Source organism: Aythya ferina (genome assembly GCF_964211825.1).
Source record: "Aythya ferina genome assembly, chromosome: 1".
Classification (NCBI taxonomy): domain Eukaryota; kingdom Metazoa; phylum Chordata; class Aves; order Anseriformes; family Anatidae; genus Aythya; species Aythya ferina.
Genome location: NC_140296.1, coordinates 133,156,006 through 133,296,783, shown reverse-complemented (window position 1 = coordinate 133,296,783; position 140,778 = coordinate 133,156,006). Strand labels below are relative to the sequence as shown.

Sequence of the window (140,778 nt, the reverse complement as noted above, 5' to 3'; positions counted from 1 at the left end):
AATGAGATTAGTGTAATTAGGTGTGTCACAAAGTAATGGTGACCTGGGATATATGGGGCAATGGTCTCTCATAGTTCTTCACATAATGAATTAAAGCAGAACCACATGGTTTTTCAAAATAGAAAATCATTCCATACAGTCTTCCTCTATTATAATAATATGCATACTGATTTTTCTCAGATGATAGATAATTTAGACATGAGATGCTATTATTTTTTCTCTCTGGTCTACCAAATGATTGAAAATGCTTTTTTTTTTGTTGTCATTTTGGTTTTATTTTTAAATAATGGTACTTGTTCACTACTGAGGTAGAAATGTGCCTCTTAACTGATGCTACTGATTTGCTTCAGAATAATTTATATTACGTATTCTAGTTGAAAATTTTTTACAAAGACCATTTATTCCATGCAGACATTAGCTCTATAGCTGCAGACCAGTTTGTATTTTCTAACAATGGAAGGAAGCTGAGTGCTCTGACTTGCACAGACCACATTCTGCATAAAGTCTTGTCCCAATTAACTTAATATCACCAAGAGCACTGCAGCTGCTAACAGCAATTTAGCACTGATGGCATAAACCATGCAGTAAACTCCACAATTTCAAAAACCTTTTCATGGCAGAGAAATTGTGTAAAAATTCTTCTCAAATCTGTTGCTAGCACTGGGGCTGCCAGGTTCTAGGCTTTTTAAAGAGATGAGAATGCCAGAAAAATACTGCTATCTTGCACACTGAAATTCTGTAATTTTAGGTGATTTTCTTAAGTTATCCCATACAAAATTCAAGATAATATGCCAGGCATATGACCAACTTCACTATTCCCATTGAGGAATGAGGCTTTTTTCCCCCTGCAACATCAGTACAAATTACTATTTTCTCATTCAAGTAACTGCTCATGCATACCAGGGAAGGGAGACCCAGTCTGACCCATACTCACATTTCCATCTGTCTGTATATTTTATTGTACATGGGCAAGTACAGTTCTGCACATTTCCCTCCAAGGACATGACAGGGACAACACTTTCTACAAAATTCAATAGGTATTTTGGAAAGGCACTGAGTATCAGACATTAGTTGCTACATCTCTGCTGAGATTTTCACTAACAACAGGTACAGACCTGTATTAAGAAAAGCACAGGCCAATAGCAAACGTACTTTTGTTTGAAGCACATTACCATATTATAAGTTTGCATCCTATTTTATTTTTAAAGCTTGTATTTTTCAAATCAAATGCAGTTTTGCTCTCAATATCACAACAAACCTGCCCCCTACACTCGAACAACCTCCCTGTTTCCTCATCCACCTTCGCCCAAAGTCCCCCTAACAGCTTACTCATTAGCATTGCCTCATGCCACCAGCTCTCCCAAACATAAAGAATGTTCTCAACTTTGTTTTATGCAGGTGGAACAGCTCCAATAAATCACTGCCTTAGAACTGGTGATAGAAACACTAGCCCTGTTACTGATGCATTTCTCTGCTCTCACTGGTTCAGAGGTGCCCTCAAGACAGAAGCAGTAAGACTGCACAGTCCTTGTCCCCAGGAGCTCCTGCTACTTCTTGACTATAAGGAAGGTGCTCTTCTCCCCTCTCCAGGTCTTTTTTAGCCCGTAGAAAGAACTGTAGGCACTGAAAAAACACCACAGCCAACAAAGCTCTGCTTCAGATGGCATCTGAATTTCCCCATTCATCCTTTAATTTATTGTATAGATCAGTTTTCTCAAAACTTAATTGTAAGCTAGATTCTTAGTGCACAGTTTAAGACTATTTCTACTCAGGAAGGCTACCTTGCCCTCTAGAATGGAAAACTGATACTAGTTTAGGACTCTCACGCAATATTAAAAGACTAAATGTGAGAAGACTTCAATAACAATGCACACAAAATAGAGTTCCTAGGGTATCAGAATGCATCTATTTTTATCAACATTACCAAAATAAACTTGGAACTCCTGGGAGAAAATCCTAACAATATTTTAGTATCTAAACATTCACATTATTCTCACTAAAAATATTTTTGTATGTTAAAATGTAGATGGTGCTGGAGAAAAAAACCTTTACATTTGTTGACATTCTTAACATAGTGTCATATTTTATCTTGTAACAACAAAAAATCATCAGAAATGCTTTGTTAAATATGTATCTGCTATACAACCCGTTAGATACACACACACACAAAAATCTTTATATTAAATGTTGGTATTTGAAGTAGATCCGACTTCTGTAATTCACACTTTGTTTTGAACATCTGTGATCCTGTTGATAAACTTTATAAAAAGGGGAAGGATGTTCAGTCAAGTGGAGCTCCGCAAAGCTACACAGACCAGTTTCTAGGCTTTGTATTTCAGAAAGTGAGTTATCAACATGAACAGATTTAGTCACTGTATTAGTACAATAACAATAAATACCACTGCTAAAGCAGTGCATAAAACTGTAGCCTCTTTAAAGAACAGCGTGCCCGCCAGCACTAACTTGACTGGGAACAAGATTTCATGAATCCTGACATCAATCAGCAAAGTCACACAGCTTCTCAGTATGTGCAAACCCATGCCTTTAGTTGGATAGAAGAAAGTGGGAGTATAATAGTTTGTCTAGCACTGGTTCTTGAGCAGAAGTATACAATTACATTAGGAGATTTAGAGTCAAGGACAGACTGGACAAAGCTGGGAAGTTCTACTCTCCCAGAATATTATTTGTATTGTAATTCTATCTTTTCCAATGCCTAAAACAACAACAGAAAAGTAAATTTAGATGCAGGAAAAGTAGATTACAGGTTCACTCTCTTATAACAACTGAAGACTGATGTAGGTCTATCAACCTATCTAAACTATCTTCAAAAAGTCCTTCATTAGGACTGAACTAGTGAATTACTCCAGTCTCAGAGGCCACTTTTGTGATTAGCATCTAAAAAAGGTAGTAGTGAGGCATGCCTCTGACACAAAAGCAAACAAGGTAGCATCACATGATCACTTCCAGATGTCTGTTTTTGCAACTGCTACAGAAGATCTAATCAGCAAGACCCAAAATCAATGGCTTGACTAAGATCACTAAAGACTCAAAACTGCCTCAGAGTTGAGAATCTTTCAAAGTTATTCTTGAATTCTAGCATTCACTATGCTAGGCAAAGAACACATTTACACATGGATGATTTTACAGTAGTGAAACATACCTGAATCAGAACATTCTGCTTCACTAAATACCATTATTTTTTGTACCAAATCATTTTTGATGCATTTTGAAGATGGAGAAAAACTGTTACCCCTTAATTTCCACTCCGACCATACACGCACTGGATCATCCCAGCACTTGAGAGACTTCCAGTTGGAAGACTGAAGGCTATGCAGGCCAATGACAATTACAGTCATGTCGAATGTATTCAAGAACCAATTTCCAACACAACTGTCTCACTTTTTATGAAACTACTGCTAAGTAAAAACTAAAATAGCTAGAATCTTACATTCTCCCATCTTTGATAAGAATCAGAGGTACAATGAACCTTTAGAGCATAATTCTTTTAATATAGTTTCTTGTGGAGTCTGAGGTAAATCACTCAAATGTGTATCAGTATTTCAAGAAAAAAAATAGACCATATCAAGCTGTATAGTCTTGATTTCAATTACAGAGCTCAACTTCGTAGTACTGATGTAAATAATTTCCGTATTATAGAAATCTGATTCCTGCTCCAAACTGAACACCATCACATATCCTGAAAAGACACAAATAATAAACAACATAAGTGATTTATAGCATACTGATGAAATTAAAATTAATTCGCCTTACCCCCAGGCTTCCAAGGCTTTCAGTCTCTGGAAAGTTACAGTTCAAACTTCAGCTGACAAAGGCTCTTTCAAATAAATGCTTTGCCAATCTGTCATCCATATGGAGTGCTTACATTTGTAAAATAAAGCCCATAATTTTCAAATTGCTGTTATTCATTCACATTTCACATGAATGACACGTAGAAACATAATCTGATTCCTGTACAAAATAGAGTTTCTCCTACACTATTCATGGTACTTCACAGGCAAGAGCCCCAATTAAGCTTTTCTATTACATATTTTAATATTTGCTTGGTGTAGGGTAATTGGTTGCTAACAAATTGGTTGCTAACAAATTAGATTAAGTTGTTCTCCCTTTCTCATTATCTATACAGTTACACTTGTGTTCATTTTTCAAGGAAAGACATTGAGCTTGCTATTTATCCAATCATTTGTTTTTGGAAGGCTTCGGAAAATCCTGTGAGCTGTCTGAGTGATCATTTCCCCTAAAGAAATGAAACCTGCTACATAGCTATTTATACTTTTCAACACCTGATGTCAAGTTAAATGAACTCTGAAACCTGATATAAACAGGCTTAAGCTAAGAAGTATTGTGAAACCAACATAAATATAACCAGCTGAAAGAAAAGAGCATCAAGTATTGAAAAAAAATCTCTGAACTGTCACTGAATAAATAAAAGACAGCAGTTCTCTCTGCCAAAACCAGACAGAAGTGCAGTCACTTTTAAAACTAGTTACTGTTAAAGAAATTGGTGTAAAAAACAAACCTGTCACCAGACTGTACTCCCATGGGGAAACAGTAATTAAGTTCCAATCTAGCAATGTTTCCAAGTCGGAGAACTATTCCGGCACCGTAAGACCATCGGATATACTCTGCCAGCTTCTGCAGGTGAGCTCTGGGACCATCACCTAAAAGCAAAAGACCAGGAGAACAAGAATCAAAGTAGATGGCCAAGATGTTCAAAGACAAGCTGGAATGCCAGAGCTAGAAGACTGACTACTTGGGAGCACCTTCTGAAGATTAAAAATTTATTACCCACAAATCTTGTAAATGCCAAGTAGTTTGGACTCAAACTACCCACTTCTAAGATTCTGTTTGAGCTTCTTTTCTCATCACATCTCATGCATACTTGCATGAATCCAGAAATGAGTACTAAAACTGAACTAAAAGTCTTTAGCTAGCTCTGCTAGTTTTAAAGCTGATTCATCTGGTTTTTTTGCACTGCATATAGTACAACCCTCTCACACAGATGCCATCTCTCTTCATCAAGCAAGGGAGACTATATCAAATATCACAATATTCCTGTACTGTTTTTGTCTGAGATAGTGATTAAGGAGGTATTGGGGAGGCACTGGGGAGGCAAGGACAATCCCCAGACATGGACTGTATATCTCGAAACAAGACACTGAAACTCATGATAAGGAAGCAGCAGACGGACAGAGAAACAAACGTAAGGACTATAAATCTCAAAACTGGACATTGGAATTCATTATAAAGATACAACAAACGGAAGAATTAGCAACAACCAGCTCTTGCAATTAAGAAACCTGCCAATTCAGCAAATTCCTGACCAAAGGTGAAAAGTACACTGTGAGGAAGACTCGGGGTCTTCCTCCCAAAGACCCCTGCCCACGTCCCAAAGACCCCTGCCCACAATTCTTGGAAGGCTCTACGCAGGCGCAAGGTGCCAAAAGGCTAATTAGCATAAGAAGCGAGGGAAGGCGGGGATAGGTAATGCACATGTATAGGTGCTTGTAGAATATTGATAGATTGATTGTATAAATTCAAGACTGCTTTCCGCTTTAGGTATGCACGATAGGTGGAGAGATCCCCCGTGCATCCAGCGCTGCAATAAAGAATATACCACTTAAAGGAATTTCGGCTTCGATCTTTGAATCAATAGAGTTAACTTTCTTCATAGCTGCCCATATAGGTGCTATGGTGCTTTGTTTTGGATTTGTAAACAGTGCAGTGTTGATAACACACTGATATTTCAGCTATTACTGAACATTACTTATGCAGCACCAAGGCTTTCTCCATATCTCTGTCATTCCACCCCCCAGCAAATAGGTGGGCAATGGATGAGAATCAGAGGGAAAGCACCTGGGACAGCTGACCAAAACCGACTGAAGGGATATTCTGTACCATATAACATCACTCCCAGTAATAAAACTAGGCTGAAGTTTGCCCGGTGTTACTGTTGTTTGGGGCCTAGCTGGGCATCAAAGAAAAATCCCTTCAACTACCACACCTTCTTCTATCCTCTAATGCCACCACTTTTTATTTAGTCCATCTCCAAAAACGTGAGAGTATCACTATAACATCACTTTCCAGTCTCCTTTTAGAATGTTATAAAAACAGCAGGCATGATTCAACTACCCCACACTAGTTTATGAACACCAGCAATTCACAGATTCTGATGTTGCCATCCTAGCTCTCTTTCCTATAAGTTGTGCTATGATTTATGCAAGAAGTAAAAAAAAAAAAATACCAAAAACAAAAACACTGGCAATCCACCAAACATGCAAGTTAACAGCAACAGCTTTTTGACAGCCTCCAAAATATGGGTAGTAAACAAATTGCTTTTGAATAAATACTCATAACAGTTCTCTTCTACTTTACAAGGCTACTGAGTCTTACCATAGTTAAGATTGCAGAGATTTCCAGCATTGAGGAAGAAATGTGTTCGGAAAAGGTCTCCAAAACCTCCTCGACCTGGCCGGAAAGGTAGAGGAGTGTACAGATGCAAGCCTCCAGCCCAGTAGGCATCTCCTCCCAAGTAATCACCTATTTATGGAAATGCAGAAATCAAAGCATTTACTGTGAAATACAAGAAAAGACCCAGCTCTTAAAGGTACATCCCCAAGTTGTTCTTAAAGGAAGAGGGAGGAGGGAAGGGGGAGAAGGGAAAGGGGAGGAGGGAGCTCTGGCACCTACTTACTTATTTTAGGAAAAAATATACACTGGTGAAATTCCCTTTAAGAAATGTTAGAAAATGGTGTGTATTTTTATGCACAAAAAGTCTAAAGTCAGTACAAAGAGAACAAATGTAACAGTAACCTACGCAAGTACAAACACAGGATTGTTTTATAGATGTAACTATGTCTTAACTAAGAGCAACTGGGCTTTTTTCCATTGGAAACTAATATATAACGACAGATCAAAGACCTAACAAGTCCTAAAAGGGAGCAATTATTCTAAAGCTATGAAAAGCTAAAGGATAGAATTTGAGTCTTTGTTACACACTAATACTTCCAGTATTGTTAGAAGAGTGGGATTTAAATGTTTCAGACCTTCATTCTGGGGTCCAATGCTGTACATACTGAATCCTCGCACACTTGTTGGTCCACCAAGGTAAAACCTAGTGAATACAGTCAAATTTAGGTTAATGCTTTACTTGTAAGGGTGTATTTGAAACTATCTACTCATACTTTTAACACTGCTTTTCAGAGTTACGGGTGAGCTTATAAAAAGCCTTGTACAGTACACTTAAAGAAATAAAATAAATTACATAAAAATCAAAATCCTGACACATTTAGCAAAAATTTCAAACTAAATCAAGTACTAAACATCAAAACTAGTTTTCCATCATTTACAAAGATGAAAACAGAAGGTACCCCAATACTGAAGAATCAGAACCCTGAATCTCAATCTGTTGTAAGAATTTTGATAGAAATACTCTAGTTAAGATCCATTATATGCGAAGTTAACACAACTGACATTTAGCACTTCTTGTAAATAAATTTAAATCTAAATGCTTTCCGCTAGTGATCTTTAAAAGGAGGTGTTGGAAGGCAAAATTAGAAGTAAAGCTATTATGTAACTTGACTTTATTGGTAAAGATACCTACAGTGTTAACTATGCCCAATATGAAATTTTGGAGATGGTAAATACTCGTTTGCAATTGCAAACATTGGCAGGCAGAGCTACTACTTAGCAATAACAAATTTATCCCTCCCCAATACGAAAATGAAAAACAGAAAACTTGTTTTGATTATTAACATGCAACTAAAGCAAATTTTATTTTATTATCCTCAAAATCAGAGCTACTTCTGCTTCTCTCTTCTGCTATACCATTTTTTTCATACATTACCTGGGTTGACTGCAAGAAATTAAGAAACATTTAGAATGAACAAACAAACAAACTTGCCTATCAGCTATACTGGATGGCTTGTCTCCAATAGGTACTAGCATTCCACCCCAAAGGGATGCCGAAAACACCTTTGGAGGAAAAAAATAAATAAAATATATATTTTTTTATTTTTTAACAAATACATATTATTTAGTTTCCCTAAAAACGGTGTTAGTAAATTTCCATTGCTTAGTGAAGGCAGAGCTCCCATTAGTCTGACAGAAAGTTGCAAATGTGCATGCATGGATATCACACCTTCAGTAATTGTATTTTCAGGAAACTCATTGCTGCCCTCTTTCTACACTATGCAGTGCTACACCTTGAAGTAGGACTTTAAACCAAGAGCTACTTTCACAATAGCTAAGGGAACACTCATGCAGCTCCTACTTACTTAAAAATTTTCACGCCTTGAAGTAAGACAACACCTGTTGACATAAATTACTTCTGGCAATGTTAAACCTGTAGAAGGCTAAGTCCAGCAAATAGCTACCAGTAAAGTACAATTATTACCTGCCTGTAAATTAGCCTTGTAAGTAAATCAAACTACATCTATCTTTTATAACTCACTATGTTGACATACATTCCATATCACATTATCACAGAATTGTCTAGGTTGGAGGAGACCTCAAGATCATCAAGTCCAACCTCTGACCTAACACTAACAAGTCCTCCACTAAACCATGTCGCTAAGTTCAACATCTAAACGTCTTTTAAAGACAGCCAGGGATGGTGACTCCGTAATAACTGCTTATTTATCTATTTCTTGGGAGCCACATACTCTAACAAACATATTTATTCATTTGCCTCTTGTCTGTGTACAAAGCAGAAGTACTACTACCAAATGGTGAGATCTATTGCTAATACCAAGGCTACGAGTGTTGGATAATTCCCCTGGTCTACACACCACTCCTGCTATGTTCTGCCCTGAGAGTCCCAGACACCTCCCCTGTCATAAGCACATGTGAACTCATCATGAGGTACAAGCACATCTCGTTACAGAGCACATGCAAAGGCCAGTTGTACCCAAGTCCACACTCATGGACAAGGGATCACAGAAAATTATGTACACCTTATGATGAGACTTGCTTCACTTTCATTCGCTTTCATTTCATATTAGTAGCCATGGGAAGAACAAAATCCTTTTTATCTAGCCAAGAAGTCATTGAATTACTTCATAGTAGGATATCCTGTCTTGGTCAACTGAAGGTCAGCAAATATATGTTTAATTTCCAAAAATATAAATCAAAGTATCTACACCATCAATCTTTCACTTTCATCATATTTTTCTAATCCATGGTGAAAAATCATCATAAGACACTGATTGATTCAGTAACCTCATTTGTTAATTCAATTAATAAGATATCTTTTAAAAAAATTACCAAATCCCAGAGAAGCTGCTTATTCAACTGAAATTCAAAATCCTCTTTCAGAAATCTCACGTCTCCACCTGTATAGCCAGCTAGCTCCTGCAAAGACAGAAATTTAAAGTTGTAAAGCGTATTATGTGTTTCTTTCAACACAAAATCATCATGCCTGCATCATCATAAGCAGTGTTTTCTGAATAAGAAACACAGACATTGGATATTGAGACACCTGAGTTTTGGAGCAATGAAAAAACACACATAACCCTTTTCTTTCCATTTTCTAATCATTTTCTTTCCCCCATTTACTGTATAAGGCTATTAGAAAATTTACTGTATAAGGCATTAAAAAAATTTCAATTTTCTAACCATTTTCTTTCTCCCAAATACTGTATAAGGCTGTTGCTTTCTAAACCATTTCCATAAATGAGGACACAAGAGAATGGAGCTTGAAAATTCAGCACCTGAAATCAAACCTCATTTTATTTACCTAGGACCTGAGATTTCATATGCACTAAAACAGGGCTGAAAAGCCAAAGACAAATGACTGTATTACACCAACACTAGCTGAATAGAATAAGTGACTGAAGCAGCGTTACAGGCAGCATGTAACAATATGCTAACTAAATTCCGAATTAGAACCACCTTTCTTAATCAGAATAGTTCACTGCTGCTTACAGAACAGCAGCACTTCTACTTCCAACGGCATTTCAAAGCAGCCTGCTTCTGAAACACTCCAGAAGTTAATGCTTCTGAAGCATTAACCCATACAGCAGAAAAGCTAGCTTTTCTAAAAGCTCTAAACATAACAAGAGTAAAAACCATTTTCTGTGTTAAAATAATACATGTGTATGTGCCTTTGAGAGTTATTTTTACCCTATCTTTCAATTTTAATTCTAAGATTTGCGAATTTTGTAAGTAGCAATATGACCACAGTCTGGTAGCTTTACCATGCAGTGACAGGAAACAGGAGACTATTATCTGCCATCTAGTGTAGAAACTGTCAGGGATAATGCATCTCAGCTAATAAATGATTTAGTGCTAATGGCACAAAATGAGCTGCATTTTCTTTTTTACCAATGGTATACAAATGAAAATTTGCTTCTGTTAAAAAATCACAATTTTAAAAAAGTAACCACTAGTCTTCATTGTATCTTAGTCAATTTACAATTAATTTAATTTCAGGCATTTTTTAATATGAATGGTAGTTAAATAAAATAAGAGTTACTCAAACACACATATAATATCCAATTATGTATAAATGATTTAATACTACCTGATTAATTTTCAGCAAAGCACCTCGTTTTGGCAAGATTGTAGAGTTCCGGGAATCAATTACCATGGCATGCTGAAAAGAATCAACCAATTATTTTTCAGTTCACTTATCTATTGAATACCACAGAGTGACACTATTATTTTCAATCAAAACCTGTGCACACAGTGGAAGACAGCCACAGTTCCAGTTAAGGCTTGTGTAGCTCCATGGATTTGGAAACAATATTCCGACAGAGTAACTCCGTTTTGACTTTAGAGGCCACATCATATATATTTATGATTTTTGGTCATGGAACACATCAGAAATATGGCAACAATGCCTCAGTGTGTATCAGAAACTATTTGCAGTTACTGTCACAAAATTCATCTCCTACAATGTGACCTACAGATCAAAGATGACAAGCAGTCAAAAATTGCTTGTATTTAGAAACAGCAGAACAATCATAGGATGAAGAACATTACTGATACTGTCTTCTGCAAAGTAAGATAATACTGCGAAAATAGATGGCAGATGACAAGGAGGTTCTTTTACACAGCCTTGAAGAAAGAATGGGCCAGCCTATGTAACAGTCAAAATGCAACAGTCATTTTTTCAAAGTGTCTTCTCTTTGGACCTCCTGGGTGAGTGCATGAATGACCAAGCATGGCAAAAGACATCCGAAATAAAACATACTACCTACTAGGAAATAAGACAAAAAGTTCCTTTGCAATCATTCAAAAATATGAGATTACTCACAATAAGACATGCCACATTTAAAATGAGTAAAAGCCTTACAGAGAGGGAAGATTTAAGAGAATGTCCACTTTCTTCTCGAACGGAGAAGGACGCTGTTCTAGCAAGGCAGCCAAGCTCTCTCCACACACCCTCCCACTTCAATGTGTGATTGGTCTTCCAGATTGGAAACTACAAAAAAAAGGGCAATTTTGCTACAAAATTAAAATAAACAAGGCTCTCTCAAGTCTTATTTATACACGAGTCTGTGCTTTTTCTTTCCAAACTTTTTGTCTCAGGGAGAAATAATTTTTTATGTGGGAATAATTCTGCTCCAACCAAGAGAGTTTGAAAAAAAAATATCTTGAACTAGATTGAGCGAGGCAACCACCTGTCTTTCTAAAATGCTGCTTTAAACATTAAAAATGTGAAGAAAAACACATTGAGCATTTTTATATGGTGAAAATAAAATTACATTCTAGAAAAGACTTACAATGTATTACCTCTGTCATTTTAAAATTGACATCTTTTAAATAATAACAAATTTGCCCTGTGCACAAGTGTTTCAGTCATTTTTCACACAGTAAAGCAAATATTTGCAATATATTTGCAAATATTTGTGAGCTGAATCAAATGTAAATGAAGCATGTATTCCACAAACACCCCTGCTACACTTACATTAAGTTCTGTTGATATTCCTCTATCAGTTTCACGAAGAGAGCTCCAAGGGAACTGTCCAGTTACTTTATACAGGTTAACTGAAAAACTGAAACAATATTACTGGTAGATTTGCAAGTGAAACTATATTTAAGTAGATGGAATTTTGCATTATCACAAAAAAAAACAAAAAAAAAACAGATCTACGAATAATTTTAGTTATTACTCAATGAAATATCTTAAAAATTCATTAAAAAAGAAATACTTAGAAATGCATTCCCTACTTTCTTTCAAAGTTTCCAGGCTGTGGTTTGAAGAATGACAGGCCATATGAAGTTTCCTTTGTTCCATATGAGAACTGGAAGGTTACCTTTTCTGCACGTCCAAAGAGATTGGGGAACTTGAGCCCAAGTACCTAAATAAATTTAAAAAAAATAAAATAAAATACACAGTTATCAGTTTGCTAAATTGCGTCTTAATCATATGGTGAAGATATGCACATCTACCCTAAGAATGTGAAATAAAGGCATTAAAAAATACTTGTAACTGAATGTGTTGTTCTTGTAAATTAGGTTTCTCTTTGCAATGGCAGCAGCCGTTGCAGTAGCACAAGTTACGTTTAGTATCATCATCCATTCTTTAGTCCTGTCCAATACCTGCCGACATAATCTGCATTCTCTGTATCATCAGTACTGCTATTATTTCAAGCAAAATTTCCCAGCCAGTCTGGAAGCATGGGATAACAAATATTTGGCAACTGCAGTTTCCAGCTGATCATCAGGAAAATTATCTGCCAGGTAGGGTTCACTGGTACCACAGCAGGAAGCCAATAGAAAATCATCAATACAGAGCCACTTACAAATTTTTGTTTTGAGGAACAAAATATTTTTGCAATCAGTCCTGACGGCAGCACAATGTACCATCACAATTTTCCAGAAACTGGAACTGAAACTGTTAAATGTTTTCCCGTTCACACAAAAATTCCCTGTATCCTATTCACAGTACTTGGTCCTTTGGCAGAAATGATGGAACGAGTTTCCCCCAGTCACAGATACATCCAGGATTGTTCTGTTGTGTGTGCTATTTTAAAATAACATTAAAAAGACAAAGTCGATCAGGTTTTTAAAGCTTAACAGCTATTGGAAGGAAATCAGTCATCTGAACTTTGTGATGGTGGCTACTATGCAATTATCCAACTAGAAACCACTAATCCAAAGGGCTATTAGTACAAAATATTATATCAACAGGCTTCAGATGAATTTAAGGGATTAGAATAGATGTCAAATCAATTTAACTCTTAAAGAAACAATCTCTGCTGCCACAATTAGGTGTATACATGAACATGCTTTTATATTGTTCAAGTGTTTTACTTCTCTGTAACAAATGAAAATTAAATTGATAGAGAAGCTGAGTTAAAAAAAAAAAAAAAAAGAGAGAGAAACCAAGGTAGTTTTCAGACTGTTTTCAAATTGCACTAGAACTGAGCATTGGGTTTATGTGTCAAGGTTGTCATAGCAAGGGGGGCTGCAGGGATGGTCTCACCAAGAGGAGACCAGGAACTGCCCCAAGTCAGGTAAGAGCCAGTTACAGAATTCTGTACCAATTTCATTCAGACCATGATATCCTGAGCATTGATCTCAGCAGCAGAGCTGCATAACCATTTCTCAGTTCACTAGGTTACTATTTGCCCTGCACTCACAAAAGACCACTACCTGACTTGTGCAGTATCTTATCCAGTTAAAAATACCCCTAGGAAGAAAAAGATGAGTCCCTTGATCTGGCTTATCTAGCAGGCCCAAGACGAGCTAAACTGTGCACATGAGAAGGCACAACAGGTACAGGAATGAGCACATGAAAGCAGGATCTATTTAAACTAGCACCACTGTTAAAGCCATGTTAACAGAACAACAGTATGTCTGTTAGTTTTTGTGTTAGTTGGTATATATTTCTCACACCATATTTTAATCTGATGCATTCTTAAGTGAATAAAATGGAAGTAAGTCCCATGGTTTATAATGGTCATGGAAAAACCTAGCATTCTGCAACCCAGATATATATATATATATATATATATATATATATATATAACTACTAGTGAGCTAAAATAAGTGAAAAATTAGAACAATTTTTAAGTCAAACCTCAAGTATTCTGATTGAGAAGAAAAAACATTTAAATAATTCTCATAGAAGCTAGATGCCAAACTGCTTAATGGTTTCTCTAGTAAATAAAGCATCTTAAATACTATCAATAAATAACTGAATTCATTTTAAGAATTAAAAAAAAAAAAACAAAAAACAACATACTGAGGTGGAACAGCTAATTTGTGTTTATACAAAGTTCTTCTCTCATGTGAAACAGGCTTTTGCTGAGTGAAAGCCTGACTAATACAAAGGCTCTTCATAGACAAAAGTCTGACAAAGCCTTAGTAAAGCTGGATCAAGAAAATAATTTGGCTTGGATCAAGTCCTCACTTATCTAATCATCAAATTCCTTGCTAGGTTTGAAATGTGAAAGCAAGAGGAATATCAACAGGAATCAATTAATATTTGAAATGATCCGTACCATACTGCCTTCATTGTTGCCAACCATAGTGTTATAGCTTCCAGTTAGTCTTCTTAATTCTGTTACCTCAAAGGTTACATCTAAACCATTTGGAAGGGCATCATCTCCTAAATAAATAAAAAGCATCATCTCTAGATGGTTACTTAAAAAAAAAAAGAAAAAAAAACAACCAACAAAAAATCCAAACCCACAGACATAAGATCACTTGATTTTTATTATTTTTTTTTAACTGGTTGAATTGAACAATAATAAAACCCCAACATTACAAAGATAAACAGCTCGAGGAAAAGATAGTGAGGGGTCTAGAAGGCAAGATGGATGAGGAAGAGAAGCAGTCACAGCACCAAGCCTGACAGAGTTCAACTCTCTCAGACATGGGGTCTGATTTGATTTTTGGGTGGTCCTGTGTGGAGCCAGGAGTTGGACTCAGTGATCCTTGTGGGTCCCTTCCAACTGAGGATATTCTATGATTTTGAGATGTTGTTTGGATGTGCATTCAGAATTTTTTTCAATCAAAGTGCATCTGGCTTTAATCATCAACTTGCTAGTTTAATAATGAATTAGCAATATTTATTACCCACCTACTAAAAACAAAGCCATACACAAATTCTTATGTTACATGAAATATAAATTAAAGTGGTCCAGACATGTCAAGAATAACGCTGTCAACTAGAGCAGAGCTCCCAGCACTTTGTGGCTAAGTGCTGGACAACAAAAACCATCCGGTTCCCTCAGGGCTCTGGCTGAGGCAGCTGTTCAAAAAACACAGCTGTCAAGGGTACCTAATTCTGCTTGAAGCAACTGGGACAGCAGCCCATCACTAACAGCCTGTGCAACTGCACTGCATTTCCTTCTCAATAATGCCACCTTCTTCTGCTGAAAAGAACACTGAGGTTGCAAAGCGATCACAAGACTGGAGATGCCAAATGAGCCTTATTGAGCAACCTGCATACACACAGCTGCCCCATATGTGTAAGACCATTTTTAATTACAAGCATTGATACAATTACTAGTATTTCCATTAAGCACAACAAATATGTTGATATAATATCACTTAAGTGAGTTTAATACATGGAAGTACAGGAAGTACTTTCAAACTCTTCCTCAAGCGTTTATCCTTCCTCTGAAAATTTGCATTAAGGGATGTGTACTGTAATTATTTCAATGCTTGAAATTCACTCATTTTTTCAAATATACAAGTAATAATTATACACATATGCGCAGCCACCGGCAAATACATCTTTTTCATCTGGATATCAGACATAGGCACTTACATTCTTATACATAGCACACCTTCACGTATACCTAAAATACACAAAGCTCTCTCATATACCTTTATAAGTTATATACACAAAAAATGCCTGACCTATAGCACAGGGAAAAGTACATTATGTGTGTCTGTGTGTATGAAAAAAAAGGTGAGAATTAATGAGGCAATACATACCTTGACAGGTATCAATCAGAACCTCTACCTGTCTAAAGATTCCTAGACGAAGCAACTTTTCACGAGCTTCATGTGATTTTCTCATTACCTACAGGATGAGATAAATAGCTCAGTCTTTCAGCTTACTAAAATAGTATAAAACAAGATGCTGCTAAGTCATGCAATATTTACAGATTTTGTATACACAGATATATACATATATATATGTGCCTTCAAAATAATCACAACCCACTTTAACATTCAAATCTATCAAGAAATTAAACCCAGAGCATCTGGCTTAATTTCCTACCTAGCTTGCATCCTAATTGTTAGAATGCTTAAACCTATTATTCAAATTGGTTTCAGTACTTAAATCTTACACATCTATTTACTGGACCCATGCTTTTCACAAAAAAAAGAAAAAAAACACATTATCCTAATCTATTAAAATCTAGACCAGCCTACACGTAAAGACTTAATGACTCCTTTGCACTTTTTTACAGTGCTAAAAGGAAAGATGCCTAAATTAAAAAGTTGGCACGCACACTTCATCCATAATTTCACACACATACTCTTTTTCTGCCCCAACTGGAGATAAAACCCAGTGAATCTCATTACGAATTCAGTTCCATAATCAAGCACTACAGAGGGACATCTAGTCAGAAAAAACACACAAAACAAGAATTTTGTCTTCATTGTGTACTTGACCTTCACAGCCAGAGCAAGACAATTTACTGCCAGCTGCACTCCAGAAGGAATCACCACCTAGAAGTGCAAGGACACACAGCCTAACTTACGCTTTCATCCATTGTAGAGACTGCCACTGGTCATTTCTGCTGAGCTCCAGTAACTTTTCTTAAGCAAATTAATTGAAATTAATTGATGTGATTTTTTTGGACTTCAGCAAGGCTTTTGACACGGTTTCCCATAGGATCCTACTGGACAAAATGTCCAGCATACAGCTAAACAAAAACATCATACGATGGGTGAGCAATTGACTGATGGGCAGGGCTCTAAGGGTTGTGGTAAATGGGGCCACATCTGGCTGGCGGATGGTCACCAGTGGGATCCCTCAAGGCTTAATTTTAGGGCCAGTCCTCTTCAATGATTTATAAATGATTTGGATGTAGGAGTAGAAGGTGTTTTGAGCAAATTTGCCAACGACACCAAACTTGGAGGAGTTGTGGACTCTGTTGAGGGTGGAAAGACCTTGCAGAGAGTTCTAGACAGATTGGAGAGCTGGGCGATCACCAACCACATGAAGTTTAACAAAGGCAAATGCTGGGTCCTGCACCTGGGACGGGGCAACCATGGCTATATGTACAGACTGGGTGATGACACACTAGAGAGCAGTACCGCAGAGAGGGATCTGGGGGTTGTGGTTGACAGCAAGTTGAATATGAGCCAGCAGCGTGCCCTGGCAGCCAGGAGGGCCAACTGTATTCTGGGGTGCATCAAGCATGGCATTACTAGTTGGTCGAAGGAAGAGATTGTCCTGCTCTGCTCTGGTGCAGCCTCACCTTGAGTACTGTCTGCAGTTCTGGGCACCACAGTATAAAAAGGACATTAAGCTGTTGGAGAGTGTCCAGAGGAGGGCAACGAAGATGGTGAAGGGCCTGGAGGGGAAGACATATGATGAGTGGCTGAGGTCACTGGGCCTGTTCAGCCTGGAGAACAGGAGGCTGAGGGGGGACCTCATAATGGTCTACAACTTCCTCATGATGGGGAGTGGAGAAACAGGTGACCTATTCTCTGTAAATACAGAATTTCACAGAATTTTTCTAGGTTGGAAGAGACCTCAGGATCATCGAGTCCAAGCTCTGACCTAATGCTAACAGTCCCCACTAAACCATATCCCTAAGCTCTACATCTAAACGTCTCTTAAAGACTTCCAGGGATGGTGACTCCACCACTTCCCTGGGCAGCCTGTTCCAATGCCTAACAACCCTTTCAGTAAAGAAGTTCTTCCTAACATCCAACCTAAAACTCCCCTGGCGCAACTTAAGCCCATTCCCCCTCGTCCTGTCACCAGGCACGTGGGAGAACAGACCAACCCCCATCTCACTACAGCCTCCTTTAAGGTATCTGTAAAGAGCAATAAGGTCACCCCTGAGCCTCCTTTTCTCCAGGCTGAACAAGCCCAGCTCCCTCAGCCGCTCCTCGTAGGACTTGTTCTCCAGGCTCCTCACCAGCTTCGTCGCCCTTCTCTGGACCTGCTCAAGCACCTCGATGTCCTTTTTGTAGCGAGGGGCCCAAAACTGAACACAGTAAATACCAGTTGTATGACTTGCGGGAACGGTGTTAAGCTGAGGCAGGGGAAGTTAGGCTGGACTTCAGGAAGAGGCTCTTCACCAAGAGGGTGGCGGCACACTGGAACAGGCTCCCCAGGTAAACAGTCACTTCAACAAGCCTGTCTGAATTTAAGAAGTGATTGGACTGTGCACTTAGTCACATGGTCTAAACTTTTGGGTAGACCTGTGAGGTGCCTTGGAGTTGGACTTGATAATCCTTATGGGTCCCTTCCAACTTGGGATATTCTGATTCTATGAAAACCTCCCCTATCCTGTTAGCAATTCTCAAACAGGAATGGTGAAGCTGAAAATATGCGATTACTGTTTGCCATCTCTCAATGCCTTTGAGCTAAACACATCACAAAATACAGTATCACACATTTAAGTTTGTCTTCCATATGACAAGTTTAGAATCATCACAAAACTAGGCAAAGTTGCATCACATCTGAGAAAAGCCCAATGCAGGAAGATAGAAAACCATAACATGAATTTTTAAATCGAGGTGTCATTCACTATAGTACTTACATCAATGAGATTTTTAGCCTTGAAAACATCAGAGATTTCATACATGATAATGTCATCTTTGGTCCTTCCAAGTCCATCAAAGTGTACATGCTGAACGACCACCTAAAGGTAACAGATGTTGAAACACAAATACTGAGCTTGCATCTAACAATGAGCATCAAAAACAGCTAAAAAAAAAAAAAAAACAAAAAAAAAAAAAAAAAAAAAAACACTTTTTTATGTATAATTATTATTACTTTTTTTAAGTGAAAAAAAATCCTGAATATTCCTAGATTGATTACTGCTAGCCTACATCAGGAGAAATCAGTGCCACCTACGTTTCTGGAAAACTGTTCCTTTAACAAGAAAAGTAAAGAGAAAAAACTCGAATAACCAAATCTAATACTGTTTAGAGCAGAAGAGACAGTAGTGGAGTATTGCTGCTGGGGTTTCCTAAGTGTTAAGATGGTGAAATAAGACACCACAGAAATAATATTAACATATTGAGACACTTAAGGCAAAGCATGTTTTTAGCTGTAGTTAGCCGTTTCTTGCATCAGCTACACATAAGGAAAGAAAAAAAAAAAAAACAACAACAACAAAACAAAACCCACCTCAAGTCATATATATTTAAACTATTAAAATTCTTACTACCACTGGAGCTTTGTAGCTTAAAGTGCATATTAATATCACAGCATTATCTCTTTTCTTAAATATATTCATCTTTTTGTATCATCAGCTGAGACCATTTTATGTTAAAAATCACAACAGATTCCAGGTTAGCTGATGCAATAACTGTAGTGCATTTGAATTTCCCTTATTTTTCCAATCTTTTCAGTGTATTATAATTTTAGGGATAACTACCAAAAAATCCTGCAAATGCTTCATGTATTTGTAATGAATAAGATAGCAGAATAAGAACAACCTACCATTAATGCAAATTGCATAATAAAAAAAAATATCAGAATAAATATGGAATAAACAAAATAAAATAATAATTAAAAATATATATATTACCAAGCTTCTAGGGCAGTAACTCTGAATTGAATAAGGAAAAGGAAAATTATACAGAAACTACGATGATGCATGACATCTCTTCCCACTAGTATGGTTAAAACTATTATGAGCCAAAGCAGACATATAAAATAAAAATCAAAATAGAACAGAAAAACATCTTTTGCTGAAGTTAGTATTTACCATAGTGACATAATTCACGCAGTGGCCGTTTACCCAAAACATGGCTAAACATATAATCATAGCACGCTTCGTTGGGTTAGAAACTGGCTGGATAGCCGGGCCCAAAGAGTCGTGGTGAATGGAGCCAAGTCCAGTTGGAGGCCAGTCACTAGTGGCGTCCCCCAGGGCTCGGTGCTGGGGCCGGTCCTCTTTAATATCTTCATCGATGATCTGGACGAGGGCATCGAGTGCACCCTCAGTAAGTTCGCAGATGACACCAAGTTAGGTGCGTGTGTCGATCTGCTTGAGGGTAGGAAAGCTCTGCAGGAGGATCTGGATAGGCTGGACCGATGGGCTGAGGTCAACTGCATGAAGTTTAACAAGGCCAAGTGCCGGGTCCTGCACCTGGGGCGCAATAACCCCAAGCAGAGCTACAGGCTGGGAGAGGAATGGTTGGAAAGCTGCCAGGCAGAGAAGGACCTGGGAGTGATGGTGGACAGTCGGCTGAATATGAGCCAGCAGTGTGCTCAGGTGGCCAAGAAGGCCAACGGCATCCTGGCTTGTATTAGGAACAGCGTGACCAGCAGGGCTAGGGAGGTGATCGTCCCCCGTACTCAGCTCTGGTGAGGCCGCACCTCGAGTACTGTGTTCAGTTTTGGGCCCCTCGCTACAAGAAGGACATCGAGGTGCTTGAGCGGGTGCAGAGAAGGGCGACGAAGCTGGTGAGGGGCCTGGAGAACAAGTCCTACGAGGAGCGGCTGAGGGAGCTGGGCTTGTTCAGCCTGGAGAAGAGGAGGCTCAGGGGTGACCTTATCGCTCTTTTTAGGTACCTCAAGGGAGGCTGTAGCGAGGTGGGGGTTGGTCTGTTCTCCCACGTGCCTGGTGACAGGACGAGGGGGAATGGGTTTAAGTTGAGCCAGGGGAGTTTTAGGCTAGATGTTAGGAAGAACTTCTTCACTGAAAGGGTTGTGAGGCATTGGAACAGGCTGCCCAGGGAAGTGGTGGAGTCACCATCCTTGGAAGTCTTCAAAAGACGTTTAGATGTAGAGCTTAGGGATATGGTTTAGTGCAGGGCTGTTAGCGTTAGGTTGGAAGTTGGACTCGATGACCTTGAGGTCTCTTCCAACCTAGAAAATTCTGTGATTCTGTGATTCTGTGATAGAATGATTAAGATTGGAAAAGAACTCCAAGATCTGGTCCCAGCCACTGCCCTACCACCAATATCCCCCACTAAACTATGCCCCTAATACTGCACTCAAGCAGATTAAGGACTGTTACATAGCTTGCTGCTAAACAGTATTACAGGGCAGAAATCTCTTATGAAAGAAGGAAGAAATCAGCATCTAGAAACAGGTCTATTAGCTCAAAGCTTAATAATAACCCCTGTGGCAAGTTAAAAAAGGACAGAAACTAGACAACAACAGATTAAATTTACGGTACTAAATTTAATTCTTTCACATCTCACACCATAGTTTAGAAAATTCCCTCAGGAAAAAAATGAAAGTGCCCTAAGACATTTATGTTAAGAAAAAAAAACATCAGGATGTTGACGTGGTACCTACATCTTTGTTTTCAAGAATTTCCTGCTTGGTTTCAGGTTCAACTTCAACCAGCTCGGCTTCTTCTCCCAAGGCACCAAAGTCTGGCCCACTCATTGGAAGGGGCTCCAAACTCTGAAAGTATACAAAAAAGCTCCATTTAATATAGTCCGTGATTTGCAAGTTGTCTTCTTTAAAGAAAAATGATGGTTCCTGACCCTGTGTTCATCAGGTCACAGGGGAGCAAAAAAGATAAACAGAACAACTAAAGTGAGGGGAATTACCAGCATACTTGTTAACTACGTGCTTACTGACAATTTTAGTGAAATAAAAATAGCTTCCATGATTTATCAAAATAATACTGCCCTCTTCCAAGAATAACCTTATTTGTAAAGCATGCATCCTGTGTTAAACATGAACTGTACCTTTTTTTTGTTGTTTTGTTATTATTTTAAAATAAGTGAGCCAACACTTAGCTTGGGTTTCTGGGAGCAAGAGGAGTGCAAAGGATGAACAATGAAGAAAAGAGGTGTGTTCAGTGCACTACTTGGCTTTACGTACATTTTTACATACTTTTGTATTTTAATGTCTTTTAAAAGCATCCTTCTGAGTAATGTTCAAGAACCTCAGTCCCCATCCATCAGAGCTCTTCAGGTGAGTGTTGTAATCAAAATGTTTTGCAGTACATTATGGCTTTATCTTGAAAGAGCCCTACAGTAATAAGACTCTTAACAGAAGACAATGGAATCAAGCAAGAGTGAATATAGGTTTACCTGCAAAATCAGAAGCCAGGATTGGATAACTCTGTAAATACACTTTTAGTCTTAAATGACTAATTCAGTACTTGCTACATTATTTAAGAATTACTGGAATAGCAAATTCCTGTTACACATCAGAAACAAGTTAAAACAGTCCTTCCTTGCTCTCAATAGCTCTAAGGCAAATATGGAATGCACTGCCTCCACATGATATTGAATAGCAATTCACAGATGAATGTGAAACCAAAAATAGGAGAAAAATATCAAAATATAATTTAAGTCATGCTAATGAGGTTCAGCAAGGCCAAGTGCAAGGTGCTGCGCCTAGGTCGGGGTAATCCCACACATGAGCACAGACTGGGAGAACAACTCATTGAGAGCAGCTCTGCAGAGAGGACTTGGGGTTCTGGTGGACCAAAAGCTTGGCCTGAGTCAGCAATGCATACTTGCAACCCAGAAGGCCAACTGCATCCTGGGCTGTAGCAACAGAGGGGTGGCCAGAAGCAGGTCGACGGAGGGGATTATCCCCCTCCCTGCCTTGTGAGGCCCCACTTGGAGTGCCGCAGCCAGCTCTGGGGCCCCCAGCAACAGAAGCATGTAGACATCTTAGAGCGGGTCCAGAGGAGAGCCACAAAGATGCACAGAGGGCTGAAGCACTTCTGCTTTGGGACTACAACCGCAGTTACGCACGTCGCGATTGCAGGCGTCTCCAGGTCGGCTCCCCTGGGCCGCGTTAAGGGAAGGACAGCGGGGCCGCTCCGCGGGGCCCCTGATTGCCCCAAGGTCAGCGCAGGCAGCCCCCGGCCGGGACAGGCCGCTCCCATGTCCCCGTGCCCCCCCAGAGGGAACCCGCTCGGCCACCCGGTGCCGCCACCCGGACCCGCCTGAAGGTCGCCGAAGGGAGAGCTTGGTGGAGGCAGCGAGGCCACCCTCTCGCGGTCCCTGCCCAACCGCTGCCCGCGGCGCGGCCCCTACCCGGGCGTACACGGTGCCCATGGCGGCGGCGGAATCGGCGACGGAGACCTCTGGCGTTCAAGGCCGCAGCGCGGGGGTGGCCATGACAGGCGGCACCGCCCCGGCCCTCATTGGGTGGCGGGGGGGAAGCAGTGGGGCGGAGCCAGCGGCGCACGGATGTCGCAAAATGGCGGCGCTCGGCGCCTACGGGACACGGGCGGGGTAGGGGTCGTGGGGCTTGATGGAGGGGTAGAGGGGAAGGGGCCGCGGAAGACGTCGAGGCTGTCTCCGTCCTGTTTGGAAAGTCGTGGCGGTCAGGTGGAGTCACCGATGACTGGAAAAAGGGAAACATTGCTCCTGTTTTTAATAAAGGGTAGAAAGGAGGACCCAGGGAACTGCAGACCAGGAGCCTCCCCTTTGTGCCTGAGAAGTTCATGGAACAGATCCTCCTAGAAGCAACGTTAACGTACATGCAAGACAAAGCTTCACCAAGGGCAGATTCTGCCTGACCAATCTGGGCCTTCAGTGGTAGAGTGACAGCATCAGGTGACAAGACTGACCTGTCACCTAGGTGGACTTCTGCAAGGCCTTTGACAGTCCCATATGACAACCAGATCTCTCAAACTGGATGTGAAGGGCGGACCTTTCAGTGGGCAAGGACTTGGCTTAAAAAAAAAAAAAAAAAAAAAAAAAAAAGGCAGGTCAAGGTAGGGGATCATCCCCCTTGCCCTTGCGAGGCCCCACTTGGAGTATTGTGTCCAGCTTTTAGATCCCCAGCACCAGAAGGATGTGGGGATATTAGAGTGAGTCCAGAGGAGGGCCGCAAAGATTCTCAAAGAACTGGAGACCTCTCCCATGAAGAAAAGGTGAGAGGGATGGGGCTGTTCAGCCTGAAAGAGAGGATTCCAGGCTGATCTCACTGCAGCTTTTCAATACTTACAGGGGGCTCATAAGAAAGATGGAGAGCATATTTTTGCTCAGGCAAATGACAGGAAAATAGTGATTGGTTTTAAACTAAAAGAGGGTGTATTAAGATTAGATTTTGTGAGAAAATTGTGAAGCACTGGAGCCCAAAGAAACTGTGGAGGCCCTATCCCTGGAGATGTTCAGGACCAGGTCAGATGAAGCCCCGGACAACCTGATTTAATGGGTGGCCCCTGGCAGGGGCGTTGAAACTGGATGATCTTTAAGGTCCCTTGCAACCCAAGCCATTCTATGATTCTATGAAATTAATGCATTCTGACTTAAGTTGCAGTCAGTCAGTTATACTGCAGAAAGCTTAGTAACAAGAAAATGTGGTAACAAAAGATTGTCTTTTTATTTTAGAAGAATTAGACAAAATTGGAGCTATGCAGAATGGAAGAAGGGGATAAGATTGCTTTAAATCTATTTAGTAGAACTACCTCAGTACCTAGAAAGCAGAACTTGGCAATCACACTTAAATTCTAAAAGATACTGTTAAAACTAATTGTATGATGCTCTGTTAAATGTTACAGAGAACTTGAGACAATAAAACTCAGAAGTTCTATCTTTTAGTTGTGGTTACAATAACAATTGTTGTTACTATTACAATTCTTGCAAATTTAAAAATACATACAATAAGTGAATAAAGCAGTTGAAATAAAATAGCACCAGTCTTCTGTAACATAAAATTGATAGCTTGACAGTTTCTCCCCTGTCTCCCACCATTCTGAAATCATTTTAATGTTGTAAAATTTAGCACTTTGAGTGTAGCGAAATCTGGGAAACACAGAAATCATTTAAAGGCTGGTCTGATTCAGAAACGCTAGATTTTGCTATCTGAAAGATTTCTACATAGCATAGTTGACAATACAGCAAGAGACATGCCCTTTTCTTCCCTCCTGAGCATCACATTCCTAACTCCTTTTACAGGATGCTTTCAGTAAGCATGCAGAGTCTCTTCCCTGGACTGTACCTGGATTGCCCAGAATTCATATTCTTGAAAGAGAAGCCTTCAAACATCATAGACCTGCCCCATCCCACGTGCGTAACTTCACCTCTGAAGACACAGTTGTTGCCTTCTACTGTAAAAACAACTGTGTCAAAGACATGATACCAAAACATCAAGAGGGGAGTTAATCTCAGCAGTTACTTATTTTTCCTGAAGTATTCATATACTGATATGTTGTCTTTATTAAAATTATACATAATGTTTGTAGTGGGGTATTTAAAATCCTCATCACTCAACACATAAGAGTTGGCTGGTTTTCAAATCATAATTTGAGGCCTTTGCACATGGCCCTGGATATTGCTACTTTGATAAGTCTTCTTTGCTTCTTCCAACAATTGTTCTTAGAAAGCTTCCTTTGTGCTATCATACCTCACTGAGATAGAAAAGACCTTTTTTTCTTCACCCCTCTAGCAAGAGCGAAGTGAAAGGAGAGAAAAAAATATCTCAAGCAAGGCAGGGGAAATTATCAAGAATGATTGGGTAGCAATTAGAAGACCAAAACAACATCCACCACTTTCTATACATTGATGTATGTTAATATTTATGTGCCATAAAGTTAAACACCTCAAATTACTTTGTGCTACTAATCACAGCCACTATTTTACCTACTTTTCAATACTTAGTCAAGTATTAAGCTCTTATTAAGTACACAAAAGTCCTGTGAAGTCACTGAAACTGCACCTGTTTACACTTCATGTGGAAGTGTCCCAGTTCTTACAACTTTTTCCACTGAAGTATTTAAAACAAGAAAGAGCCATAGAGGAACTTGAGCAGTAATATGAATTGTGTAGTAAGTAGAATAACCTAGAATAATACTGTTCCTACAGCATCTCATGCAGACAACTTTTCCATAAATAGACCAGTATGTTCAAACTGAAGGCAAACAGACATAGGAAGCCACTAAAAAGCTCAAAATGTGTAACTCCCTTTATGTAGTACACATCCAATTTCATTTAAGTGTTATAAAAGTAATCCCAAAACATACTATTAGGAATTGTATTTTTAAAAAACTTTTGTTTTCAGTGTTTGTCTAACAAGCTGCTTACAGAATTGATTTTTTATTTTGAAAGTAGACTTTAAAAAGCTAATTTCCAGAGAGACTTTTTTTACTGCAATCCCTATTATAGTTCACTGAGCTGGTGCTTAGACAGACATGCAGTCTGTTACTTCGTAATAGCAACCACATTTTTTTTTTTTTTTTATAATCCATAATATATAAGAATTTTTAAAGGCAGATTTTTTAGGAAACTGTAAACAATACTGCAAGACTAATTGGCAATAAAGAAAATGACCTTTAGTCTTTTAGGATTTAAATTTCTCTGCCAAATTGGAATTTTGGAAGTTTGGAATCTATTTCCACATTAATTTTCTGGAATTAATTCTGGACAAGTTTGGAAACTTGTCTCTGAGGAAGAGTCAAAATCTATTTCCAGTCCAGACTCATCAGAATTTGGGAGAAAATTAGCATAGGAGTCTGACTGCTCTTTTGGATTAGCAGAAACATGTTTCAAAACTGAGTCCATGTATTGTGAAGATTCCCAGAGCCAGGTTTCAATGTCCGCAGAAGAGTGAGGCATTTTAAGATGACAGTATGAGGAATGAAATTCCACAGCAGATGGGGCAGTTTGACATTTCCTTAATGATGCATATTTGTCTTTCCTGTTTAAGAAGAAAAAAAAAAGATTAATAATGTTTCAATGACAATTCTATTACTGTTCAGATATTTTACAGGGAATCTCCAAGAGGAAGAACACTACAGGAAAAAGGTTAATACTAAATGCATTTATTGAGTTAGGACGTAGGACAACAGGAAAATAATCTTAAAGCAATCTTACCTAGAATAAGGTAACCTACCATTATGTATTTTCCATAGATGTAGGTACAAAATTGTTATATTAAAAATCATCATACTGTTCTGATACCACGTAAGTTACCACTTAAGGAGTTCTGATCTCCCCCAGCTATCCACCTGGAGTGTTTGGTCACTTACCAATCACAGCGGTTAGCCAACATTAATTAGCATGGTCTCAACATTCACAAGCAAAGATAGTTGTTTGACTTTATGAACACCATCTCTGCATTACACTTCACAACCAGCTATGTATCACCAACTTAAATAGCTGGAACAGAACTTTAAGCTTTACAACAGCACCTGAACCACCAGGTTAGTCCTTTGTAATTTGAGAAATAGGAAACTGAAGCTGTCACCAAGAATGCACTTTTTTTTTTCCTAAAAAGTTATGTCTCCTCTCTTTCAGTGTCTTTGCAAATAGACAAAAAAAAAAACTACAAAAACATATCAAACCACCTCTACTTCTCCCCCCCCAAAACAAACTCCCTCCCTATCACACTTTTCAACTTCAGTTTCCATACTTGAATTTCACATGCACTAGGAGATACCATCCAGAAGGTTAGGTTTCCTAAGAGGATGTCCAAACTATAAACAGCTCAAATTTTCACAAGATTTAGGTCTGACTGCAAAAGAGAATCTAGATCTGATGACATAAGGAGAGAGTTAAAAACCAGCATGGGTATTACTTTCTGCAAAAGCAGCAATAAGTTCTTGATGGATGCTGAAACACAGCACATGCCTGGTTGCCTGTAGAATACAGTGCAGGATTCTACATACAGAGCCTTGGGACCTAGCTACTTGAAGATGAAATCCACTTAAAGAAAGGCTTCAGAAAACTTTGAGAGTTTTTTTTACAATGTAAACAGTTCTGTGGGAGTTGATCACTATTGTGGTTTAACCCCAGTAGGCAGCCAAGTACCATGCAACTGCTTGCTCACTCTACCCATGTGGGATGGGAGAGAGAAGTCAGAGGTATAAGCACAAGAACTTGTGGGTTGAGATTAAGACACTTTACTAGGTAAAGCAAAAGCTGCTTTAAAAGCAGCTGCTTTAAAAGCTGCTTAAAAAGGAAATTATTCACTGTCTCCCATCGGCAAGGAGAAGTTCAGCTATTTGTTACTAAAACAAGGTCCATTACACGTAAGTTTATTGGGAAGATAAATGGCATCACTCCAAATATCCACCCCCTCTTGCCTCCTTTCTTCCCCCCAGCTTTTATTGCTGAGTGTCGTGGTTCCACTCGAGTGGGCAAATGAGCTCCACCACAGCCGCTCTATCACTCCCCCTCCTCAAAGAGGAACGGGGAGAAAATACGATGAAAAGGGCTCAAAGGTTGAGATAAGGACAAGAAGATCACGCAGTAATTATTGTAATGGGCAAAACAGATTCTGCATAGGGAGATAGTAAGATTTATTGCTTATTACTAACAAGCTAGAGAAGCGAGAAACAAAGGAAAGAAACCAAAAGCACCTTCCCCTGCCATCCACCCTCTTCCACCTCCTTGGTGCCTGCAAGGCTGTTCCTTACTCCTCTCACTCTCCCAGCTACAGTGTCACACAGCGTTTTTTTTCCCGTCTTAAATATGCTCTCACAGAGGCGCAAAACAACACTGCTTATTGGCTCAGCTCTGGTCAGCAGTAGGGCCTTTACCAAACATGGGGTAGCTTCTAGATCCTTCTCACAGAAACCACCCTTATGGCCCCCTGCTACCAAAACCTTGCCACGTAAACCCACTACACTGAGCACAACATTATATGGTATGGAACGTCCCTTTGGTCAGCCTGGGTCAGCTGTTCTGGCTGTGTCCCCTCCCAACCTCTGGTGCACCCCCAGCCTCATCACTGGCACAGCAATGAGAGAAACAGAAAAACTCTTGGCTTACTGTAAGCACTGCTCTCCAACAACTGAAACACAGGTGTTATCAACATTATTCTCATCCTAAGTCCAAAACACAACACTATACTAGATACTAGGAAGAAAATTAATTAACTCTATCCCAGCCAAAACCAGGACAATCAATCAGTCATCATTAAGATACCATAAAAGCACAAAGGAAAAGCCATGTGACCACCATGCCCTGTTTTATGACCAAGAGCTTGCTCTTTACACATGAAGTCTTTCTCCCAACATTTTCCAGTTCCAAACTCCCACATCTGATTCAGAATTTCTTGAGCAATCTTATTCTCTTTTTTTACTGATTGTTCCAGCTGCTATGGAGCAGAGCAGAAACAAGGTCTTTTTCAGTCCAGTGCCTGCTCTGTAACACCCCCAAAAGCATAAGCCTATCAACAGGCAACACCTCCACATCTCAGATATGTAGCAGTCATTGATCAGTTATAAACAACAAACTCCACCCAATTTTCTTAAAAAACAAAGATAAGGGTTAGAAGCAGTGAGAACCATTTTGTGCTACCCTTGAGAAGATTATTAAATCCTGTTTAAAGGGGGAAACTTAGTAGTTCTTGAAGCTCTGATAAGAGAGAATTCCAAAAAAATACATCGTCCACATGCAGCAGCACACCAGTTTACCTGTATGTACAGAAAAGCCTCCTTTTGGCCTGGGAATAAACTGTACCAGCAATCTGACAAAACTGTTCTTGCATCCATTGAACATCAGCCGGCATGTCAGGAAACCAGTTCACTAACCTACAATCAAAATCAAAATACACAGGGTACTTTGAATGCAGTAAAACTGAAGTACATTATATTTCCACACACCGAGTCCCACATCCAACAAAGTAACTCGGGGAGAATGAAAGCTGTGTTAACTCCCATACCAGTATCTCCAGGTCTTCTCAATCTCTCTAAATTTTCATTTCTCTCACTCATCTCTTTTCTACAAGCTAAGAAAAAAAGTGCAACACACAACACTATGTCTCTGATCTATGCTTAGTGTCTGACAAGTGTGTATTCTATACGTTACCAACTTTTAGGAAAAATGAAGGAACCTCCCGGTCTCTGAGACCTTTCTGCATAGTAGGAACTTGGTGGTCAGTTTAATGTTACGTGGGAAAAGAAGAACAAGAGTAAGGCAGAAATAGAACAAAGTCACAAATACATTCTTTTTCCTTACAGTACTCTTAACCTCAGTTACACTGGGGGGAGGGGGGAACACCATGTAATTCTGTTGACTGCTTCTCATCTGTCAAATACGATGCAGAAGGGCCATGTTAAGTGGCAGAGAAAAAAATATTTTACTGCATAATATAGCAGTAGTAGTAAAGAATCTGCTCCTGGCAAACACAATTGATTGCTCAAAAAAAGTCCCCTTAAAATACAGCTTTTAGTAGTTTGTTGTTTTTAGAAATCTTAATACATGTATGTTTATCTATCCTTAGACTATGCAGGTTTTAGGAGGATGTATTACTTAGGTAGATGTTATGGTCTTTAGACAGTTAACACTTGAATAATAGAGTACCAGAGTGCCTACAAAAAAAAGTGTATCAGCATTCATTTATACTCAAGTATAATAAATATAAAATTGTTCATGAAAAAGTTTTACCGTGTAGCAGCAGAATAAGCAGACTCCACAGGCAGTGTATATGGTAGCATCAGATAGGATATCACTCGTATTGGGAAGAGTTTAGAGAACTGAGCATAGAATCCATTTGGTTCTTTACATGCTTCCCGCAGTGCTTAAGAATAATTGTTTTGAAAAAAAAAATAAATTATTTGAAAACTGTTTAAATAATTCGCTCAAGGTTTGGTAATCTTCAGTCAATATTGTGAAGTCTTACTGAACAATGCTCAGACAGAAACTAAAAAAGGTAATCTCAAGGCACTCTTATCATAAATCTTCTCTATGCTACTTCAAAATACATGAAGCACTGACTAATTCCACAGGGACAAAAAGGCATTACCCTGAAATTTTAAGCAATAAATATAAGCATTAATTTATGATGAGAGGATGTAAGGTTCCCCTCTCCAAAAAATATTTATGTATTTTATACAGCATTCTTGTCTTATCTGAGACTGTGTAACTTCAAGGAGTTTAAATTCTGGAGTTCCACACATTCCAGTTGTTATTCATGTATATATAGTTTCAGAAGTTTCACACTTTGGATTTTGTTCTCCTAGGTCACTGGAACTAGGAATTTCAGATCTTGATAATACTGTTCAGCATCTACAAAAAACCTTGGTAAAAATTATAGATTAAGAAATATTAGAAGTGTTCCTGGTCTATTAACATCTTATTAAAAAGTCAAGAGAAACAGACAATTAGAAATCTACTGAAGTATGGTTTAAAAATAAGATGGTGGTAACTGGTATTTGGATTTGAGGTTCAACTTTGTTGTGAAATATACACTTATAAAGATACTGTGGATGTGCAAAATATATCCAAATCCAAATAAGAATCCTGTTCATGATTCCACAGTGTTAAAAGTAGCTCCTTCTAAGCTCAATCTTATTTTTGTAGCTAAATCAAAATGTACACATTCACATTTTGTGAGCATTTAAACAACATTTTTGGCTTGAGCTAGTCTCTAGTTTCATAGGGAATTACAAGATTAAATAAAAAACACCTAATGCAAATTATAAGATAACAGTAAGGCAGGGGGGCAAGTTGGGAAATCAAAGTTTGTCATTTAAATTTACAGAACAGTCTGAAGAACATACCTTTACGAAGCCTAGGAGGTAGACTCTCAAATATGCTCTTCTCCAAAGGCCATGAATTTTGCTTTATCTGGTTACTGAGTACTTCCAGTTTTGAAGTTTCCACCCTGTTGTTTTCAGAACTATTTTTTTTCTTCATATAGCCAACATGTTGCATAGCCTCATGAGGATTTCTTTTAGTGAAGGACAAGCTGACATAAATTGAGTCATTCAGAATACCTGAAAGAGTCAAGAACTTCCACTTAGGCTCACTCCACAGATCTTCAGAGTACCTATACTCTGTATCTTTACAGAAGTCCTTATCCTGAGGGAACATTATCTACCCAATGTCCAATACACTTGCTCTTATAAGTCTTCAAACATTTAGTAATATTGATGAACACTCTTTTGCAGGTTTAGGTCTTACTTTAAAACAAGTTCTAAAGAAAATGAAAAAGTGAGCAATTAACTGAAACTGCATTGGAAACACACAGTCATTTGCCAAAGTTGTTCTCCAGCAACAAAGGAAATAGCTAAAAGGAAGAAAACAGATTTTGTTTTTCCTTGAAAGGAAACATCCTCAATGCATGAGACCAATTTGAGAAATTTGACATGGCAGTTTTCACAAGAGTACTGAGCTACTGTCACAATAAGGCAAAAAAGGAAAGCAAGTAGGGTGCAATATTGTTTAAACATTTATTCAAAGTATAGATCTAAATATCTGTTGCCTTGCAAAAGTGGTGGATTCCAATTAACAGATAGCACTTCTAATTGCCTTAGAATTGAGCATCAGAAAATAAGTAGAAAGTGAACTATAACAAAAAGAGTATTTACATTCAGTCTCCAGAAAAACAACATGAAGTTACTATACATGTATATAAAGACTACCAAATTTAACTAGGACACACACCTACATGCAATAGAATCTATATCCTACTTACAAGTACTCCTAAAAGATAAATGTCAGTCAAAAGACATACAATGAATATAGCAGAAAGTTATCTAAATCAACATGTTCTTTGGGGGGGGGGGGGGGGGGGGGGGGGAGGAAATCACAGAATTGAAGGGGCTGGAAGGGACCACAAAAGATCATCAGGTCCAACCCCCCTGCCAAAGCAGGGAATACCTCCTACAGCTGAAATAGCTCAACAAGAAAGGATGAATAATGAATGAGTTTGGAGAGGCTACAATTATCACTGATTCACACACTTGTGACAGAATAAGAACAAAGGTATCAGTAGTACAAGAAGGAGGACAATAGTGCAATACAGAGAAGATGTGTGGGAAAGACAACATGGAAGACCTGCAAGTAATCTCAGACATAGTGTCAGATAGAAATGTGCACACAGGAAGCTTGTGAAACAGTACAGCAACACAGCCCATCTTAGCACAAGCAACCTCAAATGATAGGCTGGGTTCTTTATGTAAAAGTTGTGCTTTTAATAATTTCATAAAGGATCTAAAGTGGGACTCTCTCAGTAAATATGTAATAATATTACTAGAAATGAAACTCTTAACCTGAACTGTGTTGTTCTTTAACGTTGACGAAATTGTTTCAAGGAAACTTGAATATTTAATACGTACTTTTAACAGAGAATGAGTAATGAGCACATTAAGCTATGACTACATTACAGCACTGCAGATGGTACTAGCTCTAATAGCACAAGTATCACAATTCAATTTACATTTCTCTAATCTGACCAAGTACTATCTCCAGTTTGCTTCTGCTTCCAACAAATACAGGGAGTAGGCATACCTTACATATGGTTAATTTCATGCTAATATTAAGTTGTTGTTTTTAACCTGTCTGTCCCCAAGTTGATCAAAGAATAGCATTTATCAATATAAACTATGTTACTGGAATTGAAGAGCAAGATGAAGCAGCTGTTAATTCTTATTCATAAACTTATCCAGATCCCAGTAACTGCTACAGTACAATTCCTCTTCTTTTAAAGTCTTTCATAATACAAAGTATTGGTCCATTACTAATTTTATATTGTTAGCCAGCTCCCAGTTCTGGACTAAAGAGTTCACCTACAAATTTATTTGGATGATACAGAAGAGGAAGCTATAAGAAGCAGGTTACACAGGAATGGGTAACAATTCCTATCCTTTAAGGATAACACAGAAGAAACTAGTAATATATTTTTCCTGTAATTAGAATTTCCTGGTAATTTCACTTAACAATACCGTAATATTCACTTCACACAAGTTTGACAAAACCCCTAAAGTGCAATTTCTACATGACAGCACAACTGCCTCAGATGACTAGTGACTACTATGATTTCTATCAACTGAAATTCAGAATGAAAATATAACTTACCATGATGCCTTCAAAAAGCCTCTATGACTTAGCCCCTCTTAGCTACTTACAACCGCTTCACCCATTTTTTTTTTTTTTTTTTTTTAAACCCAGGTTAAGACCATATCATCACTAATTGTCCACAAGTGTAACATACCATTCTCTTTCAAGAATTTAAAAGCATCTGAATATCCTTGCTCACAAATCTCTCCTAGTACCTGCAAACAGAGGGTAAATTAGTCAGCCAAATAAAAGGAGATTTAAGATCAACAGTTCACAGAATGGAAAGCCACCTACATCTACCTTTCATCTTTATAATTGTAGAAGTTTCTTACAATTGCTCTAATTCAACATATTCACGTCAATAAACCTACTGTGTGACACACATGCAATCATGCATATGTAAGCTTATTCTTCAACTATCACAGATGTACTGATTTACTCAGCTAAAAGGACAAGATTCTAACTGTTCGCAAGAGTTTCTTCCTTTGGCTAGTCTATGTTAGAAGCAATGTAACAGGGTGGCTTAGTAGAATATGCCAATTCCCCTCTTCCCTTCCCATGCTTCCCAATTCCCAAAACAGAGAAGCCAGCTATGCAATTCTCATGTTCAAGTTCAAACTTAGCCTTCCACATGAAAACATCTTTCACCAGATATAACACCAGCTCAGCTAATAATGTACACAGTCCTAGACAAAAGAAAAAAGTTAACACATACATAAGTTAAATTAATTTTTTTTCCAAGTTGTCAAAACCCTCTTAATTGAAAAAAAAAAAAAAAATCTATAGTAGTCAGAAACATTTCTCCTCTGTAGTATATCCCAAACCAGTTGGCAAAGTCTGTTTTCTTTTTTTCAGCTTCAGCAACTGCAATTCAAGCTATTTCCCTCATCAGATCCGCAATTACAAGTGCTTAGCAGAATTTAAAGGCAAGCTGCCTGCATCAGGTATTAATAAGTTTACAAAGACCTGTTGCTTCAGAACTGCAAAGTTCTGAAGAAACTGATTAGCAGGTAAACATGAAAGGACTCTAAACTGCCTGTTATTAATTTACCAGTGTAGATTTTATGATAGAATCCTGTGTTAATTCCTAAATAAACAGAGAAAGCCAATACCATTTTCAGTCAGAGAGACTAAATAATAAGGAGAATGAGGTCCCTTCCAACCCAAGCCATTCTATGATTCAAAGATCATCTAGTTCCAACTTCATTCTTCTAGAATAAAGACAGGCTACGAATAAAATAGAAACAAGAGAAGCGTCAACAGAAAACCTTATATGACTAGATGAAGTGCTAAGATTACCATAGCTTTCTGCAAAAACAAAGCCTATATATTGGAAAAATGTTTTAGTAACTACATGAAGTTACCTTAGGTTCTGGTGGAAAGAGTGCTTGTGTTAAACGATAAAGGTTCCCCAAACTGAGCTGAATGCTGGTGTTGGTCAAGTTCATTTCATGAAAATTGGCTGAGTTCCCCTTTGGGCAGATATCACACTCCCCAGCAAAAGGTGAAACTGTGATTGTATTCTTAGATTCATACTGAGGCAAGTTGTCACTGATTCCTCCATCCACATAGCGCTATAAAGATTAAAAGAAGTAAAAAGAACATTGAAATTTTCCAACTAGCAGATTTCCCATTAGAGAACTAAATATCACTTAAAAATAATAGTACAGTCTCTGCCTACGTTCCCAGACTAAACATTTTGAGTAGTATGTTTTGTCCTCTTACGTCACTTAAACATTTGTACCTATAGCTCCATAGATAGTCTAAAAGCATTCTATTTGTGACTTTTCTGGACACTTAAGAAAGAAAAAGTCCTTCTTTCCAGTAGGATAAATTTTAGCCAGTTTGTTCTGACAATGTCAAAAGCCCATTCCTCATTACCAACTTCTACTGGCTCCATTTTCCTCCCTCCTAACTAGGCATCAGAGAGAACTGAAGGTCCTTCATAAAATGTAAAGGTAAGGTAATGTTTTGAGCAAGAGAAACCTGGATTATCAGTTTAACCTGTCTTGATACTCACTCCCTGAGTATTCTGAGAAACACATTAAGAATGAGGAAGAGGACAGCTTCAGAGCAATTTATCCAACATACTGTTTTAGAGCAGCTTGTTCATACCTACTAGCTTTCTCAAACACTTTAGACTCAGCAGTATGCAGCTGCTGACAAACTTCCTCCAGGTGTATAATGCAATCACCAAGGTACTCAGGCAATCACCAAGGTACTCAGGCAATCACCATGTCCTTTGTGGAATTACTAAGCAAGCTGTTTGGTCAAGAAGCAAGGGTGAAACCATAGCATGCAGTCTTCTCATTAAATTATTCAAGGATGGAAGCAGACATCCGATTTACTGTTCTACATAAATACTTGTTGGTAGTGGTTTTGTTATTTTTTGCCTTTTTTTCCTTCTTCAGTTTCTGTCCATTTATTCCCCCACAAAATGTTTAATCCCAAACACTGTGTTTGAAAAGTGTAAAACAAACACATCACACAAACACTTCACAAAAAAAGGAAAAAAAGTTCATCTTGGAGAAGCACCTTAAATCCAACAGAAACTAGCCTTTGGCATTTCTACTGCTTACAGAATAGCTAGCCCAGATCTGAAGTTGTGTTATATAATAAACTTCAGCAAACCTGTTTCTTTTGCTGACGGTTACCACGCTATTGAATGTAACATGGTCTGCAATGTAATATTCTATAAACACTCTGAGCTTCAGTTGTTGCAGTAGATGCACTTGCATGTGCTGTTGCATATTACTAGTACTGTACATCTATTGGAAGTTATCCTCATGTCTTTGGAAGACAGGGTATAAAGACACAAAGCATCAAGCCAATAAACAGCAAGATGCTACAAAGTTTAAATACTAGACATTCCACTGTGTTTACACCCTACAGGTCTCACACCAAGCATAGGGAAGTGTAGTACTATTACCATGATACAACATAACTTCTATGCATTAAAATCATATCAAAATAATCACAAAGAACAAAAAGATACGATTCCTTCTTTCCCCTTGCCTCAAAACAGAACCAAACCAAACATCTCTTCTATGTTTTTGTACTCTGGACTAAGCCTTTTAAAATAACATTGTTGTCTGGTGACAAGGACTGAATAGCCAGATTATCCTGGATCCACCTAAACCTTGGCTTCAGTCCAACGTCCTGTTTTCATAACACCTTTAATCTGGAGGATTTTAAGAAGACATACAAGGTTTAGAAATACAGATAAAGATAAATCCCTATACAGGTCTAATCACTTTTGCTTTAATTTCAGCAGCAGAAGAAGATACATTTCATGGCTATCCTTGACCTTTTAGCACTTCCAGATAGCCTTCAGAACAGTCTGTAATCAAACACTGTTAAGGAAGTTTTGAGTTTTCTTTCAACATACTTCCCCTCTCCTTATGTAAGGAACATTAAATTTGGAAGGAAAGAAATTGCAAGTTAGTGCAACACCATAAAAAAAAAAAAATATGATGAAGTGCATGCCCACTTTCAGACCTGTTAATCAAAACATCTGCAAACTATACTGATTTTTTTGCAGTTGTTGCCCCTTTAACGTGGGATTTTAGAAAACCCAGTATAGCCATGAAATATTAAGAGGTTTTGTAACCAAGAGTTCCTGTGAAGTAATGGGAACAGACTGATGATCAATCTCTTTCATATTTAACACCAATGACAAGAAATTAAAAAATCTTTGGTTATATCTAATTGAATTGAACTTCAATTCAGTTTTAAGGCAGATTTATCTATACAAAGAACATGCAGATATACAATATAATCTCTCAGATTTTTTTTCCTCAAAATAAACAAGTGACCCTTCCTATCAATTTATGCAGGTGAGTGATCATCACTGTCTTCATTAAATATTCATCCTTAAGTGTTCACTTTTGCTAGCTTAGAATACTCTATTTTAATTACTACATCAGCAAATGAGACATTTCAGGGGGGGATTTTTTTTTTCCAGGATGGAGAAGACATACATCTTCCACTTCCAACGCATCTACTGTTCCCTTTCTCTTTTCACAAGCATATACATATATACATCTACAGTACTAAAAGCTCTGATGAGAGCTTATTTATTTTATTGTAGGATAACAACAACAACAAAAAAAGTATATACATTGTCTTTTATTTTTTTGTGAATAGCTACAAGTGTTTTTAAAAATCGAAAACTAGGACTTACCACACCTCTAAATGATGGTGGAATTAGGCCACAATAAATGGGGACAAATGAACTACAGATCAAAGCCTGTAGAAAAATGAGATTACATAAATTAAATGGTAATTTTTCTATTATTATATTTATCCTTTATCTTTATCTCTTTAGCTGTTGGCAAGAACAACTGAACCGAAAACAAACAAACAAACAAACAAACAACAGCAAGTATTCTTCAATAAAAAGAAAAAAAATATTATTAACAAGCATTATTTTACATAGACAATTGAGGGTGTTCAAACTTCTTTCTGGCATGCAACCCCAATCCATTAAAAAGAGATAAGACTCACTAAAAGTCCATTTGTAGAAATGCTAATTAGCAAGAAGAAGTTTATGATCATTCCCTCAAGCTACACATTTTCACAGAACCACAGAATCATTTAGGTTGGAAGAGACCTCCAAGATCACCTAGTCCAACCTATGACCTAGCACTAACAAGTCCTCCACTAAACCGTATGTATCACTAAGCTCTATATCTAAACTTCTTTTAAATACCTCCAGGGATAGTGACTCAACTGCTTCCCTGGGCAAGGAAGTAGAAGTACTTTTCTGAGTAACCAAAATAACTAATGGGGGACACTAGTATTATCCCAGAGTAATAATATAGAACTAGGTTATTCACGGATATTAAGAAATAATTAAAAAAAAAAAAAGTATTTTTGACTGTTTCCTGATGACTGCTTTTATAAGAATAACCTTAAAAAAATTTCTTCATTAAAGACATTGTCATTAGATACATAGCACTTCATCCTTTTGTCCAGTCTTAAAATGGCCTTTGTCCATTTTAAGATTGATCTCACATATCTACTCCCTCAGTTCACAGATACATTAACTGGGAAAACAGAATAAATTTGGCATAATGAAGGTTGAATTATTTTTTAAAATACTTCAAAGTAACAATATCTTTAAATTTTTAAAATGGAAACCCAATGGAAGATATGAAATGGACTTGAGATTACAAAAATGTCAAAAAGTTGCCAAAAATAAACATACCTGGACAACTTCTTCTTTAGAGTTAAAATTAGATATCAGTGTATTTTTACCATCTGATACTCTGGTTAGTGAAATACACAGTCTGCCTGAAGACAACTGGTGAGTGTTTTCTGGAAGATTTCTCATCAGTCCATCTCGTATTATCTTTATCACGTTGAAGGAAGGATGAAGAGGTCCAAGATTTCGCTTTCTAGCTTCTTTCGCTAATGCCAGAACATCTGCACAAGCTTCAGCTGCGAACAAAATGCATTTCATTTAAGAATAGAAAATATGCCAACAAAAAGAAAAAAAAAGAAAGAAAAAGATACCCCTCCAAGCCAAACTTTTATATAACTAAAGTTTTTATATAACTAAATCATCTCTAGAGCTCCAACTTTTCTTTCTGATTGCCAATATGAAAATTCAAGAGCTTTTTAATACATGAAATAACTGTCCACTAGCATTTAATTGCGAGTTGAGAAGTATTCTGAGAAGGAAAAAAGTAGTCACCTAAGACTTTCAAATAGTCAGAACTTGTTCTCATGAAGACTCTGCCACTAAGTTATTTATATCTGTTATTTCTAAGTATAGGTATAGAATAGCCATGTAATATGCTTCTGTTTGGAATTATTAATTCTAGAAACACATTCTTTAAGAAGGAAGGAAGCAAGCAAGCAAGCAAGATGAGTAACCTTCCATAAGCATGTATGCATAGAAGTATTCCACATGCAACATCCATAAAAGAAATCCATAAAAACTATACAACGCACAGATCTTAGTTCCGCAGTATCTCTGCTGAATAAGTTCATCACAGCCTGGGTTCACCACCACTAGTAACACCTGCTGGACTTTAACCCAACTTAAAATTTCAGGGCATCATTTATCTTCCTTTATACATAAACACAATAAAGAAGATATTACATGGGAACTTCCAGTAGGGAGCTTCAAGAGGGAATTTTTTAAAGCAGTGGATAAGGAATGTGGGGGAGTTCTGCAACACCTCTCACACAGGTCTCCATTTCAATAGGTGTTTTTTTTTTTTTTTTTTTTACCAACATGTAACAGACATATAATCGAATTTTCTTCAATTAAATCAGCATTTAGGAACTAGATCAAACCACTACAGAGGACATGATTGTTCCTGAAGAACAGCTAAACCATTCTATCAGCCAGAAACCTAGTCATGCTTAATGAGAATAACAGCTCATCCTCCTGTCAAGGTTTTGTTTAAATACTTAGTATTATGCTTCTCCAGGGCATACTTTGTGGATATTGCCTGATAAGCAAGTCAACTTGGGAGAAGAGGAGGAGGAAGGTCAAAGTAACAGGTTTAACCTGAGTGATACACTACAAGGTCATTCAAAAATCTGTTCAGAACTTGCATATTTTAACTCACATAGCTTCTTTCTGGAATAGATAGGATTCAACTTATCAAGCTAATCACAAACACTGCACTGAAAAGAACTTCGCTTTTGAGTTCAGATTTACTTTTGAAAATACTATCTTTCTACAAAGCTTTTTTTTTCCTCTCAAGTAGGAACACCTCAGCCTTTCTTAGCACACTAAACCAAAAACCTATGCTTAAACGAGTACGCCCAAAAAAACCTGAGCCAATAGATTTATAACTGATTACCACCTCACCACAAAAATACTGCATGTCCAAAGCCATCTATGGAGAAGATCTAAGATGAGTGCACCTCAACAGTTCCAATTTGGATCAACCCAAAATGTGTATCATCCTCAAAAGAACAGCCACCTCTGAGCTTCTACCTTCATCTTCCCCCAAATGCAATGAAGGAAGCTTCTCCCTCAGTCTAGAGCAGTACAATTCTGTTTTCTCTATTTAATGTCTGTTCACAGTAAGTCAAACTTGAAAACCTACAGACTCTAAGTTTGTCTTTCCAACAGGTAACAAAAAGAAATCCCTTTAGTCAAAACATCTGGCTACAAACCTCCAAGAGGTAAAATATGCAAACCAGGTTTAGTCAAAAACCCTGTTCAGAGCTACACATCCACACTTGTGGTTTTATGTGTGAGGACAAGCATAGTAATTCAAGCCTGGGTCCAGTCAAGTCTTGAACACCTCCAAGGATAGAGATACCACAATTTCTCTGTGCATCTACTCCAGTATTTTGTCACTGTTGTGGCATTTTTCTTTTCCTCTGATCTAATCAGAATTTCCCATTTTCCCCACTGTGGCTGCTGCCTCTCATTCTTCCACCAGGCATCTCCAAGAGCCTGGTTCTGTCTTCCCACTGGGAAATGCAACTGTGAAAATAGGTGGGGCTTGGAACAATAAGTGCAGAAATTAATACTGTGTGTTATATCAGTTAACGCAAAATTAACAACTAAAAAGATGCAGAGTTAACATCTGAATTCCTGCTAATAACTTAAAGATTTTAGAATATGTCTGGTTTTGAATTGTCTTGTAACATTCCCAAGTGACTTAAAAAAATGTTTCCAGAAGAAATACACTTGTACATAAAATATAATACCTTGGGCAGTGGTGACAAATGCACTAGTTAATCTAGTGTTTATAGAAAAGCAAAAATTCCACTTGGCATATAAGAAAGATGTTGGAATAATTTTAAGTTTACAACTATTAATTATTAAAATACTAAAAATGTTTAAAGCTGTTAATATCACATATTGCCAGGTAAACAATATTTTTTGTGTGCTTCAGAACATTTCTTATATTTATAGCAGCTTCCAAGTCTTCTTGAATCACTTACAATATCTAAAAACTTAGCACTGGATACGTACTAAAAACAAATAGCTACTGTGGATAAACATGGCTTGTTTTAAAAGCTGGTACAAGGCTCATAACAATTTATGCATGCTGTGCTAGTACCTTCAAGTAAATTTAAATTAAAGTGTTTAAGTAATACAAGTTTATTGCTAAAGCTTTGAAGAAGTTAAGCATGACAGATAAGTGGCCAAGCTGCAGGGACAAGCATTTCATAGCACAAGCCCTTCACAGGTACAGAGAACTTCTTTACATTTTAGTGATGAGCTCAGAAGTTTAAAAACACCACCAAACCCTCTCCAAATTCAACATAAGTGGTTTTCCTCCTCTATCTCTGAGCAAGGTGAAACGTGAACTTAAAAAGTCTCCTAGTTCTAAACCTCTTATGGCTCCTGTGAACAAAAACTATCAGTTTTGCATCCCAAGCCTTTATTCCGTGGATCTCTGGTTTAAAAGGAAAATAATTTTCAGATGTTTCATACACATTTTAAAATGCACTTTAGTCACTACCCAACAACCCGAATATTTTTCACGCATCAGGCTGCTTTAACTTCTAATTTATTATTATTATTATTATTATTATTATTATTATTATTATTAGCACATCTAATTTATTAAATAAACATTTATTTGGGTTATAGTCGGTCCCAAATAAGTCGAAGTAAAGTATACGGTTTTGCTTCCCGCCAAGTAATGAGCGCTTATTTCCCGAGAGAGACTACAGCTGCAAACTGGCATTTGTTACCACGGAATATCTGCTATCACACACCACCAACAACTCAGCCACTTCAGACACAATTAAAATCAGTTAAAATCAGCCGGTCCGTCTCCTCCTCCCCGCACTACACGGTTCGCACAGATCGCAGGAAGGGGAACCCTCCCCCCACCCCATAGCCCCGCCGCCCCGCACCCAGCGAACCGCCTCCGACCAGCACGGCGCCGGCCAGTGCTCCGGCCGAGGCGCCGTAGATGTGCCGTGCGTCGCGAATGATGTGCGGGGCGTGCTCCTGCAGGCAGGTGGCCACGCCGATGTGGTAGACGCCCAGGAAGCCGCAGCCGGCGAACGACACGCTCCAGCCGCGCTCGCGGTCCAGCATGGCCACCAGCAGCTGGCCGTTACAGCCGCTCGCCGTGCTGCTGCTCCAACCACCGCGGCGTCCGTCGCCCGGCGCGATACGCGAGTGCGGGGCTATCCTGCGGCTTTCCGCCGCTGCCCCGCCCAGCCCCGCTGGACAGCCAATGGCGTACTGCAGCCCGCCGCCTCGCCATGGCCCAGCGGCGGCCCAGCCAACCCCAGGGCGGATGCAAATAAAGCCCCGCCCCCGCCGGGTGTCCCCGTCCCCCCTCCGGCTGTGAGGCGGGGCCTGGCTGAGGGGATGACGGGCTAAATAAACGCGAAGATGGACTTACAGCTTGCTTTCGGCACCGAGTGCGTTAGGTGGCACGCCCCAACGGCGTTTTAGGGACAGAAGCACGGGCAGAGGAGGTAAATATCACTCCCAGCCCAAACAACTAGCGTCGTCTGATGGAGCTTGTGAGGTCCCTGGCAGACTGAGCGACCGACCGCAGGAGCCAGGCACAGAGGGGCCTCCGGAGGTTTCACATCGGCACCTTGAGGTGGCTGAGTTCTGCCAGAAAGCCTGGAACGTGCTGACAGCTTGATGGGCCATCAGTGATTAACAGAGAACCATAGCACCATCTAGGCTGGATACATCCAACTATCCACACATCCAACCACATCCCATCACCAGCCCACCTCCCTCCCCGTAGGGTCACCTGCAACTGCCTGAACAGAATTGCTTAATGCCCCACCACGTCACCACATCTAGCCCAGCAGCAAACAGGCCTGTTGACCAACACATGCTACGGAAGAGCTGTCTCATAGCCACATAACACCCCTATGAAGAGGTGTCGACCAGCCCTGACTCTGGTCTGCACCAGTGTAGTAATGCCACTGTGTCAGCTCTGTAGACCACCTTCCCTGCTAGCCCAGACACTTCTGTGGAGTAGGCCATTGCAGGCCAGAGAGGTGCACAGAAACATTTAGAAAACAAGTACTCTGGAAGTCTCAAATGCACCTGACTGCTTCCAGGCATGATTTATCTTCCTGGAGAAAGGCGCTGGTATCCTCTCATAGTTTAAGAGGAACTGGTAGTTGTATGTGACAACCCTCCACAAATCCCAGAGTTCCCTAGGGCTGGCCTATGAGAAAAACAGAACAACATATCTGAAATCTTTCAGGATTTAATTGCTTTGGTCAGGGCTAATGAAACCCTCTTTAGCTATCTGCATGCACCACCCTATCCTAACAACAGAATTCAAAAACATCTTGAAAGAGACACAAAGGAGCTCACACCTCCAAAATACACCTAGGAGAGAGGTTGTGTTGTGCAATTTTTTATTTGCAGGGCACGCTGCCAGAAAGAGACAGAGCAGGGAATCAAGCTCTTTTTCAGTCTGGGTGGGCCTGAAGCCAATTCTGAAAAATTACTAGGTAGTTCTACCAGCAAGATCTTGAATAATCCTTGGACAAAACGCACACTATCAGGAGAAACTCTGGATTTTGTCTGAATGAACACCACAAGCACTGGGTCACACCTTCAGTTTTCCTGTCTCTACCTCAGCTCTCCAGCCACCTACATCTATTTGCGGCATGTATCTTCATCCATTCATCATCTCACCATTTCAACAGGCAGAGCAGAGTGTCTTAAACCCAAACATGTCCATCACTGAGGCATTTCTCTTCATTTAGGGAAGAAGGTGTAAGACTGAACCTATTTCAGCTCACAGGGAAGGAGAGAGCTGTAAATAACGAGGGAGCCACATCCCACAGTTCCCGAGTCCTATTTCAATTAAAATACAGTGACCACTTTTTTCTTCTTCTTCTTCTTCCATTTTCTTCTAAAAGGCCAGCTCTCCTGTATTTTGTATTCTATCCACGTGTGTGTATTTATTCAGAACTTATGTACAAGAGAGTACCATTTCTTAATCCATACTTTTTGAAAAGAGGCACAGATGCTCAGAGAGGAACAGTTCTGTCTGACTGCAGAAACGCATAGAATCACAGAATGGCTCAGGTTGGAAGTGACCTTAAATATCATCTAGTTCCAAACCCCCTGCCATGAGTTGGCATACCACCCACTAGACCAGGTTGCCCAGGGCCTCATTCAACCTGGTCTTGAACACTTCCAGGAATGGGACATCCACAACCTCTCTGGGCAACCTGTTTCATTAATTAGATATGGAGAACCAATGAAACGGTAGAGGATTTTCAAAGGATTATCACATCATATTTTTTTTTTGTGACTAATCTGTTTTGCAGGCTGAGATCAACTCCATTTAAAAAATAATTTTAGTCCTAACCTGTCACTAGAAAGCTGTGCCTGAACCTCATTTCTTTAATAGGTGGGAGGAGTCTTTGCATTTTTACCATAAAATGATACACAGCCAGTTCATAACCATCTACTTTTTCACTGTCTTTTGACTTTAGTAACTCCTTTCTTTCACTGGCAATGCTTGGAGCAATGAACCTTATTCTCAGCCAGTCCTCACGTGTAACACTTGGGTAGCTGGGCTCCTCCATCCCTTTGTCACCAGAAAGGCACTACAAATGTGCCATGACCAGTCCAGTAATCAGTCCTTCAGGTGGGGTATCACTAGAGCCTTACAGCCTTTGCTAAGGAGGCTGAATCACTAGTTCTGATTAGTTATAGTCATATTGTGATCAGCTGATAAATTCAGGTCCTTCCTCATCTCTGCTTATTTTTTTTAAATTCAATTCTCCTGTACACAACACCAAGTTTTCTCTCTACATGGTACACCCCTTCCTGTATGTGCTTATTCTTTTTCAGTACCAGTTTTTATCTCCTCTGGTTGCTCCATAACAGATCTTACAATTTCTCCACTACATCATCTCCGGCTTAGTGCATAGTTTTTCATGCAAAATATCACCAGAAGTACACAGACAAGATGGCTGCTAGCTCCCTTGCCTGGAAAACCATCTGTTTCATCAAAAGCATAGATTAGTATGACACACTGAACCTTTGTCTAATCACTTGGCTATCTCCCTTTTATCTCCAGGCCTATAAAGATAATTGTCCTTCCTCTCAAAACCTATTCTAATTCTTTTTTGTTGTTGTTGTTTTTCACATTTTTACTTTACTCATTTAATTCCAAGTACAAATTTATCCGTCCTGCACCACTCATATGTTTAGGATAAAAATCCTCAAGCTAGCTCTAAAAACCGGGCCATCCGAGAAAGATGATGCAACCCATCACAAGCACTACCAACTAACCCTACTGTGGTTGTACAATATGTGGTTTCAAAATTGTCTCATTTATCTCACATATCTCACATACACTGTGCTGCAATCAGTGTTGCAGACATCCTAAATCCTTTACTGAATCTACTCTGTAATAATTTCCCAGTAAATACAGGGAAATGAAGTAAAGCCTCAAGCAAGTTAACAGAAATTTAGTGAAGTCTGACGGGGATACAATCTACCAGGAAACTTGCATGCAGCTTAAATATCTGTAACAGATGTCAACCCAGCCCAGTCAAGGGGCTGGGCATATAAATTCAACAGGTGTGCCATCTGTCTATAATTTAGCTGCTGAAAGCTTCTCCCTTAATCCTTTCCATGTAGCTACAATACTTATTATGATTTAGGTGTGTCATTTTCCTAAGGTACTGATTAAATATATTGGAAAAGAAGAGAGAAAAGCAATAGTGCATTTGTAAAGTGCTTTTAAACTCCTTAGAAGAAAGATACCATTTAAGTATTAAGTTTAATGAAGGCATATGATTTATAGGTAAAGGAACCACAAAGGACTGAGCACAAATAGGAAGCAACAAAGAAGCATTACTGGACAGGTGACAAGTGATCAGGTCTGAGACCTTGGGGGAGAAAGAGTATGAGCCCTGGTGTCTTTGTTATTCAGGTGACTCCTTTTTATGCATCCTGAATATGCTAATTTACCAGAGGAATAATTTAAATATTTTACAGATGAATTTTAATTCTTTCTTATAGTCATCCTGTGTTATTTGGGCACACCCTAAGGGAATACCTACCACCATTGGTGGCCAGAGGACTGAAACCTTGAAAATGCATGAGAAACCACAGGGTAAGGACAGGAGAGTGTTGAATTACAGAGGGAGGTGCACTGAGGACAAATACTAATCATAACCTGGACAAGGAATCCCTTTACGTTCCTCGTGCCAAGGCTCCACATGCACACTGTGCTGCTCTCTTCCCTGACTTCTGCCACAGGGCTGCATTTCTGGGGAGCAAGGACAGAGAACATTATTTAAACTTTCCTGAATATAGCTTTTTACAGTTTATCATCAGTTTGCAGCATCACCTGAAATATCCTCTACTCTATATTAGCCTTTGCAGAGAATTTGCTCTTGGCAAAAATATCATTCTTGGTCCATAACTGGCTTCCAGTTCTTTCTAAAACAGTGGTATCAATGAGCAAAGACATGAGTAGTTTGTGTGGTTATTTTTTTCTGTTCACATGTCATAGCATGGCTCATTAAGCTTGCAGACATCTCAGGTTAACTACTCTCAGGTTTCATTGGCAAGCAATGGAAAGTAGGTCATTTTAGTGAAAGATACTGACCTGCTTTTCCCTTGGGCCTGATCCTGCTACCCTTTGGGAAAGACTTTGGGATTGAGTTAATGTTTTGGTAATTATGTTCCTAAGTTATTATGGCAGGGAGTAATAAAACTGTACAAATTATGGAGTATGTTCTCAAAAACTGCTGTACAAAACTAACACAGATGCTGGTAGTTTAAGCAATTTCAGTGCAGCTACTAAACTTCACAGGATAATCCTTATGCATGCTTTGAACTAAAGCTAAGAGGCCTGTTCTGATTTCCAGTTGATGGTGGACTGAGCTTCAAAACAGACAGGAGATTCTTAGATCTGGGTGCATCCCATGTTTTAAAAATGCTACCTGTTCAAATGCTGAATTCTACTGCCAACCTTCACTTAAAGCAATGGGGGATGGGGAAATGAAGCAAACCAAATTCTGAAAAGGTAATATACAGTATATTCTAAGTAACAAAACATTCAGCGCATTTGGCTTTGACCATCTTGTTAACAGGTCTCTGTGAAGAACAGAACAGGTTTTAAGTGGGGTGCAGGGACATGCACTCCATCACACACACTGCATCACTGTGCTGCTAGCAGGAGTCTAGTTAATCCACAGCACATGCAACCCACTCACTGATAGTCACGAGGTGGCTATAATCAAAGGTAGAACTGTACACCGCATGCTAAAGAAAACAGTGACTGAACTGTGTTACTATAGAGTCTTGCTTTGTCAATTTATTTCTAAAAGTCGATAGAAATTCTCCTGCACATAGCATATTTTCATATTTAGAGGTTGTCTGGAAACCAGCGTAACTGGTTCTGGTAGAAGAAAATGACATTTCCTATTTTGAATTCCTTGGTGCAACACGTGGTTTTCATTCTCAAAGTTAAATCTTGAGGGTAACAATTTGCTTCTCAGGTCTGATACCACAGCTGTTGCCTTTAGTCTTCATTACTATTGCACAGAACAAATAGCTTAAACTATTTCACATTAACAAGGTCAAATTTTAAGTCAGCTATGTTTTCACAGCATTTTTGTTTCACAACTTTGTGGCCTGATTTGTATGTGGCAATAGTTTATTGCCAAAGACCCCTTGGTGCTTTATATATCCTACAAATGAGATACAGCAATGACCATGCCCATTGCTAATTTGCAACCTTAGCTCTTCTGATTAGTTATTTTTAAAGTACTTGGAATTGTTTAAAGACAGGATGCTAGGAAAAAAAAGGAAAAAAAAAAAGAAAAAAAAAAAAAGAGAATGGCTAACAAACTCTGAAAAAAATTCAGACAGCCACCAGAGTTAGATTTTTCAAATCTTGTCTTGTAGAGAAAAAGTTCCTTTTTCTGTTTGTGGTGGGGCTATTAGAATGTATTGTTTCCTCTTCAGCTGTTTCTACATTAACTATATTTATTATTTAATGGCAATTCTGGATATAACTATATATGGTAACTTCTTTGTGGCAAATAATGTGCTTTAAAGACCTAATATCTTATCATTAAAAGGCATAATAATCAGCACCTTACAACAACTGAGAGATAATCAAAGCCTCCCTCTGTGGTCTTGACCTAAGAGAAGACTTTAAACTTGCTATTGCTCTGAAGACTAGATATTTGTCTTCCCAACTCCGAGACCAGTAATACTTGGAGAATTGTTCTAAAGACAGATATGTAGATAATGAACTGTTTCTCTAGCAGAAAACTTCCCCAGAGTTGTGATACATTTTGAATCTTTACTGGTTGGTTTGTTGTGCTGCAATCAAGATTGAAGATTATTTTATATTCACCTACTTACCGAGGTTTCCATTCTATATAAAATAGGTCACAGAAACAGTTGGTCCTTCATTCAGCACCACTGAGAGGTGGAAAGAGAAAACTGTGGAATTAACATTTGTAATAAAAGGAAATTATAGCTTGTGTAAATAGTAACTAGTAAGCTGCTTAGCATGCATTAGCCCTATTCTTTACATTTGAAGATACGGTAAGAAATCACGGTGAAAGGATTAAGGAGATGAACACAGGTAAAGATGCTGTCAGCAGAGTATGTCAGCAGGATTCAAACATATACAAGGTGCATGAACATAGGTCTTTGTTATAGTAGTAGTTGTGGCTCCCTTGATTCTTTAAATACCAGGGATTTGAAAAGTTCTGTATTTCTCGCAGTTAGAGAAAGGAAGAAGCTTATACCAAACAGTTGTACCTTGCAGATGGCTAAACCAAACCACAGCCTGGTTGAGAGCTATGTAATGCCAGCACAGCAGGCGCAGGGACTTCAGGTGCCACAAAGGAGTTCAGATGGTCTTAGTCTTTCAAAGCAAAGACTCCTAGTGAGCTCTTGGGTAGTAATACCAACATGATCAGTCACTGCCCTTTCCTGTGCTCATATGAGCATCTATGCACAGTGGAGTGGCTGGAAGAATTAATCTTCCAAGAAAAAACTCTTTCCTATGGGGTGTTTCTCAACCTAAACAATTCTGCTTCTCAACTGCTAAACCCATGGCCTCACTGTGGACAAGCTTCCTTGCTGTTTTTGTAAAATGGGTGACCTGGAGAAAAGGGGCCATGCCAAGAACCCCAAAAGGAAGGAGCATTCACCACACAACGGGGGAAGGAAGTTGAGGCTGGGGGTAGCCTAGATGGATGTGATGTATGCTATGCTGCACAGTGTTTAGGGACCCTTCTGTTCAAAACAACATTGTAGGCTCAGGGTCTTAACTTATCTTTGTGTTATGGAGAAGTCGGACAACTACTCTGTGTGCATCATGACCACTCACGCTAATTTAATACTGCAGCTTGGAGGCTTCTAGTTCTCCTAAAAACGGGAATGAAAAAGCAAAGACAACTCAGTGGGTCTGCCTTTTCCCAAAAGGTCTCGGAGGACTCTGTTACTGACATAAGCTGCAGAGCTAGGAGTTTGGACCAAATAGTGGAGAATACTGCTAGAGGAAAGTGGCTGAAACCATCACAGCTGGCTACAGCTTCATCTGTGTGTCAACAAGCTGTTACAGGAGTAATCTTCAGTGACTTTCCTCTGCCTGCACCTCTGTTTTAATCTCTGAATTAGTGTGAGGAGGATGATGGGGAAGGCTCACCTCCCTGCAGCTATGCTTTAACAGGAATAGAGACCTTTTTGTTTACAGAGGAAAGATGTTATGTAAGTTCATCAAGGAAGGCATCTAAGCTATGCATGTCTCATTGGCTTAAAGTAAACATCCGCCCTCATCATTCTCCTGTCAGATATTTCAGGCAATTAACTGTGCAGGGGTCTGGCTATTATAAATCCCATTTTGAAGAATTTGCAATTCCTCAAAATTCTTGCTGCATAGGAAATTTAGGCTTAGCTTTAACTCGGTGCTGTAAATTTTAGCCCCACGCATCAAGCATTTCAAGTTAGATGTTGAAACAGCAAATAGAACACCCATCTCTCTATGCAGGTCTAATTGTTTCATTTTCATCTAGCTGCCACTAGATAATAGCTAATTGTTTAGTTGTTCAACAGGCAAGTGATATGCACAGCAGAAAGTGGGAACCTATTCTGCTCTCAGCTTCCCAGGAATCCTATGGAAGTTCACTACCAGCAAAAATTTTACTCTAGATTTCCAATGTCACTGGTTGTTTGAGTGCCATTCTAAATCAACAACTCCTTATCTGTTTGTATTACCAGGTCCAGATCTTCCATTGCTGCAAATCAACACACTCACACTTCAGATCTACTGGTAAATTTGCATTTAGTTTTAGAAATTGGCCAACTGCTCTGCTAGAGCACCTTTACTTTCAGTAAGTTTTCAGTTTCTTCAGTAAACTTAAGTAAAGGTAAAAAAAAAACAAAAAAAAAAAACTTAAAAAAAAAAAGTAAACTTCAGTAACTTCAGTAAAGGTCACTAAAGGTCACCCAAAGTAACCTTTACTCTTCAGTTACTTTTTATACCTTTACTTTCAGTGCTTCCCCCTCACTCAGTGATGCTTTTTGCTGAGAAAAAATAGTATAAAATTTGTGCCAGAAAGACAAAATGTACTATACCCATAAAGTAGAATGGCAGAGATGAACTGAAAAGAGACTTATCACCTACATGGTATGTCTGCTACAACTTCAGCTGAGGATCAGGGATAACTAGAAAAAAAAAAAAAAAAAAAAAAAAAAAAGGCTGCATGTAGTTCTGCTATAGTTTGACGTGAGGAGGGAGCTGTGATGCTGAGCAAACATGCTGTCCTGGGTGGTAAATGACAGCATGGGGACTGCTGCCATTCAAATATGTCCAGTGAAAGGGACCCTAGGTCCACTTTCCCTCAAAGAAAACAGCAAAAAGAAACAAAGGAGAGAGAGAAAAAACATACGTAGTCACATCAGTTCTCTCCTACATGTACAAGGCTGAAGAGCTGCCCAATGTCCCTAGTCCATGATAAGTGTGCTTGACCAATGTAACATTTTACAATTTTGAAACAATTTTGAAGGAATTTCTAATGGTACTCAAGCTCATAATAAATTAAGTCAGTGAAAGTCTTTCCTTTTACTAGAGACCCTGGAACACATCCATAAAGTAGAGGCATAGGGCTTTGGAGGATTAAAGCCTGGCTTTCACATGACAAAAATGTAGGATGTGATGGTAAAGAAGCAGTTAAACAACTAATCTCCAGACAAAGTGAGCATTTGTCAGGATTTGCCACTTCTCCCACTGTTGTGCAACAGTCTTGTAAGTAACACAGCTGAACAAATTAATGAAGGATTTCAGAACATGTATGATGTCAACTGAAAAATGAACTTTTTATAGCTTTTTAGTGTTTATAATCAAAATGTAAGTAGGGTTACATTTTTGGCTAAAGACAATTTGCATAAGCCATGGTAAGGGCCTGTATCATTAAGGAAACTTCTATTGGTCTCCACAGGAACAGACTGAAGGCCTCATTTAACACACTAGGGAGGCCAAAACTATCTAGATTAGAGCCCATCTCAAGACACTTCAGCTAAAATACAAACATCTCATTTAACTGCTAACTGAATAATTTTGAAACTAATTCCTGTAACTGATCCGGGAGCTTGACTTTGTATATTCAGAGAGTTCAGTTTAAAGATTTTTTTTTTAAATGGTAAGTACTGTCTGCTACAGATGTTATTGTTGCTGTTGCTCAAGAAAAAATTGCATACACATTCCCATTGTACATTTGCTATTTTTGTATTTCTAATACAGTTATTTCAGTCCTAAATTCATACTGCACAGTTCATTGACTAGTGTTAAGTGAATCTCCCATAGTAATACACCTTTTATAGTACGGATTTTCAGGTTTTACTTTGGTAAGCATATATGTTCAGAATTTGTCACCAGAGAAATAGATTCATACATCAAAGTTTTGGCTAAATTCTTGAAAACTAATACAGAAGATTTTCCAAGCAAGCAGTGTCAATTCATACACTGATGCTCTGGTTTTTTTTTTATAGCTGATGTTCTAAATTTATTTAAATGAAGATCAGATGCTACACTGAAGTATTTGCTGCAGTTCAATATAAAACTTTCCCTATCATGTTTTTCCTCTTGACTTGATACTCATATCTGATAAAACCTATTTTTGTATCACCAAAAGAAAAGCTGAAAAATAACAACAGAATGAGTGCATACCCTCATGGTTGTTTAACACTCCTTTTTTAATGATTTTACAGCTTCCTTTTTCTGAGAAAGTCTAGTATTGTTACCTGTGTTTGCACTCTGATTCAGAATTTAAACCCAGATTATTTTTTTTCTTAACAATGCAGAAAAAATGGCTATTTGGAAATACTTCAGTGTGAAAATGCAAGTGTTTCCTTTGAATAAGCAGTTTTGGTGATGTTAAACTGCATGAAGTGTACTATACAACTAAAACCAAATGAGTTTAAATGAAATATTTTACCCTACTGGAAATGAATTCGTTGTTAAAGTTAAATGTAAGTGTAGAAACAATTATTTTGTTCTTTTTCCATTGAATATTGCTGAATTTGTCACATTCCTGTGATTTACTATTATTTCCATGAAGTTGGGTTTCTGAAAGATGCTATGTTGTGTGTTATTTAGTTGAAACTGATATAAATTGATAATGTTTAACTACTCGTACTTTTGCTTTTGATCTTCACTTGTGCTGGTAGACAAGAACAGTGGCAATTAGCTCAGAGCCATATTCAGCAAGTCATGGCCTTTATTCAACTTCATCTGTTCTTTCCTCACTAGAACAGGCCATCGGCATCTTTGAACAACAATAGTTTCTGTAATAGAAATATGTGAATGTATTCCAGAAATTACGGGTGGTTATCACTACTTCACTGACACTTTTATTGTTCATTTTATTGTTCATTGTCCATTTTCTCAGATTTGCACAAGCCCCTCACATAGAAGGACACCCCATGCTCATGGACTTCCCTCACCTTTTCATCCTTGTAAGATTTCTTATTCTGAAACAAGTTATTATGTAGCTTATGGCAGGATTTTCCTTTGGACCAGGAGTATGACATCTTTCCCAGCTCTGCTCTACTGCAAGACCAAGGACTCTCAGATTCCTGGTGCTTCCATATTTTGTCCATTTGCCCCTCATCCTTCCAGTTTGTGTTCCTTCCTCTTCTGCTTCCATGTTTACATGCTCCCCAGTCTCCTTTCCTCCTCCTGTCACTGCTCTGCCACTTCTCTGATCTTATGCTTACCCAGCTCAGCCATGTAAGCTCAGAACAACAGGAGTGAATAGCTTGCTGGTTTAAAAAGATGAATTGGCTTAGCAAGAACCAGACAAACAGGGACAGTCTTTTCCCCTTCTTGTCAGGAGCCAACTGGTTGATTGGCTTGGTCTAATACAACTTCAGCTTAAGACTGGGGCCAGTGCAGTGAGGTTAGGGATGCTGATGCACTTACAGTGATCTCATGTTGTGAACTGTGAACAGCCCCTCCTTCTCTCCATCGGCTGTGAGGGGCAAAAGGCACAGCACAGTGCCAGCCAAAGCTGGTCAGTGGGTGAGTCAGCTGCGTCTGGTATGAGAAGTGACTGACATTTACCTCCGCTGCCCTCTTTCACTCCCAAAAAACATGCCATTGAAAACAGACTGCTGTTGTATCTGACTTCAATTCTTTCAGAAGCCTTTTGTTGTTGTTGTTTGCTTCTATTTCTGCCATGACAAAAGAGTTGTGAAAAAAATAAAAAAATCCACAAATCTTATTTGCTTGTTTTGGTCTATCCCTCCCTTGCACCTCCAAATTCATTGTTTAACCCAGGCACATGCAGGTGCAGCCCTATGCACTTCTGATGGCTGTAATACTGCAGTGGACCACCCCCTGTAAAATGTAAGACTTAAGTTATATATAACACAGTAATTTTCATTGTCTTCTCAGTATGTGGAAAAGAATCTAAGGCATGAGAATGCACAGTATTTCTTCCCTCCCATAATCCATTCGTGTTTACTAATCTAGGTCACTGTTTCTCCCCCACCCCTCCCCAGCTTCCCATCTGCCAAATGTTGATTTACTAAAGGGAATTTGACTGTGGAGTGATAGATGTGTCAGTTAGGTTGTGAAATAGCCAGAATTGATCTCAGTTCTTAGCTGGTAGATTCAGAGAAACTCCTATTTTAAACTTTACTCCATTAAAAGGACTGGTCCTGACTTGTCACATGGAATGGATTATACTACTCCAGAAACAGAAGTAAAGACAACAACCTCTCTCTAACCAAATAATGCTACAGCATTGATTTGGTCAACACGAGAACAAGGTGTTTGGTTCAGTTAATTTCAAAAGCAAATGGAGATTAGTCTCACTAAAGTGAAGCTCTGAATAAGAAAATTCCCTGTTTCTATCCACACTTTGAGGCAGGGCTGTATCTGTCTGCTACCCATTGATTTCCCACTCAGCCCTCCAGATGTACACACAGCTAGGCACAGTGCAGTTCCCAACCCCTAAAACCCAGAGGTGGACTGTGCTTCTCTTCAATCACAGGTAAACACAGAGTAATACAGTCCTGCTAAATTAACCCCTTCTTTGCTGCCTCTAAAAGGGACAACATATCTCATTGTACACTAAATGAAGATAATACTGATTATTCCCAAGAAAAAACACAAGGTCACAGGAAGCTTGTAAACACAACAACACGTGCCAGGAAGAGGATTCACTCTCCTACAGCAAATCCTTACATTTCCACCTCCCACCCCCAGTACTGCAGCTTTTTTTTTTTTTTTTTCCTGCCACAGCGAAAACGCTTCAACATTTCTGGATTTTCCATGGAAAGGGGAACCCAATTCTAGGCTAGGGCAGAAGAAACACCACTACTTTTCTTTCCCCTATACACACAGCAATACAAGTGAAGATTAACTGGGAGACTAGGGGGAAGAAAGAATACAGTTAGTTAGGATAAGCAATCTTATCTTTAGATGACCTCTTCTAATCTCATTTGTTGCCAAAATCAACATAAGTACAAGTTCTGCATATTCAGAAAACAAAAACACTCTTGGTAGCTTTCATGTTTATCTTGCCTTAAATTTGCCAAGCAGAACTAGAAGCTTTGCATGACTTCACGGGTTCATTTCAAAGTTCAGTTAGATAATTATGATTATGTGCATAAAGTTTCAGTCTAATGTCAGGGTAAACTGTTCCTCTTTACTCAGAGAAGACTTCCATGCGACTTTCCACCTCCATTGTACCATAGAAAAGTATACTTGTACAGAACTAACAGCATAAGTACTGAAGTACAACTTTAGGTCTTTCCCTGTCCCATTTCTATAATCTAAGGTGTTACCCAACCACAAATTAATTCCTTCTGGACATTCAAATACCAGTGTAAACTTTGTGTGACAAGCTGTGTGATCTGAGATTATTAGTGTAAATGCTTTAACTACGTATGTGTCTGCATACTTATAGACAAATGCTTCAACCTTGATGGCTGCTTACATTTTTTTCCAGCTTTTTCTGAGTACTGAGAATGCTGCTCTGTGTTCCAAGCATAGAAACCTGGTCCCAAACAGCAAGATGCAGCATCCAAAAACACCAAGATTCAGTTGGGATTAGCTGCCACAGAGATTAATACAATTCATCTCACGCCAAGCCTGTTGGCTCTTACTGGGCAGCTAATTCAGTTTTGGCAAATCTCCCTCACCACAGCCATACAGGCAGACAAGAGACCACAATGCACCCTACAGCGTTTTCATATCCAGAGCTGTATAAACATCTGTCTAATGGTTGCATTTCCCATCAAGTAGTTACTGAGGTTGAGGTATATTTGGTAACACAATTAACATTCTAAGAAGCAATAGCTGAAGTTGACGTTTCAGTTTCTAGTTGCTATCCCAACGTGAGAGGTTATTTCTTGAAGAGGCACTTGACACCTGTGTGCTCCGAAGTCAGAAAGTTAAGGCACACTGCTGCATGTAAAAAGGCTAGTTTAGGGGCATATTTATCTAGGCAAAGCTACACAATGGACAGGATGAAGGTCAGAGAGCAAGGCAGAGAAGGTCAGACTGGAAACAAATATGGGTCTTGGGTGCCCTGTGTTTTGTAGACACTTGGCTCTGCCCTCTAGGCTCATGAAGCCTGCTGTAGCCAGCCAGGCTGACTCCTCATGACTTCAGACAGCTGAACAAACTGCAGCACCTGCTCAAGGCTCATCAGCTGCTCTTCTGGTGACTCATTACAGTGACTGCTGGCAGAGAACGTGACACCAGCTGGGCTTTTGTTACCAGGTCTGCATTCTTACAGGCACTAGGACTGCTAATACTTGTACTTCTGCCTGTCCTTGAACACTCCTTTTTCCTTGTCTTTTTAGGGAGCAGACTCCTTGCTCTGTTGCCGTAACACAAGGCAGCCCTCCAGCCTTCCTCTAGCACACACTACAGTTCTGTCCTCGTTAATCTAGCCAAAAGGCTTTTCAAAGAGAAAATGTTGATAAAGAAAGGACTTTCTCCTGTTGTCAGGTGCAAGCAATCTATTCTCTTCATATAAAATACCTATCAGCAATGTGTGAACTGTGAAAGCTACCCCTAGCATCAATACTCCAGAAACTGTCTAACACATGGAAAACAAAATCCAGGAAAACAAAAAAAAATTACATCGAGTTTCTTTGTTTGTTTTTAAGCCTTAAGAGGTTTACTCAGTCTCCAGCTAAAAATATTTTTCATGGAGGTCACCAGTGATGGGTCAACTCAGATTAGTTATAATTCTATAATTCTTTCAAGAAGCTTGTGGAGACAAGCCACATTTCCTTTTCCATTTCTAAAACGTGCACATATTTAAATCAGGATGATGGGGGATGCAAGTAGTTTGAAAGTCTTTAGACAAGTCTGAAGTTACCATCTACTTCAAAAAACACAATTTCATGTAATCTACATTCCAAATGCAATGTCCAACAGTGAGAGTTCATGGAATTGGTTTTCCCTACAGTTTGATGTGAAGGCCCTAGTGGAAGCTCTCAGTTGTCCAGCTGTTATTAACTCACTGATGAATCTTAGAAGTATAAGAGGTCCAATGTCAGATGAAGGAAACCTATTGCACACATCTTGCCTAGTGTATATCCCAAGCTGCCCAAGCAGTTCGTTGATTCTCAGTTGTAGAGAACTCAGCCAGCTCTCAGCCCAGGATCTCAAACATTTCAAAATCCAATCAACACCAATATATAGATATATTCCTACAGCTCCTAATCTTGTGAGCTGGCTGTGATGTGTCCCCTAAGGGACACATCCTTTCCTTGGTATCTATTTTTAGCTTTAGTAACCCCAGAACTTTAAGTTCCACTCTCCTGCTTGATGCCGACTCCATTATATTTTTTTCTGTCCTGAGGAATCAAATCAAAGCTGTCTGTCCTCAGAATATAGTAAATCTCCTGACTGAGGCAAGTACTTCAAAGCTAGAAACATTACTTCCTAGTTCTGAAGAAAGTGTGAACACTTCAGGTTCAACACCTACAAAAACATCTATGAAAAAGGTGAAAGAAGGAAGTGAAAACTAGATCGCACTGTGATTTCAAGTTGCAGCTAAATGACTAATTCCTCAGATCCCATCACCTTTAAAAATGCCAAGAAACAACTGAATGACTACTTAGCTGTTTTCAAAATAAACCCAAGGAAATTTGTTCAGTATGGCCATCATACCCACCAGGTAGTGCCAAGTAAATGTTAGACTACAAAATCTTTATTTTCCAGAACAGAATTAATGCGAGATTGTTTACATTTATGCCAAGGTTTTGTCCATTCAGTTTCATGTACTGTGGACTGTCAGTAGCACACAGGCTCCAGGTTAAAGAAACAGAGCCCTGCAGCAGCAATAGGAACCACTTCTATGTTGCATTGTTCCTAATACATATATTGTTTTTCTTATAAATAAATATCTCTTATATCATACAATTAACTTACATACTGTTATTCTGCCATCAAGCCTGATTCCCTAATTTAAAATAATTCTCATTGAAGCACTTACTATCAACATCTTTGAGCCTTTTATTTCCTCCTCCCAATAAACTCTGAATTTACAGAAGACTGCAGCTCATCCTCTCCTTTTTTTGCTTTGTAAGGCAAGAGAGCAGCTACAGAAGCAATCAAAATAACCAAGAAGCTGATACAGAAGCAAATAAGCAAGAATGAACAGCTGATGCTGGGTAAAGGAAGGAGATGGGGAAGTAGCTGCTGAAGAGAAAGTATGGTGGAATGGCAGTCTGGAACAGCTTCAGAACAAAAATGGTTAAGTGTAATGCACACAAAGCAGCTGCTTCAAGTGTAAGAAAGCATCCTAACTCTATTTGAAAAATTATCTTTTGTTTAAAAAATCCCAATGTCAACTTTAATTAATCTGCAGTTTCCTGAAATGGCAAAACGAGCTAGATTCTCAAAACACCGCACATCTTGACAATGCAACTGTGTCTGTCAAATGTCCATTTCATAATTAGAAGAGTACAGGATAAAGAAGGACCAAAGCAGAGTGACTTTTATATCTTGAAACAACTCTTAAAAATAACAGAAAACATGATAGAGCAGAGAACACTGCACTGAGAACACTGCATTGCAGTAGTCATTTTTGTAAGTTGAGGCATACATCTGCAGCATACATGTATTTGCAAGTACAATCTACAGAATAACAGAAAAAAAAACTTGCTGCAGATCATAAGAACCAGATACAATTTCTGAATGTTTTGTCATACATGTAGCCCATTTTCTGAAATTTCAGCAGTTTGATTTCTAGGTTTCTAAATGCAGATTCAAAGAGCCACTGAATGTTTCCTCTGCATTTGTTATTAATACATGCATGGAAAAGTAACTATTTTTCTCATTCTAACCCTTTTACCTTCCTTTACAGAGAATGAACAAAAAAGCACATCTATGACCTAAACAGTCAACCACTTCTTGCAAGGTACAAGGAATCACACAAATAGACCTTTGTTGCTTTAGGCTTTAAGCTTGAATCAAAGATTTGGTATGATCTAATGGGTTATCACTACACTTTTACACCAGGGAAAACATAGTGCTCAAGTATTTAGAGGAGCTAAATTGGCATATACACGTGAATGGTGTTACAGTATTTACCAGTAAATATGTGACAGGTATTCCATTAACCACCATTGTTTAATTCTATAGCTTTTCCTTTTTAAGGATAACAACATTAATCTAGAAGGTAGTTATAACACAGATAAACACAGTCTTGCTCTGAAAGCAGAGTTTACAGACTCAGCAGCTAAAGGCCCATACATGTTTCTTCCGTTTTCTCAGTTCCAGAAACAGATTTATTAAGACAAATTTTTATTTCTTTTTTTTTTTTTTTTTTTTTTCTGGCTTCATTTGCATGTAACATTATGGAAAGTAATGCAGGTTTAAGCATGTGAGAAAAAAAAACAGGTGCAAGAGAACTAAGAAATTGATTTAGCTTGTTGTGAAAGAAAAAACACTCCATTTAGGTCAGATTTTCAAAAAGGCCCATTTGACACCTGACTGGCTTTTGGAAGTGCAACAATATAATTAAAGAATACATGTAGTTCGAACAAGAGTTACATGGTCATACAATACCTAGAACTAGTGAGGAAAACAGACTCCATATTACAGCTAAAGCTCCATTCTTTCATTTGCTTTCTCCTTCCACATATTGCTTACTTTAAGAGGAATCTTTTTTTTTTTTTTTTAAAGAAAAAAACAATTAAAACCATATTTAAATCCAAGACCTGTTCATCCCTGTGACAGAAGAGGTAAAAAGCAATGCAGTTTATGCCCAATATGCATCCCTACTGTTAAAGCATCTGATAGTCACATCTGTACCCTTCAGTAGGAAACCACCCCACTGAAAAAAAAAGCAGCATCTGAAGTTTCATCAGGCACTACAATTTCAGTCTGTGAATGCAGATTGAATTGTCTGAAATTGCAAAACATCTTTTAAATTGCATGGAGCTATACTACTATTAAGTGAATTCTCTAGCATTGGAAATGATTGCCAGATTAAATAAGAGTACTGGGTACATCCTGATTGTTTTTGCAATCATAAAATTACTCATTTTGAAACATGCAGGTCTGACTCTGGTAATGACTTTCAGTGCAAACCAAAAAATGAAGAACAAGGACCTGGTACTTAATTTGTAAAATAGCCTGTCCACAAGTTCATGTGATAAATCTACAGAGCAGGTCTCTCTGTTATCCTCTTCTGAAGGCCAATGCTCCCACAGCACAGTTGTTGAGAGGAGTGGAAGCATACCTTATTTGCTTCAGTGCAAAGTCACTCATTTTAATTTATTTGCTACAGAGGCACAAGAGTGACTGAACTAGCCTGGATGACCTAGTAGTAAAATAGATCAAAGGAGAGTTCACACAGTGAACATACACTGCTACGATAGAAACGTCTTGCTGGGGGTAACAGGAACACTCATCCAAAACATGGCAACTTCCCATCATTTGAAAGATGGCTCTTTCTTCAGGTGGTGGTCACATCAGGAATGAATAAAGAAGGACTGGTCAAAGATACAGTTCAATTTGAAAAAAATAATTTTGACGAGAATAATTCAGGCTACTTGTTCAGCACAGCTTGTAATGAAGGTACAGTGGTGCTCCAGAAATTCTGTACAGGCTATCTACAGTTTTCACTGTTTCATGCTGTAAATACTAAAAAGTTTAAGAAACATGAATGCTTTTTGAACATACAGCCCTCCATTATGAATAAGAAGTTGAAGCTCAATAATAAATTTGGGCCTATGTGTGAAAGGCAGATCAGACCTACCCAAAGAGCATCTCCTGCCCAATGATGTACCACCACAGCTGAAGCCCTTACCCTTGTTTCAAAGGAAGGCCTTATGTTCAGCTGCAGTCCAGGACATTAACCTGAGCTTGAGCTTCTGGAGGGGGGAGAGCTGTACTTTGGAAAACTACAGCTGAGCAAGGAAACAGTAAGGACTTGGGCAAATTCACTGTTGTTAAAGCTTCCCTTTTCCTAATGACTGTTACAAAAAAAAAAAAAAAAAAAAAAAAAGCAAACAAGAACAGCTGTAAAGCATAAAATGATGTGCATGTCAATGCCAATTGCACCTCTTAACTTCATAGTAATATGAACTTCACAGCTGCAATATGAAAAATAAAGGCACTTTGCCTTGGTATTTAGAGATTTACAGAACAAAATTCTCCATAGCATACTAGCTTGATTAACCAGGGTTAAGAAGCTTATGTCATTCTATTTCTGACTGAAAGATTCAGAAGAGAAGACCCTTGGATTTGGTTTTGCAATTAGAGAAAACCTCTCTCCAAATCACCCATCACAGCCTCCTTGGTTAACTCCTCCTGCCACTGCCTGCCAGAATGCTTGTTATTGATTTAGTATTACTGCCTTGGAGCTATGTTGTGATTCAAAGATCGAAGCCGAAATTCCTTTAAGTGGTATATTCTTTATTGCAGTGCTGGATGCACGGGGGATCTCTCCACCTATCGTGCATACCCAAAGCGGAAAGCAGTCTTGAATTTATACAATCAATCTATCAATATTCTACAAGCACCTATACATATGCATTACCTATCCCCGCCTTCCCTCGCTTCTCATGCTAATTAGCCTTTTGGCACCTTGCGCCTGTGTAGAGCCTCCCAAGAATTGTGGGCAGGGGTCTTTGGGACGTGGGCAGGGGTTTTTGGGAGGAAGACCCCGAGTCTTCCTCACAGTGTACTTTTCACCTTTGGTCAGGAATCTGCTGAATTGGCATGTTTCTTAATTGCAAGAGCTGGTTGTTGCTAATTCTTCCGTTTGTTGTATCTTTATAATGAATTCCAATGTCCAGTTTCGAGATTTATAGTCCTTACGTTTGTTTCTCTGTCCGTCTGCCGCTTCCTTATCATGAGTTCCAGTGTCTTGTTTCGAGATATACAGTCCATGTCTGGGGATTGTCCTTGCCTCCCCAATGCCTCCCCAATACCTCCTTAATCAATCCCCCCTTTTCTTTTCCCATGCAAATTCTTTTGCATCAGATACTTTCATTATTTACAGTAACACAACAAAGCAGGCATCTAAACAACATGCACACAAATATTCCTAATACTACTAATGCGATTAGAGCAATGAACACTTGTTTCAACCATTGAAAATTGGGCAACCAGGAGGTTAACTTATTCCATATTTCACTAAAACTCCACGAAAGATCATCTTTACTGATATCATGTAGGACCCTTGTCTGCTTCCATATTTCTTCCAGGTCGGTAGAGATCCTTCCACTCTGATCTACATACACACAACAACTTGTGTTTATTACTGTACAGACTCCCCCTTGAGCGGCCAGTAACAAGTCTAGGGCCATCCGATTTTGTAATACTACCTGTGATAAACTAGATATCTCTTCTTGTTGAGCCTTTATAGCATCCAGAGTTTTGTTTTCTAACTTCTCTATAATTGCAGAAATATTAACTATCGCCTTTTCCAATTCACTCACTCCTAACCATGGGATAAACCATCGAACGAAACTATGAAAAGCGGTGTGTCTCTCTATCAATGGATTGTTAATTTTTCGTCTGATTCTCCGCATATGAGTTCTCAAGTAACCTCGAGGCACTACATCATGTACTGTCATATTGGGGACTACCGCTCCAAGAGTGCAAGTTCCCTTCCAATTCTCAGGCAAGACCTTATGGGCTGTATCGTTGCATAGCCAATACCACCCTTTTCCTTCTGGAACCGTCCAGCTGGTTGAATTTGCCCAGCCGCTAGTCGTACTAATATCAATTGTTCAATTACAAGATGTCTGATTTCCCACATAAGTAGTATCCGTATTTATACAATGCTGTTTTCCTATACCCTTAGGCGGGTTACACCTTTGTACACATACATAATAGGATTCTAACGGCATGAAGCTACTCACTTCTAGTTCCAAAACTTCTTAATATTTTCGACCCCAAGATATGTTTTCCCACAAATTAGTCCAAGATAAGTTTGCAGGCAACGGAATCCCGATTAACGATACACCCTTATTCCCATGCTGTGGCAGATGGGTGCATACCCAACAGTTCGTCTTATTAGTTACTTGAGAAATTGTTTGTATTAAGGTCAGGTGTAAGTTCTCATCCCAAGTTGCCCACCCCGAATCCGAGAACCGCACCCCTGCAATCATTAGGATCTGGAAAACCATAATTTTGTTGGTCCAATTGGAGTGGTGGTCTATATCCTCGCCGGGACCTTCTTCACCCTTGAATTGTGGATCCAAGCTGCTTGCTTCTTAATCTTAATGGCGGTGTGTGTTGTCAGTAATACTTGGTATGGTCCCATCCACTTTCCTTCCATTTTTCCTGTAGGGGTTGTCCTGAAAAAGTCTTTATATATATATAATTCCCGAGCTTAAAGGGGTGGATTGGTTGATCCAACCCTCTAGCCCTGGTCCCTAAAACAAATTTATGTACTTTATTTAATTGTTTCTGAAGTTCAGTTATATAAGCATATAAATATTCTGATCCTAACTGCGTTAGGTCCTCTCCACTAAATAGAAATTGCTACGGCCTTCCATATAAGATTTTGAAGGGACTCAAATTCCCTTTTATTCTAGGTTTGACTCTAATTCCAAGTAATGCTAAAGGGAGGGATTGAGGCCATGACAAATTAGCTTCTTATCCAATTTTAGCTATTTATTGTTTAATTAAATGGTTCATTTTTCTACCTGTCCACTTGCCTGTGGTCTATAAGGAGTATGCAGTTGCCAATCTATCTTTAGAATCTTACTTATCTGTTCTACCACTTGTGCACAAAAATGTGAAACTCTATCAGAAGACATTGCTACTAGAATCCCAAAGCATGGTATTATTTCATTTAACAAGACTTTAACCACTTCTCTTGCTTTGTTTGTTCGACAGGGAAAGGCTTCAGGCCTTCCTGAAAATGTGTCAGTCAGAACCAGTAAATAATGATACCCCCCTTTTCTAGGGAGTTCTGAAAAATCAATTTGCCACTGTTGCCCCGAATAATTTCCTTTACCGATTATTCCAAATTTTATTCTATTCTTGGTATTGGGGTTATTGTGTAAGCAAATGCTACATTGTCGAGTTACTTGTTTTATCATATCGTCCCACTAATGTCTGACTCAGGCTCTTATGCAGTGTGCCAGCTCCCCAATGCGTTTTATTGTGTTCTGTAAGAACTATGGGCCATGTCAAACTAGAGGGTATTACTATGTGGTTATCTTTTAAATATACTCATCCATCTGGTTTCATTTTACCTTTCAAATCTTCAATTAATTTTAAGTCTTCTTTTGTATAATTTGGATATAGTTTGGATTTTACCGACTGGTATCAAAGACAATGCCTTCACCTCAGTTATTTCAGCTGCCTGCTTAGCCTCTGCCAATCGATTTCCAATTTCAAAATCGGTGTTCCCCTTTTGGTGTCCCTGACAATGCATGATAGCTACCTTTTCTGGTTGTTTTACAGCCTCTAACAATTTTAAAATTTCTTCAGCATACTTTGTGTTTTCACTGAGCGGTCAGCAATCCATGTTCTTTCCAAATTGCTCCATGAGCATGTACCACGCCGAATGTATATTTAGAATCTGTCCAAATATTTACCCTTTTTCCCGCTGCCAGTTCCAATGCTCTCGTGAGAGCAACTATCTCCGCCTTTTGAGCTGATGTTCCAGGGGGTAAAGACTTAGACTCGATTACCTGCTGAGTAGTTGTTATAGGATATCCAGCTTTACGTTGTCTTTGCGTAACAAAACTGCTCCCATCCGTGAACCAAGTTTCTTCCGGATCTTCCATGGGCTCCTCCTTAAGGTCTGGTCGGCTAGAATACACAGTCTCTATAGTTTCTAAACAATCGTGAATCACAGGTTGTGCCGGAGCATCACTAAGAAAAGAGGCTAGATTCACAATATTAGTTATCACAATTTCCACGTCGTCCTGTTCTACCAATATTGCTTGATATTTCAAAATCATCAATTCTTGTTTAAGTTGTTTAAACACTTTTTGTGCTTCTCCAGTCCAGACTAACTTTGACTGGTTAATCTTTATCAATTCACATAGAGGCTTTACCAATAGTCCATAATTATAAATCCAAAGGCGACACCAACCTGTCATTCATAAAAATGTTTGTAGCTCCTTTACCATTTGAGGTTCTGGAGTCTGGCAAATGACTTCCTTATGTTCAGTTCCTAGTTCTCGTTGTCCTTCCGAAATTTCAAATCCCAGATAGGTCACACTTTGTTGAGCCAGCTGGACTTTCTGTCAAGAGACTTGATATCCATTTAAACCCAGAAAATTAAGACGACTTATAGTCCATTGAATACAACTCCCTTTAGTCTCGGTAGCTATTAAGAGATCATCTACATATTGTAACAAAGCACCTTCAGTGTCCGGAGGCATCCATGTTTCGAGTTTCCTTGCCAATTGGTTTCCAAAAATAGTGGGGCTATTCTTGAATCCTTGAGGTAGTAATGTCCACGTAAGCTGTGTCTTTCTGCCTGAATCGGGATTTTCCCATTCAAAGGCGAATAGGTTTTGGCTTTCTGTGGCTAAGCCTAGGCAGAAGAAGGCATCTTTTAAATCCAGTACGGTAAACCAGACTTGACTATTCTTTAATTTAGTCAGCAAAGTATAAGGGTTTGCCACTACTGGATGTATATCCTCAGTGATTTTATTTATGGCCCTCAAATCCTGAACTAGCCTATAGCTTTTTCATCTGCCTTTTTAATTGGCAATATGGGTGTATTGTATTCTGATTCGCATTCAATCAATAATCCATACTGTAAAAATTTATTAATTATCTCTTTAATTCCTTTCCTATCTTCTATCCTCAAAGGATATTACTTAACCTTAACGGGTTTCTGTTCTGGCTTTAATTTAATAATTATTAAGGTCACATTTTTAGCTCTTTCAGGGGTTTCAGTAGCCCAAACTCCTGGACATACTTGATCTGTGATCTCTAAAGGTATTTCACTTTTAGGGTCAGTTTGTATTAGTGCCAAGCTTAACACATTTGTTAGTTGTTCTTCTCCTATTCTTAATTCCATTTTCCCTTTTTCAAAGACAATTTCTGCTCCTACTTGCTCTAATAAATCTCTACCTAAGAGTGCCCATGAGGAATTAGGCATAGATAAAAATCTGTGTATGCCCCATTGTTTCCCTAACTTGTACTTCAAAGGTTCACAAAAATAAGCCTTTTCGGTTACACCTTGTCCTGGTTTCAGTTAGAACAGAGTTAATTTTCTTCCTAGTAGCTGGTGGAATGCTATGTTTTGGCTTAGGATGAGAAGAGTGTTGATAACACCCTGATGTTTTAATAGTTGCAGAGCAGTGCTTATACCAAGCCAAGGACATCTCAGCTTCTTGCTTTGTCCTGCCAACAGGCAGGCTAGGGGTGCAGTAAGAGCTGGGAGGGGACAGACCCAGGACAGGTGACCCAAACTAGCCAAAGGGGTATTCCATGCCATCTGACGTCATGCTAAACAATATATAGGGGTGGCTAGCTGGGGGGAGGGGGCCGGACTGCTCGGGGTTAGGCTGGGCATCGGTCAGCGGGTGGTTAGCAATTGCATTGTGCATCACTTGTTTGTACACATTATTAGTAGTGGTACTATTATCACCATTGTATTATTATTATTATTATTATTATTATTATTATTATTATTATTATTATTTTGTCTTATTAAACTGTCTTTATCTCAACTCACGGGCTTCACTTTCCATTTCTCTCCCCCGTCCCAGAGAGGGAGGGGGAGGGGGAGCAAACGGCTGTGTGGTGTTTAGCTGCCGGCTGGGTTAAACCACGACACATCTTTTACCCTAACATAATAATTCTGTAAAGGCATTAATGCTTGATTTAGAATTGAATACGTTGCCCCATATCAATAAGAAATTTCACTTCCATTCCTCCCCTAGCTTCATTATAACCAGTGGAGGATCCGCTAGGGTAGATTCCCCAGGTCCCCGTTATTCCTGTTGAAATCAGGGGTCGATTACCCTAGGAAAAGGCTAGTCAATTTGTCCTCCAAAGCCAGGTCCAAACCGTTTTGTTTTATTTATTTATTTATTTATTTATTTTCATTACATTTCAGAGTTGGTCCAAAAATTCCATAGGGGTTTCTTTTAGACCTTGTTGGAAGCATATTCTCAATTCCCAATTCATCCAGGTTTTAGTATTTATTTAACCGTTCATAATTTTCAGGATGATTTGGGTCTTAGTGGGGGTCGGTCAGGGGAATGCAATTGTCCACAGTTCCCTGAGCGGTCCCATCGGCAATCTGAGCTCGCACATGAACTCAGGTTGTTTTAAGAGTTAACTGCTTTTCTGTTTCTGTGACTACTCTCTCGGACCCATCGTGGTCCCTTTGCCCTAAAGGGCTAACACCCGTGATTTTAAGATCTCTGCCTCGGGCAGAGGCAGAACTATTAACATTCCTACATCCTCTTTCCCTGCTCATTCAACTTCAAACACCTTTAACACTTTCAACAACCCTTTTAACACTTCCTTGATCTTTCTCCAGCCTGTACTTCTCTAATGCCATCATCAAAGGCTCAGTCAGGGGCCAACTTAATTCCGTACCTTTTCCCACCAAGATGCTGAAACATCAGTATACAACATTTCATCCTGCTCTGCTTCTCAAAAAACAACATTAACTGTAGCAAAATATTATAGTTTAAAGTTCCATTTAGGGGCCACTTTTCTCCACATTCCAGCTTATAAAGCGGCCACCACTGATTACAATATTTTATCAGGGTTTTCTTATTTTCACTTCCACCCGGAGCCCCCCCTATATCCTTCCAATGACTCAAAATACAACCCAGCACACTTTTCTTAGGAATTTCACTGCTTACTCGCCCCCCCATTTTCCAGTTTACACTTTCAGAATGCACGTGTTACTTACAAAAGTGTATCACAAAAATGTATCACTCACAAAATTACAGGCACGCAATATCTTTCAGTAGCGATGTCACAAAGCTACTATTACCAGCAATATTGCTAAAATCACAATAACAATTGTCAGAGTCAAATTCCACATGCAATAAGTCAGAAAACCGAACTGTGTAACACCGTAACGATATCTCTCTTATAACAATGCCACAAACCTACTATTACCACCAGAAAAATAGCCAAAATCACAGTAACAATAACCAAAGTTAAATACCATACTCCATGAGTCAGAAAACCGAAATAGACAACACAATTCCAGATGGACCTTAAAGCGAGCTCTTTCCTTAAGGTCCCCAAATATACTTATGGTGCTTACCACAAAGTATATACCAAACACTGCCTCGCAGAAGATCACCTTCTGACTTACAGACAGTTCCAGATACAGATGGACCCCAAGGTCCCCAGATATACTTGTGGTACTAACCACAAAGTATATACCAAATACTGTCCTGCAGAAGTCACCTTCCGACTTACTGGACAGTCCCAGATGACCGGTCTACCAGAAAACCAAACCAGAATAAAGAATATACTCACTTACAATGATGGGGTCCTTGTCTGCCTCCGCAGTGATCCAGTGAGTCGAGGAGTCCCTCCGGGAAATCCCGGGGGTACCCTAGGGAGTCCTGTTCCCAGCGGGTCCTGCGGTCCGGCAGAGAGGTTGTCCCATCTGGGGTGCCAGATTGATTCAAAGATCGAAGCCGAAATTCCTTTAAGTGGTATATTCTTTATTGCAGCGCTGGATGCACGGGGGATCTCTCCACCTATCGTGCATACCCAAAGCGGAAAGCAGTCTTGAATTTATACAATCAATCTATCAATATTCTACAAGCACCTATACATATGCATTACCTATCCCCGCCTTCCCTCGCTTCTCATGCTAATTAGCCTTTTGGCACCTTGCGCCTGTGTAGAGCCTCCCAAGAATTGTGGGCAGGGGTCTTTGGGACGTGGGCAGGGGTCTTTGGGAGGAAGACCCCGAGTCTTCCTCACAGTGTACTTTTCACCTTTGGTCAGGAATCTGCTGAATTGGCAGGTTTCTTAATTGCAAGAGCTGGTTGTTGCTAATTCTTCCGTTTGTTGTATCTTTATAATGAATTCCAATGTCCAGTTTTGAGATTTATAGTCCTTACGTTTGTTTCTCTGTCCGTCTGCCGCTTCCTTATCATGAGTTCCAGTGTCTTGTTTCGAGATATACAGTCCATGTCTGGGGATTGTCCTTGCCTCCCCAATGCCTCCCCAATACCTCCTTAATCAGTTGTCCAGGAGATATATCTGTACTAACAGCAATTGAAAGCCCTTTGTATTCATCTGCACATAGTTCCTTCAAGGCTGTCTTACTTCATGTTGATTTTTCATGCATATCCAAAGAAATCTCTTTTACTACTTATCTCAAAGCAGTGAGAAAGATTCAGTGACAGCTTATTTATCTTGATTTCTATCTGCTATTTAATACTTTGAGTAGAGCACCTTCAATTACATATAGAATGTCTACAGTTTGATCTGAGCTGTATTTGTTAATTTAGTGTAATTCAAGACATTCAGCTTGAGGAACTCTCTATCATGATTTTTAATCTAAGTAAAAAAAAATTAATTAAAATTATAAAAAGCTTTACCTGTAGAGCCCTAGAGCTGTGTATTAAGTCCCGACTTGCTCAGAATCAGGTCACTAAAACAGACAAGGATCCCTAGCATTCTGTTTGCCCAGTACCAGAGGAAAGAAGTCAGACTCCTGGGATACACTTCTGAAGTTTTTCTTGCTCCTACCCCAAAGAATTTTCTAGTTCACAGCATCCACAGGAAGCATGGGAGTCCATTCTTACCTAGTGTATAATCTGATGACTAGGCCACATTCCAAGGAGGTGGATGATGGGATTTGAATGACTCACAAATGTGTTTTGCATTTTGTTTACCAAGACCCTCATTCAGATTTCTTCAGTGTAAGCACAAGAGAGGCTCACCTGCAAGAAAATCAGATACTTCTTAGACTTAATGTAGTAGCTTTAGATGGCATCAGAACACAGGCAGACTCACAGAACAAAGTATGAGGTCAGACTCCCATACTTGTTGATACAGAACTTCTTGGGCAACAGCTTCTTTACCAGCCTCTTTCCCTAGCAATTGTCCTCTGTGGCAGTCTTTGATACAAACAAGTTTAAATTCCATTTTGCCCAGCCACGTAGCTGAAAGTTGAACAACCATGAAACACTGCGAGTTAGTTTGTGCTGGAAAGAACTTCGCACTGAACATATTCTGGTAAACATACTCTTACGTTTAGCTCTGAAGAGGCTGCTGTAAGTGAGGAGGCTTTGGCAAATCCATCATAAATACTCCTGAGACAAAAGCATTCTGTGTATTTCATAAGTAGGGAAAGAAGAGGTTGAAGAGCTTGAGTTGAAAGTCAAGTAAATCAGAGCAAAACTGGGGTTAGAAATTAAGAGTTCCTTTTACCAGCCATGTGCTTAAAATTCAGGACAATACTATGTCTCCTAGAATATAACTGATTAGTATTGTTTCTCTTTCAAGAAATTAAGTCTACATCCCTAATTCATATGACAGAGTTCCACAGAAACTAGTGAGAAAAGAGTTTATGCATTTAAATTGAATATATATATATAGCACTTGTTTTTGAATATATATATATATTATATATTATATATTATATTATATTATATATATATATATATAAATTGGATATATATATAGCACCCAGAACCTGTGCTTTCTTAGTCCTCAGCACCTAAACAATGATAATAAAGGTAGGAATAATACCAGTGATTAAGGAGGTATTGGGGAGGCATTGGGGAGGCAAGGACAATCCCCAGACATGGATTGTATATCTCTGTCGTGGTTTAACCTGGCCGGCAGCTAAACACCACGCAGCCGTTCGCTCACCCTCCCCCCTCCCTCTCTGGGACGGGGGAGAGAAATGGAAAGTGAAGCCCGTGAGTTGAGATAAAGACAGTTTAATAAGACATGAAAATAATAATAACAAAATAATAATAATAATAATAATAATAATAATACAATGGTGATAATAGGAAAGTAATAATAATATGTACAAACAAGTGATGCACAATGCAATTGCTCACCACCCGCTGACCGATGCCCAGCCTAACCCCGAGCAGTCCGGCCCCCTCCCCCCAGCTAGCCACCCCTATATATTGTTTAGCATGACGTCAGATGGCATGGAATACCCCTTTGGCTAGTTTGGGTCACCTGTCCTGGGTCTGTCCCCTCCCAGCTCTTACTGCACCCCCAGCCTGCCTGTTGGCAGGACAGAGCGAAAGGCTGAGATGTCCTTGGCTTGGTATAAGCACTGCTCTGCAACAATTAAAACATCGGGGTGTTATCAGCACTCTTCTCATCCTAAGCCAAAACACAGCATTCCACCAGCTACTAGGAAGAAAATTAATTCTGTTCTAACTGAAACCAGGACAATCTCGAAACAAGACACTGGAACTCATGATAAGGAAGCGGCAGACAGACAGAGAAACAAACGTAAGGACTATAAATCTCAAAACTGGACATTGGAATTCATTATAAAGATACAACAAACGGAAGAATTAGTAACAACCAGCTCTTGCAATTAAGAAACATGCCAATTCAGCAGATTCCTGACCAAAGGTGAAAAGTACACTGTGAGGAAGACTCGGGGTCTTCCTCCCAAAGACCCCTGCCCACGTCCCAAAGACCACAATTCTTGGGAGGCTCTACACAGGCGCAAGGTGCCAAAAGGCTAATTAGCATGAGAAGCGAGGGAAGGCAGGGATAGGTAATGAATATGTATAGGCACTTGTAGAATATTGATAGATTGATTGTATAAATTCAAGACTGCTTTCCGCTTTGGGTATGCACGATAGGTGGAGAGATCCCCCGTGCATCCAGCGCTGCAATAAAGAATATACCACTTAAAGGAATTTCGGCTTCGATCTTTGAATCACCAGGTTTCTATATTCCAAAGGCTCTAAATTATACCTAACAGCTAGGCTTGCTACTGACAGTAATGCACAGTGTTCAGAAAAACTTAGATCTACTTGTCAGTAAAATTAAGAAGTCCTGTTGAGTCATATTACACCTGAACAGATGACATTCTTGAAACACTGTGACCTCTGTCTTCACTAAAGGTCCACCCACCAGAGATGACTGTAGCCATTTGTGGAAGACATTACATCTGAACTATTTACAGGTGATTTCATGACACAGCTGATGATACATCCAGTATTGTTATGATACCACCAACATGCCAGCAGATACTGTTCTGTAGTCCTTGTGATTCTTTGGACTAAAGAACCATATTGCTAGCTGTATTAGGAGGAGGTTGTAGCCGAAAATGGTTTGCAAACAAAATCTCTGAACTTTGCAATAGTCAACATGTGGATTTAGAAGCTGAAAGATGAGCTATTTCATTTCCAAATGCTGCCTGTGATCTAAACAGTGCCATTGGAAAAAAAAATATCAGCCTGCTCATCCATTCACATATCACTTCAGAATTTGTAGGGCAGAGTGGCTTTGAATCCTGGCTTATAGCAATGTACAGTGGTAACAGTTTGTTAGTCTCCATTACATTACACCTGGCCAAAATCAGGCCACCATGAATTAATGCTGCTAGTGTTAGAGAACCAGTCATGGCATCTCTTACATAGGGAAGGTTGCTAGTTTTGTGTAGTTATTCATAGGAACCTGTGGGTTCTTCCCCCTGTGTCTTACACAGTCCGTGCAGGCACTGCTCACAGCTTGTCCTGCTCCTTGAGGAACAGATTCTTTGTGGCAGGAAGAAAGGAAGAGCCTAGCTTCTGCTTCCTGCTCCACAAAGGCCCTCAGGGAGTACACTTTTCATGAGATGCGACAGAGGATCAGAAAGGAGATATCATGAAATGGCTATTGCTACTCACACAAGATGCCTTAGCAAAGCACAGGGGAAGTCCAGCATACAGTTTCTCGTGTGCTAACAGCTGTTCTGTCGGTTGTTATTTACATAAGTGTAGTTCAAACAATTATATGAGAAAATATTTTCCTCTTTTCATCAGCTGCTGCACCAATGCCTGAACAAATGTGAGGAAGATTTACTTTGCCCTGTGTTCACTATGCAGCAAGGTAACAGTCCACACCTGCAACTTGTACTCTCTAATGTGAACTCTAGTATGAATATTTTTGAGTAACTATCTTTCCTCAAGGCACCTGTTACATTTCTTTCTGCCTTTTCAAGTTCTTTCCAAATACCATTTCCCTGCTGTTGAGCTTCCTACTAGAATCTACCAGCCCCCTTTCCTCAAATTAACTGCAGAAGCAGCAATTTGGTAGGTCTCCAGGATATTTAGCCCTGTAGGGGTTATCATTGCAGACTGCCCAGAATTACAGAAGAGGAAATTAAAATAGTCCCTTACAATTCATCTTTCTCTACTATGCACATATGAACCAAATGAGTGACTAGAAAACAGCTCAGGAGACAAAATTTGGTCTCAGGCAACGAAAAGCAACGCTGCCTCTGAGGATGGGAAAGTAGTACTCGAAGTGTATGATTAAATCATATATGGTACTACCTGTTGTTTTTTTTTTTTTTTTTTCTTGAGAATTTGAGATGTTCAGCTAAGAACAGTGCTGCGTGGAGGCACTGTTGTATCTAAAGTTTGCAGGTAATACGTATCAGGCCTCACCTGCCCCAAAGATGCTGATCAAAGAGAAGGAACGAGGATTTTTCATCAATTCTAGTCTGTAAGAGCTATGTTCAGTTTTCTACTACACCACAAACAGGCTGTCTATATGATAGATGTGTTTTGTTTCTATTTAGTAAATCCACACAGTTGCTTAGCTGTAAGCAGAAAGCTGAGCTGTTGCCTGAGAGCACTGAAACTTCTCTGGATCACTACACAAACCTGACTATGCCACTGCCTGGCTTGTGTGGAGTCAGCTCAGATTTGTCTTTTAATTTACACATGCTCCCAGTTAACTGCACTTGACATTCTGCAGCTGTTTGAATAGCAGAAAACTGATATGAAAGCACACACTATGAAGTCCATTCAGAAACTCATAGGGTCTTATGTGTTTAAGTTCTGGGATTTGAAGATTATCATATCTCTAAACCAATGTCTAGATATGAAAAAAAAAAAAAAAATCTAATATACTTTTAGAAGCATAAAATATATGAAGATGTTCTCATTAATTCTCATCAGGAACAACAGCAACTGCCATTTCTAGAACAGATTGCTTTGAGAAATAGCTTCTCCAGCTAAATTCAGAAGCATTCCAAAAGGAAAGTAAAGCTGAGACCCTAGCTCTAAAGCAGCCATAGCCAGTTCACTGCTTATTTGGCTACTGTTTCTGTGGGGTTACAACCTTAAATACAAGAAATCCTGTAGATCTGTAGTGTGGGATCACTGGAGATGTTCGAATCTGGTCCTTCAAAAGTAAAGCAATTTTATAAGATACACTACCCTTACTATGCCAAGATAGTGAAACTAGTATACCCAAAGGCTACGCAGTTTTCTGCCTCTCCTAATACACTGAGAATTAAGAAATAGTTACCATAAGAATACAGTGAAAGCCACATTAATTGCTGTCTTGAAATGATCATCCACCTCCAGTGCCCTCATCTTGCTAAAGAGATTATTTATCCCCAAACCATGTCTTCAGCTTTAATAATGGCATAAGTAGCAAGCATAATAATAATTAAGCATCAATGATAGCCTTGTTATATATTGATATCAAATTATACTTTCTCCTATAAACAAATATGACCAACTGTTGCTGTGCCCCTTCTTAAGGGAGGCTGATGGAAGCTAAAGGTGGTGAAGCTACACATCCATGTTCATCTATGGAAATACCAAGAGTTTGCAATAGAGTTTAGATTCCTACGTCCCAGGCCAGCACTGTGACTACAAGGCCATTTGGCTTCCAAGAAGATTTCCAGTGAAAGATAGAGCATGTTAAGTTAGAAATCTGCTTTTCCTTATGGCTCAGTCCCAGACAAACATTTGTGCCTCAAAAATTATCCCTAATGGTCATTTTTTGAATACAAATTATGTTAAAAACAGCTCCAAGCTCAAAATTCTGGGATGATGGACTATAGCTGGAAATATACTGATAGCTAAAGTGATCTACAGCCCACTATAGGGAAGTATTTACAGTGTGGCTAGTTGAGGTATGCTAGATATCCCATACTGTCTTGCCTGGTGGAATTATCATTGTGTAATTTATGTGATGTGATGATGCTGGTTTACAAAATTCCCATTCTGACCTTTCAGGAAAGGAAAGCCATTAATCTGCACTGTTGACTTGTTTCCTGCTCATCATCTTCTCATGTGATCTTTGCTTTGACTCATCCAAAATACTGGTGCACCTCTTTCATTTGTACTTTTGAAGTGATCCCACAGCATGCAAAACATTGGTTTTAGTCACTTGCCTTTTGTCTCCCTCTCCTCATTTCAAGCTTAATGCATATGATGCACCAGCAAAGTGATCACATGCTTTCTTACACTGTTTAAACTGGCAGTAAGACAGGCTCCTATTGTATATACGTCTTCCTACATGGCCTTCTGGGAAGTGTAGTGCTAAGAATAAAGATTATGCATGAAGTCTACCAGTATTCATGATACAAGTCTGCTAACTTTGAAACTCTCCATATTATAATTTTAGAAGCATTTTAAATTTGTAAAAAGTATAAAAATAAAAATTGCTATGTTGCATGTTGCAAGGACCTGTTTCAGTGAAACACCAGAAGGTGACTTGCAATACTTCTGAATTTAATGCTGAGTGGTCTTCCACAACCTAGGACATTGAGCAATGGTCTCTTTCAAGTATCAGCTATGAACACTTTACAAATACAAACCCTCACATTCTGACTCTATTGAACAGGATTACATCAGGGAAATGTATGCTTTGCATCAATATTGTCTCCTAGAAAGACCTTGAATCTTGCACTTGGATAATAATAAGAGATCCCTTCAGAAAACGCTTGTGTACTTGCACTGTTTTAGAAGTGGGAATTTAAACACAGGGAGACTTTGTTAATGTTATGCAGAAAACAGATACAATTCCTTACTGTCCTAGCTGAGGCCAGAGTGTTCACTCTTTATGGGGTACCAGAGACAAAACCCAAGACAGTGAGTGATGATCAATGGCTTATTTCTCAGCCCCATTCACTAAATAACTAGGACTAGGACTGTGTGCTTAAAGATCACATTGCTCTCACTCAGATATGGGCTGGGACTGTAAGAAACATTACTGGAAGTTCATGTGTATTCCCTGAACAAGCAAACATCTCTCAGAAAGCAAGGTATTATAAACATCACATGCTTGTGATAGCATTTATAGGTTTCAGGTCTAAAACTAAACAGTAGTTGGCACCTCAACATGTGGGAGTGGTCTAGCTTCCTCTGAACCCTTTCCTTCTGAATAAGCTTGTCTCTCCAACCCTGATGCAGGTTGCTATTACAATGCTTTAATAAAAAGGTAAGGCAGAACATTGCCAAGTTTATCTTTTCATCAGATAGATTTTTGAAAGAACTATTTGTGTCTGCAACAGTACACATACACATCTCAAGACAGGAATGTTCTTTACCATAGCTTCATCTGATAAGCAGGCAAATCTGGTAGCAAAGACAAGGACATCTAACTCTTCAGGAGCACAAAGGTTATAGAAGTGCTTTTTGTAGTGACAGAATACAAAAATACAGACATACCTAAACAGCATAGGAACAGTTAATCTGTTTCCAGGCTTGAATCCTGCTTCCACTGATCTTAAAATGAAAACTTTTCCCCAAAGTCAATATTTCATTTTTTCTTCTAGGATCTCCTTTTCCGAGTCTTATCCAAGTTTTATACAGAGGGTGGTCCAGTGGCTTCTAGTAACAGTCTTTCAAACATCCTGTAGTCCAGCAGTCTGAATTCCCAGCAAGTATGGTGCACATCTCATACATCAGACCTTGGTAAGTGCTGGGCAGGTGATCTGTATACCTGCAGCAAATCCAGTATGTTGAATATTCACATGCATACATCAGCTGTGCAATTGGTGCACTATAGGTCCAATGTGCTTATATTAGGATTCACCATACCTGATCTTTCCAAGGACAGTTAATCCATGACAGCCAATTTCTCATCTCCATTGGGCTCCAACTGCTCTTTCATTCAAAACAGAAGGTAAATGAAAGCATTCACTGCTAGAAGGATGCTCCAATTATTACTGTACCCCTTGTGCTAATGTCTGCCTGGCTTTTTTCCCTATATAAAGGAATTCCAACCCAAGACACGTTTGGACAACTCCTATTAACTTAAAAGGAAAATAGAAATAGAGTTTTCCTATTGTCAGGATGGCTCCCTCCTCATGATATACGCAGCAAGGTCTGTGTGCACACCTGAGGGCTAAGTTAGGAATTCTAGAAGCAAAATTAAATCAATAAATAGCAGCTGAGACTAGAATTCAAGTCTTTGTCTATTTTGTTGTGGTTTGAAGTTATCACTGATACAATTTAATGATTTTAAGCATCAGAAAACATTAACAAATCTTGTCTTGATGGTTATCTAGAAAACCCCACAATTCAGCTTCCCATAGAAAATCGCAGCTTTGAACTATTTATTTATTTATTTATTTATTTTAAGCAATGGAAGAATAAAAAGAAAACAGACCTCTTGAAACACCAATGGGAAGAAAATAAGAAGCACCAGCCCCAGAATACCAGTCATTTCTAAGTTCACAATATTATCTTGAAATATAGAATGCCAACCACACAGATCCTTGGATTCTCCAATCTTGTTAACCCACCTTTCAGAAATATGTATTTCTTTATTTAAGCTGCAAAAGTTCTTCTAGATTTCTAGAGAGAATTTTGACTTTGGTATCTTGAAGGAACAGGTTCAAAACTAACCCTGGCATCACAGGGATTTAAACACGTATTCTCAACTTCTACAGCAGTTCTTACTAGTCAAAACACTCCAGGGTGAATTGCTCTAAGTGTATATGTGTGTGTATATATATACATATTAAGCTGACCCACTTCTACAAATTATTTTCATTCAAGGGAGATATATATATTAATATATATATATATAGTAGCTTTTGGTGAACTCTTCCTACCTGTTCCAACTACAGTTTTAATGCCTGTAGTTTAGTAGTGGACCAAGAACAAGTAAACTACAGTAAAGATACTGATTTCTACTAAATAACAGATAGAACTGTAAAGGCTCAAAGTTGTTACTGCTCTGAGCTGTTTGTATTGTTGTTTTCCTTGAGGTTGCTGAGGTTGTAGTAGGGACAGTTTGACAACTTCCATCTGGTCGTTCTTCACAATTTAATACATTAACCTGAAGTTAGCTATATTTTACTCCCTCAGAACTGCATTTGTTTATGCAATTGCCCCCTCCTCCCCAAATTTCCTGTTTATGTGTTGTTTTTTTTTTTTTTTTTTTGAAGTTTATATTTATTGTAGACACCTTGTATTTGAAACTTTCAAAGAATGTTATACTTTAATATCACTTTAGAAGCATACATACAGCCAAACAACCATTAAAAGAAGCAAATAAAAATTCTTTTCTAACCTTCCTGGAACTAACAGAGGCCTAAGTGTATTGAACTGCTGGCTTTTCATCTATAACAGACGAAACAGCTAAAATTATCCTGATTTCTTTAATATAGAGTTTAACCGATGGGTAGACCTTTCATACTTTTCTGTCAGGTGCCAGCAGGCCTTAAATACCCTGAACAGCAGCGCCTGGGTGCTCACCCACAGGCGTTTGGCGGCTGTTGGCGGCGCCGCGCATGACATCACCGCGCGCGCTCCCCCTTCGCCGGGCGGGCGCGCGGGCGGAGGCGTGTTGGGGGTCCGAGGCTGATCCTCGCTTCACCCACTGCAACCGGGCGCTCCCGCACCTCCCCCCTCCCCCCCCTCCGGTCTCTTCCCTCTCCGCCGGCCAGGCCGAGGATGGCGGAGAGTGAGGCCGAGACCCCCAGCACGCCGGGGGAGTTCGAGAGCAAGTACTTCGAATACAATGGGGTGCGGCTGCCGCCCTTCTGCCGGGGGAAGATGGAGGAGATCGCTAACTTCCCGGTGAGGGACAGCGACGTCTGGATCGTCACCTATCCTAAGTCAGGTAGGCGGGCGGCAGTCCCCCGGGGACGTGTGCCCGGGCACTCTGCGCTGCCGCCGGCACGGCCTTACGCCGCCGGGGTGTCTGCTGCCAGCTCCGGGATTCCTGTGCAGAAACGCCTAAAAGTGGCGCGGGGGGATGCGGTGCTGACCGCACGGAGACGGCAGTATGGTAGCTCGGCGAGGCGGCCAAGCAAACCAGCAGCAAACACAAAGGATTCTTGCGGAAGCCCTTTCTGGAGTGAGGTTCTTTCCAGGTAACAGGATGATCGCTTTCTAGAAAATTCAAAGTCCAGTGGAGATCACAGATATTAGCTCTGTAATTGCCCTTGTGAAATGTTTCAGTATCACAGCTTACTGACTAGCTCTTATTTCGCTGTATTAAGGGTTCTTTGCTTTTTTCTTCTCAGTCTGCACAAATACATTTTCAAAAAAGCAGCATCTGTTGTGACGCCATTTCTCAAGGAGTTTTAAATATATATATATATATATATTTTTTTTTAACATTTAGTTAAAAATTATGCTATTAAAGACAACCTAGAGCTTGACAAATGCATGTATTAGAGAGGATAGGGCTAGTTTGTAAGCTGGCAAATGGCCCCGAGAATGCTAGGATTAGGACCAGGCAGCTGCATTCTTATTGTTCTTGTAAAGACTTATATAGCATACAGGAAGCACACAATTTAATTATTTCAGTTTTAAGGTTTTATTTTTGTGAATCTGGGCACCTCTGTTAGTACAGCACCCCAGCCTTGCACTGACAGATTGCTAAATATCCTCACCTAACCTTAGTTTCTAGCAGCCAGGCACAAAATAGCTGTTAATACGTCACCTGGGAATAGTTTAGTTTTGGTGGCTATACAGTTGGCCATGGAAAGCCAACTTGCATAATCATATGTAATTTGCTATTATTTTGTGAATATAGGTCTCTCATAGCCCCAGCTAAGGTCAGTGACAAGTAACTGCTCACTTAACAAAGCTAGTGGTGGTGCTTTACTATAGGAGGGTTTACTAACAGTGTGAAAGCTGACAAAAAGGGAGATGCAGAACTGGACCACCGAAGCTGGAGGTACAGGGTTGTGTGGAGGAACTGGAGGGGCAGCCTCACCTCACAATAAAATAGGTGCCGTAGTATTTTACTTGCTAGGACAGATTATATTTAGGATGGGTCTTGAGTCTGTTCTTGTCACGGCAATAGACTTTAAAACACAGTCATAATGTCTGCAAGCTCCAGGAGACAACAGACCACCTTTGGGTGGCCTGAGGTCTTCTGAAACCCTTGGAACTTGCTTTGTCCACTGATCCTACCTGGCTTATGGCTTGGTGCCTTATTTAGGGTTTCTGAATCAACTGTGAAAGGGTCTGCTAACTAGGGACAGGCCTTTCACTAGAAATTAGACAACCTGAATATGGTTTCCATTGATTTACCCAAGGTCACAGAGGAAGTCTACATCAAAGCCAGAAATTGAATCCAGAACCACATGCTCTTCTCCATTACCTTAACTACAGCTTCATCCTCCTGTCTCTCAGCAGCATTGACAGATTTTTCTGTTAACTGGAGCTGATCAGAATTCTCATAATGGAAAAAAGTAGTTTTACAAAACGTGTTTTGTGCACAAAATGTAGTTAACAGGGATGAAATACCTTGGCATTCTTGGGGAATCTTCAGATGTAAAACATGCTTGGGACCTAGTTTCCTAGTTTCTGTTAATAAACTACATTTGAACAAAATTTCAAGAGTATTTTCAACAACAGAAATTTAGGAAGAGAAAAATACACTAATTTCAGATAGGTCTAATGGAAAACTTTTATGAAAGGAAATCATGTTCATTGTTTCACCACCTTTCCATCTGTACAAATTGTGGAAGAAATATACAAACAAGCCCTTCTGCTAGATGTGAGAGGCAAGTGTTTCTAGCTCCTACTGAGACCTGTACCATATTTTAGTATCAGAAGGCTCCATCAGTAGCTTTTGACCATGTGTTGGTTTATCTGGCAAAGAAAATACACAAGTGGCTTACGGTCTGTGTTTCTGGGAGGTGGGGGTATCACAACTGCTTCAGTATTCCTAGTGACTGATGTAGAAGTATGTATGCCATTTTGAAGACATGCTCTGCACTAGGTGATGCTTCTTCTCTAAACATGAGATGGAGACATTGCTTGGAAATAGTTATGGATATTTACAAATTGGGAGCGATCCAGGAAAAGGCTGGTCCATTAATGGTTGAAAACTGAATGTACCAGTGGCCTTACTGGGAGTAATGCAATAAGCCTAATGGAAGATGACTCTGCTTTAATGTGATTTCCACTGATAGATGCTTAAATAATGATACTCCTTACATCTTTAATCCTAACTCCTGCATCCAATCAATGGTAACAACTTTGGTAGCTGCTGGACTAGGATGAGTTTGTGCCTAAAACCTAGAGACTCATTTAAACAGATATGTAAATATGTCAGTGTGCATGTATGCTTTTATGTATGTATATTATTAGGACTAATTACAGAAACCCTTTTTGTCATGGTACATAATTTAAAATCAGGTGGGCTTCTGCTCTGTTGAAAAGATCAAGTCATTGATCAAGTCAAAGACCAAGATCATTTCATCTTTCATGCAAGTTTGTAGTGTAAAATGGGCAGGCTGAGCAGAATCACAGAATTGTCTAGGTTGGAAGAGACCTCAAGATCATCGAGTACAACCTCTGACTTAATACTAACAAGTCCTCCACTAAACCATATTGTTAAGGTCAACATCTAAACGTCTTTTAAAGACCTGCAGGGATGGTGACTCCACCATTTCCCTGGGCAGCCCATTCCAATGCCTCACAACCCTCTCAGTAAAGTTCTTCCTAATATCCAAACTTTAGCCTGTTCCCCCTCATCCTGTTGCTAGGCACGTGGGAGAACAGACCAACCCCCACCTCACTACAGCCTCCTTTAAGGTACCTGTAGAGAGCGATAAGGTCACCCCTGAGCCTCCTTTTCTCCAGGCTGAACAATCCCAGCTCCCTCAGCCGCTCCTTGTAGGACTTGTTCTCCAGACCCCTCACCAGCTTCTTGCCCTTCTCTGGACTCGCTTGAGCACCTCCATGTCCTTCTTGTAGCGAGGGGCCCAAAACTGAACACAGTACCCGAGGTGCAGCCTCACCAGAGCCAAGTACAGAGGGACAATCACTTCCCTAGCCCTGCTGGCCACACTGTTTCTTATGCAAGCCAGGATGCTGTTGGCCTTCTTGGCCACCTGAGCACACTGCTGGCTCATTTTCAGCTGACTATCCACCATTACTCCTAGGTCCTTCTCCGCCTGGCAGCTTTCCAACCACTCATGTCCCAGCCTGTAGTGCTGCTTGGGGTTATTGTGCCCCAGGTGCAGGACCCGACACTTGGCCTTGTTGAACTTCATACAGTTGGCCTCAGCCCATCGGTCCAGCCTATCCAGATCCTCCTGCAGAGCCTTCCTAACCTCGAGCAGATTGACACACGCACCTAACTTGGTGTCATCTGCAAACTTACTGAGGGTGCACTTGATCCCCTCATCCAGATCATCGATAAAGATATTAAAGAGGACTGAGCCCTGGGGAACGTCACTAGTGACTGGCCTCCAACTGGATTTGACTCCATTCACCATGACTCTTTGGGCCTGGCTACCCAGCCAGTTTTTAACCCAATGAAGCATACGCCAGTATGCTTAAGACCCCTCAATGAGCCCCACCAGCTCTTGGCCTAGGATGCGTTTTCCCTTAGAGATAGGGACCCATCTGTGGCCATCAGGCTGGGTGCTGAGTAAAGCGCCCCATGGTCAAAAAAAACAAAATTTCTGTGTTGGCACCAGCCTCTGAGCCATGTGTTTATCAGGTGGACTTTCCGTGTCCTCTCTGTACCCCTCCCTGCCACCGTAGGGATCGACGAAAACACCACCTGTACTCCCGCTCCATCCACTAGCTGTCCCAGTCCCCTAAAGTCCCGTTTGATGATCTTCAGGCTTCTCTCTTCAATGTCATCACTGCTAGCCTGGACTATTAAAAGAGGATAATAGCCAGAGGGGCAAACCAGGTTGGGAAGCTTTCTGGCAATGCCCCTGACCCTGGCCCCAGGGAGGCAGCAGACTTCCCTATGGGTAGGGTCAGGCTGACAAATAGGTTCCTCTGTTCCCCTGAGAAGGGAGTTGCCCACAACAATAACCCTTCTGCCTTTCTTGGTGGAGGCAGTCCTGAGGTGTGGAGTCAACTTCCTCACCCTAGGCATCCTCCTGGGTAGACTTTGTACCTCTTCCTCAGCTACTGGTCTCTCAAGCTCCAGGGCCTCAAACCTGTTGTGTAAGGGCACCTGGGAAGGTAGGGCCAGTGGGGGGGGGGGCATCGCCTGCGATGTCGAGCAGGGACCTGTTTCCAGTCCTCCTCAACTCCTAGGTCCCCTCCCTCTGCCCAACAGCAACAGGGCAGGGGGTCAACCCCCATTTGGGGTGTCTCAGCCTGGCACCTGTCCTTCAGGCCATGCAGGGAGTTGCTCCACAAGTCTATCTCTCGCTCACACTCCCTGGTATCCCTCAACCTCTTGACCTCCTCCTTGAGTTCTGCCACGAGGCGAACCAGGTCGTCCACCTGCTCGCACCTCACGCACACAGTCTCTCTGCCCCCCGCAGGTGGTAGCAACAGGCTCAGGCACTTCCTGCACCGGGAGACCTGAACTGCTGCATTTTTGAGCGGGCAGTCAGTCTGGGTGTGTACAGACTTGAAGAGAGCGCTGTGCCTGGTGTACACCATTGCAGCTGAGCTAGCGGTAGACCACTGTTAGAGGAGGTGTTCGTATGGGCAGGGGGGAACGGTCTGCCCTTCCTGCGCGAAGTGCCGCGCTAGCTGCTGCGCCGCTCCCTTCTGACGTGCCACGCCCTGTTTGCCCGTCCTGGTCGCCGCACTGCCTAGGGGCAGCTTTTGAACAGCCGGGGAGGGGGCGCTGCTGGCTCCGCCTACGCCCTATTCTCGCCTCATTCACCTCCCTCGCGAGGGCTGCCGGGTCCTGGTGGCTCTCTCGAGCGGGCTCGGTGCCGGATAAATTAGCCCTGCATGTCCGATCTCCCGCTCTACTGCAGAATGCTTCTGCCCCGGAGCCGTTCGCCTCGGCAAGCAGGGTGCAATGAGATTTATGGTAACTACAAGTGTATAGTAATACTATTCCATATAGCATTAAATAATTGGAGCCCACACAACAGTTTGGTTCACAGGTAAGATGCAGTGTTAGGGAAGAAGCACGTTCTACCTCTGTAATAACTTTCCTGGAACCCTCTCATACTGTGGGGGTTTTGTACCCTAGTTGGAAATTAGAATTCTTTATGAACGTAATAAACTGCAGAATTAATGAACAAGCAAATTCTTCCATGCTATTTCCCCAGTCACCATGCCAAGAGTTAGACTATCTGTCTGCTAAGGTCAACGATTTCAGTGGAATTAATTCAGCACCTAAAGTATAGTACTGACTCCAGGTTCACTTACGTATTTTGCTGTGGCTTATGATGCTAACCCTTGGCTGTAGATCTTTCTGTTTGCTTTAATCATAACTGATGTGCAGTGGCAAGCTTTCTTAATACCCTCTTGTACCTGTTCTGCATCAGTGTGCATTTAATGTTCCTGGGTCAAAGCCCACAAATTAATACCTTTTTGCAAAACTGTTAATTTGTTAAAGTGAGCTATTTACATTAATAGCAGAGCTGTCTCTCCAATTTCAATTATTTTGCCAAATAATGTTCTGGACTTCTGTGTGGGAAAATGTCAGTTGCTGGGCAAATATCAGCTTTAAGTCCAGTCAGTTTATGAGAACTCTTGCTCTCTGACCTGTTGTTCACTGTGAAATGGAGTGCTGGATATGGCCTTCAGCTGTCTGTAGGCCTGTCTTTTTATAGACAACATTTTGGATTTTTCTTGCAGCATCGGATTTCAGTAACTACCCAATAGCTTGTAGGGAATATGATGGCTGACTTTAGGCCTTAGGCTTAATGAAGTACCAACAGTAAATTTGCACATCAGTTCAAGGACAGTTTTCCTGTGTGTACATTCATTGAGTTCTCATCTTTCAAATTCTTTCTTAACACTTACCTTCAGTCTTGTATGAAATGAACTGGAGAAGGTTTGTTTGAGCTTGCCATTATTTTATTCGCATAAAAGATTCTGTACGTACAGAAAAAAGTCTTGCTTCCTGTTGTGCCTGCTGATAAAAGCGCATTGCATGCATCATGGGTTTTGTGCCTCCTCCTGTTGTGTATACCTCTCCCACTGCAAGCATGCCAGTCTCTTATCTTCTTCTATTTCCAGTGCTCCTGAATCTAACACCTCTTGCTGGGACAGTGGTATCCCTCCCATCCTCCCTCCCTGGCTGGAAGGAGCTTTGTTTATTGTTCTGTCCGTCCCCTTTCCCTGCCATGTCCTGGGGCTCTGTCTACATTCTTCCATTTCCCTTGTACTGTAATCTGTTATTCCTTGCATGTACCTCGTGTTTCTTCTTTTGTTGTAAGGAAAACAGTTCTTTGATCCTTAGACAGTTAGAGCAGTGGAAGAAGCTTCTGGGTTGTGAACCAGACATAGAAGTTTCAGTGTAATCCTCACTTTCCTTTGCTTGTCTGATTATCCTCTTAAAATCAACAGACTTCTGTTCATCAACATCTAGAATATTATTTGTATCAGACTCAGCACTCACGCAAAGGGAGTGCTTCAGGCAAAAGGAGGCTTGAGCCACTGGGGATTGAGATGCATGTGCTTTTCTTTGACTGTGAAATTTATTCAAGGACTTCTTATTTCTAGGCAGTTGTTTCTTCCCCTTCACCTTCTGATCAGTTTCAATTGTCTGTGGGACTGTATTATAAAATACAGGGGAAAAATGTCTGTAGTAAATATACTGTAAAAGTTATACCAAATGACTGTGGAAATTGTGCATTGTCTTCTCCAATCCCATCCTTCTTGTTGTCCTCAGATTATGTGATTTCTTGGCAGGGACGTTACACTTAACTAGCAAGGCTGGTTTCTGTTTCAGGCCTTTGAACGTTACTGTACTGCATAATAATACCCTTCAATATAAAGAGCATTATCGCTTGGCTAAGTTTACATAGCTGCACGTGAGCTGTGCTTGTAGGGGTGTCCTGCACTCTGTGGACATCTAGCTCACTAGCTAATGTATCTGCACTGACCTGACATAGCAATCAGTGAGTAGGTGGCAGGTCTGCACAAAGCTGCAGTGATTGTATTATGTCAGGGAATCAGCGTGTTTGTGTCCTCTTAGCATATCCCATTAGCATATCCCAGATGTGGCTTGGTAAGTTGTACTTTTTTGAGGTACCTGTGAGGTATGCGTTCCAGTTGCCCCTGCATGGTGTGGCAGACTGATAAGCATGGGCACAAGGAATCAGATTCTTCACACTGACCCAGACATACACAGGGCCAACACTGCTGACAGTCCTGATTTGTGCAGACAAAAACAAGACGAGAATCAGGCTGAAAGGATATGCCCAGTCTGTGGGAGTTTCTGGGCTGAGAGCTGTCAGACAGCGATGTGTCAGCTGCAGTGGGTAGCAGAGGTTTACCCTGGTTAATAGCAGGTTTAAGAAAGCCTTATGCTGTTGGAGTAGGGCTCCTCAGGGAACAAGGGCATCCACATGGATGTTTTGTGTGTTAAGTTGATTGATTTGGCTTAATTTCCAGTGTTCTCATAAGGAACTCTTGGGAAGAGTTTTGTTGTTACATTTTTTTGACAACAGTTTCTTATCTTGCAGAATAGCCATATTCTGCTATTCTGGATTTATAGTCCTATTCTCTATGCAGGATTTTGGTCACTTGAGTTTAATCAATTTGTTTTTAATTGGTTTATCTTTTAAGAGTGAATTCAAGTGTTACTGGCCCAGAGACATGCCTTGAGAAATCATGAGGTTGGCTTAAAAATTGAGAGATTTTTTACACAAAATACATTTGGGATTTTTTTTTTTCCTTTGTCCTCTGTTTTGTGAGGCAATATTATGCATGCTTACAAGCTCTTCCCTGTGATTTACAACGATACCATACCTGTTAGTTTCATGAACAAGTTAATATTTTGGAAGTAAGAATGGTGGTACTTAACTTTTTCTCTTTTCCAATCCTGTCATTTTTTCAGTTTCTCCCTATCTTAAGTAATTTGTAAAACTCAGATATCCAACCTTTTTAATGTGGTATGAGTGTGCTTCAGTTCTACTTCAGCTAGTCAGAAAGAATGGACTTCTTGCACAAACAAAAAGGAGTCAGCAAACTGCACTGTGTGATGGAGAAGTGTTCTGTGAGCTGTCATAGGGACTGATATATAGGGTACATTTGAATTTGATTTCATGCTCTTGGTTTTTGGTGACTGAAGCCTTATTCTTTCCAACAATTAAAAGAGTAAATACACTGCTTCTTAAGTGCACTCCATTGAGGACCACCCAGGTACAGGAAAGCAAGACCTATAAACAATTATTTGTAGGGGTCAGGGCCATTGGGTTCCTGTGCTTTGAAAACCCTTTTGAAATGGGATTATCTTTTGTTTTATTTATGTATAGCTCAAAATATCATCTGGTATTGACTCAATCCTAACTATTACTAGGCGAAGAAATGATAAATAAAAATGTCAAATAACAAGGAATTGAAGACAATGAGATGTTTGCCACTGATGCGTTTGACTTGATTTCAGTGGGAGTAGAATTGAATATGTCCTTACATGCATAAAGCAGGAACTAAAGGTGGTGAGGAAAGATCTGTCATTAGGAAAACTTGTTTTTGTTATCTAGCTAGCAGTGTTTTTCTCATTTTTCTCTCATGAGTCATTTATCAAGACAGTGAAGAGGTCTTACTAGAGAAAGAACAAGTGGTTCAGAAGAGGAAGAATTCTCTAGTTACCTAATACCTGTTAGGTATTTCTGGGTCTCTAGCATAATTGCTTCCCTACTGTGAAGTAGTGCAAAACTCAAGTGACTTGCTTTGTGAAAGAAGACTCAGGGAAGAGGAAGAAAACTTGCATGCATCCAGCTGGAGCAGCAGATCCTGCACAAGATTGGGGCTCGTTGGGAGTTTATCATTCCTGCAATCGTGGTCCTACTGTTATAAGTTGCCCCCTTAATTAATTTTCAGAGAGCATTGCATTAATAATAGAAAGGAATTTATTGAGTAAGCAACAGCAAGCAAAACAGCGCTGGGCGGCCGGGGAGTCTCGGCTCCACCAACGGTGCGCACCTCACCCCCGCCAGGGTCCTTTTTTATATCTTGGTAATTCTGGGATTACGCAGCACATCCTGGTATATTCTGCGACTGCGCGCACTGTTGCTAGGGGGTCGTCTCTGTCCCTCTGGTGGTCGTGAAGATGAAGGCCGTAGTCTTCCTCCGCGTTGTGGCTCAACTTCTTTCTTTATTTGGTCATGTTGGCCCAGCGTGAGACAGGAAGGCAAGATGTTGATACACTAGTTTAACAACTTATCAGGAGATGGTTACATGAACTTTGCAGCAGTGTTTTTTTAACAAAAGAGGCTACTGAGATGCAGAAGGAGAGAAGGGGAGGGGGTTCTCTATTTTGTTACATTAAGCAAAAGAATTTTCATAGTGTCTAGCAAAGCATTATACAGCTCCTTACTTCAGCAGGGAGTTTTCACAACTCCCATTCCTCAAACAGAACTCCTTGTTTTTATAATACAAAAGACAATGAACAAACATTTATTGTGTATTACACTACCATCATTGGTACCGGAGACAGAAGTGAAGAAGACATTAAATGTCTCTGCCTTGTCTATGTCCCTGTTTGTGAGGTGACCATTTTTATCAAGTAATAGACCAATGTTATCTCTGCTCCTCCTTTTACTGTTAACATATTTTAAAAAGCTCTTTTTATTGTCCTCCACGATACTGGCCAACTTCAACTCTGAGCTTTGGCTGTGTGAATTTTTTCTCTACAATGCAAGCAGCATCCCTGTAGTCCTCCCATGTCGCCTGACCTTGTTTCCAGTGGCCATACACTTTCTTTTTCTGCCTAAGCTCTAGAAAAAGATCCCTGCTAGGCCAAGCCAGTCTTGTGCCCCACCTACTTGACTTTGATATTTTGGAATTGTCTGTTCCTGTGCTCTCAAGGAGTTGTACTTAGAAAGTGACCATCATTGGTGGATCTCAATAGTTTCAAAAGCAGTTGCCTGTGGGATGTTACTAACTAGTTCCATGCAGAGCCTGAAGTCTGCTCTTCCCATGTCCAGGGTTCAAGTTTTCATGGCAGTTTTCTTCCTATCACCAAAGATTTTAAACTCAACTACTTCATGGTCACTACAGCCAAGACAGCCTCTTCACCCATGAGACCCTCTCTTTTTATAAGCAACAAATCAAGGAAGATACCTTTCCTGGTTGGCTCCCTTAGTACCTGTGCCAAGAAGTTATCATCAGGGTGTTTTAGGAATCTCCTGGATGTTTGTATCAGCTGTGCAGTATTCCCAGCTAATATCTGCCAAGTTAAAGTCACTCATAAGGACAAGGGTGGCTGATCTAGAGGTGTCATTAAAGAATAATTCATCAGTGTTGTCATCCTGGCAGGGTGGTCTGTAGTAGACTTCCACAGTGACATCTGCCTTACTTTTTTGTCCCTTAATTCTTACCCTGAGGCTCTCAACTATGTTGTCATCACCAATGGCAAGCTCTGTACAGCCCAGCCCTCCATTACATATAGTGCCAGCCCCCTGCCTCTTCTGCGCTGCCTGTCCTGTCTGAAGAGCCTGTAACTGTCTGTTGTAACACACCAGTCACATGACTTCCCACCAGGTTTGGGACAGAGCCAAGGCTTCTATCTGCGTGCATTTGTGTAGAATTATTTCAAATGTGCTTCACTGTACCCCACACTTTGTTTTGTTTAAGCTGTACTGTAGTTTATCACCAGAAGCCTGTTTTTGTCCATTTCCCCTTTCAAAACTAGTTTAAGCTCAGCCCTGCTGACTGTTGAGTAAACATCCTTTTCACCCTCTTAGAAGGGTGTGTCCTGTCAGGCACCAGCAGGCCTGGTGTTATGCAGACTATCACATGATCAAAAACTCCCCAAATTCTGATGGTGACACCAGCCGTGGATCTACATATTAGGTCTGCCTAATCCTTTTAATCTTGCTCTCTGGTACTGGAGGGATAGAAGAAAACACTAGCTGTGTGCCTGATCCTTTAACTAATTGCCTCAAGGCCCTAAGTCCCTTATGATTGTCCTTGGTCTTCTTTTTGCTACATGAAAAAACTTCTCGTTGCTGACATGAAAAAAACTATAATGGATAGTAATCAGAGGGCCATACCAGCCTAGCATTTTCCAGTAATGTCTCTTACGCAGGCCCTGGGGAGGCAGCAGACTTCCCTATGGGTCGGGTCCAGTTGGCATATGGGGCCGTCTGTTCCCCTCATAAGGGGGTTGTTGTCACCTATGACAACAACCTTTCTTTTTCTTGTGACAGAGGTGGTCATGATACTGGGGGTAGGCTGACTTGCCCTAGGTGATCCCTCTAACCTGGATTGACCTTCATCCACATCATCATTTGCCTGTCCTAATACCTTGTAGAGTAAAAGCACCTGGGAAGGTGAGGTAGCGGAGAGGGGTTCACCAGCCACCCAGAACAGAAACCTGCTTCCATTTCCCCATCTCATAAGTCCCCTTCTACTGCATGGTGGTCAGAGAGTAGGAGATCCTTAATTTCTTTTGCTGTCGCTTCTGTCTCAGGGATGGTAAGAGAGTGATCCCACCAGCTGACCTCCTTCTCCGAATCCCTAATGCTCCTCAGCCTGCTCACCTTCTCCCCATATGTGAAATCAGTATTGACTGGGTTAGATAGATGATATGACCTCAAAGACTAAAGAATTAGAAAATTATGTAAATCAGCTAAACCCAACTCATTCTCATTTCATGTTAATGTTCATCTTTCATAGTGAAGATGTTAATGAAGTAAAGCAAAATGCTTGAACATTAGACTGAATTAGATTAAGCACATGTGATTCTTCATTCTTATTATGCAGTCTTTTATTAAACGACTTATTTCTTCTTTAAATTCCTACTAAACTGAACACCCTATATCGGAGAGAAGAAACTACTGCCTGCATTGTCCCATCAGTGCTGCTTCAGAAGTGATGCAAGTTTTTGTACGCTGGACATTTGGTATGATTTCTTTGCTACAGATACTCTGATCTTGGACAAGTTATTTAAGCATTTTGTCTGCATTTTCCATTGAAGGCATATGGATGTATTTCATCTCTGACAGAATTTGTTTAATGTATAATGACTAGAAATTCTCTTAGAGAAAAGGTATCATCTACCATCTATATTTTTGTAGATAAACTAGCAAATTATAGCTCTAAATTTGAATCAAGCATCTAGGAATTAGAGCTGAGCACATAATAATACCTTTATATGGGAATGTTTTTGTTTTTTAGCTTGGTGGAAGGGAGCAGCAAACAAAGGATTAATAACATGAAGCACCCAGCATCTAATCACTTTCAGCCCATGCAAAATTTCAGTAACACTTTGGAGAATCTGGAGAGATGTGGCTTAAGAGCTGAAATAATTAGGGTTCTCTATACCAAAGTCCTTTACAAACTGATACAGACCAAATAAACCATTTATGTTATATGTTAATCCTGTAACACATTGCAGATTCAGTAGCAAGAAGAATGTTTTGCTCTATATGTGCACAGACACACATGGCATGTCAGAGGAAACATTTGGAAACATTCATTTATAACATTTTGGTCAGATGAGACTATAGGCTTATGAGACCCATTGCGAGGAAAATGCATGGTACTGAGAAATGGCAGAAAGGAAGCATATCAGAGGCAGAAAGTGTGTAAGAAATGTTTAGCTAGCTAAGTCTGAGGCAGTGGCTGAGATAGCAGAGGATATAAAGTGAAAGGAGGAGCAGTGGAGAACCAACTACCGAGAGGTTTTTATTACTAAATGCCAAAGTACATCTATAATTTAAAAAAATGCAAGCTAATTTCATGTGCTTTTACCCACCCACCATTTATAGTGCAGGATGTGAAGGCCATCATCCTATATAAGGCTGCAAGTTCTGTATGATGTGTAATAACATTAGATCACCACATGGGATACAGACAAGGGTGCGGAATTAGCCCTTCACTGTGTCCAAATATGTGAGTAATAAATTCATCCAAGCCAACAAAATGAGACAAATGTGAAGCAGGTGAGATGAGACACATGTTCAGAAGATACACACAGCAGTACAGATTTGCTAGTACAGAGGCTGCTTTTGCAATGTCCTGCTGATGCAAGGCAATCATAAACCCAGGTTAACTATCCAGTTAAAAGCCTATTTACTGCTGATCAGGGTTGCCAGAGTAGCACAGAACTGCTACAGGCATTGCTAAAATTGGATTGCTTTATGCATATGTAGTTGAAGTGCACATTAATAATGATCAATGTGAGTGCTTCTGTTGGATCAGCAGCACTTCCTATCAGAAATAGTGTGCTCTCTTCAAGGATTTTGCAGCAATACTGAGAAAACCCATGGTGATAGATTGGAAGATCCCCTTTTGTACTCCCGATTAGATCTTTATCCTTCTTGTGATTTAACCACCTAATATATGCAAATATACATTAATGTGTAGACAAGCTTTGTCCAACAATTTTCCTGGAAGGGATTGAAACCGAGGCATAGAATTGCATTTCTGTTCACAACTGTCCTGGTTTCAGTTAAGAGAGAGTTAATTTTTTCCTAGTAGCTGGTAGAATGCTATGTTTTGGCTGAAGATGAGAAGAGTGCTGATAACACTCCGATGTTTTAATTGTTTACACCAAGCCAAGGACGTCTCAGCTTCTTGCTCTGTCCTGCCAACGGACAGGCTGGGGGTGCAGCAGGATCTGGGAGGGGACAGACCCAGGACAGCTGACCCAAACTAGCCAAAGGGGTATTCCATACCATCTGACATCATGCTAAACAATATATAGGGTTGGCTAGCCGGGGGAGGGGGCCGGACTGCTCGGGGTTGGGCTGGGCATCGGTCAGCAGGTGGTGAGCAATTGCATTGTGCATCACTTGTTTGTACACATTGTTATTAGTAGTACTATTATTATTATTATTATTATTATTATTATTATTATTATTATTATTATTACTATTATTATTTTCCTCTTAATAAACTATCTTTATCTCAACTCACGGGCTTCGCTTTCCTGTTTCTCTCCCCCATCCCAGAGAGGGAGGGGGGAGAGTGAGCGAACAGCTCTGTGGTGTTTAGCTGCCGGCGGGGTTAAACCATGACAACAACACAAGTCTGAATGCCAACCAAAGCACTTCAAGTGGTGACAGGCATCCTCCAAGATATGTTTACCATAGGGGAAGTGAAACAGGTTCACCACTAATGGTATGAGAACAACCTCAACACAAGTTTCTGATACAGAAGCCCTGTTGTCTCCTGCCTTCACTGCATTTAGCTGCAGTCTGTATTACAACATTGTAGTACAAGACAAAGTGATATAGTTGTCCTAGAAAACAGTGGCGCTAAGGGTAATTAAAGACTTCTCATTAACATGATGAAGTCCTTCAGGGTGATTTAAAAAACAAACAAAAAATGACTTGTCGTTACAGCAGTGTTCTTTTCTGCCTTATCCTTGGTACAGTGTTGTGTCACCTGTGTAAAAATGGAGGTGAATTCGATGCCATGGGGGAACTTTTTGCTGGAGATTAAGTTGAGCTCTTGCTGGGGTAATGAGTGCTGCAGTTCGGTCATCTTTTTCATGTAGGCCTTAAAAGACTGTGGGAGTGGGACTGCAGAGAAAGCAGGGGTTGGGATACAGTTGAGGTTAGACTGAGGTAACTGCATGTATCTTATTTATGCTCCAGGGATAAAGTAGGATTTGAAAGTCTAGTAGTACACCATTGGCACATCATTGTGAAGAATTATCATTGATAGTTTATATGGACAAAGTTTGCCAGATAATTTCCAGATGTTTGAGACAGAATCTGCCCAGTAGCATAAAATTAAAGCAATAAAAGCAGTCTTTCCTCCATGAATTACTTTCCTGGTGGCCTACCCTTTGTCATGACTGCATGATCCTGTGCTCACATTGCAGTTACGAAAGGGCTCTTTTCTCTGAATTGTGTCATGAGGATGCCCAAAGTAGGATGTTCAGAGAGAAGTCCAGGGAAAGAAGGTGACAACTGAATGGACTAGGTTTACTTCAGGCCTAGTCAACCTTGAATAAGTGTGGAAAGGGCAAAGAGGGATGTAATTCTGTCTGTCAGATAGTAAGGCACCAAGCAAGACCGCAGCTTTAATTGATCTAGATGTTATTTCCATGTTCCCAACATGTAATATTCCTTCCAGAGATGTTATACCATAATTTTTTTTTTTCTTTTTGTTTTAACGAGGTGGGTGTTGTGCTATCTTATGCCATGGCAGCATATTTTATTTGGTGAGTGGAAACAGGAAGAGAGGATTAATTAAGGATATGGGTAGACAACCTCTTTTAAAAGCATCTGCAGTAGTGCAGGGTTTTAGTGTCCTTAGGCTGCTGTTTGTCTTAAAGAACTGTCTGCAGAGCATTTTGTGTGAATGCATTCTCATTTGTCATTTGTCTCAAGGAGAATTAGGTTGGTGAGTTTATGCCAAAAAGATAAACTCCTTAAGTTAATTTAGCTGATGTGGTTTCACGTGAATTGGAACAACTTCACACAAGCTACTCCATTGGTGATGTCATCTGGTACTGACATCAGGAGCATCCATGGACAGGGACATATTTTACCAGACCAGCTAAGGCCTAAAGAGAACGGCCATGAGTAAAGTCCTTCGCCCCTCTCAGCTACCAACCAGTATCAGCTGTCAGTAAAGAACCTGTAACAAATTCTGGAACACCTAGGTACGATAAAATCATGGATGTGGGAACAAGCTACAGAGCATAAATCCTGACTCATCATTCAAAAGGCAAAGAGACAAACCAGTGTTGTCTTGTTACTCAAAATCTAGGGATAAAAAACAATCTGTGGATCTGGACCTGTCTCTTGGTTTGTAGTGCTGGTAGTATGCACCTACTCCGTGCTGTAGTTCAGAGGCTGAGAGGATATTATGGCTTGTTTGAGAGGGATAGAGAAATATTTTTTTGCCCCAACTGTCCCCAGCAAGAGGCCTTTGCCTTGTGGTCTACAGCCTGTTAGAGTGGATTGGCATAACCATGGTTTGTGTTATATATGGAGTGGTAATTCGTGTTGAGAAAATGGTTAGTATTAATAAAGAAGGGGGAGGTTTGGGAGTGTGGCCATGGGGGTCGGAAAGCCCCGTGGTTGATGGTAACATCAGACTCTTAACGATGAGGCCATCAGGAATGTAAAAGAGTTTAGAGGGAACAAAGAAGGGTGATTCAGGAGACTCCATGCAGTCTCGGGTTGCTTATTCTCCAGCCGTTAAGGCATGGAAGTTTCTGGGTGTTTGCTGTTGCTGTTATTTGCAAAGTTGTTTGACCAATGAAAAGTTGTTTTTTGAAAAGGACTGCTGTGGGGAGAAGGGTATAAAAGGGTATAAGAGGGGAGCCTGCCCTCAAGATAAAAAAAAAAAAAAGAAAAAAGGAAACTTGATGAAGTTATGTCATCAATTATGAAATAGAAAGAAGGAATGAAGGAATGAAAATGAACAAGCAAGCAGGACAGAGACCAGGACAGGAACAGGCACACTGATCACCTCATGAAGATGGGTTCGGCCAGTCAGCAAACCGCTCAACGAAGCTCGTACTGAAAGTTGCTGGAAATTAGGTGCACCAGAGCTGGAAAGAAGCTCAAGCTGAGAGAAGCGGACCCGCGCACACAACTGCCCCTCGCTGGTAAGCAGTTGCGCATTATGGGGAAATACATCCTTAGGAACAAAGACTGTCCTGGTAACCTTTCAGCTTATTGTCCTTATTAACAATCAGACAGTTTATGCTCCTGAAATATGGGACCAAACTGAGGTCAAGGTGTGGGACTCTGCAACTAAAAGCGACAAGGTTGCAGTGGGATTGCTCAGCACCTGGCGAGCAATCTCTGAGGCCTTGAAGAGCCCTGTGGGGCCACAATCACAAACGTGTGGTTTACCAGACAGTGAGGGAGCTGCGGGCTCCTTTACTGATCCGACTGCTACGCCATCGGCCCCTCTGCTGCTACAGCCATCGAAGGCTTTTGCTGTTATGCCCCCTGTTGACCTGAACGTGCCTTTTGACCCAGGCCCTATTGGCCTTGAAAAGGAGACTGATACGTTTTTTGTCGATCCAGGAAGAATAGGATACATAAGGCCCGAAGACCGAGTTGCTTGACAACTTAAAGCGAGACTTATTGTTCAAAAGGAATGGAAAATGGAGACTGTTAAGTCATGGAATTTAAAGGATTGTTTGTTACCTTTTCTTATTGTATAGGCATATTCGGGTTTAGTAAGTAAAATCAATGTTCTATATATTTAGAATGTTTGATGCTCCTGTGTGCGTGTTGGTGGAGCGTAGACTCCCTGCATACCCAGCGCTGTTTACTTGCCTTTTATACCTTTTATAAATATTTCTTTTATAAATATTACTAAATTCAGATTAGTTGAGACTTCATTTATAACAGGTTGGATAGAGATTTTAGGGAGCTTGTGACCCAAGCTGTTTTTCTTCTGGTTTTATGAAGTCTAAAGTAGTGAACATAGACAATCTAGTTTTCTGCTCTCCATGTCTACACTGGTAAACTGAAGACAGGGTCCACCAGGGGCAGGCTGTCATCAACATAGCTTTGTTGCTAGCCTGTTCCCTGGTGCAGTTTGCCCTTTCCCAGACTGCAGGCTCCCTAGCATGGGGTGGGAAGTAGCTGGAGCCGGGGAACGGTTCCAGGAAGCTACGGATGGGGCTGTCTTGTTTTGGGAAATTCATCTCTATGAATGCGAGTTTGGCTGCCCAGCATGTCCTCCCAGAGAACAGGCCCTGGCATGTTTCAGTTACTAGTGTAAGGAGGCCTTTTTCTGAGCTGTTCCTGTTGCTGTTGTTAGGAGTGGAACACACTGCATCATCTGCCTTGCTTTTGGCAATGGTGAAGCCTTTACAGTTGGTGCCTGGTCTGGGATGCACCTTGATTCATTCTGCATTTCTCATCCCACACTTGCTTGAGTAGTTAGTGCCCTAACGTAAGGGAGCATTAGGACTTGGGCCATCTTTTAAAAATAGTGCTACTGCATGAACTGAAAATAACACTGTTTTGTAACTGTTTATTGTTATTTTAGGATATGGTCTTATACATGGTAGTGTGAGAAACACTCCGTAGCCAGTAACTTAGGCTCAGGCGAGGATCTCAGTGAAGTAGTAATTTATTCGCGATTGCAATGGCGGGCACCCCACAAGCAGGAGAGAGCGCATCTACTAGTTCCAAAACACAGTTTATATACCTTTTGATGGCAGGACCCTCCCCTGTTTCCCCACTGAGTGGGTAATCCAGATTCACAATCTATCTGATGCTTCACAAACAATGCATGGCCTTCAGTTGCCGGCCTGTTAAATTTCAAATTTCTTTTGACATTTTTACTGCTTGAAGTGGTAATGTTTCTTCACTTATCTGACTTGACTTGACACCATGATTTTCACCTAATTGTCCTAAGGAGTCTGATTGTCTGCATTTTACAAGGTCGCCTGCTAAACTTTCTTATCACTGTAAGCATATCTCAGTACAACATTCCCTCCTTCTAAACAATGTAACTCTGCAAAAACAACATTTCTATTCCCACAGTAGTAATGCTTCTAAGGATAATAGATGTGTGTAAACAGTTCAGCAATAGCTTTTTTTTTAACCAAACAAAAGTACCTCTTAGCTCCAAATAGAATACACTTTTTATAGAATACAGTTTACAGCCTCTGGTGCTGTATATTCAAAATACAGCTCAGACCTTATGGACCCAGTTCTGTATTTTCTGATATAAGTCTAGCGAAAGACAAGTAGAGTTTAGCCTATTAGTTCTGTTTTTAAAAGCCATTAGCTTAAATGAAAACTAAACTGATTAATAAGTCCAAAAAGCTAAGACCCTACTTACTGAATGTTATTGGAAATCATACAGTTAACATTTGTTTTAAATCCAAATATGTTTAAGCTGTTGCTATCAGTTTCGGGATCTGGATTCAGTTTCCTCATGTTCCACAGATTCCTTGTGTGATAAATTAGTGGGGGGTTTGTTCATTGTCTTTGAGGAATTTGGAGAAACTGCTGAAGAGATAAGGTTGTACAAATTAACGGCCTTGGTAAAGGGGAGGATTAAAGCAAGCAGATAACAGGAGGGAGTATTGGATACACATCCTTGAGTGAAACCAGACATCCTGTCTGCCGCTTCATTACCCCCACCTGAATACGAGCACAACGTGTGAACACCAGCAGAGGAACAACGACCCCCCCTCTCAACAATAAACTGCGCAGCCTCAGCCAGTTCAATAGGTCTCGATAAGCTGGAACTCGACTGCTATAAAATAGCTACCCTGGAAAGGGAAGGTGCGTGCTGTTGCGGAGCGGAGACTCCCCAGCCGCCCAGCGCTGTTTTGCTTGTGTCTGCTTACTTGATTAATAAAATAATTTCAATAGACCAGTAAATTGTGTGGTCTAATTTATAACACCTTGGACAAGTGAATACTGAATTTAGAGTCATTTAGGCCAAGTAAAGGGGACATTAATCTCAGCATAAGTATTCAGTTCCTTCTGAAAATCAGCACCATAATGAGGCAGTCAAAAATATTGGCAATATAAACATCATAATTTCAGCCTTCATTCTGAATCATGAGTCTCATCTAGGAACAGAAGAATTGGAATATCAAGGTCTACATATAATTTTTATTATTAAAACCTTAAGTGATAAAAATAAAAATCCATGTTCTTAGGACAGTTGGAATTCCAAGGTGTAGGAGAACAAGGACATATGGACTTGAAGAAGAGAGATTTTTATGGTTTGTTTTTATGGTTTTTATTCATTTTCCTCTAATGGAAAAATTTGATTTTCCCTCCCCTGCTATAGGACAAAGATGAATTTGCCATACTTACCTGCAGATGTACACTGAAATTAGTGAAAGGGGAATGAGCTTGCAGGCAATTATAATTGTGTGGGAGAATTGTTTTACAGCACTTGCTAGACCAATCTGTAACAGCTTTGCAGCCCTCATTTTTAATGAGCACTCTATGTCTACCAATGCTATAAAAAAATCCACATATGAGTCATAATGGGTCTGTTACATTGTATTTGTTGAAACTTGATCAAGCACTGGTAGATCAAATGAGGTGCAACCAATTGGGAGTACTACAAAATTGTTAATATTAACATTAGTATTTATTATGTTTTTCAGTATGACTTTCCTTACAAGGGATGAATAGAAAGAATATACAAAAGACCTTCACATCTTTGAGTTGCAGGCTTGTCCCATGTTAGTGGGGGGGAGAAAACTAAAATAAACTACAATAGAAACAATGGAGGGAAGGAAAATTTCACTGGAGGCATCCATCTTTGTGTCTGCCACTTCACTTGGAAGAAATCTGTGAGGTACAATAGCTGCATGTGAGTGTACCAGTGACCAGAAGGTACTTAGAGGAGCCAGAGAACATCTGTGCAAAAAAATAATGCTCTCTCTTACAGAGGCTGTATTTGATGTTGAAAATAACATATAGAAACAGAAAGGAATAACTGGGAGGTGTTTCAAAGTCCTGGTTATCTTGCTATGCTTTCTGGTTGCTGCTGGAGCAGTTAGACTTACTGATAAGCAGAGACATTATGGTTGTGAACTAACCTTGCTAGTGTTGCTGAGGCACTGGCCTTGCAAGAGGGTTCCCATTCATTGCAGGGGTTTCTGTAGGGGTGTTTGTGGGGTGGAAGGATTCTTAGTGAGTCCTGATTCTGTATATCATTAGGCTGCAAAGGACAGCACAGCCCAACTAGCACAGTTTCAAACTGGTGTGATGTACAGTTTCTTTTGTACATGCCCTTATACAGAGTAGAAATGTAGTTTCATAGGTAACTTAAAAGGATCTCTTAAAAACCTGCAGGTTCTGGCAGTAGCTTATTATTGCTGTTTTCCCATCCCATCTCTTTCCAGATATTATATGATAAATTGGAACACTGCTTCTCCTGTGGCATTGTATAGACATAACGAAAAAGCTTGTCAGGGAAGAGTGTTTCTTGGGTACAGCACTTTGAAGTTCCTCTGCTGATTAGGTTCATTTTAGTTGAAATTGGATAGGCATTAATGAGTTCTGTTTTGGCAATATGACCTTGGAGTTAGCAGGGACAGTATTCTTCTTCTAGGATGAAATGTGGATTTGCAACAGTTAGAAGAAGGCAGGATAGAATCACTGGGTACTTATGAATGTTGCATCTGGTGCCTCAAGCCCAAAGGCTGACAGATTTATCCTGTTTGTCTGTGACTGTTCACTCTTTCTGTACCATGCCAGGTGAGGCATGCAAGTACAAGTGCATGCATTCATAAACACAAGGAGAAGGTGATGAAAAATACTAGAGAATTCACAAGATCCCCTGATTGGCTCCAAGAAAAAACTTTGGCTTTATATACATCAATGATAGCTTTTCCACTTAGTGACCTGCTCCTTTAATTTCACTTAAAAAGTGAGGAGCCCTCAAGTGACAATGCATCATGGTTGGCAGCCAGGCCAGAAATCTGGAGAGTATAAAGGTAAGCTCTGCACTTTTTTTTTTTTCTCTTTAGCTTCCTTTATTTTATTTTCTTTAATTTTCTTTAGCTTTCCTCTTCTCTCCAACAAGTGTCATTATTGCCCCTTTTACTAAGAAATTTTCTGTAACATTTCAATCTGCCCAGGTTTTGTGATAAACAGGGATTATCAGAGGGATTAAATCAGCTTTAATACCCAATTCACATAATTTCTTTTGAAAACCTAATTTTCAGCAATTTACTCTAGGTCCAACCCCATAAAATGGCAGTTCTCATACTTCACAGACATCAGTTTATGTCAGTTGGTTTAAACAGACAATTTCTATATACTTTATACCCAGATGGGAAGTCAGGGGCAACAACAGAAGACTCACATTCACCTTCCACAGTGGCAAATTTAATAAACTTTGCTAGCCCCAGTGTAGGCTCGGGCATCTAGAAAATGGAGTAGAAAATCCTGCCCTAGGATTTAGGTCTGGAATTTGGGCTGCCATTTGTCTCTTGCTAGGCTAAGCCAACATTTCTAAAGCAAACGAATGTTCAGCTTTGTTGGTATCTGTAATTGCGATCTGAGTTGTTCTTAATCCTAATAGAGATGTGAAGAGGTTGTATATATATAATTTTATATAAATGTTTTTAGTTATTTTTTCTTTTTAAACAAGTTTTTTTTTTTTTTTTTTTTTACATGGAGGAAATCAGGTTGATAATTTTGTACATGAGGCTTGTGTGTGTGGTGAGGATAAATGAAAAGGAGGACAAGTACAAAAAAATCAGAGTTCTCAAAAGTTAAATCACTGCTTTTGATTGGCATTAAGACATGATATAAAATGATTTTTATGGTATAAAAATCATAAGCAGGATAAATTGAGTACTAATGTGGAAGAAAATCAGGCTAATATATTTGGTGTCAAAAGCGAAAACTAGCACAGAGTTCATGGGTGGGAGAATTCAGGATCAGAGATCATAATGCATCTGTAGGGAGGAGAAACTAACCTGCTGGCTGGCCAGAGGCCAAGTATCTATGCTATCAGTTTACAGTCCTCCCTGTTGTAGAAGAGTTTGCAGAAATATTTATCACTATATGAATTAGAATAGGATACTAGAGTATGTGCAGCATCCTACTGAATCATAGAATCATGCGTAGCTATAGTAGTTTATGTGTATGTGTGTATGGATACTTATTATTAGCACTGAGGTTCATAGATTCAAAGTACTGTCTTAAGATCAAGATTTTTTTGTCTGCCATGTGCCCAGCATTACTCTTAATGAATAATTATTTTTGATGGAAGCACATTTAGATGAAAACAGTGAAGACTTCTGAGCTTCCAGAGGCTCATTTTCCTCCAAATCAGAAACCTTCTTCCCCATTCCTCCTACAAACTATGTGGATTATAAGACATTTAGTAGGTCTTTTCCTATCTCTCCAGTGCTTCGTGGATCTTGCTGGCAAACAAGGCAAGTCTAGTACATGGCCACAGGTCTGAGCAGAACTAGGTAAGGCCATGGGGAATGTTCTTCTCAGCCTTTACCTCCTAGTTACCTGGTTGACTTGGTGAAGAGCTGTGAGGGAACATGCTGCTTTCCTGAATTTTTCAGCATAGTCCTGCCTCAACCCAGCATCCATCCTGTATTCAGAGGCACAGTGGAAATGGTGTCTTTTTGTCTAGAGAGCAGCTAAGAGGAGATAGATTGAGACTTAGAAAGTCCTGGTGTTGGAGTTTATCCCTACACAGTTATTCCTTTTCCTTTCATGGAACGAGGTTGCTGTAATAGCTTTTTTTTTTTTTTTCAAGCAGAATTAGAAATACAGAAATAAATTACAGAGAACCAGGATGTCTTCTGTCAGAATAAATATTTAATGAGAACAAGGGTTGTGCTTATTCAGAGTCACAAGGACTGATACTGAAGTACCCTATGTATCTTAATTTTAATACATAAAATATGTGCTTGGACTTAAAAATGCAGAGTGGACAGCCTCAAAGGCAAGTGTGTATTAAGTCTGTGACAGCTGTCTCTGGGTGATGATAATGTAAAAGTTTATTTTTTTTCAAGCAATTTTAATTTACTCACCAATCAGTCAGGAAACAGAAGTCTTGAAGTACTTATTTTCCAAAGCAATTTTTAGAGAGGTGTGTTCTTTCGTATTTCATCCAGACTGTGTTCACTCTAACCAGCCTCTACAGTATGTGAAACTTTTTTTTCTTACTCCTAGCACAGATTTAAAAAAAATAATAATATGAATAATGATACAACAATTTTCTTTTTGTTGGAAGAACATACAGGAATTTGTGCTTTGTTCATGTATACAGTCATAATATCTAACATGAATTACTTAATGAATTTACAAATTACTTGCAACTTGCAAATTATTTTCAACATAAATGGGACCAAAAGGCATGATTTCTAAATTTGCAGCTAGTTTTTCCAAGGTCATGAAGCAGATAGGTTTGGGTTATTTGGTCCTTTAGGTAACAAGAGAATAAATCCTGGTTTAGTTTTCCTTACTACTCAAAATTGTTAAAGAATTGGTAAGTCTGTCACAGTATCCAGGATTTCCCACATCCACATGACTTGTCTTTTTAAACCATGGGGTCCCTTGACTGTTAGATCAACTTGATCTTGTCTCATTCTGTTTCTCCATCTCACCAAAAGCCCATGCTTTTCTCTTTTTAAGGCCCTGGTGAATATCTCTGAATTCTGTTAGTCTGTTTAGAGTGTTTCCGGCTTTCCAGTCGTACCTGCCTGAAGGTGAAATCAGTTGAAATAGTTTCCCTGTTCAAACTTACATTTGGAATACCTTTTAACTTTCCAATGTGCAGTCATTAAGGCTATATTATTTATTGGTTGCTTTTTAAGTGTCTTCAGACTGGAGAAAGGTACATAATTAGGGCTTCTAAAGCTTATGACTAACTCACTACACATTGATGTGGTCAGTGGTTTATCCAATCCATAAAATGGAAGTATAAATAGACTCAAATAAGTATGTAACAGTAGAACTGCCTACAGTTTAGAATAGAGGACACTGTGGCTGTTTCCCGGTATGGTCACTATAATGCAACTTGGTCACTATAATGAACTTGGATGACCTCTGTCAGCTTCATTTTTTTTTAATTTCTAAAAGTGAGATAGTAGTATTTACATAACTAACATTCATAGGGTAAGACTCAGTATATATAAAATGCTTTCCAGTTCAGGAAAAATACTTTTCCAAGTCAGGTAAAAGGACCGGGAAACAAAAACATAGTCATATTTAAGTTACTACCAAAGATAAACCTCAGATATTCTATGTGAAAGGAGATATTCACGTGTTAAAAGAACAAAACAAAGGGAGCAGACATACTACATGAAAACAGTAGCTATACACTGAGTTCAGAGCAGACTTGTAAGGACAAAAGTTATCATTATTTGTATGTCTAGGTCTCCCTTCATATGCTTCTGTTTAGATAAGAACTGTAATGCAATCTGTTCTCTTTCATTGTTTGGTTTATGCAGGCACAGGCTTGCTACAGGAAGTGGTTTATCTAGTGAGTCAGGGAGCTGATCCAGATGAGATTGGACTAATGAATATAGATGAACAACTTCCAGTCCTAGAGTATCCTCAGCCTGGTCTGGACATCATCAAGGTACAATGTATTGCAAAGAAAGTCTTTCAGCATTTGGATATCTTTTTTTTGTAGAATCCATATTTATCACTTCATCTCATCCTGTGTCCTTGTCCTTTTCATCACTGGACTTGCTCAGTTTGTTGAAATGATTCAGAATATTACTGGGTTATTTTGAAGTTGCTTTTATTAAGCTTGTTTATACTCTATGTAAAGTCTTAAAACATGTTTCTCAACATCCTAAATATCTTGAGAATGGATTTCTTGAATAAGAGAGTTCTAAGCCTCCTTTCCTTGGAAGCTCCCCAAATAAGACTGATTTGCTTTGATCCCTTTCTTGAATTTGCAAAAGAACTATACAGAGATCTGTGGATCTATAGACCCTGTACTTTGGATTTGCATGTCTAGATCCTTAGAGACCTAGAGTCTGTGAATCTGTAGACTCTGTAATGTACCTAGAGGAGTTTGGAATATTCTGCCTGTAATGATTTCCATGTTATTAAGAATCACTCAGACTAGTGGCATGGCATGTGTGATTTTATTATTGCTGTAACTACTTTAAATACAGTCATACCTTGGAATGATTGGCCAAAATACTAGGCTCCATTCTAGAACTTCTACAGTGCTTAATGAATTGCGCTAGCTAAGGCTGGCATGGATAGATCTGGTCACTGCTAGTTCTGGTCACTGACAACTGCAGCATCAGTCTGCTTTTAAGCTGAGAGCATTTAGAGGTCAGAGGTTGCTCTTCTTTTTCACTGTGTGACCCTATTCCAGTGAAACCTCAGTGCTACTTCAGTGCAAATATGTGGTGGCAGTAGTGAGAGGTTTAGTTTGAGGCTACACTCAAACTAAACTCAAGTTGGTATATGCTACCAACTTGATCTAATACTAGTTTATGCAGCTTTCAACTCCTGACAGATTGTGTCATAAGACATTTTTTTCTGAAATTATGACAGAAAAATGCTTTCTGTTTTGAAAAGTGTTATTATACTCAAGATAAACCTCTCGATTGTCTAGGCCTATTTTTGAGGAAAAAATAAATTGCAGGGTTATAATTTATAAGTTAAGAAGTTAAGGATTTTCTGAAGCTCCTCATTTAGAGCTTCTTTTTTTTTTTTTTTTTTTTTTTTCCCCACAGAATTTTAGTGGAAGTATTGGAGGAAACAAAGTTAGTGTTACAACAATAATGCTATCGTTACACTTTTCTTGAGAAGGTCCTACAAATGGAAGTAGTTTCAAAACAAAACAAAAACCACACACAACAATTTCTACAATTTCTGCATATACACATTATCCATCCTTTTGATTTAAAAAACAGATGCAATTCCCTGACCTAATATCTAGTTGCAGACCCCTATTAATTTAATAAGTGACTTAGTGAATGTAACTCAGGACAGTAAAGGACATCAAGTGTGACGGCTCAGGACAGCTCAGGATGTACCAAAACTAATACACAATAAGAAACATTTCTTTGCTTTATTTTAGGAACTAACATCTCCTCGCCTCATAAAAAGCCACCTACCATATCGTTTTTTGCCTTCAGACCTCCATAATGGCAATTCAAAGGTAAAAATTAATTCATGTTTATTTAACTGAACTAGCAGCAGTTGTTTACATGCTTTCGGAAATGGGGGGGAGGGGAGGGAAACTTTCATTAAGATGATTTTCCCTCACTGTTGTAGGTAATATACATGGCTCGCAACCCCAAAGACCTGGTGGTGTCCTATTACCAGTTTCACCGCTCCCTAAGAACCATGAGCTACAGAGGAACATTTCAAGAGTTCTGCAGAAGGTTTATGAATGACAAGTGTAAGGAGCATGTGCACATGCTGTTACACATGTATTTTCATCTCTGCATTCCCTCTGCAAGTACAGAAATGAAGTGAATAAAGGTGCAGTTGTTTTGTTTATAGAGCAGGGAGGTTGCTACAGATACAGTACTGCATGGACTTAAATTTGTCTATGTGAACTGTGGCGATGCCTTCTTAATAATTGCCTTACGATTACTCACGCCATGGGCTTGATACCATTTTACTTCACTCAGGCAAATTCTGGTCTACTCTATTTTTTAAAATTCAGTTTGCAAGGCAGTGGGTACCCTGTGAAAAGTGGTGAATGTGCCTGGCACTGGTTGCTTTCAGTTCTCTATGCTTACCTACTTCTGAGTAGTCTTTCTGCTCCTCAAGAAACATTTGCTATGGTAATTCCTTTAGTATTCTTATTTAATTCTGGAACTTGAAATTTGTCGCTAGCAAGATATCTGTTATGCACAAATATTTCTAGTTTGCATGAGACTGAGCTCATGGAGTACATCTGTAGAAATATATCAGTAAGTTGAAGTGAGCCCCTGTAAGAAAGCAGCTGTAGGCTGTCTGAATATATACCTGTCTGAATATATACCACTGAAATGAGAATACAGTAACCTGCATTACAGCAGCTCAGTAGATGGATACCAAGTAACTACTTTGAGCAAGGGCTATATTGCAACACACCCACCAACTGTTCCCATTCCAATTGCACTACCGTAAGTAGTTCTGTTGCACCAAATCAGTAAACTTAGGGGAGAGGGCAAGCCCTATATTCTCATGTAACTGGCTATCATTGGGCTTTTTGCTAGCGGATTGCTACATGTTGTAGCTAGTGAGATTAAAAAATAAATTATTAGCAATTTTTTTACTGCTTTATTTGTCTACAAAATCTTCTCTGTGATACCCTAATGTGATGCTAAGAAGCCACCCGACACCTTGTGATCTGCTCTGAGACCAGGATCTCTTCTAGATCCAAACTTCCTTAAAATTGGTGTATGGAGGGCTTGATGCTAAAGAATCAATATAATACTAAAGGGAATTAAAAAGTAAAAGCCTGCCAGTGGAGGTTAGTTAACAGGCTTTATAACCTTTGTCATTTTCTTTTGTGCAGGCAGGGTGAATGATCTCCTTCTGTTCTAATTCTGTTCTGTTGAGTTTTTTCTTCTACATTCCCCAGGAATGGGAATCTTGTCTGTAGCCTGTGAGCATGAACTACTAGACTGGAAACATATGAAAGATATATTAAAAGACCTAATATAGAAGGGAAGTTCTGTATTCTTTCTCATATGAAACTGACTTCTGTGCTTTGAAAACTTTTCATATACTGAAATGATATTGTTCTTTTTCAAAGGGAAAAGGTGGCTTCAAAATACAAAGCTAAAATGTTAAATGTTTTCTAGTGCTGTTTACTATAAACATGACTAAAAATACTGAGAAAATGTGTAAAACTGCTCACCATATTTGCTTGGCTCCTGCCTTGATTATATGACATACTTTTCGGGAATTTATCACTGGTAAGAAAGGAATATCCAGAATGCATTTCTCCTCCAGTTTTCATTTTGGTAATATTAGCAGTAAAAGATACTCTTTGGGTAATAAATGCTAGTGTCTGTAACTCTGCTACACACATGTAGACGGACTGAAATCAGCACAAATATGGACTTTATCAGAGGACTGGAAAATAAAGAAAGAAAGTTTGGGTGTGTGTGTGTGTGTGTGTTAGAATTTCTAGTAACCACTGCTGGAGCAGAACTAGGAACGTAGGCCTTCCCAGTGTAGCACCTTGGCTACTTGGAATACTTCCTGAGACCATGTTCTGGCGTAACTGTGTCAGTTGCATGGATGTACTAAGAAAGTTATAACAGAAGAGAATAGGCCTTAAATTTTAGAGGGTACAAAAGATGTAATGATAAATAGAATACTCTGTCAGTATATCTTCAGTTTTCTGAGAATGACAGTGGAGAAAACATATAGGTCTCTTTCCTCAATACTTATCTAATTAAGAAATGATGATAGCTGTTAGCAGGTTTTTTGTCCATCATAAAAGATGCTCTATGGAACTTTCCACTAGTGAATATCTAGCTTCAAAATGATGGAAGGTGCAGTGTGATAATGCTAATTGCAGAAATTAACACAGGTTAAAGCCACTGAAAATTTGCCTTCTGCAAAACTATCTATATAATTTATGTTTATGTTGGCTCCACTTCTGTGCAGTAGTCAGGCATTACTAATACTGAGCTCTAGAGTGGTTCATAGTGAAATATAGTTACATTTTCTGTTGAACATTTTTTCTTTGACAGGTTAGCTCTTTTGAGTATTCCAAACTGATAGGAACACTCTTTTTCAATTAAATTCATTGATGTGCATGGCAGTGGGTCAAAACTAGGTGGTTCTCTTGTGAGCTATGAACCTCTCCAATTATTTTATTTCTTTCCTTTTTTTGAAGAGGAATTAATAACTTTTTTTTTTTTTTATATGCCTATCATAATATCTTCTGTACCTGTAGTAGGATATGGTTCTTGGTTTGAACATGTCCAAGAGTTTTGGGAACATCACATGGATGCCAACGTGCTTTTCCTCAAGTATGAAGATATGCACAAGGTAGGTTACATGTAGCAAAGAGGTATTTTAATTGGTTTTAGCATTGCAGCATTTAAAACATATGAAGGGAAAAAAATGGTTCATGTTTCCATAGTTGGGCTTCCTAATGTCTGATAGCATTTTTAAAGTGCTGGCATTCAATTCATTTCATGGACTGTCAGCACTTTTGTAAAAGCAGTAATTTACTCAGGAATACACCTGCATGTGTAGGTGCTCCATTGCTCACACAGAAGGCAGAGAGGTGTAACTGCTCAATGCTTGCTACCCTCAACATTTGGTGTTCACTTAAAATGTCTTACAGTGTGTGTTGTATCAATGAGGTATCACTCTCTCATCAGGGGGTTTATCCTATGTATTCAGCATTTATTCTGATTATTGGGTTGTTCTTACTATCATATAGTGAGCTATCAGAATAACGATTGGGGATGATCATGTAGCATAAGGTGAACATAATTCTAACGTCCTTACAGTGTGTTGGATAACAAATCCACTGTATTTTAAATCAGAAATGTAATGGAAATACTACATAGAACATCAATTTCCATTTCCTATTGCAATAATATATTTTTGAGAATTAGTGAAAATATTTCAAAATGCACATCTATATAATTTCAGCTTGTATTTTTTCTTAAACCTTCTCATGGAGTTGGATGCTAAAAGTTGTAATATAATCAGAATAATGTTAATAATTCAGTAATGATGATTTCAAACCCATTATTTTGAATAACAGTATATTCCTAACCCCTCATTGAGGGATGCTGCTGAAAGCTGGTAGCATCACAGCATCACTCTGTTTCCTATCTCTTCTCCCCTATTTACTTGGAATATGTGGGTTTACTTTCAGCAAATAGGAAGATGGGAAAATTTTTATGGTAATGTTTCTGCAACTTTTTCATTGATATTTTTTGCACTCATCAGGATGTAATTCACTTTGAAGTATTTACACTCATACAAAAAAATCATTTAAAATACTGTAAAATAAACTCATCTTTAAATGCTCTCTTACAGGACCTAGCAACAATGGTTGAACAACTCGTGAGGTTCTTGGGAGTTTCTTATGACAAAGCACAGCTGGAATCCATGGTGGAACACTGCCATCAACTCATCGATCAGTGCTGTAATGCAGAAGCCCTTCCTGTTGGCAGGGGTATGTTTAAAACCCACAGTAAAACTTAAGAGTGGAAGTTGAAAGAAGCATTTGACAGCTTAGTAACATCCAAGATATGCTAAGATGTTTGCAAAATATTGCTCTATAAATGATGTGAGGAAACTGGTACAATTTTGAGGTTTGTTTCGGAATAAAGTCAGGTGGAAGTGATTTAAAAGAATGGAAACATTCAAGATCAACAGTGCATATTGAGCATCATCCAAACTGCTCTGTTGGAGAAGACAAGATGTCTTTGGCTTACTTCAGCTGATTGAGCTGTTGATGCTGGGAAGATTGCTTGGCTCCTTCTGACATTTGGCACTCCAAAGCCCATACAATTCCATTTGTCCTGGCCTAAACCCTTGTGTTTTGTTTTATCAGATTTTCTAGAATAGCAAATCATTCTAGTTTCAAGGCATCAAATGACAAGAACTTCTAATTTTCCTTATGTCCTTTTTTCATTGTCTGTCTCAGCTGTTTAAAATGTGTGTAGCTTATAGACGTTTATTCTTTTGAGGTCTTTCTCTAGGAACCTGAAGTGTCCTTTGATCTGTTTATACATCTGTATTTCAACAATGCCAAGAGATAAAGTCCTTTCTCAGTCTTCTTTCTTATAAGCATAGGAAAGTGGACTCAGGAAGTCTCCCTCTACATATTTTCTGTGGGCTGCTTTACAACACTTAAAGACAAGAGCATAAAGAATGAGACGGATTTCCTATGTCATTGTCACAAGTGCCTTGTTCAGGATAAAAATCACTTTATGCACTAATTTAATTCATTTTTAAGTTTAACTTTGTTTCCCTCTCCCTTTTTTGTCTATCTGTGGCCACATTAGCACATTTTGCTACAGCATCAAACATGAAGCTCATGCTTATTGTGACCACACAGTCTTTTCAGAGGAACTGATTAAAAGGTTATTGTCCCTTATTCAGGGAGCATGACCTGAATGCTTTGTTCTTAAGTTTCTGTGTAGGAGTCCCTTCCATATTACTTCTCTCAGCCAATCTTCTTGTTATGTGCAAATTTTATTAGCTGTAATTTTTATAATTCTCAAATCTCTGATAATCGCTATCAAATCTCTATCAAATATCATTTGACTGCTAATTTTGAGTAAGCCAATTGTTTACTCATTTATCATGCATTTTACTGACTGTGGGGGGGCAGTGTTAACCTTGGCTGGCTGCCAGATACCTGCCAAGCTGCTCTCTCACTCCCCTTTCTCAGCAATACAGGAGGAGAAAAAAGGATGAAAAAACTGAGTCAAGATAAAGTTGGAGAGTTTGCTCACCAGTTACCATCATGGGCAAAACAGACTTGGCCTGGAGAAGATACAGTCCTTCACAAATTGGTCCAACATGGTTCCTTCCAGTGGGCTGCAGTTCTTCAAGAACTGCTCAAGCATGGGTCCTATTCATTGGGTACAGTCCTTTAGGAAGAGCCTGGGTGCCAGTGGGCTGCAGCGTGGATTTCTGTTCCGACATGGTCCTCCCGTGGCTGTGGGGGAACAACCTGTTTCACCACAGTATTCTACATGGCCTGCAAGGGAATCTCTGCTCTGGCATGTGGAGCATCTCCACCCCCTTCTTTTTCACTGACTTTGTTGTGTGCAGGGGTGGTTCTCTCGCATTTTTTTTCTAACTTTTTTTCACAGCTGCTTCACAGCAGTTTTTTGTCCCTTTTAAAATATGTTATCACAAGAGGTACCACCAGCTAATGGTGCTCAGCTTTGGCCAACAGTGCTTTGGAGACAACTGGAACTGACTCTGTCCAACATGGGCAGCTCCTTATCTCTTCTCACAGAGGCCACCCTTGCAGTCCCCCTTCACCCTCCCCAAACCTTTCCACGTAAATCCAATACAATGTTATGTAATTGCATTAAAAAACACTAACATCACGTGCCTTACAGAAGTCCATTGTATCTTTGCGTTTACCTTTACTCAGTCAGACTGTAATCTTATGAACATGCAGTCAGGTTTGTTTGAGAGGATCTGTTTCCCATGGAAGCAGCTCTCTGCTATTCTATATGACCTTTATTGTCTTGGCAGGCCTTATGCCAGTTTTCATTTCCCTGCACAGACTCTGGTCAGGGTAACTGCCCCTCAGTAACTTACGCTGTTTGTATGTTGGCACAAACGTTTCAGAGTGTCACACTTTACAAAAGCTATTGCTCAGACTTCCTTGCTTTTATCTGTGACTTTGTAAAAATCTATCTAAAGTTTGCTGGCTTGAGGTAAAATTTTGGTAAAGACAAAGAAGTTTGTAGTTTTGCTGGAAAACGTAATCTCTGTAGTCTTTGGTAGTCTCCAGTGCATAGTGTGTTTTTCTGCTCTTAGATATCTTACTTTCAACTTTCATCCTGCCCTCCTCCTGCTTGTTCAAACTGAAAAATCCAACATGTAATACAGGTTGTATCTTGTGTAAAAAACAGAGACCATCTAATTTGCCATAGAATTTTACAGCAGATAACCAAACTCATATTATCAGCTTACTTCTCTACTGTGAAGGCAAGATCAAAAAATGAGTCTGGTAAGACATCTTGAATGCCTCAGAGAAAGTGTTGGATGTAAGTTTAAGATCTTACAAACAACAGAGCCACGTTTTCTTCAGTTCAATTGTATGAAGTAACACAAAAACTTAGATTTGTATCTAACCTCTGTTACCTGGAGATCTGTGGAGCAGCAGCACAGCCAAAATCCCTCCTTTTTTCCCAGTGAAAGTCAGCAAGGCAGTTGTGAGAGAGAGGTGAAGCTGTAATATCAGAGAAAACAGAGAGAAGGGAACACAGCTGCTGTTGAGTCCTTCAACAGGCAGAAAGGTCAACAACTGCCCCTGCTGCCCAGGTCATCTCCATTCAGATAAACAGGGTGATGCCCACTTTTGCATGTACCATTCTGTGCATGGTGTTAGTATTCATTGTTCTGTAGTGGAGCCTGCAAGCCCCAGTCAAGGGTCAGAGCCTCTTACTGCTCTCTTCTAACAAACCTTTCAAAAAGATGTTTCTGTTTTGTAATAAAGAAGGGAGCTACAACAGCTGATTTAATATTTTGTCATTTGTTCACTGTGTGCTTTTTAGAAAATAAATCCTTATTTTGAATTTATTTTGTTCACTTGTGTCTGGCTTTTACAATATTTTGTTGCTTTAGAATGTAGCTTCATTGACAGTGCTTTGTTCTTCTGTTCATTTCTGTGACAGAATTGTGGCAGTTACATGACAGCTTATTGTAATTTGTTTCAAATATTTTTAATTTGTCATTAGTTACATTTACATTATTTTGCTTTATTTTAGTTCTTCATTTTTTTTCTTTTAGCACATTCATCTATACTCTGAAGATAACCCTGAGCTGCTGTGAAAGCAGAGCAATGATTAGATATATTATTTACATTTGACTCATATCACATCATAACTTACACAGTTGCATGATTCAAATCATAAACCAGGTGGGTGACTTTTTTTGACAACCTATAAATTCATGTGGTTAAAAAAATATATTTCAAATAATCCGCTGCATATGTGTTTTGTAAAAGTTGTTATTTGTTCATATGTGCGGTTAGGGAGATTCAGAAAAAAAATATTTATCTTTCTGAAGTAGAGGAAGGAAATACTTCTTAACATTATTGAAAGATAAATACAGGCTTTTATGTTTTATACTGCACTTCATGCAATTAGAGTTACCAGAATAAAACTGACTATCAGATGTTTCTGATTGCAAGAAATTTCTTCATGTTTGATACAGGACAAACTTGGCAAAAACAAAATGATACATTTTTAGTCAGTTTCAGGTTCTTTAGACTCTTTTGATCCTAAAGCAAACTGCAACACTATCATACCTTCAGGAGTTATAGGAAAATCCTGATTTCATTAAATGGCCCTTGTCACACATACTGTATCATCATGTTAATGCGTAATTTATAGAAGTTGCAAACAGTTTTATCTTTGGATTCAATTATAGAGTTGCCGCATAAAAACAATACGTACTCTTCATATGCATCAGATGCTTAATTAAGTTACCTGCACGTAGTTTTGTTCTTGCTGTTATGATTAAACTCTGTGGTAGCATAGTCTTAGTTTTCCTTTCATTTATTCCAGCTGAACTAGCCTGGATTTTGTCTTTATTTACACCCAGTATAAATGAGAAGATAATTGTTTATCTCATTCTGGTTACTCCATGGGGCTTATTCATCAATAAGTAACCCAACAAGAATACAAGTTAAAATTTGTTGCAGAGTAACTGTTGATAAGGGGACTGTAGCCTTTGACTGGTGACTTCAGCAGTGTCATCAGGTTGTATCACTAGTTGGGTTCAGTAAAATAGAAGAATACTCCATACAAGGTAGAAGTGTTCAGTGTTCATACTGTATCCACCAAAAGATTTGTCTTCCTCGTGTATAAAATTAAACTTAAATGTCATAAGCTGGTTGCATGGCACACGTTCTTGTCAATATCTTGTCAATAGATACAATCTGGGCATTCACTGGTATTTTACAAATCGTTTCTTTCCATTCTAAGAAACATAAATTCATCTGTTGAACTTATCTTTAAACGTAAAATACTAGAAATCAGCTAGGCTAAAATCTCAGTGATCAAAATTCAACAATCAGCTTAATGCTCTGTGTTTCATGTTTCTGAATTGTTTTCCAATGAGTATATGGTAAAGGCACGGTCATTTTGAAATGTATTGTTGTTATCTGACGGCATTATTAAGCATCCATACTTTGAACTGACACCAGAAATTAACTTGTAAGTTAATATCCAAAACAAAATCTGTATTTATAGTTAATTAAAGCTGGAGCAGTATCTCATAAAAATCTGAATTTTTCTTTTATAATACTCTTCCAGTGCAGATGACAAGGCGATTGGGGAAGATAATGAATAGTATCAGGTCTCATTGGGGTTTCAGTGAAAGTTAAGATCGATCAGCTTCTTACAAATTATTCTTGGTGCCCTGTACAATTAGACTGTAAAAATTTGGTGTTCTCTCCACTGTCTGACTGTTCCCTCTCTGTGTTTCAGGTCGAGTTGGGCTATGGAAAGACATCTTCACTGTTTCTATGAATGAGAAATTTGATTTAGTCTATAAACAGAAGATGGGAAAATGTGACCTCACATTTGATTTTTATTTATAAAAATGCATGCTTATGATATCCAAATATAGAAGTGCTTTATGCATTCATTTATTACCTGCTGGACAAACTACTGTAGCTATTATGTGTAACCAGATTTAAAGAAAGAAAAACAATCGAAGTAAACCATAGATCAAGTAAGCAATCTAAGAAAACCTTAAACAATTTAAGTGTAAACCAGATACGATTATCTTTGATCCTAAACAGCTGTTCATTTTCTGGTATTTTGATTATTTGTCCACATGCAAGAACTTCCTAGACAATACTAGAACATTCAGTTGTTAAGGAATTGTATTATATACGTATAAGGTATGTATCAAATGTGCAACTAGAATGTACACCTTTTCAGGCCCATCTTGCTTATTTAATGTTTTATAATGCTTTTCACTAGGACCTAAATAAATGTCCATGAACCAAATAAATTATTTCAGAGGGGAACAAGTAACAGGCCAAAACTGTATGCTAGAATGATCTCAGGGGTTAATCATCACATTTATTTTTATAACTGGTAAATCAAGTATAAATCAATCCCATTCCAAAATAAATTATCAAAGTGGGATTCACATTAAGTTCTGCACACCCTTATCTCTGTAATTTCTGAGTAGATTCTGTGTACTGGCACACTCTGCAAGACAGGCCTTGTTATGAAATATAGCTGTGATTGTCACTAATCCCCAAACCCATGCATGCTTTCATGGATGACTGCACACAGCAGTCTTCTTGATGGAAGAAGTTCAGCTCCATGCAGAAGGTCAGCAAACAAGCTTTCAGCCTGCAGCTCTAGCTTAGTCCCTCAAAATGGGGACCAAGACATCTGGTGCAGAGGTCTTTCTTCAGGAATTAGTCTCTAACTCATGTTGGTTTACTGTGCAGATCTGAATTTCACCTATTAGATACAATCAGAGAAGATAGGGTGCTGGATATCCTCCTGTTCCATCAAAACTTAAGGACACTCAGCACTGTTCTCTGTGCTGCTGGACTCCCTCAGACCTAAGATAAAGTGGATATGTGTGGCAATGTTAGCAGGCAGAGGAAGTGGCAGCAATGAAGGAAGAGAGTTTAAAAATACACCACCAGGTGAGAGTATTGTACAAATATTCATGCAGAACGGTTTCAGTAATTGTTAGTCATGGCTAGTTGGTCTGGATTATGATCAGGATGCAAGTTGATTTTTTTTTTATTTTCTATGACAGGTACACAAACAGCCTGAAGCAGGCTCCTATCACTGTAAAACTCTCCAGAATTATTTCATTCTGTTAGGTAATTACATCAATGCCTTTTAGGTTCTCAGCTGCAGGAGGGTCATTTTTGCTAGTTAAATATTCAGTCTCACCAAAAGCCATGAGGAAAGACTAGCAGATTTTGGGTGTTTCAGTTCTGTTGGAAAACAAACTGTCAGTTTAACTGGCAAATGGTGTAGCATGATGTGGCTTGACAGCACTTTTCCTTGTATATTTGTGGGTGAAAATGCTTTCAGTGAAATTTTATTTCTATTTTTATATTTTTAGTAATGTATGAATATTAAGCAGTACACATTATACTTATGTGCTTGCTTGCTTATTGAATAAAAGATGTGTTCCATGCATTATGGTTTGCTCATTTTGGAGACCTCCAATTCAAGCCTTGTAGTCTTCAGATACAGATCTGCTTCACTACCCACACCTCCTAATTTAGGACAGAACTGCAGCTAGATGGCATTAAATCAAACCACTGTCTGACCCAGTGAGCTGTTTCTGACAGCAGCCTATAACAAATCACAGATTCACACAGAATCACAGAATTGTAGGGGTTGGAAAGGACCTCAAGAGATCATCGGGTCCAACCCCCCGTGCCAAAGCAGCTTCCTTAGAGCAGGCTGCCCAGGTAGGCGTCCAGACAGGCCTTGAATATCTCCAGAGAAGGAGACTCCACAAACACACTGGCCAGCCTGTTCCAGGCCTTTTCTCACCGTGAAGAAGTTCTTTTGCATGTAGGTGCAGAACTTCCTGTGCTCCATTTTGTGGCCATTACCCCTTGTTCTGTCCCCACAAACCACTGAAAAGAGGTTGGCCAAATCCTTCTGTCTCCCACACCTCAGGTATTTATAAACATTGATAAGATCCCCTCTCAGTCTTCTTTTCTCCAGGGTGAACAGATCCAGGTCTCACTCTTTCGTCATAGGGAAGATGCTCCAGGCCCTGTATCAACTTTGTTGCCCTCCGCTGGACTCTTTCCAGGAGATCCCTGTCTTTTTTGTACCGGGGAGCCCAGAACTGGACCCAGTACTCCAGGTGAGGCCTGACCAGGGCAGAGTAGAGGGGGAATAGTAGAAATGCTTGTGCAAGAATACAATTGAGAGTACAGGACTATGTATCTTGTTGTTTAGTAGTACGTGTTTTTTTTTTTTATTCCCCTGTGCTGGTATTGACACCATCCTATGACCGTAAGTTCATCATCTAAATACCCACTGTGTGACAAAGGACTCTTTTTGTCTTAGAGACTGCCAACAGATAGTGTAATGTGATGTTCCTTTGTTCTCGCATTGCAACAGATGATACAGTCACTCTTCCATCCACTGTTCACTTGGAATTTTGTAGACTTGTATCTTACAGGTCTCAGCAGCTCCATGCTGAGGAGTCCTAGTCTGTCATACAGAAAACTACAACCTACAAAATGTGATGAGCCACAAGAAGACACAACTAAAGAGAGTAGACGTCTGCAGTGGAAGTTTTGCAGAGGAAGACAAAATTTTCCCACCATTCCTGTGAATGTGAGTCAGAAGAAAACATCATTGGCACCAAAAATCCACTGAAGTTGTTTAATCCTGAGGGCATAAGAGCAATACATCCTTACCACCTGCTCAAAAGGCTTCTAAAGTTTCAAAAGACAGCAGTGAATCCTACTCGCATTCCTAGACACAGTCTGTCTCCTTTGCTGCATGAGAAAACAATTGCCAGCCCCCAAAGGCAAACCTGTTGGGTTCTAAGGCCATTTTTTTTAACATCGAAGTGTATACACATGCCAATGCTGAATCTAGCTGAATGAGAGCAACCAGTTACCAACCTGGAGGAGGAACAACTAGTACAAACCAAAAAACTTTACTTAATATAACAGGAATAACCTCTGTGATAATCTATTGTGTATCTACAGCTATGCTGGAGCTCCTTATTTTAGACTTGTTGCTGTGTGCTAGGAATCTGCTTTCTAGACCTGGAAGGATTGCCTTCACATAGAGTTAATCTTTCCTATCCCTTGATCACATTGCTTTTGGCTGTTATGTGGAGGAGTCAAATGCCTGGTCAAAGCCCATTCCTACAGACACCATGCTGAAATTCTGACTTTGGCTATCTGATCTTTGCAAACATTTTATTCCAATACAACATGACACCAATAGTTCTGGCAATAATAATGATTCATAGGCTTGAGTCACCATTATCATGCTATTCAGTCTTTCCTTGGTTATACACAATGCCACTGAGCAGTTATAAGCACAGGTTTAGAGGGAGCATGAAATAACAGAGACTTAGCTAAATCAAATAATATTAACAAAACATCCCAAACCCAAGGACCACACCCATGGAAAGGACACAGTACAGAAATTATTATGTGTAATCTCAATACATCCTGTCACATCCTGTCAGTGTGATCACTAAATAACGCATTCTTCTTTACCACAGGATCTGCAGACTGGTGTTCCCTAGTGTCTGAATTATGAAACATGCAGATGAGTATTTCTGCTACATGTGGTGTTGTATATGTGTATCAAATAGATAAGACAAATAATTGCAACCAATTATGTGCTTTATTGTGATGATGGAAAGGGTGTCTGCAAAAATGAATGCCTTCATTGAAAAACAGAACTTGGACAGATATCAGCGTAATGTGGTTTAGACCTCAAATGCTGAGTCGTACTTCAGTGAAAATTGCTGTTCTCTCTTCAGGGAGTGGCTAGGACGTCAACAACTCCAATTCCACTCTGTTCTAGTTTATCTGTATATAAATTATCCTTAGCAAAGATGGAAGAATGATGGCAGATTCTGTAGGCAGACTGGAACAAAGCCTCTTTTCAGATATCAGGCTCAACTTATACACAGGTGTGTATAATATCCAGTGTCTTGATAACATCTGAGCTGTGTGGACTTGCAAGAAAAGTGTATGAAAATGCAGGGTGATTCTCTGTACTTTATGACTCCAGTGTGTGGGAATTACTGTTTTTTAGTAGCTTAGGACTCTATACTATAAACTGACTTCAGAAACAGTGAAGCTGTTTAAACCAGTGGAGTAGAGAAAAGGGAGGAGAAGCCTCTGTACTCCCTGCTAATGCAGGGACCTAGATGAGATTCTTGTAACAAACTGCCAGAGTTGTTTTTCTGGATTTTGCCATTTGATCAGTGAGTAGAATTGTTATGCCATGCAACAACTTTTGCTGGAGTTCTCCCTGTGCACAGATGACAAACCCTGGCAATGCACATAGAGCAATTTTAGAAGCCACAACCTCCAGCTGCCCTCTGCCTCCCTGCTAGAAATGGCCACCATAGAGGAGTGACAGCAGACACAAATGTGTGCTGCCTCCTCAGCTGCTATGATGTACAGGTTGACATATTAACAGAGACTGATAAGGATGGTGGTTTTGACTTGTGGAAAACACACTCCACAAACAGTAAGATTGTAAAGTAGGTTTGTTTATTCAGTGCTGGGCAACATGGGCGGTAGTCCCACCAAAGTCATGCACACCTGATGTGGCAACTTACCATGGTTATATGCAGTAAAGTGTTACATATGTATGAAGTTTCACAACGTGCCTATACATAGGCATAACCTATCCCCACTTCATATTAAAATTAGTTCAAGAAGTCATTTCCATAAGCTCCTCCCCTCTGCAGTTGCACATTGTCTCCTGGTGGTGGTTGCTGGCGGTCGTGGGGATGAAGGTTGGTGACTCTTCCTCGTCACCGCTAGTTGACCTCTTGTTTTTGCGCAGACTCAGTTGCTTCTTGGCTCTTGTCCATCCGTAGGACCAGTTTCTGACAGTTTCTTAAGATAGGCTCACACTCTTATCAAGAGACTAACCTTGGTAAGGGGCCCAAGGCTTCTTGCTTTAATTAATTTGCAGAATGCACACTAGTTGGCAAAGACACTAAGTAGCATCCACTAGTTTGATACCGTCAGCGCTCTATCTGTATTTGCTAAGATTCTCCTAACTCCCTCTCTCAGTCAGACATGGTATGTGACATCAGGTTACAGGTTAATTTGAAAATGTCCAAATATAATAAGATCATGACACTGATGGACAGGTTTTTGTGATTCAGTTTGTGGAATAAATAAGTCTAGGTTTTCCATAGTCATACCTCTACATCTTCCCCAATTAAAAAAAGTATTTTGATGCTGTTCCACCCTATCTGATTTTTAAGGAGCCTGAGCTCTCAGGTGGATGAATAATTTTAAGAGTACAAAATGGTTAAAATACTATGCTTGTGATGTGACTGAATGTTTTATACCAGCCTTGCAAAGAGCTAAATGATTTCAGGAATTGTACTGGTGTGGAGAATCTAGTTTCTTGTATAAAACAAGCATTGTTACTCAAGCCACAAGCATCTAGTAACGAAGAAATAGAATCACGGTAGGACTATGCCAGTCCTATGCCAGAGATTTGTTATGAGACTGCTTGAAAGAGAAGAGTACTTAGCTTTTTGATGCTAAAAAGGGATTCATAGCATAGATTAGAGAGAGGAGACTTAAAACACTTCGTACTTTAGCATGATAATAACAAAAACAACACTTTAAGCGTACCTATATGACAAGATCTTCATAATGCAACAACAGGGTAACATCCATTTATGCACATTACTAAATTGATAGCAATAGATATAGAGCACCATCTACTTATTATCTGAAGTGACCTACGATACCAGCACGTGGTTTGTGCTATCACCTTGGTCAACATACTTTCTCCTTGAGCAGTAATTCCAGCTGCCTTAATGTCGTTGTCTGGCAACCTTGGCTGTTTGATCTGAAAACACAGAAAAAGTATAGATGAACATGAACCACAATAGTACTGTTGAAGACCACTGTAGGGACACAAATGGGGGAGCTTTGGCTTGGCATGCAAAGAACTACAAATGCAAGAAAGTGGCTTGATCCTACCTTCGTTCTAGCTGTTCCTCACAACTTTGCACTGCTCGTAAACAAAATCACTACTTTGGATCCCTGAGCAGAACAGAGATGTGGCAGCTGTCCCTCTTCTACCAGTGATGACTTAGTGTAGAATATTTTTTGTTCAAGGATATATCTATACGTATATGCTGCTGTATTTGGCCCTTGGAATGATACAGAGTCCCAAGGTCAAGAAAGCTATAGTGCTAGTTCTCCCTTCTACTTATAGTGCTAATTCTCTCTCATCAAGTGTCCCTCAGAACTATAAACATGCCTCCTCCCCTTCTCTCCAAGCACAAATGAAATCTATTTGTACCTGTTGGTCACCAGTAACTTTGAAAATTTGAAAAAATCTTTTTGAAAATAAATAAATAATAATAATAATAAAAAGATGTATTACCTTGCTTTAATTCCATTTCCTCATCCCATTGACTTGCAACAGGCCAGCCAAGTCTACTTTCTACAGCTGGCTCTACATGTGCAAAATTCTAATCTCTGCATATTTGTCTTCGGTTTCAGCCTTAAGTAACTGGTTCTGAAAAGCTTTGCACAATGTTATTCATATCTGGTTTTGTGGCATGGAGTCCTGAAAGCTAACTTTTGCCATATTTTCAGCCTCTGAATTCAGTGGAATTGCTCGAGTTTTAAACAGGAAAAGTATCTCATAATTCATCCCATCATAACTTCTGGAAAACAGCACCTGTACTGCCCTCCAGTGGTGGAAGTATAGATATGTTTCTGATAGCTTTCACAATCCTACCGTTATGTTTACTTCTCTACACTGCACACAGTTTCAGAAAAGATCTCTAGGTGGCCAAAAAAACAAATCTTTAATGATCTGTTCCAAATGTTAGTGAGTTTAAAAGGAAATCAAGAGTAACATCTTATTCTCCTTGAATGTTAGAGGAAAATCCAACCCTAAGTGTATAAAAAGATTTACCAATTTACTATGTCCCATGTAATAAAGAAAAGATTAAACTTTTATTCCAGAAAAGACCCCACATTTGTATTTTAATTAGTTTTCACTAATTAATTAGGATTTTTAAGCTCCTCTGTCTCTCTAGGAAGAAGTCCCTCCTTTTTTTTCTACTTTTCTTTTGCTGCTCCTCTTCTTCCTCCTGCCTCCTTTCAAAGTCTTAATCCTATTTTTGTATCCCTGGTATTACACGCCTTCATTCTTTCTTTGTCTGAGAGTTTTCTTAGCTTTGCACTTGCTGGGAATAAAGTTGGACTGGAATTTACAAAAATTTTTTTGGAGGAAGAACAATTTCCTTGCAGATCCCTTTTCAAAATTACATTCTTTATATTTCACTGGGGGGGAGTAGCAAGGGATGGTGGTGAAAAAACATTAGTGCTCCACTAATAAAGCTGCTGTGAGAGCACCTTTCTTTTTTATAATATTTTTATTATTATTTTTATGTAGAATATGGATCTACCTTTCATTTTTGAATCCTTATGAAACTGCATTGACTATGATTTCTTTAATACACAATAATTTACAATGTTAATTTAGTTAACAGGCTGATTAGTGCCAAAGACTCATATTTTCCCAGTAGCAGATCAGTGGCTTAGAAGACCATTCCTTTCCCTTTAGCAATTAGTCAACATTCCTATGGCAACTATGGCAATTACATATACAAGAAAAACATTTCTAGAAAAGAACTAATTGTATGTCTACCTTACTAGATGCTCACATCAGCAGCTAGACCCTGCTTTGAGAGCTAGAAAACTCACAAGTGATTTGTGACTAGAAGTCAGGAGCAATTTGACTGCATAATATGGAACACTTACCTTTTTAGCACGCTGCAACTTTCTGCAACTTTAGTGAACAGGAAGTCAAGATAGGGCACAGTAACTTTGCCAATACTTGGAATCTATATTTCAAAATACATAGATCAGTACATGCATAAATACATGAGTAAGTGCTATAGTGATACCAGATATTTTTAAATACTTCATTTGCATTACTAATTTATTCTTTTCCTTAAGAAAAATAAGTATCTTATAATTGTGCTTTTGTTCTGTATATTTTGCATGACTGCTTCTCAGCAAGTTGTCTACAATTAAGCAGAGCTTGGTAACCCTCTCCCCCCAACATGAAAGTCCGCAAGTTTTTTCATAGTATGAAATAGAGATTTCTCAAGTCTCTAGCTCTTATCTTCCATGTGCATATATGAAAGCATATTCATTCTCATCAGCACCTTCTCTTGATCCAAAATAGTATTTAAAGTGTTTCAGGTGCATATGTCATCCTAATGGCTTTTTAGGGACTATATCATCAAAGAATTTAACATCAAGCTTAGCCGAAATGTGCTTAGCCTTTTACAGACTGATTGGTTTAATGTGGGTGAGGTGAGCTGTTATGTTTACATTTTAAACTACAAAAAACAAAGGAGACAGACTGGGGGTGGGGAAGATTACAGTTTCCTACATTTTCAATACAAAAATGTAGGTGTGCAATAACACTGGTGCAGATTGTGCATGAGAATCCTCCCCATTTTTCAATGTGTCAGTTACATTACCATATAAATGCCCAACACTCCTTCAAGTCCTACCTCTGCCTATGGCTTATAAATTCACAAGTGTGAGAAGTGTGCTGAGAACCCCTCCCCCCACCACCATTGAGACAAAAAGCAGCTGGTACATCTCGGAGTTCACAACTTAATCTATGCACACTCATAACACTGCATGTTTGTGACTAAGCTTTGAGTAGTGTCCTTGTTTTTAATTGCAAAATCTGGTAGTAAATGGCAACTTTTTCAACCAGAGTGACAAGCCACAGATAAAGAACAAAATTTTAGAATTTAGTTCATATTACTTTTGCAAGTTCTCTATTACTTTCACTTCAGCTACTCATATAAGATTTCAACCATATCTAACATCTTTTAAATAATATTTGTCTTGAATCTGCTCCCATTGAAACATAGGGAAATTTTGCACCTAAGAAGTAGGAAGTGTCCCTAAATTATTATAAACAGCAATGACTTAGCATACCTCTGCCAGCTCAGCATCAAATTGTGCTTCTGTTAGACAGATTAGAAAGATTTCAATCACACTCCTGAATTCATCCTTTCTGACTGTTAGGGTCTGAGCAACATCAAGCATTTAAAATGTTTTTTTTCACTTCATCTTCTTTTACGTCTTCTTGCACGTCTTTTGAAGTAAGATCTGCCCAAAGTCCCAGGAGAATAATGTAGGATCTGGGACAGAACTCACAGACATAGCTGTAAAATATATTAGGTAATCATATTCTCCTAAGCCTGGCAAAGTCACACCTTTTTTCTGAGAATTCAACACAATCAGTTTATTTGCAGATACATAAGCAAATCAGCTGCTGCTTGTCCACTTATCTGAAGGCAGTAAATAAACAAACACAATTGTAATGGCTTACTAAGAGATCTTTCATCCCTGAAAGTACAGTCTTCTGTTTTTGTTTGTTTTCCAACAGAATAAAAATGTTTCTGGACATTTCTATTATAAAATCATCATATTCTAAGAAAATCATCAGATTCCATGGTCTGTCTTTCTGCAGCTACAACCAAAATAGTAAGGGTTTAAAACTTAAGTTTTAAAAGTTAAAAATCTATAAAGTACAACACATAGGTGTGTCCTGCCATCTCAGACATGATCGCTTTGCCCTGTATTTTATTTGGTTACTGAGATTTGGGTACACCTATCACATACTAGTGGGTTTAGCATTTGTTGTTCATATGTGGAGCCTACAGTCAACATGTATATTAGTGCACATCAGCCTCTTTCCTTCAAAAAACAGGCCAAGCAACAGAATGAGTAGATGTACAGTGCAGCACAGCTTACAGAGATACCTTGTGTTACACCTCCCATTCTTGCTGGGCCCGAATGAGAACTACACAAGGCCCAGAAGGTTTTGCCTGTTTCTTTTGGATTCATGAGCCAAGTTCAGCCACAGCTGTGAGCATTTAATTACCTCCCAGTTGAATCAATGGAGGTTCTGTGCACAAATCTAAACCTAGAGGCCAGCTCATATGCATTTATGTTTTTTTTCCAAAGTTTAATCTAGGATCTGCCATTAAACAAAACATAACTGCCTTCAAAAGATTTGTTTACAAGAAGCAAGATGGCAAAATACAGCTTCTTGTTATTTACAGCTTTGATGCAGTTTTATGGGATTTTTTTTTAATGCTCATCCCTTTCTTGCACAGAAAGGATACAGTCTTGTACATTTTGACTCCAAGACTTTTTGACACAAGAAGGTATTCAAATGCACACCGGATACAGCTTTGGTGAATTCAACAGAGCTGTCACAGCTTACCCCTGCTGTGACTAACCCTAAATCTTAAGCTGTATGGCAAGGAGAAGAAGAAAAGTGACATGAGCCATGATGGAGGAAGCTTTGAATGATAATAATTAAAAATTACTTGCAAGAGGAATGTCCACTTTGGGATTAACAGCAAATTCATACTTGATTGGCACAAACTATAAATCTTAGTACTCCAGAAAATGAATTTTCAGTGGTAAGTGTACAGTCATTAAAAATGAGTTCCCAAACAACAAGACGTATCGAGTATGGTAATATGATTTAACTGGCAACAGCGAACTTGCAGTGATTTCAGAATATAAATGAGACAATAGTCCAAGGAACCAATGAACTTCAGAGAAGGGAATAAAATTAAGACCCTCTCCCTACAAACAGGTGGAATAAGTGTGGGGTGGGGTGAGAAGAGACAATGCTTCCTCTTCCACCCTCAGTTAAAAAAAAAAAAAATAAAAAAAAATCTGGATCTAATGTCTACAGGATCCAGCAAATATGGCATACTTGTGTGGGGTGACTTCTTTCAAAGTGCTGAAGGAACTGTGTCCCAAATGCCAAATGGCACAAGTGTTCCTTGGCTATTGCAGCTTGCTACACTAAAATGCACCACTGACTCTGATGCAAATACGGCAGAAAGCACTGAGTGAACAAGGCTACCTATGAGTTACAAAGATTTTGTCCTCTAAATCAAAATCCTTTTGTTGTTCAGAGTCCCAGGACTATGAAAATTTAGATCTCAGTAGAAATCTGCAGCTGATTTAATTGAATGCTGCTTGCTGCCACACACCAATGCTCTGTTTTGCGTAGACTGAGGTCCTGAGGTAATTGTGATTCCTTGACAGGAAGAGCGTAAGTTACTGAAGTCTTCTGCATTTGTCACTCTGGCCATGACTTGGTTTAAAACAGAATCATCAGAATAAAACAGAATATAGGACATGAAAGGAAGCAGCGTGGCTGGCAACAACAATGATAGGAAAACACATATATATATACACACACACATTACGTACATATAAATATATTCTTGACACAAGACCTAATTCACTGATGTTTTGACTGAGGCAGTATCTGGTACCACTGCAGAGGTTTTGGACACTTTTCATCTGGTTGCTACTAGTCAGCAAGATCTCTCTCCTACACTACCACTTACAAATATGCAGTTTAGTCTATCACTCTAGTGAGCTATTCTAGTGTCCAAATAACAGAGAATTTTATCAGCCCTCATCTTGAAGTGCATATTAATGCATATTACAGCATTCTCAAAGTCTTAAAAAGCAAACAAAAAACAATAACCTTTTAGTTAAAGCCTGCTATTCTATTAAACAGTTCAGTTGCTTAGATGTTTAGACTTTTAGGCTTTTGCATGTCAAAAATGCATGTACCAGACACCAGTTCATTACACAAATTACTCTGTCTTATGAAAAGCTATTATGAATTTTCCACACCAGAAAATCTGAGGCAAACTATACTGTAAGTATAAACAGAAAAGCTAACCCGGAATATAACAATCAGAGAGTGCAGCATGGCATATTCAACAGTTTCATAAGCGTGGCTCACTGGTGACCTGCTAGGCAATGTTAAGTAGTCTGTATCTGCTCTGTGCAACCACACAGCTCAAACAGTATTTGCAGTTACAACAGTATTTGCAGTTGCAAGCTCTGTTATGTGAGCTCCTGTCAGAAGTTCTGAGAACTGACGATGTTCTAATGCTCAAAGTTTTGAGAGCTGTTGCTCTGTGGCACATTCTGACATGAAGAATCTGTCTTTGCCTGTTTCTGATGTATTTTACATGCTACTGCGTCCAGTTTTGGCATCTACAGCGGCTAGTTACAGGCCCCACTGTACAAGACAGATAGTGAAGAGTCCAACACAGAGCCACAAAGATGACTGAGGAACTGAAGCATCTCTCCTATGAAGAAAGGCTTATAAGAGCTAGGACTGTTCAGCCTAGAAGAGAGAAGGCTCGGCGGAATCTCAGTGTGTACAAATACCTGAAGGAAGGTTGCAAAGAGGACAGAGCCAGACTCTTTTCTGTGGTGCCCAGTGCCAGGACAAGAGGCAGTGGGCACAAACTGGAAGACAGGAGGGTCCCTCTGAATATCAGCAACCCCTCTGTGCTGTGTGGGTGACAGAGCACTGGCGCAGGTTGCCCAGAGAAGTCATGCAGTCTCCTCCTTGAAGATCTTCAGAAGCCACCACGTGGTCCTGGGCAGCCTGTTCTGGGTGGCCCTGCTGGAGCAGGGGATTGGGCCAGGTGATCTCCAGAGGTCTCTTCCACCCTCAACTGTTCTGTGGTTCATCTGCTTAACAGTCTTTAAATCACACATACTATCAAGTACAGCCTGTCTCATGCAGCAGACCACAGGGTGATTCTACTTACATAGTTCTCCCAATTCGACACTTCAAAGGAAGTGTTTTAGAAGTCTGAGGTCACGTTTTCCTTTTGGCACATACAAGTTAGAAGTGTGCTTTCTTCCCAAATAGAATGACAGAGTACAATATATTTCTTCCTCTTTCTGTCATGCACCAATCAACCAATTGCACCTTGCTCCTGCCATTCAGTTAACACAGTATAGAAATCAAATATTAGCAATGGGAATTCTGTGACTTCTGTAGCTTCTCAAAAACTTAGCATGCTATGTACAAAGTAAGACACAATGTACGGATTCTCCGTAAAATTAAAAAAAAATAGAGCAGACATTACAAGGCAAAGTGGAAATGCACTTGGTTTTCCTCTTGTCCTGCTAAGCCCTCTAGCAAAAATGCAGAGCTAAACAGCATTTCACACAGGTATAAGAGCCCTTAGCACCCAAAAAAAGAATAAACAAACGAAACCACTGCAGTCCCAAAGCGTGATTCTATTTCTAAATTTTTCCATTATGTAGCTCAGTGTTTCAGAAAATTAGGGAGAATGGTAAAATAGACAGGCAAGGAGACAGACAGTGAAGGACAGAAGAAAGGGAAAGAAAAAAAGATGTGAGAAGAGATAAAAGAGAAGATCAGGGAGGAGAACAGAAGGTTGGAGAAAAGTCAGAAAACACAAGGAAAAAGGTCAAAAGAGAAGTCAGAGAAGCCCAGTGGAAGTGAAAGATGAAAAAACAAGTTAGAGACAAAGTTTGAGGAGACAGAGGAGAAGGGCAATGAAGGTCAACATTAAAGGAAAAAGGTCTTAGAGAAGGATCAAAATAGAAAGGAAGGGAAGATGAGAGAGGAGGAATACAGGAATGGAGTCGGTCACAGAAAATAAGGTTAAAAAGAAGTAAGCAAGCAAAGGGAAATAAAAGAAGATCAGACAACCTGTGGAAAAAAGCTCACACAAGATTAGAGGGAAGATGGTCTGAGAAAAGGTCAGGCAACTGAGGTGATATGGGTGACCCATTCGGCGATAGACTAGAGCTGATTGATACGGCAGTGCACTAAAGGTAACCAGGCTAGAATAAGAGGAAGTGGGAACCAATCGGAAGAAGTTGTTAGGCTCGGACAGGCCTATAGAGAGCTACACGTGATCAACAGGAATGCACCAATCAGAAGCCTGTAACTATGCCTGCTAGCCACATGCAGCGTGTGTAGCTGGCTCAGAAGATACATAATGTCTTGCATTGGAAAAATAAAGGGTCTCCAGTTCTCGACAATCCTGGAATTCGTGTTGTCATTCCCTTCAAATGATGGCCCCGGTGTGAAAGGGGTAGAGCAACGCTGCACAAGCGTCCAGAGGGAACCTAGCTGAACGAATCAAGCTTGCAGCTGGACTGCAGTTTTAACTGCAGGACATCACCTGAAGGACAGGTGAGCAGCTGGGCATTAACAATGGGAGCAAATCTTTCAGCAGCAGCAGAAGCTATAGTAAAATGATTAACACAACTATGAATGAAAGCCAGGGATCCCGGGCTCAGAAGATAGCTGTGCTAATTTTAACGCCAACACAAAAATTACTCTGGGAGCAAAAATGTAAAGAAGTGTGCGAATTAGCTGCCCTGGGTAACACAGAATGGCAGCCTGGCGACCCCCTCCGGGTAGTCGGGATGCCACAGTTGATGGGGACTGAGCCATTACTTGAACGCAGGGTCCAGTGCCACCTGCACCCCCGCTGTCACCTAAAAGCACCCGTCCTTCCACCCGCCCTGCCACTGGCTGCTGCGTTTCTCAGGTTTGAGCGCCCGCCCGCACGCCCCAGTCGCTGCCATGTTCCGCCTGCTGCTGCGCCCAGGCTCAGGCCCCCCCCGGGCCCCCACTCGCCGCCGACTGCCGCCGCTCACCCCCCTTCTCCTCCCCCCCCCGGCGGTCCTCTGAAAAGGGCAGCCACAGATCTCAGCAGTGCAAACAAGAAACTCAATAAATCCCAGCAGCTGAAAAAAACTTTTCAAAGAATGTGGTGATGTAGGGGTTTCATTCCACATTGGAATTTCATCAGTATCTCTACCTGTCTGTGTCAAGTGGTGTGGATATGACTGCGGTTCTCTGCAAACTTGGTTTCAGTGAATCCTCACTGCAATCTAAAAGGGCTGCTGGTACACGAACATTTCTGTTGGCATATGCTATTCACAAATTGTTTGCTCCAGAACGAATAATTTGTGTGGCAGCGACACAGATGGCAATGTTTAACAAAAGGGAAACATTACATTGTTCCTTACCCAGCTAAATTAGCCAGCTAAGTACCTAAACATGCAACTGGTATGGTTGGATTGCCTACTTACTGATAGCCGTGTTAGAGCCTCAGGAGCTAGACATCTTACGGAGTATTAAAGCACTTGCCTGCCTAAAATTCAATTATACTGAGAAAAATATCACAAGAATCAACACAATGGCTAACATTCACATTTTAAAGAAAATGGATGGCATTGGAGAGGCTTTCAGGGTAGGGCATAACTGCATTACCTGAGAGTTCCCTAGGCTTCCAACCTTAGAGGCTATCGCGCTGGGAAAACCTGGTGTGCCAGCTCTAAGGAACAGTACGGAGCGTAGAGTGGAGTGGAGACACCACGGCGAGGCTCTGTAACCAGGTGGGGACTCAATTGTTCTTGCGCACACCCTTCTTGCGCTCTGCCCTTCCTGCTCGCCCTGCCTGCGCGAACTGCCGCGCCACTCCCTTCTGACGCGCCACGCCCTGTTTGCCCGCCCTGTTCACCGCGCTCCTGGTCGCTCGAGCTCTAGCGAGCAGCCCTAGGGGCAGCTTTTGAACGGCTGGGGAGGGGGCGCTGCTGGCTCCGCCTTCGTCTCGTCAGCCTCCCTCACGAGGGCTGCCGGGTCCTGGCGGCTCCCTCAAGTAGGCTCGATGCTGGAAAAATTAGCCCTGCCTGGCCCGTTCCCCCGCTCCGCTGCAGAACGCGTCTGCCCCGGAGCCGATCGCCTCGGCAAATGGTGAATAAATAGTGAATACTAGCATAGTGAATTGAAATTTTGACCACGGGATCCAGTATTGTGGTGTAATTGCCTGAAGTAACTAGGGAAATAAAACTAACGTTCACATTTTAAAGAAAATGTACGGCATTGGAGAGGCTTTTAGGGTAGGGCATAGCTGCATTACCTGAGCGTTCCCTAGGCTTCCAACCTTAGAGGCTATCGCGCTGGGAAAACCTGGTGTGCCAGCTCTAAGGAACAGTACGGAGCGTAGAGTGGAGTGGAGACACCACGGCGAGGCTCTGTAACCAGGTGGGGACTCAATTGTTCTTGCGCACACCAAGACCGTTAAGCTGAACTTTTTGCTACCCTGCGCCGAGGACCTGTCATGTTTTAACAAATGCTGTACCCTAGTGTGCTTTTTGCTCATTATAATATCAGTATAATACCAAAACACACCTCTATCCCAAAAGCTACCCGCCTCCAAGCTGCGACCACCCCTCACTGAGCATGCGCTCTGAATTTCTCGGAGCCTATTACTTTAAACGGAGACGGGAGAACTTTTCACCAAGCACAACTAAGAGATGCTTGACTAGAGCCACTCAAGCTCCACCTAAAAGATAGAAAATAATACAAATTGGCCCAAGAGAGAGGGGATGTTAGGGAAGATACCACCGTCAGGGGAGATACCATCCCGAGAGAATACATCCTTAGGACCTCCTGACTCCTGGGACCAGTCGACGGGCTGAGCCTCTCTTGTCCCCCATTGGGACGCCTTTGGGTGAGATTTGAACATTTGGTTATAAATCCTTCTAGAGTCTTTGATCCTTTCAACGTGTTAATTACCAGGCTGCGCACCTGTAACACCTGTGTATTTCGTCCATGCTAGCTTGCTTTTGCAGACAGTCACTTTCGTCGGCAACCCAAAGAACCTATGTACCTGTTGCTGTAATAAATCACACTTGATTGCATTGTCCTTGCTCTCATTAAGTGCAACTAGGGTAAGGATGGGTATACATTATTGGTGAATCCGGGACCGTGATAGTTCAGTGTTCTGAATCCAACCAGACCCCTAACGGTTAATGCGTTATTGGTGAATATCCGACTGGACCCCTAACGGTTGATGAAATCAAATTGGTGAAATCTGTGATTGTGATAGTTCAGTACCCTGAATCGGGCCCATAACAGTTGATCAGCTACACCCATTTACGCGACAAGTATGTAGGTATCTATGTACATACATACTGAATATACACTCTGAACATATACTCTCTATGTATGGTGAATGGTTCTAAAGGAAAACATCACAAGGAGCCTGCAAACTCAGAAGGTATCAAAGCTGTGTCCAGGAAAATATATACAACCTCTGTGTAGTATATAGCATACAATTTGTACAGATGTATATTATAAAGAATAAAAGATAAAATAAGAAACGGCAAAATCTCAGCAAAACACATCTGACACCTGAAAGCTAAGAAGTACTACTAGTCCCTCATCTGCTGTACAAACATATGTGAGCTAGTGATTCTGCATAAGTTTTCAAAAACATCTCATAACCATGAGATTCCCTTCCAATTGATGCGTCAAAAGAAAGAGTCTAGAAGCACTGATTAAGAAGAAGATTTACATTGCTGGAAAGCATGTGAACATATTAACATAGACAATAACTGTATGCAGAGTGTAACATTTTACTAAAATACAATGCAGCATTTTGCTGCAGCTGTTATATCATTAAAGAAATAGCACTTACCATGGATTCTTTTTCTTCAGACAAGCCTACAAATTCATAATAGTCAAGGTATCTAGTCTGTTCTAGATCAATTATCTGGATTAGTTCCTGGAAGTCTTTATCTTTCACTTGAAAAACAAAGTAATGGAAAATATGATGAAGGTCATTTCTTGTGATTTTTCCATCTTTTTTCTAAGAAAAAAAAAAAAGCATAGAAAGCATGCATAAAAAAGGGCAAATGTTTACTAAACCAGTGCTAATTCTAACATGCTATTCTGACTCACGGAAAGCTGACTCCACAATCAGTAAGATTGTAAAGTAGGTATAATTTTTTTATATTTTGGTGAAAAGTTCTCCCGTCTCCGTTTAAAGTAATAGGCTCCGAGAAATTCAGAGCGCATGCTCAGTGAGGGGTGGTCGCAGCTTGGAGGCGGGTAGCTTTTGGGATAGAGGTGTGTTTTGGTATTATACTGATATTATAATGAGCAAAAAGCACACTAGGGTACAGCATTTGTTAAAACATGACAGGTCCTCGGCGCAGGGTAGCAAAAAGTTCAGCTTATCAGTTGGTGTCCGGTGGGTCAGGAGCCGGAGATCCTGGGTTCCAGAGATGTCTACTGTGGATTAGGACCCGTCGATCCTGAATGCCAAGGAGCATCTCTCGACCAAACATGATCCGGAACAGAGAGTCCAGGTGTTCAAAAATCTGAACTGGTGTCTCGTCGACAGGCGAACCCGAGGTTATCGAACAGCGTCCGGTGTTTCGGGGGCCAGTAACCCAGGGTCCAAAGAAGCTCTCATGTAGTTCTTGACGGATCCATCACTGGGTTCCGAAGTTTTCTTCTGACCCCACGGTATACCGGGTCAAGACCTACTGGAGAATATCTTCGGACACAGCGATCACTACCTCTCGACTTTCCGGAGACCGTACTCGGGTCTCGGCATAGCCGACACACCTGCCTACCGTGACTCTCTTGCGACCCTGGTTTAGCCGGCAACCGACCCATCGGAGGCTGTCTTCTGACACCGGCTATGCCAGCTCCAACCTACCGGATTGTAGGCTCCGGCCCCACCGGTGACCATGTTTGGAACTCGGGATTGCCGGCTCCCAACCCAACGGAGGCTGTCTTCTGACCCCGGGATAACCGGCTACTTCCCACAGGAGGCCGTCTTCTTACCTCGTAATTGCGGATCGCCATACCAGAGCCGCCCGAGATCCGACCCTGACCGCAGTGCGGCTAGCAAACACTTCGTCCGGGACCGGAGCCCAGGGGCTTGGTACGGACGGCCGCCGCTCCGGACAGGACAGAACCCCCGGGCCCGGGACGGCCAGCCCCCGAGTTGATTGACGACAGCCTGCAGCTTCACTACACGGCTGGCACCCATGCCGCTCGTGGCTGGACAACAGTGTAGGGGGATCGGTGTCCCCGAGCCGCCCGAGACGGGACGGTGCGGCGAGCACAGATGCCACTCAGGACCGGAGCCCAGGGGTTCGGGACGGACAGCCGCCGCTCCGCACAGGGTAGAACACCCGGAACATTACATTGTTCCATACCCAGCTAAATTAGCCAGCTAAGTTCCTAAAGATGCTTTCTCACAAACCACCTTGTCCCCTGCTCACCACCTTTGGGTTTTTCCAACTAAAAGAAAAGTTTCTGTTGTAACATCACAATTTGAGTGAAAAACAATATGTATAGCTCAAAAGATTATACTGGTCCTCTCTCGGCGTAGAATATTTGCATTGTGCCAAATGCTAGTAGATATTTTCATATATTTTTCCATGCTCTGTGATAGCTTAATATATGCAGATTTTCAGACCTGCGTCCTCTTGTGTTAGAGATAAAAACCATAAATGATGGAGAAATTGCATTGTGAATGTGTCTTAGGCTGCTAAATATTTGTTTTTCAGTTTTTTTTTAATGTAGGTATTTAAGTACATTCGTTAGCGTATTTTTGACAATTGTACTTAAATACATACATATTTTCTCCCCCTTCCTCTTTGAGTAGAGGGGGATTGAGCTGTGGTGGAGTTTGGCTGCCCACCCGAGGAAAACTGCCAGAGATGGTCAAGCGCCACCCTAACAGGAGTTTTTGTACTGCCTGGAGTTATTGACGCTGCTTATGAAGGGATCATGCAAGCCATGGCACGGACTCCCTTGCCACCATGACCGCAGTGCGGCTACCAAACACTTCGTCCGGGACCCCGCGACCTCCGGCTCCTGGCCCACCGGAGACCATGTTAGGAACTCGGAATCGACAGGTCCAGATCCACAGTGGACCATGTTTGGAACCCGGGATAGCTGGCTCCTGACCCACCGGACACCATCGTTGGAACTCGGGATCGACTGGTTCAGATCCACAGTAAACCCTCTTCTGCCCCCGGGATCCCTGGCTCCCGGCCCTCCGGAGACTGTATTCGGGACTCGGTATCGCCGGTTCCCCAGCCTACCGTGACTATCTTGCTGCCCCGGTTGAGCCGGCAACCGACCCATCGGAGACCGCGTTGGGAACCCGGGATCGCCGGCTGCTTCCCACCGGAGGCCGTCTTCTTACCCAGTAATTTTGGAGTCCCGACCAACCGGAGACTATCTTTGCAACCCGGGATTGCCGGCTCCGGACTCATCGGAGACCGTGTTTGGAACGCGTGATTACCGGCTCCTGACCTACCAGAGACCATGTTCGGAACGCGGGATGGCCGGCTCCCGACCTACCGGAGAATAGCTTCTATCCCCGGGATCGCGTGCTGCCGAACCTCCGGAGACTGTGTTCGGGACTTGGTATCGCCGGCTCCCCAGCCAACCGTGACTATCTTGCGGCCCCGGCTTAGCCGGCAAGCGTCCCACCGGAGACCATCTACGGAAAGGCATTCCCTCTCATATGGCAGGACAACCTTACCCATAACCATCCCGGGTTCCGAAGACGGTCTCCGATGGGTCGGTTGCCGGCTAAACCGGGGTCGCAAGATAGTCACGGTTGGCTGGGGGTCTGGCGATACTGAGTCCCAAATATAGTTTCCGAAGGGTCGGCAGCCGGTGATCCCGGGGATAGAAGATGGTCTCCGGTGGATCTGGACCTGTCGATCCCGAGTTCCAAACATGGTCTCCGGCGAGTCCGGAGCCAGCAATCCCGGGTTGCAAAGATAGCCTCTGTTTGGTCAGGACTCCACAATTACGGGGTAATGAGACGGCCTCCGGTGGGTAGGAGCCGGCGATCCCGGGTTCCGAAGACGCTCTCCGATGGGTCAGTTGCTGGCAGCTTGTCCTGCAATATGAGATGGAATGCCTTGCCAGGCCCCATCTCCACAAATACGGAACACTCCGGTTGGCAAGGCCAAGGGTGCATTTGAAGCCCTCGGTATAATAGGTGTCGTGCAATTGCATCATTCTGATTCATTCTGGTATACAGATAGACTAGCCATTATGTTGACTCTTGTGATATTTTTCTCAGTATAATTGAATTTTAGGCAGGCAAGTGCTTTAATACTCCGTAAGATGTCTAGCTCCTGAGGCTCTAACAGGGCTATCAGTAAGTAGGCAATCCAACCATACCAGCTGTTCGTTGCCTCCCTAGAGGTGTTTCTCGTATGAGAGGCCTTCCACCCCGTCCCTATTCCTGTACTGTTGACCGAAGTTGTAAGCTCCTTATCTGATAGCGGAATCCCGACCAAGCAGGTGGTGAATGGATTGTCTGCGCTGGCCATCGAGAGACATGTGGTCCTGTCCCGTCACGCTTGCGAGGATGACCCAAACGTTTCGTCTGGGCTGTATTGCGACCCATGCGGCGCTGGAAGTGCAGAGGTGGAGGAGGGTGGTGGTCCCAACCAAGGCTGCACACCACAGGCTGCTGCTCATCATGGTCCGTGTTCAGTGGAAATACAAGCACGCCCTTGCCCTCATGTTAGCAGCTGGTACGGTCCTTCCCACCACACCCCCTGTGCCCCACCCCATCCCCCAGTATCCAAGTTTCGCAGCATCACCCTTGCTTTTCCTGTTTTAACTGACGTTACTCCTGACTCCATTGTCATAAATGCTTAATAATGGGTGGTACATCTTCGCGTTGTAGTTATATGAGATAGTGTTCGGTAGTGTTATATGAGATTCCTAACATAGATTAGCTAGTCTATCCTATGGTGTCTCTTGAGTCCCCCCCTTTTTTTTGCTAGCAGGTTCTTTGCTGTGCGAAGGACTTGTTCTACTGCGGCTTGTACTGTGGGTGAGTGTGGCATGCCTGTCTTGTGCGTGATACCCAGAGTGTGAAAAAATGACGTTGTAGAGTGGCTGACATATGCAGGGCCGTTATCTGTTTTTCTTTCTTTTGGGATATCAGGGGTTGCAACAGCTGCCTGAAAGTGTGCTTGGACATGGTGGCTAGTCTCGCCTGCCATTGCCGTGGCCCAGATTGCATGTGAAAAGGATTCGTGAACATATTTTAACCTTCCGAATTGGGGAATGTTAGTAATGTCGGTTTGCAAAATCCGGACGGAGGAGAGGTCCCTGGGATTGACGGTAGTCAGCGGGCCTGACTGCTGTTGACAATCAGGACAGGTTTGAAATATAAGTTTTGCCTCCGTTATAGGGAGGACAAATTGTCTGGATAATACGTTCGCTTCCTGGTGAAAGAATTGGTGGGACAAACGAGCCTGAGATAGTGTATTTGTTACCGGGACTTGCAATGCTATGTTAGCTAGCTGGTCAGCTCGGGCATTCCCTTCCACAAAAGAACCCTGTAAGGTGATATGCCTCCTAATAGGAATTATGCAGTATGGATGGCTCGACGCTTGAATTTTGCGAATAGTGTCTCATTCTGAATGTGCCTGATTTGAGATCGTTCAATTCGTTGTACCAATCCCACCGCATAAAGTGAATCTAACACAAAATTAACTGGGACCTGATGCCATTATTTAAATGCCATTATTATGGCATGTAATTCCACTATCTGGGGGAACCTAGAATGCTCTGTAGTGTATGATGGCACTGGCCTTCTTGTTCCCATGTAACAACAGCTTATCCTGTTTGCCCTGAACAATCAGTTTGTCCTTGGACAGCGTGGCGTCTCTATACGGTATTAACCTCGAGTAGCACACTATTATAGAAGGTGAACATTTTATGAGCTGGGAGGTGTGTATCTGGTTGACCATCAAAGCCCGACAGGGCTGCCTGTAGCTCAAGGCTATTCTGGCGGCATCAGTCAAGGTAGTCCTTAACTATCGGAATAACAACGCTTTTTGGTTCCTCTCCGGCTATCTCTACAGTTCGTTCTCTGCCTTTCTTAATTAAGGCCGCAAACATTTCAATGTGGTGTCACGTTAAAGGGTGTAGCTGATTAATCTTTTTGGGCCCGGTCGGATTCAGGGTACTGAACTATCACAATCACAGATTTCACCAATTTGATTTCATCAACCGTTAGGGGTCCAGTCGGATATTCACCAATAACGCATTAACCGTTAGGGGTCTGGTTGGATTCAGAACACTGAACTATCACGGTCCCGGATTCACCAATAATGTATACCCATCCTTACCCTAGTTGCACTTAATGAGAGCAAGGACAATGCAATCAAGTGTGATTTATTACAGCAACAGGTACATAGGTTCTTTGGGTTGCCGACGAAAGTGACTGTCTGCAAAAGCAAGCTAGCATGGACGAAATACACAGGTGTTACAGGTGCGCAGCCTGGTAATTAACACGTTGAAAGGATCAAAGACTCTAGAAGGATTTATAACCAAATGTTCAAATCTCACCCAAAGGCGTCCCAATGGGGGACAAGAGAGGCTCAGCCCGTCGACTGGTCCCAGGAGTCAGGAGGTCCTAAGGATGTATTCTCTCGGGATGGTATCTCCCCTGACGGTGGTATCTTCCCTAACATCCCCTCTCTCTTGGGCCAATTTGTATTATTTTCTATCTTTTAGGTGGAGCTTGAGTGGCTCTAGTCAAGCATCTCTTAGTTGTGCTTGGTGAAAAGTTCTCCCGTCTCCGTTTAAAGTAATAGGCTCCGAGAAATTCAGAGCGCATGCTCAGTGAGGGGTGGTCGCAGCTTGGAGGCGGGTAGCTTTTGGGATAGAGGTGTGTTTTGGTATTATACTGATATTATAATGAGCAAAAAGCACACTAGGGTACAGCATTTGTTAAAACATGACAGGTCCTCGGCGCAGGGTAGCAAAAAGTTCAGCTTATCAGTTGGTGTCCGGTGGGTCAGGAGCCGGAGATCCTGGGTTCCAAAGATGTCTACTGTGGATTAGGACCCGTCGATCCTGAATGCCAAGGAGCATCTCTCGACCAAACATGATCCGGAACAGAGAGTCCAGGTGTTCAAAAATCTGAACTGGTGTCTCGTCGACAGGCGAACCCGAGGTTATCGAACAGCGTCCGGTGTTTCGGGGGCCAGTAACCCAGGGTCCAAAGAAGCTCTCATGTAGTTCTTGACGGATCCATCACTGGGTTCCGAAGTTTTCTTCTGACCCCACGGTATACCGGGTCAAGACCTACTGGAGAATATCTTCGGACACAGCGATCACTACCTCTCGACTTTCCGGAGACCGTACTCGGGTCTCGGCATAGCCGACACACCTGCCTACCGTGACTCTCTTGCGACCCTGGTTTAGCCGGCAACCGACCCATCGGAGGCTGTCTTCTGACACCGGCTATGCCAGCTCCAACCTACCGGATTGTAGGCTCCGGCCCCACCGGTGACCATGTTTGGAACTCGGGATTGCCGGCTCCCAACCCAACGGAGGCTGTCTTCTGACCCCGGGATAACCGGCTACTTCCCACAGGAGGCCGTCTTCTTACCTCGTAATTGCGGATCGCCATACCAGAGCCGCCCGAGATCCGACCCTGACCGCAGTGCGGCTAGCAAACACTTCGTCCGGGACCGGAGCCCAGGGGCTTGGTACGGACGGCCGCCGCTCCGGACAGGACAGAACCCCCGGGCCCGGGACGGCCAGCCCCCGAGTTGATTGACGACAGCCTGCAGCTTCACTACACGGCTGGCACCCATGCCGCTCGTGGCTGGACAACAGTGTAGGGGGATCGGTGTCCCCGAGCCGCCCGAGACGGGACGGTGCGGCGAGCACAGATGCCACTCAGGACCGGAGCCCAGGGGTTCGGGACGGACAGCCGCCGCTCCGCACAGGGTAGAACACCCGGAACATTACATTGTTCCATACCCAGCTAAATTAGCCAGCTAAGTTCCTAAAGATGCTTTCTCACAAACCACCTTGTCCCCTGCTCACCACCTTTGGGTTTTTCCAACTAAAAGAAAAGTTTCTGTTGTAACATCACAATTTGAGTGAAAAACAATATGTATAGCTCAAAAGATTATACTGGTCCTCTCTCGGCGTAGAATATTTGCATTGTGCCAAATGCTAGTAGATATTTTCATATATTTTTCCATGCTCTGTGATAGCTTAATATATGCAGATTTTCAGACCTGCGTCCTCTTGTGTTAGAGATAAAAACCATAAATGATGGAGAAATTGCATTGTGAATGTGTCTTAGGCTGCTAAATATTTGTTTTTCAGTTTTTTTTTAATGTAGGTATTTAAGTACATTCGTTAGCGTATTTTTGACAATTGTACTTAAATACATACATATTTTCTCCCC

The 140,778-nt window shown here is 40.3% G+C and overlaps 3 protein-coding genes and 3 long non-coding RNA genes across 18 annotated transcripts; 2 read left to right on the top strand and 4 right to left on the bottom strand.

Annotated features, from left to right (window-relative positions):
• Positions 1–3,488: 3,488 nt before the first annotated feature.
• Positions 3,489–23,257, bottom strand: SAMM50 (SAMM50 sorting and assembly machinery component). Of its 5 annotated transcripts, none has more exons than XM_084505765.1 (16): positions 23,137–23,257; positions 21,428–21,538; positions 18,711–18,812; positions 17,415–17,510; positions 15,916–16,003; positions 14,472–14,578; positions 12,193–12,323; positions 11,930–12,017; positions 11,315–11,443; positions 10,541–10,612; positions 9,283–9,369; positions 7,922–7,992; positions 7,065–7,132; positions 6,412–6,558; positions 4,538–4,679; positions 3,489–3,697 (listed from the first exon to the last, which is right to left on the bottom strand). In XM_084505765.1, the coding sequence occupies exons 1-16, from the start codon at positions 23,155–23,157 to the stop codon at positions 3,652–3,654; spliced, it is 1,506 nt and encodes a 501-aa protein (XP_084361891.1). In that variant the 5' UTR covers positions 23,158–23,257; the 3' UTR covers positions 3,489–3,651. The 5 variants fall into 5 exon arrangements, with proteins under 5 accessions (XP_084361891.1, XP_084361892.1, XP_084361893.1 ...); XM_084505766.1 differs by lacking the exon at positions 23,137–23,257 and adding an exon at positions 21,965–22,175; XM_084505767.1 differs by lacking the exon at positions 17,415–17,510.
• Positions 23,258–23,267: 10 nt separating this feature from the next.
• LOC311429695 lies at positions 23,268–26,491 on the top strand. The gene is made up of 2 exons (XR_014688349.1): positions 23,268–23,337; positions 23,488–26,491. It is a non-coding gene; the product is annotated as an uncharacterized lncRNA (long non-coding RNA).
• LOC311429668 (1-acylglycerol-3-phosphate O-acyltransferase Pnpla3-like) lies at positions 24,410–71,294 on the bottom strand. 4 transcript variants are annotated; one of them, XR_014688334.1, is made up of 10 exons: positions 42,682–42,994; positions 39,047–39,279; positions 38,021–38,086; positions 35,202–35,411; positions 33,992–34,052; positions 31,557–31,772; positions 30,442–30,574; positions 29,469–29,585; positions 26,272–26,746; positions 24,410–24,754 (listed from the first exon to the last, which is right to left on the bottom strand). XR_014688334.1 is itself a non-coding variant. In XM_084505764.1 (9 exons), the coding sequence occupies exons 2-9, from the start codon at positions 39,170–39,172 to the stop codon at positions 26,449–26,451; spliced, it is 1,227 nt and encodes a 408-aa protein (XP_084361890.1). In that variant the 5' UTR covers positions 39,173–39,279; positions 70,511–71,294; the 3' UTR covers positions 24,410–26,448. The 4 variants fall into 4 exon arrangements, 3 of the variants coding, with proteins under 3 accessions (XP_084361890.1, XP_084361889.1, XP_084361888.1); XM_084505764.1 differs by lacking the exon at positions 42,682–42,994 and adding an exon at positions 70,511–71,294 and having other exon boundaries at positions 24,410–26,746; XM_084505763.1 differs by lacking the exon at positions 42,682–42,994 and adding an exon at positions 46,959–47,051 and having other exon boundaries at positions 24,410–26,746.
• An 8,161-nt stretch (positions 71,295–79,455) lies between these two features.
• On the top strand, positions 79,456–117,275 carry SULT4A1 (sulfotransferase family 4A member 1). Of its 6 annotated transcripts, none has more exons than XR_014688338.1 (9): positions 79,456–79,772; positions 104,901–105,031; positions 106,499–106,579; positions 106,696–106,822; positions 109,328–109,422; positions 110,431–110,569; positions 113,878–114,007; positions 115,581–116,767; positions 116,884–117,275. XR_014688338.1 is itself a non-coding variant. In XM_084505803.1 (8 exons), the coding sequence occupies exons 1-8, from the start codon at positions 84,830–84,832 to the stop codon at positions 115,691–115,693; spliced, it is 915 nt and encodes a 304-aa protein (XP_084361929.1). In that variant the 5' UTR covers positions 80,076–84,829; the 3' UTR covers positions 115,694–117,275. The 6 variants fall into 6 exon arrangements, 3 of the variants coding, with proteins under 3 accessions (XP_084361930.1, XP_084361931.1, XP_084361929.1); XR_014688340.1 differs by lacking the exon at positions 79,456–79,772 and adding exons at positions 80,074–84,987; positions 91,837–91,907 and having other exon boundaries at positions 115,581–117,275; XR_014688339.1 differs by having other exon boundaries at positions 115,581–117,275.
• On the bottom strand, positions 96,184–101,354 carry LOC311429698. Its single transcript, XR_014688354.1, has 2 exons — positions 99,354–101,354; positions 96,184–98,893 (listed from the first exon to the last, which is right to left on the bottom strand). It is a non-coding gene; the product is annotated as an uncharacterized lncRNA (long non-coding RNA).
• On the bottom strand, positions 116,833–131,212 carry LOC311429694. Its single transcript, XR_014688348.1, has 3 exons — positions 130,989–131,212; positions 123,614–123,696; positions 116,833–121,679 (listed from the first exon to the last, which is right to left on the bottom strand). It is a non-coding gene; the product is annotated as an uncharacterized lncRNA (long non-coding RNA).
• Positions 131,213–140,778: the final 9,566 nt, after the last annotated feature.

Bases quoted from the DNA above. Each gene is read 5' to 3' on its own strand.
- SAMM50 (XM_084505765.1), bottom strand. From the start codon at position 23,157: ATGGGCACCGTGTACGCCCGG. The intron at 17,511-18,710 runs GTAAGTACTATA...CTTCCCCTCCAG, and splicing joins AGGCTAAAAATCTCATTGAT to GCCCTTCACCATCTTCGTTG. The intron at 7,993-9,282 runs GTAATTTTTTTA...TTTCCTCCAAAG, and splicing joins AGCAGCTTCTCTGGGATTTG to GTGTTTTCGGCATCCCTTTG.
- LOC311429668 (XM_084505762.1), bottom strand. From the start codon at position 42,868: ATGCTGGACCGCGAGCGCGGCTGGAGCGTGTCGTTCGCCGGCTGCGGC. The intron at 34,053-35,201 runs GTAACTTCATGT...CTCTGTTTGCAG, and splicing joins TCTTTCCACCAGAACCTAAG to GTACTAGGAGAGATTTGTGA. The intron at 29,586-30,441 runs GTAAAACTTTTT...TTTTGATTGTAG, and splicing joins GCTTATTCTGCTGCTACACG to GTTAGTGAACTGGTTTCCTG.
- SULT4A1 (XM_084505803.1), top strand. From the start codon at position 84,830: ATGTCCGATCTCCCGCTCTACTGCAGAATGCTTCTGCCCCGGAGCCGT. The intron at 105,032-106,498 runs GTACAATGTATT...GCTTTATTTTAG, and splicing joins CTGGTCTGGACATCATCAAG to GAACTAACATCTCCTCGCCT. The intron at 109,423-110,430 runs GTAGGTTACATG...GCTCTCTTACAG, and splicing joins AGTATGAAGATATGCACAAG to GACCTAGCAACAATGGTTGA.